Below are 144,179 nucleotides of genomic sequence, written 5' to 3'. Positions count from 1 at the left end.
ACAGATTTGTGTATAGTTTATGGCAGTAAATTATAAAATAGACTATTACCTATGTATATTTTATGCATTCATGACATACCTAATTTTTTCGGGCACCTGAAGTCAGCACCTGACCAGCCGGGCTGTGGTTTGTACGTCAGTTTGCATGCGGCCAGGAGTAACAGACTAGTTGACCAGACCCTGATCCACCAAAGGCCTAGTCTCAGACCGGGCAGCGGGGGTGTTGACCCCAGAAACCCTCTCCAGGTATTGTATATACCTAGTTGGATGAATCTTATTGAAGCCAACTGGCCCAGTGGCTAACGCGTCGGTCTGGAGTTTTGAGACTCTCTGATAGCGGGTTCTAACCCGATGTTTACCTAATTCCACAAGACATTGAAGAGGCAATTAATGACATGCCCATGCATTCTGTTCCAGGCCCAGACTCATGGAACTCCGTGTACATCAAGAACTGCAAGAAGTCCCTATCACGTACCTTCAGCATTTTATGGAGAGGGAGCATGGACACGGGGGTCGTCCCACAGTTACTAAAAACAACAGACATAGCCCCACTCCACAAAGGGGGCAGTAAAGCAACAGCAAAGAACTACAGACCGATAGCACTAACATCCCATATCATAAAAATCTTTGAAAGGGTCCTAAGAAGCAAGATCACCACCCATCTAGAAACCCATCAGTTACACAACCCAGGGCAACATGGGTTTAGAACAGGTCGCTCCTGTCTGTCTCAACTATTGGATCACTACGACAAGGTCCTAGATGCACTAGAAGACAAAAAGAATGCAGATGTAATATATACAGACTTTGCAAAAGCCTTCGACAAGTGTGACCATGGCGTAATAGCGCACAAAATGCGTGCTAAAGGAATAACATGAATAGTCGGTCGATGGATCTATAATTTCCTCACTAACAGAACACAGAGAGTAGTCGTCAACAGAGTAAAGTCCGAGGCAGCTACGGTGAAAAGCTCTGTTCCACAAGGCACAGTATTCGCTCCCATCTTGTTCCTCATCCTCATATCCGACATAGACAAGGATGTCAGCCACAGCACCGTGTCTTCCTTTGCAGATGACACCCAAATCTGCATGACAGTATCTTCTATTGCAGACACTGCAAGGCTCCAGGCGGACATCAACCAAATCTTTCAGTGGGCTGCAGAAAACAATATGAAGTTCAACGATGAGAAATTTCAATTACTCAGATATGGTAAACACGAGGAAATTAAATCTTCATCAGAGTACAAAACAAATTCTGGCCACAAAATAGAGCGAAACACCAACGTCAAAGACCTGGGAGTGATCATGTCGGAGGATCTCACCTTCAAGGACCATAACATTGTATCAATCGCATCTGCTAGAAAAATGACAGGATGGATAATGAGAACCTTCAAAACTAGGGAGGCCAAGCCCATGATGACACTCTTCAGGTCACTTGTTCTATCTAGGCTGGAATATTGCTGCACACTAACAGCACCTTTCAAGGCAAGTGAAATTGCTGACCTAGAAAATGTACAGAGAACCTTCACGGCGCGCATAACGGAGATAAAACACCTCAATTACTGGGAGCGCTTGAGGTTCCTAAACCTGTATTCCCTGGAACGCAGGCGGGAGAGATACATGATTATATACACCTGGAAAATCCTAGAGGGACTAGTACCGAACTTGCACACGAAAATCACTCACTACGAAAGCAAAAGACTTGGCAGACGATGCAACATCCCCCCAATGAAAAGCAGGGGTGTCACTAGCACGTTAAGAGACCATACAATAAGTGTCAGGGGCCCGAGACTGTTCAACTGCCTCCCAGCATACATAAAGGGGATTACCAACAGACCCCTGGCAGTCTTCAAGCTGGCACTGGACAAGCACCTAAAGTCGGTTCCTGACCAGCCGGGCTGTGGCTCGTACGTTGGTTTGCGTGCAGCCAGCAGTAACAGCCTGGTTGATCAGGCTCTGATCCACCAGGAGGCCTGGTCACAGACCGGGCCGCGGGGGCGTTGACCCCCGGAACTCTCTCCAGGTAAACTCCAGGTAAACCCCATACCTATCAAACTAACTCTTTACTGTGGCCCGTGGCCTGGTGGCTAAAGCTCTCGCTTCACACGGCGAGGGTCTGGCCTCGATTCCCAGTGAGGATAGAAACAAAGGGCGTGCTTCTTTTCACCAGTTGTCTATGTTCACACATCAGCAAAATAGGTACCTGGGCGTTAGTGGACTGGTGTGGGTCACATCCTGGGTGTTAGTGGACTGGTGTGGGTCACATCCTGGGACAAAACTGACCTAATTTGTGGGAAATGCTCGGCATAACAAGCGGCTTTTTATATAGTAGTATGTCACTGATGTCAGCTATGGACGGTATACCTTGTACATGTAACTGTATACCTTGTACATGTACTTGTATACCTTGTACATGTACTTGTATACCTTGTACATGTACTTGTATACCTTGTACATGTACTTGTATACCTTGTACATGTATTTATATACCTTGTACATGTACTTGTATACCTTGTACATGTACTTGTATACCTTGTACATGCACTTGTATACCTTGTACATGTACTGGTATACCTTGTACATGTACTTGTATACCTTGTACATGTACTTGTATACCTTGTACATGCACTTGTATACCTTGTACATGTACTGGTATACCTTGTACATGTACTGGTATACCTTGTACATGTACTTGTATACCTTGTACATGTACTTGTATACCTTGTACATGTACTGGTATACCTTGTACATGTACTTGTATACCTTGTACATGTACTTGTATACTTTGTACATGTACTTGTATACCTTGTACATGTACTTGTATACCTTGTACATGTACTTGTATACCTTGTACATGTACTTGTGTACCTGTACATGTACTTGTATACCTTGTACATGTACTTGTATACCTTGTACATGTACTGGTATACCTTGTACATGTACTTGTATACCTTGTACATGTACTTGTATACCTTGTACATGTACTTGTATACCTTGTACATGTACTTGTATAACTTGTACATGTACTTGTACATGTACTTGTATAACTTGTACATGTACTTGTACATGTACTTGTATACCTTGTACATGTTTTTGTATACCTTGTACAGGTACTTGTATACCTTGTACAGGTACTTGTATACCTTGTACATGTACTTGTATACCTTGTACATGTACTTGTATACCTTGTACATGTACTGGTATACCTTGTACATGTACTTGTATACCTTGTACATGTACTTGTATACCTTGTACATGCACTTGTATACCTTGTACATGAACTGGTATACCTTGTACATGTACTTGTATACCTTGTACATGTACTTGTATACCTTGTACATGTACTTGTATACCTTGTACATGTACTTGTATACCTTGTACATGTACTTGTATACCTTGTACATGTACTTGTATACCTTGTACATGTACTTGTATACCTTGTACATGTACTTGTATACCTTGTACATGTACTTGTATACCTTGTACATGTACTGGTATACCTTGTACATGTACTTGTATACCTTGTACATGTACTTGTATACCTTGTACATGTACTTGTATACCTTGTACATGTACTTGTATACCTTGTACATGTACTTGTATACCTTGTACATGTACTGGTATACCTTGTACATGTACTTGTATACCTTGTACATGTACTTGTATACCTTGTACATGTACTTGTATACCTTGTACATGTACTTGTATACCTTGTACATGTACTGTATACCTTGTACATGTACTTGTATACCTTGTACATGTACTTGTATACCTTGTACATGTACTTGTATACCTTGTACATGTACTGGTATACCTTGTACATGTACTTGTATACCTTGTACATGTACTTGTATACCTTGTACATGTACTTGTAGTAAATAAAAATTATATTATATATATTATTAAATTCTGCTCTATCTAAAATAACTGAAAGACAGATCACAAATGGCCCAGAATAAGATAATAAGATTCGTCCTGGACTTGGGTCCAGGAGAGCATCTAAATGCTATAGATTACAACCACTACACTGCAAATTAATGAGGCAAAATACCTGAGTAGTTTACCTGGAGTTTACCTGGAGTTTACCTGGAGTTTACCTGGAGTTTACCTGGAGTTTACCTGGAGAGAGTTCCGGGGGTCAACGCCCCCGCGGCCCGGTCTGTGACCAGGCCTCCTGGTGGATCAGAGCTTGATCAACCCGGCTGTTACTGATGGCTGCACGCAAACCAACGTACGAGCCACAACCCAGCTGATCAGGAACCGACTTTAAGTGCTTGTCCAGTGCCAGCTTGAAGACTACCAGGGGTCTGTTGGTAATCCCCCTTATGTGTGCTGGGAGGCAGTTGAACAGTCTCGGGCCCCTGACACTTATTGTATGGTCTCTTAACGTGCTAGTGACACCCCTGCTTTTCATTGGGGGGATGTTGCATCGTCTGCCAAGTCTTTTGCTTTTCGTAAGAATATTAAAACTAAATCAAATTTACAAATCTGTACTAAATCAGGGCCCAAAATTTGAAATTCCTTACCAGAAAATATTAAAGGAACCCGGTCTGAAAATCAATTTGAGACTTCTTAAAAGCCACTTAATTACCCTAGACTAAATACTCAATACACGAAAGTGTAACATTCTCATACTATAAATTACTTTTAGCGAATCACAAGTTATATTCCCATAATATAATTTCAATAATTACTTTTGAAACTAGTGTCCATTGTCGACAGGAATATAATTGAATTATGTTTCATAAAAACAGTTTCGAAAATATTAATATATCCTTTGGTCTATATAAATTAGATTCATTTATAATTAATAAAACTATTGTAGATCAATGCTAAATTTATTTAGTATTAAATAGTCAGTAAACCATTAAATTAAGTCGGCCCATAATATAGGTTCTTTGTATTGCAACTCATTATTGTAAATACATAATCTTAATGTACTACTTGCGATGAAATAAATTTGAATTTGAAAAAAATTAGTGAGTTTTTTGGGTAAGTGAACACAATTCTGTAAACTATACCACGGGTGGGGATAGAACCCGCGGTCGGAGAGTCTCAAAACTCCAGACCGATGCGTTAGCCACTGGACCAGCTAGCTACAATAAGATTCGTCCAACTAGGTATATTTCTACACCATAGGAAGGTTAGCATAGGCCACCACTGTGACCACAAATGCAAGTTTTTACAGACGAATCTCCAGCTAGCGTGGCCGTGACGAACTCTAGCTCAAGTTCCTTCCTCATCTTTTGTATATAGTTCTACTGTCTTCCAATTATGTTCAAGAATCTGTATTGATAAAGTCACTGGAGGGCGAAACGTCTACAATAAAGATATCCAGATGTTGCACATGTGTCTTAACTTTCATATTGTCGGTATTTTATACCTTTCTTGCACAACTTCCATATTAATCATAACTCCTATAAAAACCGTACTTATTACAATGATTCTAAACTTCGAGTACTGCTCGCAGACTAGGCCTAGCCTATAGACTAGGCCTAGCCTATAGACTAGGGCTAGCCTATAGAAAACATCGTACCCCTAAAATGCTGAGCCTCTTCCAAACTGCCCTTGCTGCTGCCAGAGAGCGTATGACAGAGCTGTGACAAACAGACTGGGAACAATTTGTCAACGGTCTTAATGCTCACACTCCACTTAGCCGGGGCATGGAGGGACATAAATAGAATTAAGGGTAACAGAACTGGGCAGATCGCGCACCCTCATCCCTTACATAGTTAGTTTAGTTTAATATGTTTATTATGCACCCCATACCCATCCTATGGGCGGTAGTCAAAAGATTACAGAGGTACATAATTGGTCCAGGGACTGGACTCCAAAGTTTTGATAGCTGAGCAAGTTACAAAGGTAATGAACTAGATCTGGTCATAATCATGACCAAGTTACAAAGGTAATGAGCTCCAGGTTGAGCTGGTCACACTCATGAATAATTGCAAAGGTTCTTGCATAGGGCGAATGAGTTAGTCAGTGCTTGGGCTGCTACATCTAGCTATGACAATCTTCCCAGTACCACACAGGCAAAATTAAATGACAAATATGATGCAAGGGAGAGACTTGTTTGCTTTATGCTCAGTAAGGCAGATGATTGCAACATTCCTTTCACTAATTATGAACTTGATGCAGCACTAACTAAGGGCAACTCCACGTCGCCTGGTGAGGATGGTATTACTTACAACATACTCAGATTGCTGTGTTGAGTACCAGGTAGTCCATTACTTGAATTATATAACATGAGTTATGTCACTGGGGAGCTCCCTCAATCTTGGACCAACAGCCTCATTACCTGGAGTTTACCTGGAGAGAGTTCCGGGGGTCAACGCCCCAGCGGCCCGGTATGTGACCAGGCCTCCTGGTGGATCAAAGCCTGATTAACCAGGCTGTTACTGCTGGCTGCATGCAATCCAACGTACGAACCACAGCCCGGCTGGTCAGGAACAGACTTTAGGTGCTTGTCCAGTGCCAGCTTAAAGACTGCCAGGGGTCTGTTGGTAATCCCCCTTATGTATGCTGGGAGGCAGTTGAACAGTCTCGGGCCCCTGACGCATTCACATTGCTAAACTCACAAACTAGTATTTAGTCACTTAGCCATAATACCAACTTACCTCATAATTTTGTAATATTTTAAACTTAAGATTTAATTTAAGTCTGCCCGAAATGCCTAGCCATGCTAGGTGCTCTAGTGGTACACTCTGTAATTATTATTTTACTACATGTAAACCACACAATAACCAAATTCTGTAAACTCAGCATTGTAATCCTTATAGAGAATAAACTTTGAATTTGAATTTGAATTTGAATTGTATTGTCTCTTAACGTGCTAGTGACACCCCTGCTTTTCATTGGGGGATGTTGCATCGTCTGCCAAGTCTTTTGCTTTCGTAGTGAGTGATTTTCGTGTGCAAGTTCGGTACTAGTCCCTCTAGGATTTTCCAGGTGTATATAATCATGTATCTCTCCCGCCTGCGTTCCAGGGAATACAGGTTCAGGAACTTCAAGCGCTCCCAGTAATTGAGGTGTTTTATCTCCGTTATGCGCGCCGTGAAGGTTCTCTGTACATTTTCTAGGTCAGCAATTTCACCTGCCTTGAAAGGTGCTGTTAGTGTGCAGCAATATTCCAGCCTAGATAGAACAAGTGACCTGAAGAGTGTCATCATGGGCTTGGCATCCCTAGTTTTGAAGGTTCTCATTATCCATCCTGTCATTTTTCTAGCAGGTACGATTGATACAATGTTATGGTTCTTGAAGGTGATATCCTCCGACATGATCACTCCCAGGTCTTTGACGTTGGTTTTTCGCTCTATTTTGTGGCCGGAATTTGTTTTGTACTCTGATGAAGTTTTAATTTCCTCATGTTTACCATATCGGAGTAATTGAAATTTCTCATCGTTGAACTTCATATTGTTTTCTGCAGCCCACTGAAAGATTTGGTTGATGTCCGCCTGGAGCCTTGCAGTGTCTGCAATGGAAGACACTGTCATGCAGATTCGGGTGTCATCTGCAAAGGAAGACACGGTGCTGTGGCTGACATCCTTGTCTATGTGCAAGAAAGGTATAAAATACCGACAATATGAAAGTTAAGACACATGTGCAACATCTGGATATCTTTATTTTAGACGTTTCGCCATCCAGTGGCTTTATCAATACAGATTCTAGGACATAATAGGAAGACAGTAGAACTATATACAAAAGATGAGGTAATCAGTCCCTCAGCCTTGGAGTTAGTGTTCACAGCATCGTGGTGGAGGAGAATCAGATTATCCTCCACCGTGATGCTGTGAACACTAACTCCAAGGCCGAGGGACTGATTACCTCATCTTTTGTATATAGTTCTACTGTCTTCCTATTATGTCCTAGAATCTGTATTGATAAAGCCACTGGATGGCGAAACGTCTACAATAAAGATATCCAGATGTTGCACAAGTGTCTTAACTTTCATCCTTGTCTATGTCGGATATGAGGATGAGGAACAAGATGGGAGCGAGTACTGTGCCTTGCGGAACAGAGCTTTTCACCGTAGCTGCCTCGGACTTTACTCTGTTGACTACTACTCTTTGTGTTCTGTTTGTGAGGAAATTATAGATCCATCTACCAACTTTTCCTGTTATTCCTTTATCACGCATTTTGTGCGCTATTACGCCATGGTCACACTTGTCGAAGGCTTTTGCAAAGTCTGTATATATTACATCTGCATTTTTTTGTCTTCTAGTGCATGTAGGACTTTGTCGTAGTGATCCAATAGTTGAGACAGACAGGAGCGACCTGCTCTAAACCCATGTTGCCCTGGGTTGTGTAATTGATGGGTTTCAAGATGGGTGGCGATCTTGCTTCCAATTCCTAAACCCAATCAACAAAATGCATTTCGCCCAATATCTCTTACTAGCTGCTAGGCTAAGACGTTGTGTAGTTTTAAAAATAGATCGCATAAATACATGAGTGGGTGTGGGTGGGTGTGAGTTGGACCTAACTAGCTTGTGCTACTAGGTAAGATGCTGTGCTCCTTCCTTAAGTGACGTGCCTGACCTCACTAGGTCAGTGAGGTCAGACGGTCAGTGAGCTTAAAGGTTACTAGGTCAGTGAGCTTAAGCCGTTGGGAGAATTGGACCTGCATCGCATAAGCCAGTAGGCCTGTTGCAGTGTTCTTTCTTTCTTATGTTCTAATCGTCTCATGTACAGAATCAAATAATTTTTATCTCCCCGCTTGCATGGTTTCATGCATAGAAGGAGCGTGCATCATTGCATAGCCACCTTTCTCACCCTGCACACTGACAGCTCATACACTACGTTCCTTGACCTTAAATCTGCTTTTGATGTTGCCAACCGACATGTAATCATTAGAGAACTTGCCAGAATGGATGTTGGAGGATGGCTTCTCCGCTGGATTAAAGGCTACCTATGTCCAACAGAAAGTCTTCTGCGTTGTTCCAGGGACATAGAAGTGTAACCAAATATTTTGAATTAGGAACCCCACAGGGAGGTGTGCTCAGTCCCACCCTATTCAATATTCTAATTAATGCTTTACTTAATGCTATGCCTAGCCAGCCCCATCATTATATTATTAGTTTTGCTGATGATATAATGATTCACGCCACCGGATTTTCCAACACCCAAAACATTCTTAATCATGTACTAGCCTCGTGTCAGGACCTGGGGTTAATAATCTCTACTGATAAAACGAAGATACTCAGGCGTCCTCCTCGGCAGAGAGGCACAGTTCGGCAGATCCAGTTACATGATGGATCTCTTCTAGAATATGTAACCAGATACAGGTATCTAGGCATTGAGGTTCCACTACTTGGACCTGTTGTAACGAGACTTTGTCGCCAAAACAAAGAAAGACTGAGAGCACTTAAAGTTGTGGCAGGGCTTCACCCCAGGTATGGTGCTAATGTTAAAATTGTGAAAATGATGTATCTTGCTTATATTAGATCATTGGTTGATTATGCTGCGCCACTACTTGCTCTTGTGTCTGACTGGAAGCTTGGAGGGCTGGAAGAACTGCAGAATGAAGCAACGAGGATTATCCTAGGATGCCCTCGTACTGCCAAAATTTTAAATATGAGGAAAGAACTGATATTCCAAGCATCAGAGATCGTGTTACTGAAAGAAATAGCCATTAGGCTATTTCTTTCAGTTAATATGCTCAGGCAAGCCCAGTCAAACCCCTGCACAGAAGCCCTCCAAACTTTCTTCAGCACTAGTGACACCGGGGGTATGGTTTATTTGCAATCGTGTCATTACGATTTCTTAAGTCAAGTCACCCCTCCAGATGGATGGAAAAAAACTGGAACCGACCTCCGCATGAGCCCGACACATGATCTATGTCAAGTAAGGCAACAGCGACACTTCTCTGTTTCATTCCAAACTACCATTTCCCACCAAAATGCCCTTCAAACAGAACTGTTTGCCATACTCCTAACATTCAAATGCGTATATTTATCTAAGGCTGACACTTTAATTGTAACTGATTCTCTGTCATCCATAAATGCTCTCAACTCATTAAGCATAAATTGTGGCATGTTTGTGTCAGAAGCCAGACACAGGTATGGTAAGATTGTGGACAGTGGAGTCAGAGTGCACATGCTGTGGATTCCATCTCACATTGGTCTGCAGATGCATGATAGAACTGATAAATTGGCTAAGCTGTATGCTTTCAAAGAGGGAGTAGATTACAATCTTGGCTTGTCAGGTAGTAGTTTGAGAACAATAATACGAAAAGAACTTCAATTGAACTTTATTGACTTAAGACTCAGGGAGATTGACACAAGTCAGTCCATCTATCATCATTCCATCATTCAGGAGGAGCCACATGTCTATGGCGCATCCAAATAAGCAGACTCTTGGATGTCACTACCGCCCGGCTCCGGCTGGGTTACAAGTATCTATGTCAGGTTAAATCACCACCAACTGATGTAGACCAAACGAAATGTAATTTTTGCCAGATGGACTATTGTCACACCCTGCGTCATTATGTACTGGAGTGTGATAAAAATTAACGAATTCAAAGACAACTCACTCAGAAATGTTCAAGATATGTAAGAGTATTTTATCCACAGTGGTATATTACAGACCATTCTGGAGAAATACCCTGACTTTGCTAGCTGTAAATAAAGCATTACCACAAGGCACAGTACTCGCTCCCATCTTGTTCCTCATCCTCATATCCGACATAAACAAGGATGTCAGCCACAGCACCGTGTCTTCCTTTGAAGATGACACCCGAATCTGCATGACAGTGTCTTCCATTGCAGACACTGCAAGGCTCCAGGCGGATATCAACCAAATCTTTCAGTGGGTTGCAGAAAACAATATGAAGTTCAACGATGAGAAATTTCAATTACTCAGATATGGTAAACATGAGGAAATTAAATCTTCATCAGAGTACAAAACAAATTCTGGCCACAAAATAGAGCGAAACACCAATGTCAAAGACCTGGGAGTGATCATGTCGGAGGATCTCACCTTCAAGGACCATAACATTGTATCAATCGCATCTGCTAAAAAAATGACAGGATGGATAATGAGAACCTTCAAAACTAGGGATGCCAAGCCCATGATGACACTCTTCAGGTCACTTGTTCTATCTAGGCTGGAATATTGCTGCACACTAACAGCACCTTTCAAGGCAGGTGAAATTGCTGACCTAGAAAATGTACAGAGAACTTTCACGGCGCGTATAACGGAGATAAAACACCTCAATTATTGGGAGCGCTTGAGGTTCCTAAACCTGTATTCCCTGGAACGCAGGAGGGAGAGATACATGATTATATACACCTGGAAAATCCTAGAGGGACTAGTACCGAACTTGCACACGAAAATCACTCACTACGAAAGCAAAAGACTTGGCAGACGATGCAACATCCCCCCAATGAAAAGCAGGGGTGTCACTAGCACGTTAAGAGACCATACAATAAGTGTCAGGGGCCCGAGACTGTTCAACTGCCTCCCAGCACACATAAGGGGGATTACCAACAGACCCCTGGCAGTCTTCAAGCTGGCACTGGACAAGCACCTAAAGTCGGTTCCTGACCAGCCGGGCTGTGGCTCGTACGTTGGTTTGCGTGCAGCCAGCAGTAATAGCCTGGTTGATCAGGCTCTGATCCACCAGGAGGCCTGGTCACAGACCGGGCCGAGGGGGCGTTGACCCCCGGAACTCTCTCCAGGTAAACTCCAGGTAAACGTGTGTGTGTGTGTGTGTGTGTGTGTGTGTGTGTGTGTGTGTGTGTGTGTGTGTGTGTGTGTGTGTGTGTGTGACCCAATTAATATTTGCACTAATAACTCATTACAGTTGTGACCAGGTGTGGACGTGTTTACCTGGAGTTTACCTGAAGAGAGTTCCGGGAGTCAACGCCCCCGCGGCCCGGTCTGTGACCAGGCCTCCTGGTCACAGGTGAATTGATCATTACTTTATAATTTGTTTATGATTGTAACTATGTATAGACGTGTAGATGATTCATTACCTTTGTAACTTGGTCATGATTGCGACCAGATCTACCTGGAGTTCGTTACCTTTGTACCTTGTTCAGCTATCGAAACTTTGGAGTCCAGTCCCTGGACCCATTATGTACCTCTGTAATCCTTTGACTACCACCCACAGGATGGATATAAAGTGCATAATAAAGATATTAAACTGTCCCACTTAATATATTGGGCTGGTTGGACAGAGGGAAACAGTAAATGAAATGGTGGAACATGCGACCACAAAGTGCAGGGAGGCAGAGGAGAAGTTCGTACCTAAGGACAACAGAAACAAGGGAAAGACCAAAACGAGCCCTTGGTTTACTTGGAGGTGAAGAGAGACCAAAGCTAAATGCGCTAGATCATGGAAAAAAAGTGTAAAAGGTAAAAGAGTCAGGAAAACAAGGAGTTAAGCTGAAGAGTCAGAAATGAACATGCATGGATAAGAAGGGAGGCCCAGCTGCAGTACGAAAATGGTATAGCATCGAAAACCAAATCTGACCCAAAACTGATGTAGAGCCACATAAGGAGGAAGACAACGGTCAAGGATCAGGTAATCTGGCAGAAACGATGGTGGGGAGATCACAAGAAACGATGAAGTATGTGATGAGCTCAACACGAGATTCAAGGAAGTGTTTGCAGTGGAGACAGAAAGGATTCCAGCAAACCAGGATGGAATGGCACAGCAACAAGTGCTGGACACACTACATACAACAGAGGAGAAGGTGAAAAGGTTGCTATGTGAGCTAGATACCTTAAAGGCGATGGGGCCGCACATCTCCGTGGGTCCTGAGAGAGAGAGAGAGAGAGAGAGCAGAGGCACTATGTGTGTGCCACCAACAGCAATCTTCAACACACCTATCGAAACAGGGCGACTACCTGAGGTGTGGAAGACGGCAAATGTAGTCCCAGTCTTTAAGAAAGGAGACAGGCAAGTGGCATTAAACTAAAGACCAGTGTCACTGAGATGCACAGTATGCAGAGTCATAGAGAAGCTTATTAGAAAAAGACTGGTAGAGCACCTAGAAAGGAATGAGATTTTACACGATAACCAGCATGCTTTCAGGGAGGGAAAAATCCGCGTTACAAACCTACTGGAGTTTTACGACAAGGTGACAGAAGTAAGACAGGAGAGAGGGGGGTGGGTAGACTGCATTTTCTTGGACTGCAAGAAGGCTTTCGACACAGTTCCAGACAAGAGATTAATGCTAAAGCTAAAGGAGCAGGCAGGAATAACAGGAAAGGCACTGCAATGGACAGGAAGGAAACAAAGAGTGATGATATGTGACGAGGTATGAGAATGGGCACCTGTGACGAGCGGAGTTCCACAAGGGTCAGTCCAAGGGCTGATGCTGTTTCTGGTATATGTGAATGACATGATGAAAGGTATAGATTCAGAGGTATTCCTGTTTGCAGACGATGTGAAGAATTTAAGTGAATGGGGATCAGGTAGAACTACTAAGAGATCTGGACAGGCTGCAAACCTGGTCCAACAACTGTCTCCTGGAATTTAACCCCACCAAATGAAAATGAGTTCTTTCTAATTGAGTATAGGTAAAATTGGTAATTTTTTTTAGCAAAAACTGGGGTCACCAAATTGGCAAAGCCCCGGACCGGGATCCATACCGGCAAATCGCCTAGAATAGAATAGCAAAAAAATAATTTAAAACTAAGTCCTTTCTAATATTTTCTCTTATACGTTTAAAGATGTATTTTTTCATATATGTTAATGTAAAATTTAATACTTCTGTACCAAAAGAACCTTAGAAAACTTACCTGACCTTATTATAACAATCACAATTTAATTTAGCCTAACGCAGCTAAATATATTTTAAGATAAGATAAGATAAGATAAGATAAGATAAGATTTCGTTCGGATTTTTAACCCCGGAGGGTTAGCCACCCAGGATAACCCAAGAAAGTCAGTGCGTCATCGAGGACTGTCTAACATATTTCCATTGTGGTCCTTAATCTTGTCCCCCAGGATGCCACCCACACCAGTCCACTAACACCCAGGTACCTATTTGCTGCTAGGTGAACAGGACAACAGGTATAAGGAAACGTGTCGAAATGTTTCCACCCGCCGGGAATCGAACCCGGGCCCTCCGTGTGTGAAGCGGGAGCTTTAGCCACCAGGCCCAGAATGATTTTTGCGAAATTACTGCATACACAAATTTTCGCTTGCCTTAAACGGCAAAAAAAAATGCTATTTATACCAAAATCGCAAGTTTTACCTATGTAGCACGACATATATATATATATATATATATATATATATATATATATATATATATATATATATATATATATATATATATATATATATATATATATATATATATATATATATATATATATATACCTGGAGAAGGTTTCGGGGGGTCAATGCCCCCTCAACCCGGTCTGTGCTAAATAACACCAAGCGTAATTAATACTAATAAATATGAGTCAACAGAGAGAGGTACAAGTCTCGACTGAGTCAAGAAGGTGTTCATGAACAGTGTCGGTGTTGTGAAGGTAATTACCCACCTCAGTGTGTCTGAGAACTTGTTCATTGTCGGGTAATTGTTACGTCTCTCTGCCGTACATTCACCAGCAAGTTTATATACATCAAGAGATGTGTGTATATCTGTATAAACACTGAGAAATTCATCTATGCATACACAAAGAGTTTAATTGAACTTCCAATTTAGCCATTAAATGCCTTTGAGAGGTATTAAACAGGTGATATGTAGCCTCAGTGACCCTCGAGTAGCCCATAGTCTTCAACCCAATAATCCAGCCTACCCAGGCTACTTTAATTCTCTGTTTTTTAAAGTGTGTATGTAGAATATACAGGTGTCTGTATAACAGTGCTGAGTTATGCTGTATCAACACAAGTGTTAATGAGGCAAGTGTGTGGAGGGAAGTGCTTGTACGATCGACGCTCGTGTGTGGGGGTTAGTGCTTGTATGATCGACGCTCGCGTGTGGGGGTTAGTGCTTGTATGATCGACGCTCGTGTGTGGGAGTTAGTGCTTGTACGATCGACGCTCGTGTGTGGGGGTTAGTGCTTGTATGATCGACGCTCGCGTGTGGGGGTTAGTGCTTGTATGATCGACGCTCGTGTGTGGGGGTTAGTGCTTGTATGATCGACGCTCGTGTGTGGGGGTTAGTGCTTGTATGATCGACGCTCGTGTGTGGGGGAAGTGCTTGTATGATCGACGCTCGTGTGTGGGGGAAGTGCTTGTATGATCGACGCTTGTAAGTGTGTGGGGGAAGTGCTTGTTTGATCGACGCTTGTAAGTGTGTAGGGGAAGTGCTTGTATGATCGACGCTCGTAAGTGTGCGGGGGAAGTGCTTGTATGATCGACGCTCGTGTGTGGGGGAAGTGCTTGTATGATCGACGCTCGTAAGTGTGTGGGGGAAGTGCTTGTATGATCGACGCTCGCAAGTGTGTGGGGGAAGTTCTTGTATGATCGACCCTCGTAAGTGTGTGGGGGAAGTGCTTGTATGATCGACACTCGTAAGTGTGTTGGGGAAGAGCTTGTATGATCGATGCTCGTTTAGGGGAAGAGCTTGTATGATCGACGCTTGTGTGTGGGGAAGTGCTTGTATGATCGACGCTCGTGTGTGGGGGAAGCGCTTGTATGATCAATGCTCGTGTGTGGGGGAAGTGCTTGTATGATCGACGCTCATGTGTGGGGGAAGTGCTTGTATGATCAATGCTCGTGTGTGGGGGAAGTGCTTGTATGATCGATGCTCGTGTGTGGGGGAAGTGCTTGTATGATCAATGCTCGTGTGTGGGGGAAGTGCTTGTATGATCGACGCTCGTGTGTGTGGGGGAAGTGCTTGTATGATCGACGCTCATGTGTGGGGGAAGTGCTTGTATGATCGACGCTCATGTGTGGGGGAAGTGCTTGTATGATCGACGCTCGTAAGATCTTTTATTAAATGTTGATAACGAAATACTAACAACAATTGTTAATGTCTGCAACAAAAATTGTACATGATTATAATGGAAAATTGATGAAGTAATGCTGGAGAAGTGTTGATGCTGGAGAAGTGTTGATGCTGGAGAAGTGTTGATACTGGAGAAGTGTTGATACCGGAGAAGTGTTGATACTGGAGAAGTGTTGATACTGGAGAAGTGTTGATACCGGAGAAGTGTTGATGCTGGAGAAGTGTTGATACTGGAGAAGTGTTGATACTGGAGAAGTGTTGATACTGGAGAAGTGTTGATGCTGGAGAAGTGTTGATACTGGAGAAGTGTTGATACTGGAGAAGTGTTGATACTGGAGAAGTGTTGATACTGGAGAAGTGTTGATACTGGAGAAGTGTTGATGCTGGAGAAGTGTTGATACTGGAGAAGTGTTGATACTGGAGAAGTGTTGATACTGGAGAAGTGTTGATACTGGAGAAGTGTTGATACTGGAGAAGTGTTGATACTGGAGAAGTGTTGATGCTGGAGAAGTGTTGATGCTGGAGAAGTGTTGATGCTGGAGAAGTGTTGATACTGGAGAAGTGTTGATACTGGAGAAGTGTTGATACTGGAGAAGTGTTGATACCGGAGAAGTGTTGATACGGAGAAGTGTTGATACTGGAGAAGTGTTGATACTGGAGAAGTGTTGATGCTGGAGATACCTGGAGAAGTGTTGATACTGGAGAAGTGTTGATACCGGAGAAGTGTTGATACCGGAGAAGTGTTGATACTGGAGAAGTGTTGATGCTGGAGAAGTGTTGATACTGGAGAAGTGTTGATACTGGAGAAGTGTTGATACTGGAGAAGTGTTGATACCGGAGAAGTGTTGATACTGGAGAAGTGTTGAAGAGCCAAGGCCCCAGCAGCACCTGACTGGACTGGTCAGTCACACATCACGTACCATCATGGGAAGGTGAGTGTCAGTTTAGTCAGTGGATACATTGATAATGGTAGCTGCACTCGTCAGTGATAATTATTTATATGGAATAAACAAATAGCTTAATACGAACTTATATGTTGAGGATACATGCAGGAGGTGCAGGCTGAAGGTTATAACTGGGGATACTTCTTGGAGGTGCAGGCTGAAGGTTATAACTGGGGATACCTCTTGGAGGTGCAGGCTGAAGGTTATAACTGGGGATACTTCTTGGAGGTGCAGGCTGAAGGTTATAACTGGGGATACTTCTTGGAGGTTCAGGCTGAAGGTTTTAACTGGGGATACCCCCTGGAGGTGCAGGCTGAAGGTTTTAACTGGGGATACCTCTTGGAGGTGCAGGCTGAAGGTTATAACTGGGGATACTTCTTGGAGGTGCAGGGTGAAGGTTATAACTGGGGATACCTCTTGGAGGTGCAGGCTGAAGGTTATAACTGTGGATACCTCTTGGAGGTGCAGGCTGATGGTTATAACTGGGGATACATCTTGGAGGTGCAGGCTGAAGGTTATAACTGGGGATACATCTTGGAGGTGCAGGCTGAAGGTTATAACTGGGGATACTTCTTGGAGGTGCAGGCTGAAGGTTATAACTGGGGATACATCTTGGAGGTGCAGGCTGAAGGTTATAACTGGGGATACCTCTTGGAGGTGCAGGCTGAAGGTTATAACTGGGGATACCTATTAAAGGTGCAGGCTGTATGGCATAACTGGAGATACCTGCATTATATGCAGGCTTTAGAGTATAAAGGGATACTTCTTGAAGATGCAGGCTGGATGGTATAACTGGGGCATATCTACAGGAGTTCGTTAAAAGATTTAGATTTTGCCACCGAAGTGGCTAGTTTATTGTGCACCCCATATCCATCCTGTGGACGGTAGCGCGAGAGCATATGGATACACAAAAGGCCTAGGAACTAGGCCCCAAAGGGTTAACAGGAATACATATGGATTTATATCTACATATCTATAGTTCACTTATCTGTTACAAGCAAATTTAGGAAATTTGCTTAGTATATCTGGTATCTTATTTTCATTAATAAGATATCTTGACATGTCACATAGGTTATTATACTGTCTGTCTCTGTATTCCTCAATAAGTGGACAATTAAGCACATAGTGTTCAAGAGAGTGACCATATGCCTGATCACATAATTTACATTTAGTTTGATCATTATCTGTCTCCCAAACTGCCAGAAGTACTTGTAACCCAGCCTAAGCCTGGCCACTACAACATCAGTCAGTACTTGTAACCAAGCCTAAGCCTGGCCACTACAACATCAGTCAGTCTGTTCACATTGCAAGTTGCTCCATAAACATACTTATCTACGTTCATGTTATCATAGTGGGTTATAGATCTACTCAGGCTTCTAACTGCATTCCTATAACAATCATCTTCATTATTTACTTCTCTCCTAATATTATTCCTAATGCTAGACACAGTTATACCAAAGTTATATTCTACATTCTCCTTCTGGATACTCTTCTTGGCTAACATATCAACTTTATCATGAAGGAGTAATCCAATGTGTGATGGGATCCATAGCAATTGTACATTAATTCCTTTGTCCCTAATTTTTGAGTATCTATACCTGGCTTCTCCAATGAGCATGTTGTTGGAGTCATTATATGAGCCAAGAGCCTTCAATGATGACATAGAATCAGTAATGATGATAGAGTCAAGCTCAGTGTCATAGGTTAGCTTTAGCGCCATTAGGATTGCAAACAATTCAGTTTGCAGTGTAGACGCCCAGTTGTTAATTCTTATGCCTAACTCAACAAATTTATTATCGTTCTTAACTAGGGAGGTGGCAACAAGAGCAGATGCAGCCCTGCCAGAAGACTCCTGTTTAGATACATCAGTGTATAAAACTTGTGATAACTTATTACTACCAGCTAGGCGAAAAATTTCTTCTTGAGCAGTTGCTCTAACAAAAGATTTAAGGAAGGGATTACTAGCAATGAGCTTCTTGGGAGGGACTTGTAGGTACGTGATATTAAATGAACACATCTTCCATGGAGGGGTGAAATGCTCTTGTTGCCTACAGTGATACAGTTCATGCAGGTTATAAAACTTAATGCAATTGCACGTTTTCACAATCCATTTAGATCTGTGTGTATTTACCTCTAGACACTTGGTAAGATTCACTGTGACAGTGTCTGGTTCGTTTCTCAACATTCTAATACCGAGTACAGTGTTAATTTCAACAATCCTATCACTGATACTAGAAATACCAAGCTCCTTCCTCATGTTAAGAACTTTTGTAGATCTGGGACAGCCAAGAATAGTCCTGAGAGCTTCATTTTGCATTAACTCCAAGGGTCGGAGGGAACTTTCTCTAGCTAATATCAACATGGGAGCAGCATAATCAATTAAGGACCTAACATAGGCTATGTATATCATTCTCACGATTCTCACATTAGCACCATAGTTGGGATTGTAGCCAGCAACAGCTTTGAGAGCATTTAGCCTAGCTTTACATTTCTTGTTTAGTTGTGGTATAGTGGATTTGTTAAAGGGTACATCTACACCAAGATATCTGTAAGTTTTAACGTAGCTAATGATTTCACCCTGCAAATAGATGGGTGGGGGATGTCGGGGGGAGTTCGTTAAAGAATATACGTATCTGGGCATTGAGAATTTTATCAGTATATATTTACCTTGCAGGTAAGTGTAAGCTACAGATCATCGTGGGACCGTCAACACGCCCTCAGCAAGGTAAGTTAAAATTTGCATCCGTTGTCATTGCCCAGTCTCTGGACCCACTGGGCGTTCTTAGATTCTTAGATTCGTCGGTACTGCCGGCCAGGGTCTCTGCCAAGGCGACCCGGCCTTGGCTCCCTATCACGGGAGTATCTGAAATGTATGTCTGCAATGGGAAGAGGTACAAGTACCTTCTCATCTTTTGGGACCAATTGTCCAAAGGACAAACCCCATTCCCTGCCCTTTAGGGGGCCGTAGGGAGAAGCTAGGCACCTTGGGCTGCCACAGACCCCTCGCTACTGGGCTCGAAGGGTGTGGCAGCTACATAGCAGCAGACTATGCCAGGAGATGCAAAGGCAGCAAGCACTACAGGATCCTTTTAGAGCCACACCCTAGCTTTGGGCCGTAGCCCAAGCGGTGGGGAAGCTCAGGGATGCCTCTTGATGTGTGTGCTGACTGCTGCTGCTGCTTCTTCACTTGTCCATTGTACTGTCCTTGGGCGTGTTTCATTAAGACACCTGCTGTCACTGTTCACCTAGCAGTAAGTACGTACCTGAATGTCAGTCAACTGGTGTGGGTCATATCTTGGGGGACAAGATTAACAAAAATTACCAGAAATGTTCTACATAACCAGGAACTTTTATATAGTATGTCACTGATGTCAGCTATGGTCTGTATAAGTACTTTCGTGTTCTTGTAGAAATAAATATTATTAATTTTATTATTATGTGCCTCTAAAATATTTTTACTACCGCCCACAGGATGGATATAGGGCACATAATAAAGATGTTAAACTTGAAATCGTCATTGTCGAACTATCTATGTAGCATTTAGCTCGTATACTATGGCATCAGAATCCCCTATGTTCACTTGAAATAGACTTTGACATTGAAGATTCCATGTCATTGTCTTGGCCAGTTTTTATGTAGCAGAGTTTTCCATCCCTGGATAATAGTGTTGAATACTTTATGTAGCAGAGTTTTCCATCCCTGGATATTAGTGTTGAATACTTTATATAGCAGAGTTTTCCATCCCTGGATAATAGTGTTGAATACTTTATGTAGCAGAGTTTTCCATCCCTGGATATTAGTGTTGAATACTTTATATAGCAGAGTTTTCCATCCCTGGATATTAGTGTTGAATACTTTATATAGCAGAGTTTTCCATCCCTGGATAATAGTGTTGAATACTTTATATAGCAGAGTTTTCCATCCCTGGATAATAGTGTTGAATACTTTATCATCAAGATTACGGTGCTTATAAACATTGATACTGAGGGACTGATTACCTCATCTTGTGTATGTATACCTGGAGGGTGTTGCGGGAGGCAACGTCCCCGCGGCCCGGTCCATGACCAGGCCTCATGGTGGATCAGGGCCTGGTTAACCAGGCTGTTACTGCTGGCGGCACGCAAACCAACGTACGAACCACAGCCCGGCTGGTCAAGTGCTGACTTTAGGTGCTCGTTCAGCGTCTTCTTGAAGACAGCCAGAGGGTCATTGGTAATCCCCGTTATGTATGCTGAGAGGCAGCTGAACAGTCTTGGACCGGTGGCGCTTATTGTATTCCCTTATCGTGCTAGTGACACCCCTGCTTTTCATTGGGGGGATGTTGCATCGTCTGCCAAGTCTTTTGCTTTCGTAGTGAGTGATTTTCGTGTGCAAGTTCGGTACTAGTCCCTCTAGGATTTTCCAGGTGTATATAATTATGTATCTCTCCCGCCTGCGTTCCAGGGAATACAGGTTCAGGAACCTCAAGCGCTCCCAGTAATTGAGGTGTTTTATCTCCGTTATGCGCGCCGTGAAAGTTCTCTGTACATTTTCTAGGTCAGCAATTTCAACTGCCTTGAAAGATGCTGTTAGTGTGGAGCAATATTCCAGCCTAGATAGAATAAGCGACCTGAAGAGTGTCATCATGGGCTTGGCATCCCTAGTTTTGAAGGTTCTCATTATTCATCCTGTCATTTTCCTAGCAGATGTGATTGATGCAATGCTGTGGCCTTTGAAAGTGACATTATTACTCCCAGGTCTTTTGCATTAATTTTTCGCTCTATTGTGTGGTTGGAATTTGTTTTATGCTCCAATATACTTTTAATTTCCTCGTGTTTTCCATATATGAGTAGTTGAAATTTCTCATCATTGAACTTCATATTGTTTTCTGCGGCCCATTTACAGATTTGGTTGATGTCTGCCTGGAGTCTTGCATTGTCTTCAATGGAGGACACTGCCATGCAAATTCGGGTGTCATCTGCAAAGGAAGACACGGTGTTGTGGCTGACATCCCTGTATATGTCAGATATGAGGGTGAGGAACAGGATAGGAACAAGTACTGTGCCTAATAGAACAGAGCTTTTCACAGTAGCTGCCTTAGACTTTACTCTATTTATTACTACTCTTTGTGTTCTATTTGTCAGGAAGTTATAGATCCTTCTACCAACTTTTCCTGTTATTCCTTTATCTCGCATTTTGTGCTGTTACACAATGGGCACACTTGTCAAAGGCTTTTGCAAAGTCTGTGTGTACTACATCCGCGTTTTGTTTGTCTTCTACAGCATCCAGGACCACGTCATAGTGGTCCCGTAGTTGGGACAGACAGGAGCGACCTACTCTAAACCCATGTTGCCCTGGGTTGTGTAACTGATGAATATCTAGATGAGTGGCGATCTTGCTTCTTAGAACCCTTTCAAAGATTTTATGATATGGGATGTTAGTGCTAGGTTATTATTATTATCTGCTTATCCAAGGCCTCAAAATAGCCTGTTCTTGTTGACTCAGATGGGAGTGAAAGTAGGTGTTTACCTGGAGTTTACCTGGAGAGAGTTCCGGGGGTCAACGCCCCCGCGGCCCGGTCTGTGACCAGGCCTCCTGGTGGATCAGAGCCTGATCAACCAGGCTGTTGCTGCTGGCGGCACGCAAACCAATGTACGAGCCACAGCCCGGCTGATCAGGAACTGACTTTAGGTGCTTGTCCAGTCTGTTGGTAATCCCCCTTATGTGTGCTGGGAGGCAGTTGAACAGACTCGGGCCCCTGACACTTATTGTATGGTCTCTTAACGTGCTAGTGACACCCCTGCTTTTCATTGGGGGGATGTTGCATCGTCTGCCAAGTCTTTTGCTTTCGTAGTGAGTGATTTTCGTGTGCAAGTTCGGTACTAGTCCCTCTAGGATTTTCCAGGTGTATATAATCATGTATCTCTCCCGCCTGCGTTCCAGGGAATACAGGTTTAGGAACCTCAAGCGCTCCCAGTAATTGAGGTGTTTTATCTCCGTTATGCACGCCGTGACAGTTCTCTGTACATTTTCTAGGTCAGCAATTTCACCTGCCTTGAAAGGTGCTGTTAGTGTGCAGCAATATTCCAGCCTAGATAGAACAAGTGACCTGAAGAGTGTCATCATGGGCTTGGCCTCCCTAGTTTTGAAGGTTCTCATTATCCATTGTGTCATTTTTCTAGCAGATGCGATTGATACAATGTTATGGTCCTTGAAGGTGAGATCCTCCAACATGATCACTCCCAGGTCTTTGACGTTGGTGTTTACCTGGAGTTTACCTGGAGAGAGTTCCGGGGGTCAACGCCCCCGCGGCCCGGTCTGTGACCAGGCCTCCTGGTGGATCAGAGCCTGATCAACCAGGCTGTTGCTGCTGGCTGCACGCAAACCAACGTACGAGCCACAGCCCGGCTGATCCGGAACTGACTTTAGGTGCTTGTCCAGTGCCAGCTTGAAGGCTGCCAGGGGTCTGTTGGTAATCCCCCTTATGTGTGCTGGGAGGCAGTTGAACAGTCTCGGGCCCCTGACACTTATTGTATGGTCTCTTAACGTGCTAGTGACACCCCTGCTTTTCATTGGGGGGATGGTGCATCGTCTGCCAAGTCTTTTGCTTTCGTAGTGAGTGATTTTCGTGTGCAAGTTCGGTACTAGTCCCTCTAGGATTTTCCAGGTGTATATAATCATGTATCTCTCCCTCCTGCATTCCAGGGAATACAGGTTTAGGAACCTCAAGCGCTCCCAATAACTGAGGTGTTTTATCTCCGTTATGCGCGCCGTGAAAGTTCTCTGTACATTTTCTAGGTCGGCAATTTCACCTGCCTTGAAAGGTGCTGTTAGTGTGCAGCAATATTCCAGCCTAGATAGAACAAGTGACCTGAAGAGTGTCATCATGGGCTTGGCCTCCCTAGTTTTGAAGGTTCTCATTATCCATCCTGTCATTTTTCTAGCAGATCCGATTAATACAATGTTATGGTCCTTGAAGGTGAGATCCTCCGACATGATCACTCCCAGGTCTTTGACGTTGGTGTTTCGCTCTATTTTGTGGCCAGAATTTGTTTTGTACTCTGATGAAGATTTAATTTCCTCATGTTTACCATATCTGAGTAATTGAAATTTCTCATCGTTGAACTTCATATTGTTTTCTGCAGCCCACTGAAAGATTTGGTTGATGTCCGCCTGGAGCTTTGCAGTGTCTGCAATGGAAGACACTGTCATGCAGAATCGGGTGTCATCTGCAAAGGAAGACACGGTGCTGTGGCTGACATCCTTGTCTATGTCGGATATGAGGATGAGGAACAAGATGGGAGCGAGTACTGTGCCTTGTGGAACAGAGCTTTTCACCGTAGCTGCCTCGGACTTTACTCTGTTGACGACTACTCTCTGTGTTCTGTTAGTGAGGAAATTATAGATCCATCGACCGACTTTTCCTGTTATTCCTTTAGTACGCATTTTGTGCGCTATTACGCCATGGTCACACTTGTCGAAGGCTTTTGCAAAGTCTGTATATATTACACCTGCATTCTTTTTGTCTTCTAGTGCATTTAGGACCTTGTCGTAGTGATCCAATAGTTGAGACAGACAGGAGCGACCTGTTCTAAACCCATGTTGCCCTGGGTTGTGTAACTGATGGGTTTCTAGATGGGTGGTGATCTTGCTTCTTAGGACCCTTTCAAAGATTTTTATGATATGGGATGTTAGTGCTATTGGTCTGTAGTTCTTTGCTGTTGCTTTACTGCCCCCTTTGTGGAGTGGGGCTATGTCTGTTGTTTTAAGTAACTGTGGGACGACCCCCGTGTCCATGCTCCCTCTCCATAGGATGGAAAAGGCTCGTGATAGGGGCTTCTTGCAGTTCTTGATGAACACAGAGTTCCATGAGTCTGGCCCTGGGGCAGAGTGCATGGGCATGTCATTTATCGCCTGTTCGAAGTCATTTGGCGTCAGGATAACATCGTATAGGCTTGTGTTAATCAAATTTTGTGGCTCTCTCATAAAAAAATAATTTTGATCTTCGACTCTCAGTCTGGTTAGCGGCTTCCTAAAAACTGAGTCATATTGGGACTTGAGTAGCTCACTCATTTCCTTGCTGTCATCTGTGTAGGGCCCATCTTGTTTAAGTAGAGGCCCAATACTGGACGTTGTTCTCGATTTTGATTTGGCATAGGAGAAGAAATACTTTGGGTTTCTTTCGATTTCATTTATGGCTTTTAGTTCTTCCCGCGATTCCTGACTCCTAAAGGATTCTTTTAGCTTAAGTTCGATGCTTGCTATTTCTCTGACCAGTGTCTCCCTACGCATTTCAGATATATTGACCTCTTTTAGCCGCTCTGTTATTCTTTTCCGTCGCCTGTAAAGGGAGCGCCTGTCTCTTTCTGTTTTACATCTACTCCTCCTTTTTCTTAGAGGAATAAGCCTTGTGCATACATCGAGTGCCACCGAGTTAATCTGTTCTAGGCATAAGTTGGGGTCTGTGTTGCTTAGTATATCTTCCCAGCTTATATCGGTTAGGACTTGGTTTACTTGGTCCCACTTTATGTTCTTGTTATTGAAGTTGAATTTGGTGAATGCTCCCTCGTGACTAATCTCATTATGTCGGTCTGGGGCTCCGCGCATACATGACTGAACCTCAATTATGTTGTGATCTGAGTATATTGTTTTTGATATGGTGACATTTCTTATCAGATCATCATTGTTAGTGAAGATGAGGTCTAGTGTATTCTCCAGTTTAGTAGGCTCTATTATTTGCTGGTTTAAATTGAATTTTGTGCAGAGATTTAAAAGCTCGCGTGAGTGTGAGTTTTCATCAGAGCTGCCTCCTGGTGTTATTACTGCAACAATATTATTTGCTATATTCCTCCATTTTAGGTGCCTTAAGTTGAAATCCCCCGGAGCAAGATGTTGGGTGCAGGAGCTGGAAGGTTTTCCAGACAATGGTCAATTTTTAACAGCTGTTCCTGGAATTGCTGGGATGTTGCATCCGGAGGCTTGTAGACTACCACAATGACTAGGTTTTGGTTCTCGACCTTTACTGCTAAAACTTCCACTACATCATTTGAGGCATTTAGCAGTTCTGTGCAAACAAGTGACTCTGCAATGTACAGGCCAACCCCCCCCCCCCTTATGCCTGTTCACTCTGTCACATCTGTATAGGTTGTAACCTGGGATCCATATTTCGTTGTCCAAGTGATCCTTTATGTGGGTCTCAGTGAAAGCCGCGAACATTGCCTTTGCCTCTGTAAGCAGTCCACGGATGAAAGGTATTTTGTTGTTTGTTGCTGGCTTTAGACCCTGTATATTTGCAAAGAAGAATGTTATCGGACTGGTGGTATTGTTGGTACTGGGGGGGGATTTTTTTTCCGGCATTAGTATCTGTATCTGTTGGTTTGGAGTGGAGGCCATCGACTGTGGTTCCACTCCAGGAATGACTGGATTTGGTGTACGATTTCTGCCATTTCCTGCCAGTTTTTTTTTCCTTCCTGGCACTAAAAAACCTCTCCCTCTTGAGTGGCTGTGGCTACCCAGGTTTTCCCATGGCCTGGATGTTTTGTATCTTTTTGTCCCCTTTAGATGGTATGCCTGGCAATTTAAGTTATAGCACAGTCTTTCCTGTACTGAAGAGGTACACAGTTCAGGGTGAAAAAGCTTACAGGAAGGGAGTTTGCATTTTCCTGTTGTCATATGGGCATGGCATTTTCTAGGGTGGTCATAGTTGCACGTCCCATCTGTTTTTCCAGATTTCCCATGCCAGCAGATACCGAGTGCATAGTATGTGCACAGGCTTGGTTTCCGTTTGCCTTGGGTTTCTGTGACTGTATTCCCTGTTGGTGCATGTTTCCCTGTCTTACTTCTATCCTCCCTAGCACCAACAATGGAGCTCCCACCAGTTGTATTTGGTAATATATCCTCACTATTGCTAGTGGAGTCCTCTTGTTTGCTATTTCCTGCGGTATTTCTAGTTTGCAATATTGGTTTTATCTTATCTTTGACTACACTTGTTTCCCTACTATGGCTCCTGTCCCCTATGAGGTCATTTATATATATTCCTTCCTGCGTATAATTCCCGACTACCTGGACAAAATCTCCAGCTTCACCATTACTGTCTCCCAGGACAGTATCTCCAGCTTCACCATTTCTGTCTCCCAGGACAGCACCTCCAGCTTCACCATTACTGTCTCCCAGGACAGTATCTCCAGCTTCACCATTTCTGTCTCCCAGTACAGCACCTCCAGCTTCACCATTACTGTCTCCCAGGACAGCATCTCCAGCTTCACCATTACTGTCTCCCAGGACAGCACCTCCAGCTTCACCATTACTGTCTCCCAGGACAGCATCTCCAGCTTCCCCATTACTGTCTCCCAGGACAGCATCTCCAGCTTCACCATTACTGTCTCCCAGGACAGCACCTCCAGCTTCACCATTACTGTCTCCCAGGACAGCACCTCCAGCTTCACCATTACTGTCTCCCAGGACAGCACTATCAGCCCCCACATTTACTGACTACCAGGACATCATCTCCAGCCTTACAGTTTCTGACTACATGGCCAGTATCAAGGGCAGTACCATTCAGCCCAGACTTTTTATGTTCCCATCTGTTGTAGAAAGCTTCCAGGTTTTCTATGAAAGCAGCTTTGATGTTGACCTCTTTCAATACCCTTGTGATTTTAGTCCACAGATTTATCTCATTTGGGCATACCCAAAAACACTTCCCTGTTTAGATTTAGATTTTGCCACCGAAGTGGCTAGTTTATTGTGCACCCCATATCCATCCTGTGGACGGTAGCGCGAGAGCATATGGATACACAAAAGGCCTAGGAACTAGGCCCCAAAGGATTAACAGGAATACATATGGATTTATATCTACATATCTATAGTTCACTTATCTGTTACAAGCAAATTTAGGAAATTTGCTTAGTATATCTGGTATCTTATTTTCATTAATAAGATATCTTGACATGTCACATAGGTTATTATACTGTCTGTCTCTGTATTCCTCAATAAGTGGACAATTAAGCACATAGTGTTCAAGACAGTGACCATATGCCTGATCACATAATTTACATTTAGTTTGATCATCATCTGTGTGTCTCCCAAACTTGTGCCAGAGTCAGTACTTGTAACCAAGCCTAAGCCTGGCCACTACAACATCAGTCAGTCTGTTCACATTGCAAGTTGCTCCATAAACATACTTATCTACGTTCATGTTATCATAGTGGGTTATAGATCTACTCAGGCTTCTAACTGCATTCCTATAACAATCATTTTCATTATTTACTTCTCCTAATATTATTCCTAATGCTAGACACGGTTATACCAAAGTTATATTCTACATTCTCCTTCTCGATACTCTTCTTGGCTAACATATCAACTTTATCATGAAGGAGTAATCCAATGTGTGGTGGGATCCATAGCAATTGTACATTAATTCCTTTGTCCCTAATTTTTGAGTATCTATACCTGGCTTCTCCAATGAGCATGTTGTTGGAGTCATTATATGAGCCAAGAGCCTTCAATGATGACATAGAATCAGTAATGATGATAGAGTCAAGCTCAGTGTCATATGTTAGCTTTAGCGCCATTAGGATTGCAAACAATTCAGTTTGCAGTGTAGACGCCCAGTTGTTAATTCTTATGCCTAACTCAACAAATTTATTATCGTTCTTAACTAGGGAGGTGGCAACAAGAGCAGATGCAGCCCTGCCAGAAGACTCCTGTTTAGATCCATTAGTGTATATAACTTGTGATAACTTGTTACTACCAGCTAGGTGAGAAATTTCTTCTTGAGCAGTTGCTCTAACAAGAGATTTAAGGAAGGGATTACTAGCAATGAGCTTCTTGGGAGGGACTTGTAGGTATGTGATATTAAATGAACACATCTTCCATGGAGGGGTGAAATGCTCTTGTTGCCTACAGTGATACAGTTCATGCAGGTTATAAAACTTAATGCAATTGCACGTTTTCACAATCCATTTAGATCTGTGTGTATTTACCTCTAGACACTTGGTAAGATTCACTGTGACAGTGTCTGGTTCGTTTCTCAACATTCTAATACCGAGTACAGTGTTAATTTCAACAATCCTATCACGGATACTAGAAATACCAAGCTCTTTCCTCATGTTAAGAACTTTTGTAGATCTGGGACAGCCAAGAATAATCCTGAGAGCTTCATTTTGCATTAACTCCAAGGGTCGGAGAGAACTTTCTCTAGCTAATATCAACATGGGAGCAGCATAATCAATTAAGGACCTAACATAGGCTATGTACATCATTCTCACGATTCTCACATTAGCACCATAGTTGGGATTGTAGCCAGCAACAGCTTTGAGAGCATTTAGCCTAGCTTTACATTTCTTGTTTAGTTGTGGTATAGTGGATTTGTTAAAGGGTACATCTACACCAAGATATCTGTAAGTTTTAACGTAGCTAATGATTTCACCCTGCAAATAGATGGGTGGGGGATGTCGTTTGCTTGTTAATATCTTAGTTTTAGAGGAAGATATTATGAGGCCTAGTCGATTACAAATTGCTTGAACTTCATTAAGAATGGTATTCATCTTCTTATGCCCTGTTGTATGGATCATGATATCATCAGCATAGCTTATAGCTATATGTTTAGGTGAGGCAGGTAGAGCATTTAGGAGAGCATTAATCAGAATATTAAATAGCATGGGACTAAGAACTCCTCCCTGCGGTGTACCTAAAGACATTTCTTGAGAATCACTTCTGAAGCCTTGGTAAAGGACAGAGGATACTCTATTTAACAGGTATCCTATTATCCAGCAGAGTAAGCTACCACCAATATTCATTTTGGCTAGTTCATGTAGTATAACGGTTCTGTTCGCAATATCAAATGCAGATTTTAGATCAAGAAAAGTGGTAAAACTAGTAGATGTGTGTGCAGTGAGAAAGGTGGAAATACAGTTCTGCACACTTTTACCTTTCATGAACCCATAGAGGTAGGGGGAAAGTTGATGTCTGATTCTGTAGTACAGTCTGTTAAGTTGTTAGTTTAATATGTTTATTATGCACCCCATACCCATCCTGTGGGCGGTAGTCAAAAGATTACAGAGGTACATAATTGGTCCAGGGACTGGACTCCAAAGTTTTGATAGCTGAGCAAGTTACAGAGGTAATGAACTCACAATTTACAAAGGTAATGAACTCACAATTTACAAAGGTAATGAACTCACAATTTACAAAGGTAATGAACTCCAGGTAAGTCTGGTCACAATCATGACAAGTTACAAAGGTATTTACAGATTACAGAGGTACGTAATGGGTCCAGGGACTGGGCCCCCAAAGTTTTGATAGCTGAACTAGGTACAAAGGTAATGAGCTCACAAGTTACAAAGGTAATGAATTCTGTAGAATGGTTACTTACGTTTATACTTTGGCTACAATCATGAACAAATTATAGAGTAATGAGCAATTCACACTTCCACACCCGGTCACAACTGTAATGAGTTATTGGTGCAAATATTGATTGTTGAGTCACACACACACACACACACACACACACACACACACACACACACACACACACACACACACACACACACACACACACACACACACACACACACACACACACTTTAGTTTAATATCTTTATGCACCCCATACCCATCCTGTGGGCGGTAGTCAAAAGATTACAAAGGTACATAATGGGTCCAGTGACTGGACCCCAAAGTTATGATAGCTGAACTAGTTACAAAGGTAATGAACTCCAGGTAGATCTGGTCACTAATCATGGCAAGTTACAGAGGTAATGAATCAGCTTCACTCCTATACATGGTTACAGTCATGAACAAATTACAAAGTAATGAACCACTGATACGTCCACACCTGGTCACAATTGTAATGAGTTATAAATACAAATATTAAGTGGATCATACACCCACACTAGCGCGCGCGCGCACATACACACACGAGGGCGCAGGCACGGACATGTGCACACGAGCGTACAAATATATGCATACACACAAGGACGCACACCCACACACACACCCACACACACACACACCAACACCCACACACACACACCCTCACACACACCCACACACACACCCTCACACACACCCACACACACACACCCACACACACACACACACACCCACACACACACACACACCCACACACGCACGCACACACACACACACACACACACACATGCACACACACACACACACCCTCACACACACCCTCACACACACCCTCACACACACCCACACACACGCACGCACACACACACACACACACACACACACACACACACACACACACACACACACACACACACACACACACACACACACACACACCCTCACACACACCCTCACACACACCCACACACACGCACACACACACACACACACACACACACACACACACACACACACACACACACACATGCACACATGCACACATGTGGTAATGCTTTATTTACAGCTAGCAAAGTCAGGGTATTTCTCCAGAATGGTCTGCAATATACCACTGTGGATAAAATACTTAGCCATTTCTTGAACACTTCTGAGTGAGTTGTTTCTAAATTCATTAATTTTATCACACTCCAGTACATAATGACGCAATGTGTGACAATAGTCCATCTGGCTGTTAAGCATCATTCTTTCAAAAGTTTTACAAAGACAACTAGTTAAGGAGATCGGCCTAAATGTATCAGGCTGTTGGGGCTTAGGGATAGGCACAATGAGACTATTGGTCCAGGAAGTAGGAAGAACGCCCTCAATGTAACTGAGATTATACAGTGCCAACAAAGGGTTATCAGGCACGTGCCTTAGAGTTCTGAGAATATCATAGGTTATACCATCCTCTCCAGGAGCAGTTGATCGACCTTTGGTTAATGCATTATCTAATTCATACTCGGTAAAGAGGCAGTCACTCTCATCAATATTTTGGCTCATAAAATTAATCAGTTTCAACATTTCTTCAGAAGTACTCTCTAAATTTTTTCTAATATGAGATGGAAGGTTTTCATGCCTGGATGTTTTGGACCAGTCATTTATGAGGTCATTTGCTTTTTCAAGAGGAAAGGGATGAGCAACATTGCCAGTCTTTTTCCTGGTTATTTTATTTATACCTTTCCAAGCCAAACTCAAAGGGGTGGACCTATTTAATCCACTAACAAACTGTTCCCATTCCTGTTGCCTAAGTTCTTCCTTTCTATTCCTTGCATTTGTTAGTGCAGCTTGGAACATTCTGAGCAGGTCTGGGGTTCTACATTCACGGTATGCTTTACCAATCCTCCTAGCTGCATGTGTTAGATTGCGCAGCTGTGGATCATTATAGTATTTACATTGGTTTTTATTGTTATTTATAGTGGAGGGTTTTTGTTTCTTATTCCTGCCCACTTGGTCTGTGAGAACACTCTCAATAGTGGTAATTAAATCATCATTAAATTTTTGTGTGCCAATGGGCTCGTAATTCTTATACCATTGATCCAAGTGGTTAATAAAGTTGTCTCTGTGTTCTGGTTTGAGAATAAGTTTCCTCCTTCTGTATTTAGCTCCTTGATTGCTGGAGATGTGATCAAGATTGACAGTTGTTAGTCTTGGGAAGTGATCAGATAGAAGATCATCAACTATGACAGAGTCATGCATCGTATATGATGTATTAAATCCAAGACACAGATCTAGTATGCCACCATATACGTGAATAGGCTCAGTAGTGCCCACAATTCGAACATTATCATGCTCATTTAGCAATCTCACTAGTTTAGTTCCATTGGTGTTTGTTATAGACCCACCAATATTCTTATGTCTGGCATTAAAATCTCCAAGAATGATGGTAGGTTCACTATTGATGCGATCTGGTAAAGCATCAGGTCGAAGCTGGTTCGCTGGGGCATAGAGATTAAAAATGTTTATGGAAAAATCGCCTGCATATACTTTGACACCATGATACTGCATGTTAACTCGACTCTGCAAGGAAAGGAGTGAATGTGGCAAGCTCTTTCTGACATACATCACACAACAGTTGGTTGACCTTAGGTTATAAGCTGCATATCCAGGCAAGTTTGGTGGAGGTGCTCCATCTTTCAATCTACATTCCTGCAAACAGATGACATCAATATTCTTGGTTGCACTAATATGATGTAAGTCAGGCAACCGCTTCCTGATGGAAGCAATGTTCCATGAAAAGATTTGTAATGTATCCATTGTAGTGAGTTATTACAATCTCTTGCTCATAAGATGGTAAAACTATTATGCTTTGACTACAGTGTGCAGATACTTAAGAGCAAATAGCATAGTTTGTACGCATTTTTCGGCATTTTGGCAGCCAGTGATAAGGCAAGTCTTGAAGGCAAGAGTTATGGGCTTCTTTCTCACAAATTGCTGGAAGCTGAACGGAGATTGCTGCACTTTTGACATCATCACCATGCTCAAGAGCATCATCCTGATTACATATATTTATTAAACTTGTCAGGATCTGTTCAAGATGCTCAATTTTTTTCTGGAAAGTTGTTATAATATGAGGAAGGTCTAACGAATCCAATGCCTCTCCGGAGGATGGCACTTCTGGGTTAGTGCTTTCTTTAACACCTATCACCTTAACAGGTACCATGGTTACATTAGTGTTCTCTGTTTCATCATTCATTGCAGGTAGGTCCTGTGCATCTGACTCATCTCCAATTTCCAGGGAGGTTACCTGTGTGGTGTCCGTCTGACTATTGTAGTTGTGTGTATTGGGAGAAATGACAAACTCATCCCCATATTCAGGTGTAGCCATAGGTATCTGTAGTGGCAGACCAGTAGTTCCATATGTGCTAGCAGGGATGGCTAGCTCCTCCACAGCTGGTGTGTGTGATGGCATTCTGGTATCACCAGAATCCTTTGCAGTGAGGTGGGGTTCTTGCACACTTTGCAGAGGTTCAGTCTCAGATCTGGCTGTCTTAGACTGGATGGCCCCATCCTCAGTTACCATTAAAGGACTGTTATCAGGTTTACATCGAAGGTTGTTTGGGTTCTGACTGCAGTCCTTGTGGGAGACTGTAACCCCAACTTCTTTACAGTTAATACACTTAAATTTTCGGCTGTCAGGACCTACTGTGCATTCTCTAGTGGAATGTTTCCCAGCACACTTAACACACCAAGAATGTAGTATTCCACAGTCTACTGCAACATGGCCATAGTGCTGGCATTTGTAACACCTACGTTTAGGGGGTAGGTACACTTCGATGTTTAGGAAACGTAAACCATGCACCCAGATATTCCGGGGGAGGGGCACAGGACCCACCCAACTGGCAATAATTTGGGATTTTCCTTTAAGTCTTTTAGGCTTGATGATATGCTCACTTAGAGTCAGATGGGATGGGTCCATGCAGAGAGGGTATCCAAAGATTATGATACTGACCCATTTTTTAAAGTGGTGAGTGTCTGATGGAGGTCGGAGCAGCTTAATATCCCCATAAGGTGTACTAAGTAGATCATTAATCAGCTCTTTATTCTGTTCCACAAACACAAAGTTGTGTGTGTTTTTCCTAAATTGGATCCTTGAGTTAGGATGCTTGTTTACAGCTTCCATTAGCCATGCACACTTAGCAGGCAGCGGGGTGTTGTCAGGGAAGTTCAGCTTAACACATTCTTCCTTTGAAGAAAGACTTCTTGCAGCCTCTGTGCACCAAGGACGTTTAGTGTCACATTGTGTACGAGTCAAGTGAGTCTGACTACGTCGACGCTCTAGCCCTTTCTCACTTTTTCTCTTTTGTTTACTTTTAAAGGTCTGGAAGCTATCTTCATTTCCATCACCTGCAGAAATAGGTTCCTCTATGACAGTTACCATGTTTGCCAGTGATGATATCTGGTGTAAGACTCACAACACAAGAATTCCTCGCTTATCTTTCCCTTATAGCTTATGCAAGAGCAAATATTCACTACAAAGTCAGAAGTCCAAAATAGATCACAAGATACAAGTGCTCAAGTTCAATGAACGCCTCCAACCATACTCAACCCAGACCACCACCACTCAATACGACACACACCCCACCAAAAACACACTCAGAGACCTCTTGTATGTGTGGTAATAATATGGTACATATAATGATATAATGGATGGTACAGGAGGCCTGGTCACAGACCGGGCCGCGGGGGCGCCGACCCCCGGAACTCTCTCCAGGTAAACTCCAGGTAAACAGGCGAGGTCTTACACCTTATCACAAATTACAAAGATGAAAAGAGAGAGAGAGAGAGAGAGAGAGAGAGAGAGAGAGAGAGAGAGAGAGAGAGAGAGAGAGAGAGAGAGAGAGAGAGAGAGAGAGAGTAGGTAATATTGAGCATAAAATTAGAATTCTGACATACATCACATTAAACATGAGGTTCAAATTCAATGATAACTTCCACTTGAGTTAGTTCAGGCTACTGCCACCTAATGTACCTCACTGAAATAATAATATACCAGACATCACAATGAATGCTGAAGACAACCTCTTACCCCAACCATACATTGTAAACAGTATTATTTAAAAAAAAAAAAAAAAAAAAAAAGTAACTAGGTAATGTTACAATGACAATGAGATAAATCACTCTGGTCGACTTCCTTGGTCCATCCTGGGTAACTCACACGTTACTATGTTATACATGTATGCAAGCATAAGTGTGCAGCTGTAGATAGATGAACCAGTACCTAAACAATCTCACTTACACACGCGTTACTATGTATGACAAGTGTTACCAAGTACACCAAGTGTACACTTTATCACTTAGAATACACTTTTGTTGATGTAAATATAGGTGAGAGTGGTACACCGCTGGTCGTAATAAACACACTCAACTTCTCAAGGTCACACACTAGGCCCAGCTTCTGGAGTTACCAGCGTTTTAATGTGTTTATTATGTGTCAGTGCGTGTCTGCAGTCATTAAATTGGTGTATCAGAAGTTAAACACTACAATCAAGTTGATCAAACAGTCTAAAACAATTTACACAATGTATAACTAGAAGTATAATGATTGCAAATTGTTACTATTACAATTTCAACTGTTTTAATACTGCTTGTAGCTAGTTCTGGGATATCTGCACAAGGGGCGTGACACCAATTTCCACAAAAATGACAATTTATACATGTGGAAGCCCGTTTGTTTGACTGACCACAGACTACACACAGCTTCATAATGATTTGAATGGTTGATTTACTGCAACTCTACTAGCAACCTCTTGAATATTATATTAATAACCTGCTAGGTAGTGCACAACGAAACCGTTTGAAACCAGTCAAGGGTTCGGACCAGTCAAGGGTTCGGACCAGTCTATCTGATCTGATCAGTGGGTCACTTATTTAAACCATACTGGTCGGTGATTTGAGCTAACACATGAAGGATCTACTGGAAATTATCTACCCGAGTAATATGTGATTTGATTGATACAAAAGTATAACTTGCGTGTTGAAGAGCCGGTGACTGCTGGCAGCTCCTACAGTGACGAACGGTCGACCTCCACCCTTGTTTATCAATCGCTGTATCTAGCTTTTCTAATTTTTTTTTCCGTTTCCACCACAATAAATGCTATATTATCACTATAGTTGACTGGTGCAAATTTTGGAGGAAGGACGCTTTTTCTGTAGTAATAATTGCTTCTCGTTGTGTATATTGCGACAGCTGGTAACTACAGGTTATATGAAATTCACAGTATACGTCTGGTCATGATTATGACCAGATCTAGTTCATTACCTTTGTAACTTGCTCAGCTATCAAAACTTTGGAGTCCAGTCCCTGGACCAATTATGTACCTCTGTAATCTTTTGACTACCGCCCACAGGATGGGTATGGGGTGCATAATAAACATATTAAACTAACTACGTCTGGTATTTCAAGAAAAAAGAAACTAATGAAAGTCACTCCACTCCACTAAGTACCATTATAATACTGGTTAGTTGCTACTACAACACTGTATTCTGCTATTCACTGGTATCACTAGATTATATGCGAGTACACTAGCAGGCCAGGAAGATTATTAAAAACAGCTGACCTGTGGTAAGTTTCTGGCGACTTCTGGCACCTGCCTCTATAGGCTTATCACTTCATTTACAAATTCACCTGTTTTCAAATGACACTTTAGCCTTTATCATCAATATACTAGGGAGCCACTGTAGTATACACTATACACTATGTATACTCAATGTTTTCAGGGAGACTTTCTTTCCTCTGACACAAAGTTCAATTATTATTATTTTTTTCACACGGGACACAGGCCTATGATTCCCCTCTGGCAGTAAACTCTGCTAGGTAGTGCACACTAATTATCCTTTTTTGACTCAGTATATAATGTTTTCCGCCCAAGATTGGTTCCAGGCGCTAGAGGGATGTATCGTATAGGATTGATGACACAAATTAAAGTTCTAGCACGTAAGAGCGACCGTGAAAACACCAGAAAACCCGGAGCACAACGAGGCACGCTGACACTGTCACGCTGACACTGTCACGCTGACACGCGATAGTTTCGCTCTATTTTGTGGCCAGAATTTGTTTTGTACTCTGATGAAGATTTAATGTACTTGTAGAAATTATATAACTTTACTGCAATCTTATTATTATTATTATTATCGTGGGGGAGCGCTGAACCCGGATGGATTATACAGCGCCTGTTGGGGGGGGGAGACTAGAAGGCAGTCAGACTTGATTCAGGGCACTGTAGCACGGATCCAACTCCCTAGATCAAGAGCACCTCACCAGCATCAAGGAACCTCCTTGGAGGGATGCAGTCTCTACAAAAACAGTTCACTCATCTAATCGATGCAAAATGTGGGTACACAAGCCTATCCGATGTTACCTGGAGAGTTTACCTGGAGAGAGTTTCGGGGGTCAACGCCCCCGCGGCCCGGTCTGTGACCAGGCCTCCTGGTGGATCAGCGCCTGATCAACCAGGCTGTTGCTGCTGGCTGCACGCAAACCAACGTACGAGCCACAGCCCGGCTGATCAGGAACTGCCTTTAGGTGCTTGTCCAGTGCCAGCTTGAAGACTGCCAGGGGTCTGTTGGTAATCCCCCTTATGTGTGCTGGGAGGCAGTTGAACAGTCTCGGTCCCCTGACACTTATTGTATGGTCTCTTAACGTGCTAGTGACACCCCTGCTTTTCATTGGGGGGATGGTGCATCGTCTGCCAAGTCTTTTGCTTTCGTAGTGAGTGATTTTCGTGTGCAAGTTCGGTACTAGTCCCTCTAGGATTTTCCAGGTGTATATAATCATGTATCTCTCCCTCCTGCGTTCCAGGGAATACAGGTTTAGAAACCTCAAGCGCTCCCAGTAATTGAGGTGTTTTATCTCCGTTATGCGCGCCGTGAAAGTTCTCTGTACATTTTCTAGGTCGGCAATTTCACCTGCCTTGAAAGGTGCTGTTAGAGTGCAGCAATATTCCAGCCTAGATAGAACAAGTGACCTGAAGAGTGTCATCATGGGCTTGGCCTCCCTAGTTTTGAAGGTTCTCATTATCCATCCTGTCATTTTTCTAGCAGATGCGATTGATACAATGTTATGGTCCTTGAAGGTGAGATCCTCCGACATAATCACTCCCAGGTCTTTGACGTTGGTGTTTCGCTCTATTTTGTGGCCAGATGACTTCGAACAGGCGATAAATGACATGCCCATGCACTCTGCCCCAGGGCCAGACTCATGGAACTCCGTGTTCATCAAGAACTGCAAGAAGCCCCTATCACGAGCCTTTTCCATCCTATGGAGAGGGAGCATGGACACGGAGGTCGTCCCACAGTTACTAAAAACAACAGACATAGCCCCACTCCACACAGGGGGCAGTAAAGCAACAGCAAAGAACTACAGACCGATAGCACTAACATCCCATATAAAAATCTTTGAAAGGGTCCTAAGAAGCAAGATCACCACCCATCTAGAAACCCATCAGTTACACAACCCAGGGCAACATGGGTTTAGAACAGGTCGCTCCTGTCTGTCTCAACTATTGGATCACTACGACAAGGTCCTAGATGCACTAGAAGACAAAAAGAATGCAGATGTAATATATACAGACTTTGCAAAAGCCTTCGACAAGTATGACCATGGCGTAATAGCGCACAAAATGCGTGCTAAAGGAATAACAGGAAAAGTCGGTCGATGGATCTATAATTTCCTCACTAACAGAACACAGAGAGTAGTCGTCAACAGAGTAAAGTCCGAGGCAGCAACGGTGAAAAGCTCTGTTCCACAAGGCACAGTACTCGCTCCCATCTTGTTCCTCATCCTCATATCCGACATAGACAAGAATGTCAGTCACAGCACCGTGTCTTCCTTTGCAGATGACACCCGAATCTGCACGACAGTGTCTTCCATTGCAGACACTGCAAGGCTCCAGGCGGACATCAACCGAATCTTTCAGTGGGCTGCAGAAAACAATATGAAGTTCAACGATGAGAAATTTCAATTACTCAGATATGGCAAACACGAGGAAATTAAATCTTCATCAGAGTACAAAACAAATTTTGGCCACAAAATAGAGCAAAACACCAACGACAAAGACCTGGGAGTGATCATGTCGGAGGATCTCACCTTCAAGGACCATAACATTGTATCAATCGCATCTGCTAGAAAAATGACAGGATGGATAATGAGAACCTTCAAAACTAGGGAGGCCAAGCCCATGATGACACTCTTCAGGTCACTTGTTCTATCTAGGCTGGAATATTGCTGCACACTAACAGCACCTTTCAAGGCAGGTGAAGTTGCTGACCTAGAAAATGTACAGAGAACTTTCACGGCGCACATAACGGAGATAAAACACCTCAATTATTGGGAGCGCTTGAGGTTCCTAAAACTGTATTCCCTGGAATGCAGGCGGGAGAGATACATGATTATATACACCTGGAAAATCCTAGAGGGACTAGTACCGAACTTGCACACGAAAATCACTCACTATGAAAACAAAAGACTTGGCAGAAGATGCAACATCCCCCCAATGAAAAGCAGGGGTGTCACTAGCACGTTAAGAGACCATACAATAAGTGTCAGGGGCCCGAGACTGTTCAACTGCCTCCCAGCATACATAAGGGGGATTACCAATAGGCCCCTGGCAGTCTTCAAGCTGGCACTGGACAAGCACCTAAAATCGGTTCCTGACCAGCCGGGCTGTGGCTCGTACGTTGGTTTGCGTGCAGCCAGCAGTAACAGCCTGGTTGATCAGGCTCTGATCCACCAGGAGGCCTGGTCACAGACCGGGCCGCGGGGGCGTTGACCCCCGGAACTCTCTCCAGGTAAACTCCAGGTAAACATCCTCAAGATTTTAGGTGTTTTATCATTAACAATGAAATGTTTTGCCATTTCCTGTAATGTGTAATTACATGATGGTGTCTGCAGGGTTAGATGTTTGGAACTTGAGATATAATGGTCCAGTGTGTGGCCCTGTCTCTGTCCACACAATTTACATTTTATGCCATTGATAACTTTCTTAAATTTAAAGTATACCACTCTTATTTGATATCAACATCCACTTGTATCACCTATAACCTGTATCAACTCCACTTGTATTACTACCAATTATATTAACATCTCTATACAGACTATACTGTCAAAAATTAAAGCCTAGCTTAGTCTAGCACTAACACCATATTACAATCTAATGACCTTGTTACTTACCCCCTCTAGTTCCATTAACAGCCCACCCAGCTCGTATATTGAGCATCCATGGGTCTATTCTGCCATGGGTGAAAATGTTCATGTTTCCTTACATCTGCTGTCACTAACCACCTAGCAGTACGTAAGTACCCGGGTGTTAAGTCGACTGTTGTGGGTCGCATCTTGGGTGACAAGTACACCAATGGAAATAAGACAGTCCCCGATGACACAAATTTTCTTTGGTTAACCTGGGTGACTAACCCTCTTAGTTAAAAAAATCGACAAAATCTTATCTTGACACATTTCATTATGACTAAATGACTCTGCTAGTTCCTATTTGTATTGTTCTGCTTTCTTCAAGCTCGTGTTAGTTACTTTCTGACAATGTTTCACTAACATCCTCAACATTCTGTTTATGTAATGCATGTTTAGCTAGTTCATCAACTTAGTCATTCTCCAGGAGACCTATTTGAGAAGGAATCCACAAAAGTTTAACCTTAATCTCTAAAAAAAAAGCTGTATATCTGTGCATGACTTCATACACAAGCTTGCTACTATTAAGTCTCGGGCTATTTAAAGCAAGTAATGAGTAAAAGCCATTTACAATTATGATAAAATTTTATTCGGATTTTTAACCCTGGAGAGTTAGCCACCCAGGCAGTGCGGCATCAAGGGACTGTCTGTCTTATTTCCATTGGGGTCCTCAGTCTTGTCCCCCAGGATGCGACCCAAACCAGTCGACTAACACTCAGGTACCTATTTGCTAGGTGAGCATGACAAGAGGCGTAAGGAAACGCATCTAATGTTTTCACCCCGCCGGGAATCGAACCCGGGCCCTCAGCGTGTGAAGCGAGAGCTTTGCCAGCCAGGCTACGAGGCTCCTAATTGTGTGTAGTCATAGTTTCCACAAGCTTGAAATCCTCAGGCATTGTTAGTAACTTTCATTGTACTTAACATTTTATAAAATGTAAACCACGCATTGTAACCATTGCAAATAAAAATTTGTATTTGTATGGCAGATTAGATTTTGCCACCGAAGTGGCTAGTTTATTGTGCACCCCATATCCATCCTGTGGACGGTAGCGCGAGAGCATATGGATACACAAAAGGCCTAGGAACTAGGCCCCAAAGGGTTAACAGGAATACATATGGATTTATATCTACATATCTATAGTTCACTTATCTGTTACAAGCAAATTTAGGAAATTTGCTTAGTATATCTGGTATCTTATTTTCATTAATAAGATATCTTGACACGTCACATAGGTTATTATACTGTCTGTCTCTGTATTCCTCAATAAGTGGACAATTAAGCACATAGTGTTCAAGACAGTGACCATATGCCTGATCACATAATTTACATTTAGTTTGATCATCATCTGTGTGTCTCCCAAACTGCCAGAAGTACTTGTAACCAAGCCTAAGCCTGGCCACTACAACATCAGTCAGTACTTGTAACCAAGCCTAAGCCTGGCCACTACAACATCAGTCAGTACTTGTAACCAAGCCTAAGCCTGGCCACTACAACATCAGTCAGTGTTCACATTGCAAGTTGCTCCATAAACATACTTATCTACGTTCATGTTATCATAGTGGGTTATAGATCTACTCAGGCTTCTAACTGCATTCCTATAACAATCATCTTCATTATTTACTTCTCTCCTAATATTATTCCTAATGCTAGACACAGTTATACCAAAGTTATATTCTACGTTCTCCTTCTGGATACTCTTCTTGGCTAACATATCAACTTTATCATGAAGGAGTAATCCAATGTGTGATGGGATCCATAGCAATTGTACATTAATTCCTTTGTCCCTAATTTTTGAGTATCTATACCTGGCTTCCCCAATGAGCATGTTGTTGGAGTCATTATATGAGCCAAGAGCCTTCAATGATGACATAGAATCAGTAATGATGATAGAGTCAAGCTCAGTGTCATAGGCTAGCTTCAGCGCCATTAGGATTGCAAACAATTCAGTTTGCAGTGTAGACGCCCAGTTGTTAATTCTTATGCCTAACTCAACAAATTTATTATCGTTCTTAACTAGGGAGGTGGCAACAAGAGCAGATGCAGCCCTGCCAGAAGACTCCTGTTTAGATCCATCAGTGTATATAACTTGTGATAACTTATTACTACCAGCTAGGCGAAAAATTTCTTCTTGAGCAGTTGCTCTAACAAGAGATTTAAGGAAGGGATTACTAGCAATGAGCTTCTTGGGAGGGACTTGTAGGTATGTGATATTAAATGAACACATCTTCCATGGAGGGGTGAAATGCTCTTGTTGCCTACAGTGATACAGTTCATGCAGGTTATAAAACTTAATGCAATTGCACGTTTTCACAATCCATTTAGATCTGTGTGTATTTACCTCTAGACACTTGGTAAGATTCACTGTGACAGTGTCTGGTTCGTTTCTCAACATTCTAATACCGAGTACAGTGTTAATTTCAACAATCCTATCACTGATACTAGAAATACCAAGCTCCTTCCTCATGTTAAGAACTTTTGTAGATCTGGGACAGCCAAGAATAGTCCTGAGAGCTTCATTTTGCATTAACTCCAAGGGTCGGGCTGTATAGCCCTTGTGGCTTAGCGCTTCTTTTTGATTATAATAATAATCCAAGGGTCGGAGGGAACTTTCTCTAGCTAATATCAACATGGGAGCAGCATAATCAATTAAGGACCTAACATAGGCTATGTACATCATTCTCACGATTCTCACATTAGCACCATAGTTGGGATTGTAGCCAGCAACAGCTTTGAGAGCATTTAGCCTAGCTTTACATTTCTTGTTTAGTTGTGGTATAGTGGATTTGTTAAAGGGTACATCTACACCAAGATATCTGTAAGTTTTAACGTAGCTAATGATTTCACCCTGCAAATAGATGGGTGGGGGATGTCGTTTGCTTGTTAATATCTTTGTTTTAGAGGAAGATATTATGAGGCCTAGTCGATTACAAATTGCTTGAACTTCATTAAGAATGGTATTCATCTTCTTATGCCCTGTTGTATGGATCATGATATCATCAGCATAGCTTATAGCTATATGTTTAGGTGAGGCAGGTAGAGCATTTAGGAGAGCATTAATCAGAATATTAAATAGCATGGGACTAAGAACTCCTCCCTGCGGTGTACCTAAAGACATTTCTTTAGAATCACTTCTGAAGCCTTGGTAAAGGACAGAGGATACTCTATTTGACAGGTATCCTATTATCCAGCAGAGTAAGCTACCACCAATATTCATTTTGGCTAGTTCATGTAGTATAACGGTTCTGTTCGCAATATCAAATGCAGATTTTAGATCAAGAAAAGTGGTAAAACTAGTAGAGGTGTGTGCAGTGAGAAAGGTGGAAATACAGTTCTGCACACTTTTACCTTTCATGAACCCATAGAGGTAGGGGGAAAGTTGATGTCTGAATGGCAAACAACTCATTTATTGATATTAATACACGTCCATTATAGTACCGTCCTCCCATTCTGGGAGCTATCAGCGTAAAAAAAAAAAAACACGGAGTGAGTGAGGTTTGATTTCGGGGGGTCCTAAAATTCACAGACCAATGTGTGAGTTCTAGGACTTACTTGCCATGGGTTCAAACCCCACCCGTGGTTAGTTTGCAATTGTGGTGTTATGATTTCGTGAATAATGAGTGTGATATTAAGTAAATTTATTTAGGTACAGCGCTGTACAGCCCTTGTGGCTTAGCGCTTCTTTTTGATTATAATAATAATAATATTTAGGTACAGGTCCAGGACCACATAAGCACAATTATCATACATAGTAACTACTTTCAACAAATCAGCAGTATCCCACCAAAGCAGGGTGGCCCTAAAAAGAAAAACGAAAGTGTCTCCTTTTAACTTCAATAGTGTATATAGCAGAAGGGGTTACTAGCTCCTTGCTCCCTTTACATGAATAAACTTTTTGAGAAGGGCTAAATAAGGCGTGAGCTTTGGTTGACCTTAACCCCAACAACAACTGTTACGGTGTAACCTGCCAGAGGCCCTATAACCCAACAATAACAAAAACAACCTCTGCTTCCACAAGGATCTCATAACCTTCAACAACAACTACAACCACCACTACCACAATCACCACCACTCGTACATCGGGAGTCGGGCTCGATACTACGTAAGCTCTCAGTAGCTCTGATAAACCAAACAAGCAAACAAACAAAAACTTGCACTTTGGCTAATATTGATTTGATCACCAGTTCAGAACTCGAGTCTTGGTTTTTGTAGTAAATACAAACAAGCTATCAGTACTCCAGCAAGAATAGTTAATATTTGTGCGATGCATTATTTTGGGAGATATTATCCATAATGTTACCTTAATGTTTGTTAAAATGCATCTGGGTAAGGGCCAATCAACAGTTAGTGTTCAGTTACCAGTCATGTCTGGCCATTTACAGTAAGTCACGTGACATGCTGGGCCAATCAACGTTAATTACTTTCATTTAAATTTATCTGTACATTTCAAAACCTCGGTGGAAAACAGCCGATGTGTTAAAAATAATCTAAGCCGACAGAGTAATGGCTTCTGAGTGTGAAAGTTGTGCATTTAGTTTTTATGACATAATTAGCAACTTCAGTGGAGAAAATCAGTGTGCAGTGCAACTATTCCTGCAACATGGAGTCGTTGTGTCAGCCAGTGACTGTCCCAGCTGCAGGAAACCAACCAAGATATACGTAAACCGTAAGATTTTTAGAACGTTGCTTGAAAAATGTCATATGACACCGAGTCAGAATTTATTATTCATTAACGAGTTTCTGAGGAAAGATTTTACCAGGTGTGCCATCAAGGAAAACATGAACATCACATCAAGAAACATCGTCGACTGGAAGAATTTCTGCGATTTAGTGTGTTTACACTGGATGAATGAGCAAGAAGCTATTGGTGGCATAGGAAGCATTATCGAAATAAGTGAGAGTAAGTTTGGTAAAAAAAAGTACAGTCGAGGCTGTGTCATGGATGGCATTTGGGTGTTCGGTGGCATTGACCGCGACACCAAAAAACACTTCATCGTGCCACTGGACAGCAAGGAATCTGCAACATTAATCCCTCTCTGCCAAAAATATATCAAGCCTGGCTCAACAATTCACAGTGACTCCTGGGAGGCCTATTCCGAGCTGAATGATCTTGGGTACAACCACCAGACGGTGAATCACAGTCGAGATTTTGTTACTCCGGATGTGGGAATTCATACCAACACTATTTCAAAGCTGTGGAAAAATATTCAGTGCTGGGTGCTGAGGGCAGGCAACAAGAAAACACATTATAAGAAGTATTTTGCACGATTCTTGTTCACTTACGTTCACTCTGACCACCGCACTATACTTCACCACTTCCTGAGGGCCATAGCACGTGCCTTTCCACCCTGTACAGTAAGTACCACTGTAGAATAATTATCTCTGAATATCATTGTAAAATAATTGCTTATTACTTAGTACCTCTGTAGAGTAATAATGGGTAACACTGTAAAATAATTATTACTGGTTGCCACTGTAGAATTGTTTTTTACTGGGTACCACTGTAGAATAATTATTACTGTATTAGATTAGTTATTTTATGATGGGTTTGGTTAAGTTAGGATTGCACAACCCTCTTATTGTTGTACATTTTAAATTATCACTAAATGCCTTTTTTTTTTTTTTTTTATTATCACACTGGCCGATTCCCACCAAGGCAGGGTGGCCACCAAGGCAGGGTGACCCAAAAAAGAAAAACTTTCACCATCATTCACTCCATCACTGTCTTGCCAGAAGGGTGCTTTACACTACAGTTTTTAAACTGCAACATTAACACCCCTCCTTCAGAGTGCAGGCACTGTACTTCCCATCTCCAGGACTCAAGTCCGGCCTGCCAGTTTCCCTGAACCCCTTCATAAATGTTACTTTGTCCACACTCCAACAGCACGTCAAGTATTAAAAACCATTTGTCTCCATTCACTCCTATCAAACACGCTCACGCATGCCTGCTGGAAGTCCAAGCCCCTCGCACACAAAACCTCCTTTACCCCCTCCCTCCAACCTTTCCTAGGCCGACCCCTACCCCGCCTTCCTTCCACTACAGACTGATACACTCTTGAAGTCATTCTGTTTCGCTCCATTCTCTCTACATGTCCGAACCACCTCAACAACCCTTCCTCAGCCCTCTGGACAACAGTTTTGGTAATCCCGCACCTCCTCCTAACTTCCAAACTACGAATTCTCTGCATTATATTCACACCACACATTGCTCTCAGACATGACATCTCCACTGCCTCCAGCCTTCTCCTCGCTGCAACATTCATCACCCATGCTTCACACCCATATAAGAGCGTTGGTAAAACTATACTCTCATACATTCCCCTCTTTGCCTCCAAGGACAAAGTTCTTTGTCTCCACAGACTCCTAAGTGCACCACTCACTCTTTTCCCCTCATCAATTCTATGATTCACCTCATCTTTCATAGACCCATCCGCTGACACGTCCACTCCCAAATATCTGAATACATTCACCTCCTTATTTTATAAAATGCAGATAAGCTATCTATTCTCTGGCAAAAATAACAATTTCTTGAGGAAACTGCTCTTTTGGGAATTAGAAAAATAGCTAATATTTGGTTTAGAGGCTAGTTTGAACTTATCCTTTATTTTATTTAAAAAATAACAGCAAGCTCTCCATAACACTAGCACATGTAGTTATGGCTTGTAGCAATTGTTATTTTTTTATATATTTGCAAAAATTGTACCTTGATTAGTCTGTCCGAGATGCTCAGGCTTGCTAGTGGGTTTCTTTGTACTTAACAGTACAGTGGACCCCCGGTTTACGATATTTTTTCATTCCAGAAGTATGTTCAGGTGCCAGTACTGACCGAATTTGTTCCCATAAGGAATATTGTGAATTAGATTAGTCCATTTCAGACCCCCAAGCATACACGTACAAACACACTTACATAAATACACTTACATAATTGGTCGCATTGGGAGGTGATCGTTAAGCGGGGTCCACTGTATTGTATAATAAGTAAATCACACATTGTAAACTGCAAAAAAAAAATAAATTTGAATTGTGCCTGGCCAGTTAATGTAAACACAAAGAAAGATGCAGCGAATGCAAACAAAAACATACCATACTCATGTCAGCTAATATTGAGTTGAAGGGATTCAACTAATTAATATTTTATTGTCATTTCTATAACATAATTTGTCTATACATAACCCAGCAGAAATAGTTATTTCTTGGGCAATTTTGGGGGGGGAGAAATGTTAGCAACAAAATTGTTTTTATGAGAAGTGGAATGTAACGAGTAAATTATGTGCCAAGCCAGTGAGGTACACTGTTCCAATACCACCAACACCAGAGCAATGTCTCCTGAGAGTAACTGACCCATGTTGTAATTTGCAGACTTTAGTGGATAAGGAAAATGTTCATTATAACTAAGCAGTGCAAACATGAGTATATATGATCATTAATTACTGAAGAGGTTAGGTTGGCTTATTTTAGAGGTTGGGTTATGTTGGGTTTACTTAGGATAAATTGCATGTGTGTATATATATATATATATATATATATATATATATACAGTGGACCCCGCTTAACGATCACCTCCCAATGCGACCAATTATTTAAGTGTATATATGTAAGTGCGTTTGTACGTGTATGTTTGGGAGTCTGAAATGGATTAATCTAATTCACAATATTCCTTATGGGAACAAATTCGGTCAGTACTGGCACCTGAACATACTTCTGGAATGAAAAAATATCGTTAACCGGGGGTTCACTGTATATATATTATATTATAATATTTAAAAAGTGGCCTAATTATCGAATCAACATTTACATAAAAACAGTTTAAATTTTTGCAAATTGAAACTGTCTGTGTTGCACAAACTAGTTAGTATTACATGCTTTCAATTAAGTGTGCATGAAGTGTGATAGATCTGTAAACTGAATATTTACCCCATATCTACTGTTGTTGGAGTAAAGTTAAAGTTACTTTAGGTTGTTTTAGGTTTGGTTACATTGGGTTTCCTTAGGTTTGGTTATGTTTCTTACCATTTCCACAAAATAAAACCATGTCCATGTCATACCCCCCTAACATTAAACATTTACATAAATAAATTCTCACTCGACTTGTATTAACCTCAATAGTAAATGTCTGTACAAGTAGGATAAAAACTATCTTGAGTCAATAGCTAGTAAAAATAATTAACAGTGTAAACCCAACCTAACCTAAAATTACTTAACTAAACCTAATGTTACCCAATCTATTAATCTAATGTAATTTAATCTAAGGCATATAATTAGGTGATTATGACTGAAGTGCACTGATGAAAAACTGGAATAAATAAAGGGGACATAAATACCATGATGAGAATATCTAACCAAGACAAGACTTACAGCAGTGGATTCTAATTGGAAAATTTTACTTTTAAAAAGTATGTAAGAAAGTACCAGTTTGGCAACAAGAGTTATAGATGTGTAGAATAACCTTCAAAATAGCATCACTGAAGCTGGAACTTTGGGTGTAAATTGAGTTTGCTTAGCATGAGCCAGTAGTCCTACTGCAGTGCTCCTTTATTTTTATGCTTCTAACCTAACCTAATAAAAAATTATTCTACAATGATGTTCACAATAACTGTATAGTCATCTCCTGAACATCAAAATGGTATACAATACCGACAGGTTGGTAGGTAAGACACATAGGCAACAGTTAGGCAACTTTATTCTGAAACGTTTCGCTTACACAGTAGGCTTCTGTATTCTTTCTGTATTTGACTGAAGAAGCCTACTGTGTAGGCGAAACGTTTCGGAATAAAGTTGCCTAACTGTTGCCTATGTGTCTTACCTACCAACGATAGTCATCTCCTGCTGTATAAAGACACAATGGAAACAAGCACTTGACTTTCTTGTTTATGCTTTATCTTTAGCAACCCTAAAAACTGTGGTTTAAGTCAATTATGCATGGATTCCCACACCAGCATAGTTTCTGGGTGAAAGAAACACTCCGAACTGTAAGAAAATTTCTAATTCACGTTTAGTTAGCAAGTTCATTACGTACAGGTACACATAAGTACAATTATCATACAAAACAACATATGTGTAAATTACCTAGGATAACTCAAAAAAGTCAGTGACTTTCTTCCATTATGGATCTTGTAATATCTTATTATTTAAAGCCTAGCAGCAAGTTACAATAGAAATCCATCGTGCCACTTATTTTTGTAATAATTGTAAGCTTTATTTTAATAAAAATTCACACCTGTATTCTTACATTGTTTTAAACTAAGCCTGACCTCAACATGTTCAAATAACCCATTCCATCCCCTTATATGTTTACTATATCAAACCAGTGAATCTGGCTTGATTTGGTAACCATAATTTTAAAATTCATTGGGATGTTATTTCTTTAAATAATCTGGTAAGATATTCCACATTTTTGGCCCTATCAAGTTTCTCTACAGGTTCAGACAGATAGAGGTAATTTACAAATGTATTTACACATTGTAAATAATTAAGCTTATTTAGGCACGAGTTCACATAAGTACAATTATACAGTATAAATTACCTAGGATAACCCAATAGTCGGATAGCTAAGTAACTCAACTGTGTGAAAATCAATTACAATAAAAGGAGATACAATAGGAATAAAGTAAACTGAGTTATTTACATGAACATAAGATGATCAGCTTACAGTAACAGGCACATTAAAGGACCCCAATGGAAATAAGTCGGTCTGACTTTTTTTGGGTTATCTTAGGTTCTTTACCCATATGCTGCTATGTATGATAATCTATGTATCTGTATTTGTGTATACCTGAATAAGCTTATTAATTACCAAGAGTGGAAAAGGGTGATCACCCCTCCCCAGGCCTGGTAAAGGGTTAATGTTAGCTATATAAGAAACCACTCTCCTCTCTTTCTGTTGCTTCAAACATTATGTACCGTTTAGTTCTCTTCTTGAACTGGTTCATGTTATGACAGGCCTTGACATGTGCAGGTAGTCCATTCTTCTTCTTTATTGATGTAGCTGTATGGCCCTTGTGGTTTAGCTCTTTTTTGATTATAATAATTTATTGCTGTACAATTAAAGGTGTAAAGTAAAAGGACACAAGTGCAACTAATGTGACATTTTATTGTGGCAACGTTTCACTCTCCAGAAGCTTTGTCAAGCTCCTGGAGAGTGAAACGTTGCCACAATAAAATGTCACATCAGTTGCACTCGTGTCCTTTTACTTTACATATTGTCGGTAATTCTACCAACATTATTACAGTTAAAGGTGTTTGAGGCCTGACCTTCTACTGTAGTACTACAAAGTTGTGTTCACTTCTAGTACCATACTGGTTTTGGTTTCTAACCTTGACAAACTTAGTAACAAGATATTCTGGACACTGAGAGCAATTTTATAAACCTGGTTTAACTTCAGTTTTTTTTTACTGTGTTGTCAGCATTTAGCATATCCAGTTGTTGTAATGCATCCTGGCCTACATGCTCTTTGAAACCAGCTCCAGGATGAGCCTTGCCATTTTATTCTGGCCGATTTGTAGTCTGTCTCAGTTTTTTTTTTTTTTTAAGGCAGAGTACCATGAAGAACAAGAATAATATACAGTGGACCCCCGGTTTACGATATTATTTCATTCCAGAAGTATGTTCAGGTGCCAGTACTGACCGAATTTGTTCCCATAAGGAATATTGTGAAGTAGATTAGTCCATTTCAGACCCCCAAACATACACGTACAAACGCACTTACATAAATACACTTACATAATTGGTCGCATTGGGAGGTGATCGTTAAGCGGGGGTCCACTATATATAGTGTCTTTCATCATTTTTTGACAGGGAATGTCCTTAGTAAGTTAGTTTATTATGGTACAGGTTGACATAATATAATTATCATACAGTTATCATGCTTTGGCATGACTTTAATAACTGTATTCCTTTGTACTTCTCTGTATCATGTTCAAATTAATAAATAAATAAATAAATAGTTTAACTTGAGTAAATTACCTAGGATAACCTGTCACCTCTCAAACAAGAACTTTAGAATGCTGCCTGGTGTTTATTAAAGAGATTAAATACAGTGGACCCCCGGTTAATGATATTTTTTCAGTCCAGAAGTATGTTCAGGTGCCAGTACTGACCGAATTTGTTTCCATAAGGAATATTGTAAAGTAGATTAGTCCATTTCAGACCCCCAAACATACACGTACAAACGCACTTACATAAATACACTTACATAATTGGTCGCATTCGGAGGTAATCGTTATGCGGGGGTCTACTGTATTAGACATTTTTTTTATTTCAGCCAGATACAATATTTGTACAGAGATGGGTGACATTTAGGCGTGCTGCAGAAAGCCCCTCAGTATGCTCAATTTTTATTGAACAATAAAATGGTATAAAATACCGACAGGTTGTTAGGTAAGACACATATGCAACAGTTAGGTATCTTTATTGTGAAACGTTTCGCCTACACAGTAGGCTTCTTCAGTCAAGTACAGAAAAGTTGATAGAAGCAGAAGATACTTGAAGAAGTCCATCACCCTTAAAGTTTTGAGGTGGTCAGTCCCTCAGTCTGGAGAAGAGCATTGTTCCATAGTATGTAGTAATCAGTCCATCACCCTTAAAGTTTTGAGGTGGTCAGTCCCTCAGTCTGGAGAAGAGCATTGTTCCATAGTATGAAACAATATGGAGAAGAAGTGACAGGATGGAGCTTTTATAGCGCCAAGAGGTGAGACGTAGGAGAGGTAAGAACTCAGATGTTGAGAGGTCCCTCTCAAATCCAGCCCCTCTCACTAGTGGAAGTTCTCGAAGTTGATTGCAGGTCTGTACCAAGATACCCTTGTGTTGCAGTGTCTGACAGATTGAACAATAAAATGGTATAAAATACCGACAGGTTGTTAGGTAAGACACATATGCAACAGTTAGGTATCTTTATTGTGAAACGTTTCGCCTACACAGTAGGCTTCTTCAGTCAAGTACAGAAAAGTTGATAGAAGCAGAAGATACTTGAAGACGATGTAATCAGTCCATCACCCTTAAAGTTTTGAGGTGGTCAGTCCCTCAGTCTGGAGAAGAGCAATAATAAATAAATAAATAAATAGTTTAACTTGAGTAAATTACCTAGGATAACCTGTCACCTCTCAAACAAGAACTTTAGAATGCTGCCTGGTGTTTATTAAAGAGATTAAATACAGTGGACCCCCGGTTAATGATATTTTTTCAGTCCAGAAGTATGTTCAGGTGCCAGTACTGACCGAATTTGTTTCCATAAGGAATATTGTAAAGTAGATTAGTCCATTTCAGACCCCCAAACATACACGTACAAACGCACTTACATAAATACACTTACATAATTGGTCGCATTCGGAGGTAATCGTTATGCGGGGGTCTACTGTATTAGACATTTTTTTTATTTCAGCCAGATACAATATTTGTACAGAGATGGGTGACATTTAGGCGTGCTGCAGAAAGCCCCTCAGTATGCTCAATTTTTATTGTTTTTTTTTATTTAGGCTCTTTTTTATTACACATATATACTTAAATTTCGACAATTTATAGATTGAAAAAAAAGAGCTAATATTTATTTATTTATTTTTAATTTGGACATGATAAATAGATGCACAAAGAAATACAATGGTTAAGTGCACATACCAAAAGCCCCTTGTATGAAGAGCATTATGGGCAGCTTAAAATTAACTTAAGATTAACTAAGCAATGATATATTCAGTGGTAAAAAATTACAGCAAACAGATAATTAAGCACAAATGAGTATTTCAAAGACAGATCATATGGTTATTTGATGAGTTACTGTGCATTCAAGAGAATGGAGTATTCTATATAGTATTCTATTAGGTTTTCTATTAGGTATTAGGTATTGAAAAAGACACTGAAGGGGAAAAAAAAAGTTAAATCTAGTGTGAAAAGTGCTAATTTAGCAACCCTGAGTCTCCTATGTCAGCATTGCCAATACAGTGTAATGTTGATGAATGGTTCAGAGAACTGACAAGTTGATAAATTAGACACGTGTGCAACTCTTGGGTATCTTTACTGAGGAAACGTTTCGCCACACAGTGGCTTCATCAGTCCATACAAAGGAGAACAGGGAAGAACAGGAGGAGTTTGAGGTAATCAGTCCTGCAGCCTTGAGTTGATGTGGTTAGTCCATCAATCTTGAAAAGAATGTAATGTTATTAAGACGTGCAGTGAGTGGTAATAAGTAAGCATGACATTAATATTTAGTAATTTAGGGATTTACATTAGGACATAGAATTGCTTATTATTAGAGATTGTGAAGGTTCTCATATATGGGGTGGCCCGTGGCCTGGTAGACAAAGCTCTCGCTTCACACACAGTGCGTCCATGGTTTGATTCCCGGCAAGGTTGGAAACCTTAGGTGTGTTTCCTCATACCTATTGTCCGGTTTCACCTAGTAAGCAAGTAGGTACCTGGGTGTTAGTTGACTGGTATAGGTCGCATCCTGGGTGACAAGATTGAGGACCACAATGGAAATAAGACAGTCCCTCGATGACGCACTGCGTTTCTTGGGTTATCCTGGGTGACTAACCCTCCGGGGTTAAAAATCCCAGTTTGAGACGACTACCTCTCACTCCCTGAGCCAGTGTTCACTTCCTTTCCTCTCCTTCCTTGGATGAATGTGGGAAGATGCATCAACCTGGGTTGGCTGTGCTGGAACAGGGAGACTCCTTGGATGGCGGAGTCTCTCTCTGAAAAGTTTGGTGCTGCCATGTATGGTTTTCCATTGTCTTTATATAGGGATGGTTCAACATGAACTTTCCCTCCTATGTCCTCAGCTGCTTTCATCACTGATTTTTGTGTGTCAAACCTGGAGGTTAGATCCCTCTCACTCTGTCTTGGGATTCTTAGCCATTCACCAGGCTTTGATTTTGGCCCTTTCTCACCTTCCACCTCATCCTGTGGTTCTCTTCAAAGACCCCAGTGGAAAGAAGTTACTGTTGTGATTTTTTTTTGGGTTATCCTAGGTAATTAACATTATGTATGATAATTGTACTTGTGTACCCATGCCTTTAGTCTTCTGTCCGTCCACGGCCCCTTTGTTTCCTCAACCGGCAGACGAAGCTTCTGCACTTGTGAAATTCGGGCTTAATAATATTAATTCTACCAGTACATGTACAAGGTATACAGACCATAGCTGACATCAATGACATACTACTAGATAGAAAGCTGCTTGTTATGCTGAGCATTTCCCGCAAATTAGGTCAGTTTTGTCCCAGGATGCGACCCACACCAGTCCACTAACATTTAGGTGCCCATTTTTACTGATTGGTGAACATAGACAACGAGTGTAAGGAAACACGGACAATGTTTCCACCCTTTGATGGGAATCGAACCCGGACCCTCACCGCGTGAAGTGAGAGCTTTAGCTACCAGGCCACGGGTATCTCCCTTAAGTGATACCAGCTCAAGTTAACATTCGGGGCAGTGAAGTGGCTGATCCCACGATCTCCCTCGCGTGTGTGCGCGCGCGCGCGCACACACACACACACACACACACACACGACATAACAGAAGGGATAGACTCAGAAGTGTCCTTGTTTGCAGATGATGAGAAGTTAATGAGAAAAATCAAATCGGATGAGGATCAGGCAGGACTACAAAGAGACCTGGACAGGCTGCAAGCCTGGTCCAGCAACTGGCTCCTTGAGTTTAACCCTGCCAAATGCAAAGTCATGAAGATTGGGGAAGGGCAAAGAAGACCGCAGACATAATATAGTTTAGATGGCCAAAGACTGCAAACCTCACTCAAGGAAAAAGATCTGGGGGTGAGCATAACACCGAGCATGTCTCCTGAGGCACACATCAATCAGATAACTGCAGCAGCATATGGGCGCCTGGCAAACCTACGGATAGCGTTCTGATACCTCAGTAAGGATTCGTTCAAGACTCTGTATACCATTTATGTCAGGCCCATACTGGAGTATGCAGCACCAGTTTGGAATCCACACCTAGTCAAGCACATCAAGAAATTAGAGAAAGTGCAAAGGTTTGCAACAAGACTAGTCCCAGAGCACCGGGGATTGTCCTACGAAGAAAGGTTGAGGGAAATCGGCCTGACGACACTGGAGGACAGGAGGGTCAGGGGAGACATGATAACGACATATAAAATACTGCGCGGAATAGACAAGGTGGACAAAGACGGGAAGTTCCAGAGAAGGGACACAGACACAAGAGGTCACAATTGGAAGTTGAAGACTCAGATGAATCAAAGGGATTTTAGGAAGTATTTTTTCAGTCATAGAGTAGTCAGGCCGTGGAATAGCCTAGAAAGTGATGTAGTGGAGGCGGGAACCATACATAGTTTTAAGGCGAGGTATGATAAAGCTCATGGGGCAGGGAGAGAGAGGACCCAGTAGCAACCAGTGAAGAGGCAGGGCCAGGAGCTATGAATCGACCCCTGCAACCACAAATAGGTGAGTACAAATAGGTGAGTACACACACACACACACACACACACACACACACACACACACACACACACACACACACACATAGAAGGCAAAGGACCCAGGAGAATAAGGAGAGCAGTCATAGAGCCAGAAACGAACATGCACAGATAAGAAGGGAGGCCCAAAGACAATATGAAAATGACATAGCAGCGAAAGCCAAATCTGACCTGAAACTGTTGTACAGCCACATGAGGAGGAAAACAACAGTCAAGGACCAGGTAATCAGGCTAAGGAAGGAAGGAGGAGAGACAACAAGAAATGACCGTGAAGTATGTGAGGAACTCAACAAGAGATTCAAAGAAGTGTTCACAGAGGAGACAGAAGGGGCTCCAGAAAGACGGAGAGGTGGGGCACACCACCATGTGCTGGACACAGTGCACACAACCGAGGAAGAAGTGAAGAGGCTTCTGAGTGAGCTAGATACCTCAAAGGCAATGGGGCCAGATAACATCTCCCCATGGGTATTGAGAGAGGGAGCAGAGGCGCTATGTGTACCCCTAACAACAATATTCAATACATCTATCGAAACAGGGAGATTGCCTGAGGCATGGAAGACAGCAAATGTAGTCCCAATCTTTAAAAAAGGAGACAGACATGAAGCATTAAACTACAGACCAGTGTCACTAACATGTATAGTATGCAAAATCATGGAGAAGATTATCAGGAGAAGAGTGGTGGAACACCTAGAGAGGAACGATCTCATCAACAGCAGCCAACATGATTTCAGGGATGGGAAATCCTGTGTCACACACCTACTGGAGTTCTATGACATGGTGACAGCAGTAAGACAAGAGAGAGAGGGGTGGGTGGATTGCATATTCTTGGACTGCAAGAAGGCATTTGACACAGTTCCACACAAGAGATTGGTGCAAAAACTGGAGGACCAAGCAGGGATAACAGGGAAGGCACTACAATGGATCAGGGAATACTTGTCAGGAAGACAGCAGCGAGTCATGGTACGTGGCGAGGTGTCAGAGTGGGCACCTGTGACCAGTGGGGTCCCACAGGGGTCAGTCCTAGGACCAGTGCTGTTTCTGGTATTTGTGAACGACATGATGGAAGGAATAGACTCTGAGGTGTCTCTGTTTGCAGATGACGTGAAGTTGATGAGAAGAATTCACTCGATCGAAGACCAGGCAGAACTACAAAGGGATCTGGACAGGCGGCAGACCTGGTCCAGCAATTGGCTCCTGGAGTTCAATCCCACCAAGTGCAAAGTCATGAAGATTGGGGAAGGGCAAAGAAGACCGCAGACGAAATACAGTCTAGGGGGCCAGAGACTACAAACCTCACTCAAGGAAAAAGATCTTGGGATGAGTATAACACCAGGCACATCTCCTGAAGCGCACATCAACCAAATAACTGCTGCAGCATATGGGTGCCTAGCAAACCTCAGAACAGCATTCCGAGATCTTAATAAAGAATCGTTCAGGACCCTGTACACCGTGTACGTTAGGCCCTTATTGGAGTATGCGGCACCAGTTTGGAACTCATACCTAGCCAAACACGTAAAGAAACTAGAGAAAGTGCAAAGGTTTGCAACAAGACTATTCCCAGAGCTAAAAGGTATGTCCTACGAGGAGAGGTTAAGGGAAATCAACTTGACGACATTGGAGGACAGGAGAGATAGGGGGGACATGATTACGACATACAAAATACTGAGAGGAATTGACAAGGTGGACAGAGACAGGATATTCCAGAGATTGGACACAGTAACAAGGGGACACAGTTGGAAGCAGAAGACACAGATGAATCACAGGGATGTTAGGAAGTATTTCTTCAGCCACAGAGTAGTGGAATAGTTTGGGAAGAGATGTAGTGGAGGCAGGATCCATACATAGCTTTAAGCAGAGGTACGATAAAGCTCACGGTTCAGGGAGAGTGACCTAGTGGCGACCAGTGAAGAGGCGGGGCCAGGAGCTCGGAATCGACCCCTGCAACCTCAACTAGGTGAGTACAACTAGTTGAGTACACACACACACACACTGACACCCCTGCAAACACAAATAGGTGAGTACACACACACACACACACACACACACACACACACACACACACACACACACACACACACACACACACACACACACACACTACCATTACTCTCCTTGCACTGGCCTGCAGTTATTGCACAAAAAGTTGTCTGCAGGCAACTGCCGTTTCTGGCAGGGAGATCTTGCGTGTTCCCTCACTTCTTCGACATCGATCTCAGTTCGGTCTGTCAACTGTCCCTGTCCTTGTGCTCGTCATCCCAGCCAGTGGATGTTGCACTGACCAGCCTCTGGGTAGGTCATTCACAGCTTGCCAGAAATGCTCTACATAAACATGGGCTTATGCACTCTGGTATCACCCATTCCTGTATAAACATTGTACCATGTTGAAAAAAACTTGTATTTGCATATTTATCTGCACAGCCTTCAGATGACAGACTCCCGTCCTGCCGGTGGTGTCCCTCTCAGCCTGAGACGGTGGTGTACTTCCTGCTGTGGAAATAAGCCACTTTGACTTCTTGGGTTATCCTACGTAATTTACAGTATGTATGATTATTGTACTTGTGTACCTGTGTCTGAATAAAGTTACTTATCCCTGCACGGACTCTCCTCCGTGTTGTCTTGCCTACATTCTGGCTACAGTCTTTCCCACTACATCTGTTACTTAATGATGAGTGTGACCCTCAACACCGTCAGATCCTGACCTGTACTTGTACCTTCTAGTTGGCCTCAAGGAGCAGTGGGGGCATATAATACCTTCTGCAGTTAGCCAAGGACTCCAATGGAAATAAGTCACTTCGCCTGACTTTTTCTGGGTTATCCTAGGCCTGGTGGGTAAAGCTCTCGCTTCATACACGGAGGGCCAGGGTTCGATTCCCGGCAGGTGGAAACATTTCGACACGTTTCTTTATACCTGTTGTCCTGTTCACCTAGCAGCAAATAGGTACCCGGGTGTTAGTCGACTGGTGTGGGTCGCATCCTGGGGGACAAGATTAAGGACCACAATGGAAATAAGTTAGTCCTCGATGTGCACTGACTTTCTTGAGTTATTTAAGTACAATTAACATACATGTGTAAATTACTTAGGATAACCCAAAAAAGTCAAAGTGACTTATTACCAGTGGGGTCCTTGAAGGTAATTTACACTATGATAATTGTACTTACGTGTGCCTGTGCCAATATACGCTTGCTGGATTGTGTTTTCCTTCCTTCCACTTTGGTCGACCCCCCAAGGAAGGTTCCTTGACGTTGGTGAGAGGCTTTTAATCTAGGGAATTGGATCTATGCTCCAGTTCCCTGAATTAAGCCTGAATACCTTCCACATCATCTCCCCACAGGCGCTGCATAATCCTACGGGTTTAGCGCTCCCCCTTGATTATAATAATATTTTGGTCGAGGTTTCTTTCCCGGACACTGGACGGTAGGGTTCGATACGGCGTCAAGCGTCAGTGGCTCTATAAACCCTAACAACAACAACAACAAGAAGCAGATCCTTGCCATAGTAGTAGTAATAGTGTGTTAATAGTTTAGATTTGGGGACATAATAGTGCATTTTGCAGAGTGGTCTATACAATAAGGTCCCACTTTATAGTGTTCATCTTGTCGGTGTTCCACTAACTCTGCAGTGTTCAATTATAGTCATTGTTCATTATGTTCGGTACTTGTTCCGCTTTTCGGCATTTTTCGTCATGATGCCTCAACAGCTGAGTCAGGGAAGGTCGTCCAGCGCCATTTTATTGTCTGATTTAGCCTCTTTACAACACATGTGAACCCTTGTGGGTTTAGCACTTAGTTCTAATTGTTCTGATAATAATAGCATCAATTGTGGGCTTCGCATCTCTCTATATTCTGACATTATTCCAAAGTTTTAATGTTGTTACGTATATTATAATATTTTTGTGTTAATTACAATGGCATCTAAAGGTAGATGTGTTAAAAAGAGGAGTCGTAAGGCTCTTACTTTAAATAAAAAGTTAGAAATGATTACCCTTGGTGAGAAAGGTTTTACTATGACTGAGATAGGACGTAAGTTAGGTTTAGCTCGCCAGACTGTTAGTACAATTGTTAATGCTAAGGAGAAAGTGCTGGATCAAGTTAAAAGTTCTACACCATTAAACACTAAAGTTATAAGAAAACGCGATGGCCTTATTGCTGACATGGAAAAAGTTTTACTGGTGTGGATTGAAAAACAAAGCAGTCAGAACTTGTCTTTAACCCGAGGCATTATCCAGGACAAGGCCTTAAGTATCTTTAATTCTATGAAGGCTGAGAGAGGTGAGAAAGCTGCTGAGGATACATTTGAAGCAAGCAGAGGCTGGTTTCAAAGGTTTAAAGATAGATGCCAACTTAGCAACAAAGTTGATGGTGAAATAGTGTCTGCAGGAGGTTATCAACGTGAGATAGCCAGGATCATTGAATGTGGAAAGTACACCAAACATCAGATTTTTAATGTGGATGAGATTGCATTATACTGGAAGAAGATGCCATCTAGGACTTTCATTGCTAAGGAAGAGAAGTCAATGCATGGCTTTAAAGCTGGAAAAGACAGACTAACGCTCTTGTTAGGGGTTAATGCAGCTGGTGACTGCAAGTTAAAACCTATGATGATTTATCACTCAGAGAATCCTGGGGCCCTAAAGAACTATGTAAAAGGTAGTCTCCCAGTTTGTTATAGATACAATTCCAAAGCTTGTATGACTGGCGAACTTTTCATAAATTGGTTCACAGACTATTTTAAACCTACAGTTGAGGCTTACTGCAAGAAAAATAACATTCCTTTTAAGATTTTACTCATTGCTGACAGTGCCCCTTGTCACCCTAGAGCTCTAATTGGTATGTACCAGGAGATCAAAGTTGTTCTTATGCCTGAAAATACACCTTCATTACTGCAGCCAATGGAGCAAGGTTTAATTGCAGCATTTAAATCCTATTACCTAAGAAGTATTTTCACTGAGGCTGTAAATGCCTTAGACAGTGATACAGTACTTGGGCCTAAACAAAATAAATTAAAAGCATTTTGGAAAGATTTCACAATTTTGGATGGTATTAAAAGTGTTCGAGATGCATGGGAGGAAGTTAAAGAAATTACACTGAAAGGTGTTTGGACGAACCTAATTCCTCATCTTTCGGAGGATTTTGAAGGCTTTGAGAATCTAATGGAGGAAGTCACTACAGATGTTGTAGAAATGGCAAGGGAATTAGACCTGGAAGTCAAGGCTGAGGATGTGGAAGAATGGCTTCGTTCTCATGATGAAACCCTAACAGATAGAGAATTTTTTCTGATTGAAAAGCAAAGAAAGAAGTTTTGTGAAGAAGAGTTACATACTGATGACAGTCTGCCTTTTCCTAGAGAAATGGCATCCAAGGAATTGAAAGAAGCTTTCAACTATATAGAAATGGCAATGGCAACTTTTGAGAGGATTGACCCAAATTTTGAAAGAAGTTCAAAAGTAAATGCAGCTCTTTTAAATGGTATTGCATGCTATAAAGAAATTCTAAGGGAAAGGAGACAATCCATAAGGCAAAATTCATTGCTTTTCTTTAAGAAAGTACCATCGCAACCTTCGACAGCAACAGCTAGCCTTGAACAACCTCCAACATCAAAGTCAACAGCAACTGCTAGCCTTGAACAACCTTCAACATCAACAGCTAGCCTTGAACAACCTTCAACATCAACAGCTAGCCTTGAACAACCTTCAACATCAACAGCTAGCCTTGAACAACCTTCAACATCAACAGCAACTGCTAGCCGTGAACAACCTCCAAGAACAATATCAACAGCAACCGTTAGCTTTGAACAACCTCCAACAACAGTGTCAGCAGCAACAGCTAGCCTTGAACAACCTTTAACTTTAATACTAACAGCAACAGCCAGCCTTGAACAACCTTTAATATTAACAGCAAAACAAACTCCTACAAGAGCTTCATCCAAGTCTGTACCATCAAAACAAAAGTATTTTAAGGTAAGTAATGTGTACACTGTATATTCATATTACTTTCATATCATTTTTTCTTAGGGTTATGTTGTGTAATTAATAGTATATGATAGTGTAGACATGTTATCAGGCTTTTACATGCATATTTGAAAATGAAAAAAACCCATGTTCCACTTTTTGACAGGTCAGTTTATATATAATTATGGTTAAGGTGTCCCATAGCTCCATTGCTAGTGCACTCAGCTCACACACTGAGGTCCGGAGTTCGAATCTTTGGTATGGCTGGAAAACATTAGGGATGTGTTTCCATAAGATACCTTCTGTCTATGTTCACCCATCAGTATAAAATGAGTACCTGGGTGTTAGTGGACTGATGTGGGTCACATCCTGGGTGTTAGTGGACTGATGTGGGTCACATCCTGGGTGTTAGTGGACTGATGTGGGTTGCATCCTGGGACAAAACTGACATAATTTGCCCATAAATGCTCTGCATAACAAGCGGCTTTCTATATAGTAGTATGTCATTGATGTCGTCTGTGGTCTGTATAGCTTGTATAAAGATATATTATTATTATTATTAATATATAAATAAAGATATATTATTATTATTATTAATATTATTAATTAGGGTCCAGCTGTATAAGTCGGGACCTACTTATATATAAATTGACCTACGTTGTGATTTGTAGACATTAATGAACAAAACAAATGTTCATTATAACTAAGCAGTGTAAATATGAGTATGTATGATCATTAATTGCTTAATGGGTTAGGTTTCATTAGCAGAGGTTGGGTTACTTTAGAGGTTGGGCTAGATTGAGTTATGCTGGGTTTACGTAGACTGGGTTACACATGTATGTGTATAATATTTAAAAAGTGACCTAATAATTCTTGAATCAATATTTACACAAAAAACACTTTTCCAGCTTGCAGAAATTGAAACTATCTCTGTTGCACAAACCAGTCAGTATTACATGCTTTTAATTAAAAATATTCTTGAAATTTGATGGAGCCCCTAAACTTAATATTAACCCCCGATATCTACTGTTGTCTGAGTAAGGCTAAGTTAAATTACCTTAGGTTGTTTTACATTTGGTTATGTTGGGTTTCCTTAGGTTACATTTTTTACAATTTCAAAATAAAACTGTCCACGTCATAACCACTTAACATTAGACATTTAAATGAATAAATTATTAATCCAGTACAACTTTATTTCTTTTCCGTGGGCAATGACCCCCGGAACACCCTCCAGGTAGACTCCAGGTAGATAGACAAAAGAAAGCAACTGGCATGCAGTACATTTCAGGCAGACTAATCCTAATGCTTACAGACTACAGAGAGGGAGGAGAGTGATTTATTGTATAGCTAACTTTCGTGTACCATATCCCATGGCCTGGTAGGCAACGCTCTTACCTCACACACTGGGTGTCCGTGGTTCAGTCCCCGGCCGGGTGGAAACGCTGGACTTGTTTCCATACACATGCTGTCCCTGTTCACCTACAAAGTAAAGTAGGGACCTGGTTGTTAGTTGACTGGTGTGGGCTGCTTCCTGAGGGACAGGATTAAAGGACTCCAATGGAAATAAGTCATTTTGTCTGACTTTTAGATAATTTACACCATGTGTAATAATTGTACTTATGTGTACCCATGACTAAATAAATTTACTGAGAAAATAAATGTCCTTGTTTACGTTTGCTGTGATTGGCCAAGGCACATTGACTAACCGAATACTAAGCCTTGATTAGCCCTGATGTGTTATTCTAGCCAAAATAAATGCACTCTTTTATTTTGGTTATATATCCCAAAATATCGATTTACATAACCAATAAAAAGCTACATTTGCTGAGGTATGCAGTAGATAACTTGCATGTACACCTACCATCCGACTTACGACCGAGTTCGGTTCCGAGAAACCGGTCGTAAGTCGAAATGGTCGTAAGTCGAACTTTACTACTGAATATCAACATCACATTTTTGTAATGACTTTATTTTATTGTTTCATTTTGGTATTTCATGTTTTAAGGTTTAGGATAAACACTGTGTACAACACAAATAGTTGTTTATTTTCCAGAAATTTGGTATAAAAAACACGGTCGTAAGTTGAGTGGTCGTAAGTCGAGCAGGTCGTAAGTCGGATGGTAGGTGTATTTTTAAAAAATATTATAATTTGTGAGGTCTAGAAAGGACTGGGTCTGGATATTAGTCAAAGGAAGGAGCAAATCATGGTACAGGAGAAATGATCTCCTGGGTCAAGGCATGGCTGATAGGCAACAACTACATGAAATTGTAATAGCATGTTTGTAAGCAAATTATGGAATGGGTGAGGTTTGAACCCATGGCAAATGAGTCCTAAAACTCACAGGACTAACTTGCCATAGGTTCATACTCCACCCATTCCATGAGTTTTTTAGTAACAGACAATTTGCATAAATAGTGAGAAATTAAAAGTAATTTGCCATAAGGATCAGTATGGGAATGCATATTCACAGTTTACATAAATGACATAGATGTGAAAATAAATATTGATGTGTAAAGTTGCCAATAACTAAAATAGTCCATGAAATTATTTCTGATGAGAATTCTAGAACATTGAATAATTTGTTGTGGTTGGACAAGTAGCAGTTCAGTGTGGACATGTGGAAGGGTCTGATCTTAGGAAAAGAAGATAACTATGGAAATTATGAGCCAAATAATGTGGGTTTTAGTCAGATTGAATGCAAAAAAGATGGAGTTTTGGGTAGCAAAAATTTACATCAAGACAACAGTAGTATAAGTGTTTACAGTAAACCTAATAGGATTCTTAGTGTCATCTTTAAGAAGTTAAATAATGAAGTCCTCAAGTTATACTTCAATTTGATATGTCTGTGGTATGACCTCATTGAGATTATACTTTGCAGTTCTCTACTTCGTATTACTGATTGGACACGAATATACACTGGAAAATATAGAAAGATGACAACGTTGATCCTGTGTATCAGAAACCTTTCCTATGAAGATGGGTTGACGGCACTAAATTTGTACTCGGGAAGATTGAATGCACTAAATTTGTACTCTGGAAATACATAGTGATATGACTGAAGTGTACACATGGAGAACAGGAATAAATAGAAGGATATATAAAAAGTATTGAAAGTATCTTGCAGCATGAAATCTAAATAGAAAAATTTAGTTTTGTAAAGGATATAGAGAAATGCACCTACCATCCGACTTACAACCGAGTTCGGTTCCGAGAAACCGGTCGTAAGTCGAAATGGTCATAAGTTGAAATGGTCATAAGTCGAACTTTACTACTGAATATCAACAAAACATTTTTGTAATAACTTTATTTTATTGTTTTATTTTGGTATTTCATGCTTTACTTTACTTTTTATGCTGTAAGTACTGTATTTTATACTGTAAGGTTTAGGATAAACACTGTGTACAAAACAAATAGTTGTTTATTTCCCAGAAATTTGGCATAAAAAACACGGTCGTAAGTCGAGTGGTCGTAAGTCGAGCAGGTCGTAAGTCGGATGGTAGGTGTACTTGTTTGGTAGTAGAGCTGGGGATGAATAGAACAAACCTATAAGTGGCAGCATTATGGTAGGAACTCTTGGTAGCCCTAAATGTTGGTTGAACAGGTATATGAGTAGGTGTGAGTGGGTGAGAGTTGGAGCTCTGTAGCATGGACCAGTAGGCCTACTGCATTTTTCCTTAATGCTAATTTTCTTATTTACCGGCACGTTTCAAAACCTACCAGCACTAGAGTACAGTGGAAACATAAACACATATGCAGTTTAATGTGATCCTTTATTGACAACGTTTCGCCCACACAGTGGGCTTTTTCAAGTCACAAACAGATCTGTGTGTGACTTGAAAAAGCCCACTGTGTGGGCGAAACGTTGTCAATAAAGGATCACATTAAACTGCATATGTGTGTTTATGTTTCCATTGTGTTGGTATTTTATACCATTTATTTTCACTAGAGTACAGTAAGTCCTTGACTTGTGAATATGTTAAGAATCTTTTGTATTATGTATAACATCATTATTATATCATTATTGTGTATAATATCATTATTATATATTATTATACACAATACAAAAGGTCCCCAACATGTTCATAAACTGAAAACTTCCTGTATTATGAATATAATATACAATTCAGACAGCCCCCAATGTGTTTGTAATGGCTTTTAAGCATGGAATATGTGAAGTTACTTTCTAATACATAATTAGCAACTTATGTGGAAAAGGCATATGTATAGCTAACATTTATGTACCTATTATCGTAAGCTGATCCTCTCTTTAATGTTTAATGGAAATAAGTCACTCTGTGTGACTTTTTTGGGTTATCCTAGGTTCTCTACACATATGCTGCTATGTATGATCATTCTATGTAACTGTATTTGTGTATACCTGAATAAACTTACTTACTTACTTTATTCGTATTGTATATTTCTTTACTGTAGTTGTCTTTCACAGGTGAGTTACTTAGCTGTTTTAATTTTTATGGTTATAATCATGTCTGATTTCTACTGTAACTTACGTCTAGGCTTTAAATAATAAGATATTACTAGGACCCTAATGGAAATAAACAATTTTGTGTGACTTTTTTTTGGAGGGCTATCCTAGGTCATTTACATGTTCGTAGTTATGTATCATAACTGTACTTACGTGTACCTGTACCTAAACAGACATACAGGTGGGCCCCACTTATACAGCAGGTAAGGTTCCGGGCTACTGCTATAAAGGAAAAAATAGCTGTAAGGTGAAACATCGCTTTTTTTTCACTTTCAAATGCATATAAAAGCCTAATAACATGTTTACTTTATCATTAAGTGAGGAAAAGAGCTAAGCCTAAAAAATGCACATGCAGTGGACCCCCGACTTATGATATTAATTCGTTCCAGAAGGCTGTTCGGGTGTCGTTACCGAACGAATTTGCTCCCATAAGGAATATTGTAAATTAGATTAGTCAGTTTCAGACCCCCAAAAATACTCTTACAAAAGCACTAACAAAAATACACTTACATAATTGTTCGAGTTGGGAGCTGATCGTAAGTCAGAGGCCCACTGTACAATACACACATTACAGTGGACCCCCGCATAACGATTACCTCCGAATGCGACCAATTATGTAAGTGTATTTATGTAAGTGCGTTTGTACGTGTATGTTTGGGGGTCTGAAATGGACTAATCTACTTCACAATATTCCTTATGGGAACAAATTCGGTCAGTACTGGCACCTGAACATACTTCTGGAGTGAAAAAATATCGTTAACCGGGGGTCCACTGTACTTATTTTAAAATATTTTCATCCTTAGCTTATAATGAGTGGTAAATATATTTATTGTAGGAAGTCTGAATAAATGAAGAATTGGTATACGTAATTGAAAATCACTGTATTAGTGAAGCACCATGAGGCAAGGCCCTCCTGTACTTACTTAATGTGCATTAAAAATTTTCTGACAGTTTGTAGTGATTCTTTCATCTAGAAATTGCTGTGTGCAGGTTATTTGTGTATGCCTCTAAGTGTTATGTCTTAGTTTTAATGCTTTGTATATAAGCCTGAAATGCTTTGTATATAAGTACAGTACAATTATCATTTATAGTAACATATGTGTAAATTACCTGGGATAACCCAAAAAAGTCAGTGACTTACTTCCATTGGGGTCCTTGTAATATTTTATTATTTAAAGCCTACGGTAAGTTACAATAGAAATCAAACATGTGACTTATTTTTGTAACCATTGTAAGTTTTTTTTTTTTTTAATAATTTTTGCTTCAATAAGATATTCTTTGGTTTTCATCATGTTCTATACTAAACCTGACCTCAACATAGTCAGGTAACCCATTCCATTCCCTTACTACTGTGTAATAGTGAATCTGGCTTGATTTGGTAAACATAATTTTAAAACTCATTGGGATGTTGCAATTCTTTAAATCGTCTGGTAAGATATTCCACATTTTTGGCCATTTTATTTCTATCTAGTTTCTCTAGATGTTTAGAAGATATACAGGGAATGTCAGAGGTATTTGTTTGGAGTATGTTGCCCGTGTCTTCTGTTATTGTTTTCTGGGAGTGTCCTGTGTCAGCATCGTGGCATCCTGTGGCCTGGTAGGTAACGCTCTTGTCTCACACACTGAGTGTCCATGGTTTGATTCCCGGCCAAGTGGAAACATTGGGTGTGTTTTCTTATGTAAACCTGCTGTCCTTGTTCACTTAGCAGCAAGTTGGTACCTGGATGTTAGTTGACTGGTGTGGGTGGCATCCTGGGGGACAAGATTGAAGGACCCCAAGAGAAATAAGACAGACAGTCCTCGATGACTTACTGACTTTCTTGGGTTATCCTGGGTGACTAACCCTCTGGGGTTAAAAATCTGAACAAAATCTCATTTCTTATCGCCATTATATTGTAATTTTATTTAGATGTGGAGTGAAAGGTAGTAAAGAAGCATGACATTAATATTTAGTAAGTTTAGGAATTTACAAAAGGATATAGAATTGTTTATTATTATAAGAGATTGTGATGGTTCTGATATATGTATACTTTTTGTTACATGGAGATTGGTTTAAGGTGGGTAGTTGAAGTCAATCCTCCAGAGTAGTATTAGTAGTAGTAGCAGTAGTTTAGAAATGCACTGCATGTTAGTGGCTTTCTTTTGTGCCTAACAATATTTTAAGTAAACTGTATTACTTGTATACTGCAGAAAAGAAATATAGTGGAACCTCGGTGTTCGAATGAACTGGACCTTGAACAAACAGGAGTCCGAACAGTTTTATTCAAAAAACAGTTGATCTGGTCTTTGAACATTGTTCTGGGGTCTGAAAGTGCTGGCTTGTTTACAATTCACTTGGCGTTGTGCTCCCACACAGTGCGTTTGGCCTAATTGCTCTCTTCCTATATTTTTTACTGTGGTGTTGTGGTAAATATTAGTACAGCACTAATTATATTATTACTGAGAATTAGTGACCATGACCTCGAAAAAGAGCAGTAGTGAAAATAAAGTTAAGAGGAAAAAAGTGAGAACCACAGTTGAATTAAGAAAAGAACTTGTTTCAAAGAGTGAAGGCGGCAAGCGAGTTTCCGAGCTCGCCAGAGAGTACGGCTTGGCTAAATCTACAGTATGTACCATACTTAAGAATAAAGAGGCTATTAAAGGAGCGGATGTGGCTAAAGGAGTCACTTCTCTTACTGCACAGAGATCTCACACAATTGAAACGATGGAAAAACTTTTGTTAGTTTGGATTAAGGAGAAACAAATGGCAGGTGATAGTGTTTCTGATGCAAAAATTTGTGAAAAGGCAAAACAATTACATAGTGACCTTAAGAAAGACAACCCTGGAACTAGTACCCAAAGTGAAGAATTTAAAGGGAGCAGGGGCTGGTTTGATAGGTTTAAAAAGAGGAGTGGGATTCATAGTGTAGTGAGGCATGGTGAGGGTGCAAGTTCTCACAATGAAATGGCAAAAAAATTTGTGGGGGAATTTAAAACAGTTATTGACAGTGAGGGATATGTCCCTCAACAAGTTTTTAATTGTGATGAAACAGGTCTCTTCTGGAAAAAAATGCCAAAGAGGACCTATATTAGCCAAGAAGAGGCAGCAGTACCAGGACACAAGCCAATGAGAGATCGGCTGACACTCTTATTGTGCAGTAATGCAGCTGGCGACTTCAGACTTAAACCTTTGCTGGTTTACCACTCAGAAAACCCCAGTGTGTTTAAAAAACACAATGTGCAAAAAAGTCAACTGGGTGTTATGTGGAGGGCCAATAGTAAGGCCTGGGTGACCAGGCAGTTTTTCACTGAGTGGGTGAATGAAGTGTTTGCTCCTAGTGTGAAAGAGTACCTTGAGAGCAACAATTTACCCTTAAAGGCACTGTTGGTGATGGACAGTGCTCCTGCTCACCCTCCATCCTTGGGCCATGATTTGCTGATGGGTCATAGCTTTATTACAGTGAAGTTTTTACCTCCTAACACCACTCCTCTCATCCAACCCATGGATCAACAGGTGATTTCAAATTTTAAGAAACTTTACATGAAAGCCCTGTTTCAAAAGTGCTTTGAAGTGACCTCTAACACTGACCTAACTCTAAGAGACTTTTGGAGTCAGTTCAGCATCCTCCAGTGTGTGAATCTGATAATTAAAGCCTGGGGAGATGTTTGCCAGAGAACAATTAACTCTGCTTGGAGGAAGTTGTGGCCTGACTCTGTGGCAAGCAGAGACTTTGAGGCAGAACCAGTGGTTCAGGAAATCATCTCCCTAGGTGAGTTTATGGGATTAGAGGTGAAGCAGGAGGATGTGGAGGAGTTGATAAATGACCACAATAGGGAACTCAAAACAGAACAACTCCAAGATCTTCTCAAGGAGCAGGAAGAGGAACTGGCAGAAGAATTTTCATCACCAGATGATGAGGAGGAGGTTAGTGCCAAAATTTCCACCAATGAACTTCAAGAGTTGTTTTTTTATTGGTCAAAAATGCAGAACATAGTGGAGAAATGGCACCCTGACATTGCTCTGGTGAGTCACAACATCAGTTCCTTCAGTGATAATGTGCTTGAACACTTTAGAAAGATTATGAGAGGTAGGCAGACACGGACCACATTGGACAGATTACTTTTAAAACAGAAAAAAACGAATGTACCTGCCAGTTGCGAGTCCCCAGAATCTTGCAGTGTTAGTGCAAAGAAACAGAAACAAGACCACGTCACTTCTACCTCTGCAAGTCAACTCAAGTCAATAAAGGTAAAGTTCTATTTTTTTCTTCATCTATTTTAACAGCCATTATATTAATTATATAAGTGTTTTTGTTGCATAAAAAATATTACAGTATAGTATTGTGGGCTGTTCTTTTCTGGGGGTAGCTTTTTGTAGCCCAGAACCAGTTAATTATATTTACACGTATTTCAATGAGCAGTACTGTTTCTGACATCGAACTTTTCGCAGTTCGATGTCCGAAACAGTTTAAACACCGAGGTTTCACTGTACATGTACTTAAAAATACAAATAATTTAGTTTTTTCCTGCAGTATACAGGTAATGTATTTTACATATAATATATTGTTAGGCACAAAAGAAATCCATTATCATGCTGTGCATTTTGGGCAGATGAATCCTAATGCTTAACTTTGCAGTATTATATGAAGATCTTTATTCAAACTGAGAATTTTAAAGATATTCATTATGATAATGTTCAAAAGTGAAGACGTATATATGAAGCAGTGTATATACTGATTATATAGAATGAAACATCAGTGTAATGGACTAATGGGGGGATGGGGCATTTGCTTAAATACAGCCTCTCCTTGCTTAGCGATGTACTCGTTTACTGACGACTCAGACTTATGGCGGGCTCTCTGACCAGTATGCATGCCTAAATAATGTATATTAGAACTGATGTCCTCTATTCTGATTATTACAATATACAGTACATTACTGTATAAACATTTAAAAATATACCACAAATGCTATCATTGGTGCAAATGTGACATTAAAGCAATATCAAAGATGGGTGACACAAACCCACTACCATTATAGCATGCTCTTCACTTAGCGACGAATTCATTTACCGACATGATCTTAGGAACGGAACTCCATCATTAAGTGAGGAAAGGCTGTATAAAATCCATTGTATTGAAGTGCCCAGTGGAGCTCACTAGATCTGCTGTATCAGTGACACTACCAGATCCCAACTACTTATTGATATATACCCCCAGCAATAGATATAGTCTGCTGCATTGTTGACACTAGGTACTAAATTCATGCTAACAGACAAAATATGGAATCAGTGGACTTTTCTTTGTTCATTGAGTGTCGGGTCAATTTTTTTTTGTCCATTAACCCTTTGACTGTTGCGGCTGTATATATACGTCTTACGAGGTACCGTGTTTGACGTATATATACTCATAAATTCTAGCGGCTTCAAATCAAGCAGGAGAAAGCTGGTAGGCCCACATGTGAGAGAATGGGTCTGTGTGGTCAGTGTGCACCACATAAAAAAAGTCCTGGAGCATGCAGTGCATAATGAGAAAAAAAAAAATCCGACCGTTTTTTAATTAAAATGCCGACTTTGTGGTCTATTTTCGTATAGTATTTATGGTTGTATTCTCATTTTCTTGGTCTCGTTTGATAGAATGGAAAAAATATTATAGAAAAAGAGATGATTTTGATTTTACTATAAAAAGAACCTGGAAATGGAACTCAAAGTTGGGGAAATGTTTGATTTTTGCCGATGTTCAAAAGTAAACAAATGACATCATTGTCCAATAAATGTCCAACTAGCCATTCTAATATGCAGTCATGAATTGTTTCATGTTATTTATACAATTATTACAGTATTGTAGTAGTCTGCATAATAGTAAATCTTCTATTTTTTGTTTGAATAAAAATTCGAAATAGAAAGCAAGAGTAATATCAGAGGGGCTTGGAGACATGACTGATGAACAAAGAAAATGTTATTTTAGAGCCAGGAATGTCTGCATTATTCATTCTGGACCTTATTTTGAAATTGTCATATTTTTTAATTTTCGTGAAATTGGCCAAATTGCAAATTTCTGACCACGTTATTGGGTAGTTGAAATCGGTAAATGGGCAGTTTCTTGTACTCAATCGATAGAAAAAATGGAGTTCTAAAGAAATAGCTTTGAGTTTGGTCGACTGGAACAATGGAATTAGCCGAAAATAGGGCTCAAAGTGGGCGAAATCGCCGATTTGTAAATATCGCCAAGGTCGCTAACTTCGCGAGAGCGTAATCCCATCAGTTTTCCATCAAATTTCATTTTTTTGGTGTCATTATAATCGGGAAAAGATTCTCTATCATTTCATAAGAAAAAAATTTTTTTTTTTTTTTTTGAATTTTTGCGACACCAGGAGATACCTCAGGATTGGGTGTTGCGACAGTCAAGGGGTTAAATCTAAAATTTGTTATATGGGGAGTTTGCTAACCCATAAACGGTCCAAACGTATATATACGTTCACTACCGTACTGCCCCAACTTTTTTGAGAAAAAAAAAACATTGTTGTTTTTAATAGGAAAAAAGAGCATATGGTACCCAGGCATCCCCAATTATTTTAATATGGTGCACAGTGAGTGCTCACACCCATTCTCACATGTCTAGGCGACTCAGGCTTATCGTGGCAATGTTAAATGTAGGACACATAAAACGTATATATACGTTTGGGGCACTAGTGGTAAAAACGTATATATACGTTTGGACCGTTTACGGGTTAAATCAGAGTTTTACTGAGGTTTTTATTTTGTCATTATCACCACAAAAATGAGCTCTTTGTTATTTTTTATTAAACTGTGACACTGAAAACACAATTTCAGAAGTTTTGACAGCGAGAGGGTTAAAAGTCCCAGTAATGTCACAATTTAAAAAAAAATCTTTTAAAATAGTAGGTTGTTAGACCTGAAACACCTTTTTTGTACAACAATAAAGGAATGGAATGGACTGCCTGCACATGTCAAAGACACTCCTAGCATGAACCAGTTCAGGAAGAGGATTAAAAGATACATAATAAATAAAGTTACAGAAAGGGAGGAGAGCGATTTCTTGTATAGTTAACCCTTGGAGGGTCCGTGCTGTAGATCTACGGCTATACGTTGAGGGTCCAAACCGTAGATCTATGCCATGAGCTGAGATCACTGATAAGCTGTGAGCAGTAAATTTGGGCCTAGATATGAGAGAATACATCTATGTGGTATGTGTGCACCACATAAAACAAATCCTGCAGCACACAGTGCATAATGAGAGAAAAAACTGAGACCGTAATTTTCGATTAAAACAGCGACTTTGCAGTTTTTTCGTATGTTTTTTAGTTTTATTTGCGATTTTTTGGTCTCATTTGATAGAATTGAAGATATATTACAGAAATAGAGATGATTTTGATTGGTTTTAATAACGGAAATGGGTTGAAACTGAGCTTAAAATAGCAGAAATGTTAAATTTTTGCCGATGTTCCAGAGTAAACAAATGATCCTACACGTCTAATACACGCCAGCTAGTGGGTCTAATATACGTTAACAAATGTGATGATATTATTTATACAATTATTACAGTATTGCATAACAGTAAATCTTCTATTTTTTTGGTTTGAATAAAAATTCATTATGTGAATAAAAAATCAAAATGGAATTCATTTGTAAAGCCTAAAGACATTAACTAATGAACAGAGGAAATTTTAGTTAAGTTCCAGGAATGCCTACATTGTTTATTCTGGACCCTATTTTGAAATTAGAATATTTTGAGTTTTGCATTAAATTGGCAAAATTACCAATTTCCGATCAATTTATTTTGTAGTTGAAACAGTTGACTTGGTGATTTCTTGTGCTCAGTCGATAGAATTGTGAAATAGCTAAGAATTTGGTTGACTGGAGTAATATAATTGGCCTGAAATGGGAGTCAAAGTCTGCAAAATCACCGATGCGTAAATATCGCTGACACATCAAAATTCGTGAGAGCAAAATTTCGTCAATTTTCCATCAAATTTCGTACTTTTTGTTTTATTTATTATATTTTTTATTATCACACTGGCCGATTCCCACCAAGGCAGGGTGGCCCGAAAAAGAAAAACTTTCACCATCATTCACTCCATCACTGTCTTGCCAGAAGGGTGCTTTACACTACAGTTTTTAAACTGCAACATTAACACCCCTCCTTCAGAGTGCAGGCACTGTACTTCCCATCTCCAGGACTCAAGTCCGGCCTGCCAGTTTCCCTGAACCCCTTCATAAATGTTACTTTGCTCAAACTCCAACAGCACGTCAAGTATTAAAAACCATTTGTCTCCATTCACTCCTATCAAACACGCTCACGCATGCCTGCTGGAAGTCCAAGCCCCTCGCACACAAAACCTCCTTTACCCCCTCTCTCCAACCTTTCCTAGGCCGACCCCTACCCCGCCTTCCTTCCACTACAGACTGATACACTCTTGAAGTCATTCTGTTTTGCTCCATTCTCTCTACATGTCCGAACCACCTCAACAACCCTTCCTCAGCCCTCTGGACAACAGTTTTGGTAATCCCGCACCTCCTCCTAACTTCCAAACTACGAATTCTCTGCATTATATTCACACCACACATTGCCCTCAGACATGACTTCTCCACTGCCTCCAGCCTTCTCCTCACTGCAACATTCATCACCCATGCTTCACACCCATATAAGAGCGTTGGTAAAACTATACTCTCATACATTCCCGTCTTTGCCTCCAAGGACAAAGTTCTTTGTCTCCACAGACTCCTAAGTGCACCACTCACTCTTTTCCCCCTCATCAATTCTATGATTCACCTCATCTTTCATAGACCCATCCGCTGACACGTCCACTCCCAAATATCTGAATACATTCACCTCCTCCATACTCTCTCCCTCCAATCTGATATTCAATCTTTCATCACCTAATCTTTTTGTTATCCTCATAACCTTACTCTTTCCTGTATTCACCTTTAATTTTCTTCTTTTCCACACCCTACCAAATTCATCCACCAATCTGCAACTTCTCTTCAGAATCTCCCAAGAGCACAGTGTCATCAGCAAAGAGCAGCTGTGACAACTCCCACCTTGTGTGTGATTATCTTTTAACTCCACGCCTCTTGCCAAGACCCTCGCATTTACTTCTCTTACAACCCCATCTATAAATATATTAAACAACCACGGTGACATCACACATCCTTGTCTAAGGCCTACTTTTACTGGGAAAAAATTTCCCTCTTTCCTACATACTCTAACTTGAGCCTCACTATCCTCGTAAAAACTCTTCACTGCTTTCAGTAACCTACCTCCTACACCATACACTTGCAACATCTGCCACATTGCCCCCCTATCCACCCTGTCATACGCCTTTTCCAAATCCATAAATGCCACAAAGACCTCTTTAGCCTTATCTAAATACTGTTCACTTATATGTTTCACTGTAAACACCTGGTCCACACACCCCCTACCTTTCCTAAAGCCTCCTTGTTCATCTGCTATCCTATTCTCCGTCTTACTCTTAATTCTTTCAATAATAACTCTACCATTCACTTTACCAGGTATACTCAGCAGACTTATCCCCCTATAATTTTTGCACTCTCTTTTATCCCCTTTGCCTTTATACAAAGGAACTATGCATGCTCTCTGCCAATCCCTAGGTACCTTACCCTCTTCCATACATTTATTAAATAATTGCACCAACCACTCCAAAACTATATCCCCACCTGCTTTTAACATTTCTATCTTTATCCCATCAATCCCGGCTGCCTTACCCCCTTTCATTTCACCTACTGCCTCACGAACTTCCCCCACACTCACAACTGGCTCTTCCTCACTCCTACAAGATGTTATTCCTCCTTGTCCTATACACAAAATCACAGCTTCCCTATCTTCATCAACATTTAACAATTCCTCAAAATATTCCCTCCATCTTCCCAATACCTCTAACTCTCCATTTAATAACTCTCCTCTCCTATTTTTAACTGACAAATCCATTTGTTCTCTAGGCTTTCTTGACTTGTTAATCTCACTCCAAAACTTTTTCTTATTTTCAACAAAATTTGTTGATAACATCTCACCCACTCTCTCATTTGCTCTCTTTTTACATTGCTTCACCACTCTCTTAACCTCTCTCTTTTTCTCCATATACTCTTCCCTCCTTGCATCACTTCTACTTTGTAAAAACTTCTCATATGCTAACTTTTTCTCCCTTACTACTCTCTTTACATCATCATTCCACCAATGGCTCCTCTTCCCACCCGCACCTACATTCCTGTAACCACAAACTTCTGCTGAACACTCTAACACTACATTTTTAAACCTACCCCATACCTCTTCGACCCCATTGCCTATGCTCTCATTAGCCCATCTATCCTCCAATAGCTGTTTATATCTTACCCTAAGATATATTACCTTCAGAAAAAGATTCTCTACCATTTCATAAGAAGAAATAACAAAATTATTTTTTGAAAATTCTTGGACACTGGTGCGCACTTTGAAATTTGGCCTTTTGACCCTGAAAGGGTTAACATTGGTGTACCTATTATTGTAAACTGATCCTTTTTTTAATGTTCCTGTAAATAACTCAGTTTATATCTATTGTATCTCCTTTTATTGTAACTGATTTTCACACAGTTGAGTTAGATGTTTAAACTCTTAAGGTTTAAATAATAAGATATTACAAGGACCCTATGGAAATACAGTGGAACCTCTGGTCACGAATGCTTCTGAACATGAACAAATCGGTTCACGACCAAAAAATTTACCAAATTTTTGCATCTTGTCACAAACAAATAATCAGGTGCCGAACAAACAGCCAATTTTCACATTCCGCCCCATTTTTTCCGCAGGTGCCAATTTCCCCACTTCCTGTTGTTTGTGTACACCTAACAAAGACCCTCGCCTTTTAGTCGATCTCAGTCAGACGTGCATCCATTCGCTGTGAATTCCTTGTGTTGTATTTTGTGTTTTTTTTTTTATTCACTTTGCATTTAACGATGGCCTCTAAGCAAGTGAATAGTGGTAATGTGGGTGAAAAAAAGGGTTTGAAGAAAATTGAAATAGAAGTAAAGAAGGAAATTATTGAAAAGTATGAGCGCGGTGTGCGTGTTACCGATCTTGCTGCGGAGTTCAAGAAGCCGAAGTCTACGATCTCGACTATTCTGAAGCAGAGAGCGGCTATTAAAGCAGCTAATGTTGCTAAGGGAGTTACAATGTTGACCAAGCAGAGGCCTCAAGTGCTAGAAGAGGTGGAGAAACTATTGCTAGTGTGGTTGAACGAGAAGCAACTTGCAGGTGATAGCGTCAGTGAGGCGATCATATGTGAGAAAGCCAGGAAGATACACAGTGATTTGCAGCAGAATTACTCTTCTACGAGTGCAGAAAGTGATGAATTCAAAGCCAGTAGAGGATGGTTTGATAAGTTTCGTAAGAGAAGTCGCATTCGTAGTGTGGTAAGGCATGGAGAGGCTGCTAGTTCTGACGCTGCTGCTGTGGAAGCGTACACGAAAGAGTTCACTGAATTTGTGAAGGCCGAAGGATATCTCCCACAACAGGTGTTTAACTGTGATGAAACAGGCCTCTTCTGGAAAAAAATGCCAAAGAGGACTTATATTAGCCAAGAAGAGGCAGCAGTACCAGGATACAAGCCAATGAGAGATCGGTTGACACTTTTATTGTGCAGTAATGCAGCTGGCGACTGCAGACTTAAACCCTTGCTGGTTTACCACTCAGAAAACCCCAGTGTGTTTAAAAAACACAATGTGCAAAAAAGTCAACTGGGTGTTATGTGGAGGGCCAATAGTAAGGCCTGGCTGACCAGGCAGTTTTTCACTGAGTGGGTGAATGAAGTGTTTGCTCCTAGTGTGAAAGAGTACCTTGAGAGCAACAATTTACCCTTAAAGGCACTGTTGGTGATGGACAGTGCTCCTGCTCACCCTCCATCCTTGGGCCATGATTTGCTGATGGGTCATAGCTTTATTACAGTGAAGTTTTTACCTCCTAACACCACTCCTCTCATCCAACCCATGAATCAACAAGTGATTTCAAATTTTAAGAAACTTTACATGAAAGCTCTGTTTCAAAAGTGCTTTGAAGTGACCTCTAACACTGACCTAACTCTAAGAGACTTTTGGAGTCAGTTCAACATCCTCCAGTGTGTGAATCTGATAATTAAAGCCTGGGGAGATGTTTGCCAGAGAACAATTAACTCTGCTTGGAGGAAGTTGTGGCCTGACTCTGTGGCAAGCAAAGACTTTGAGGCAGAACCAGTGGTTCAGGAAATCATCTCCCTTGGTGAGTTTATGGGGTTAGAGGTGAAGCAGGAGGATGTGGAGGAGTTGATAAATGACCACAATAGGGAACTCAAAACAGAACAACTCCAAGATCTTCTCAAGGAGCAGGAAGAGGAACTGGCAGAGGAATTTTCATCACCGGATAATGAGAAGGAGGTTAGCAGTGCCAAAATTTCCACTGATGAACTTCAAGAATTGTTTTTTTATTGGTCAAAAATGCAGAGCATAGTGGAGAAATGGCACCCTGACATTGCTCTGGTGAGTCACAACATCAGTTCCTTCAGTGATAATGTGCTTGAACACTTTAGAAAGATTATGAGAGGTAGGCAGACACGGACCACATTGGACAGATTACTTTTAAAACAGAAAAAAACGAATGTACCTGCCAGTTGCGAGTCCCCAGAATCTTGCAGTGTTAGTGCAAAGAAACAGAAACAAGACCACGTCACTTCTACCTCTGCAAGTCAACTCAAGTCAATAAAGGTAAAGTTCTAGTTTTTTTCTTCATCTATTTTAACAGCCATTATATTAATTATATAAGTGTTTTTGTTTCGGACATCAAACTTTTCACAGTTTAATGTCTGAAATTAAACTCTGAGGTTCCACTGTACTTACAAATACAAATAATTTAGTTTTTTCCTGCAGTATACAGGTACAGTGGTTCCTCGAGTTTTGATCATAATTCATTTCAGAAGGCTGTTCGAGTGCCGTTACTGAATGAATTTGTTCCCATGAGAAATAATGTAAATTAGATTAGTCCATTTCAGACTCCCAAAAATACACTTACATTTAATACACTTGCATAATTGTTCGAGTTGGGAGCTGTTCGACACTCAGGGTGCCACTCTAATGTAGTTTACACGTAATATATTGTTAGGTACAAAAGAAAACCATTAACACGTTGTGCATTTTGGGCAGACTAATCCTAGTGCTTAGAAGCTACTTAAGCACTAAACTTTGAAGTATTTTATACGAGGATCTTTATTTAAACTGAAAATTTAAAAAATGTTCATTATGATAATTATGTTTAAAAGTGAAGACATACAGTGGACTCTCGGTTTTCGTGTTTAATCTGTTCCAGAGAGATTGGCAAAAACAGAAATCGGTGAAAACTGAAACTCTTTTTCCCCATAAGAAATAATGTAAATCCAATTAATCCGTTTCAAACAACCAAAAGTATTAACAAAAAATTTTTTTTACCGTAAAGATAGATTTACATGCACAAAAAAATGAACATTGAACATGACACTTGCCTTTATTAACCCTTTGAGGATCGGTCACATACAAGTACGTCATTGCAGCCAGGGTTGGTCACGTACTTGTACGCATAAATCTAGCGCCTTCAAATTGAGCGGGAGAAAGCTAGTTGGCCTACATGTGAGAGAATGGGTCTGTGGTCAGTGTGTGCAGTAGGAAAAAAATCGGGGAGCCATTGGTGCATTGTGGGAACACCATTTTAGTTCACTTTGTCTGCCACGCCTTGCAGTAAGAAGCTCCTCACTCCTCGGTGAATTGGGACTCTTTTTGTTCCCAAGTGACAGTTCAAATTTGGATGGAATTGTCAGTGAAGATGAATTCTAGGATTCTGAGGAGTTTGTGACCAAGAATAATGAACATAATAGTGGTAATGGTGATGAAAACCCAGATGACCCTCAACCTTCCACATCTGGTGCTGGACCATCTTGTTCACATTCAGTTGTACCAGAACGAAGGAGAAAACTCGCATTTTCCCGTGTTCAGGACTCAGTTGTGAGCAGTAGTGATGATACTGATAGTGAATATGATCTCCAAGCTCTTGAAAACAGTTCCAGTAGAGAGAGTGAAGTGGAATATTCTCTAGTGAAGTGTCAGTATATACGACGACGCATGAGCTCTGGTAGTGTGCCATATACTGTTCCAAGTGTAAGGAGTACATTTTGTGGCCATACACCAGGAACAGATAGTGGAAATGAAGATGATATTGTTACAATGGGGATCAAAAATGTGCATGTGTCAGAAGATGGTGGTGGTGGTGCCAGCCATGAGGCACCAACAGCGGCCCATGCTGGTACCCACGCCGCTGAGTCAGCTCAGCTACAACAAAGACCACCCTCACCCACCACACCAAGCTCCACAACCACCTGTCAATATCCAGTATCCACCAGCAGACTGCACCTGGGATTTGCAGGAAGCTGCCAATTTTGTTCCCAATCCCCATCACTTTGATGAAAGTCAAGGTGGACTATAGCCATCTTGTACACTTGGGAACAATACCACTGAACTGGAATGTTTTGAGTTATTCTTTGACGAATCCCTGATGGAAATTATTATCAGGGAAAGCAACACATACTTCAATTACACCATGACAAACACAATTCTTTCACCAAGATCATGCCTACACCAGTGGAAGGAGATAACTGTGGCTGAGATGTATCTTTTGTTTGCCACAATAATGCTTATGCCAAGTGTGTATAAGCACAGTATCAAATCATACTGATCGACAGACTGCCTCATTGCAACCCCAGCTTTCAGCAATGTGATACCAGTGAATCGATTTGTGCTACTGTTACGTATGCTACACTTCTCAGATAAAACCAGGCCTGACAGAAAAGACAGGTTATATAGATTAGAAATGTGTTTATGTATCTGAAACAGAAATTCAATATGTATTTTTATCCCTTCAGGAAGCTTGTTATTGATGAGTCTTTGATTTTGTTCAGAGGTAGACTGTCATTCAAGCAGTATATACCAAGCAAGAGGAAATGCTTTGGTATAAAGTTGTTTGTACTTTGTGATTGCTACAGTGATCTTGTATTGGATATTATTGTGTACACTGGAAGTAATACATTGCAAGATACCAGGAAGTTATTGGGTATCTCTGGTGATGTGGTTAGAACAATGATGGAACAATATCTTGGTAAGGGGCATATATTATATACTGATAATTAGTACACAGCCCCTTACTCAGTGATTTTTTGCGAGTGACGATGGCAGATGTGTTCGGTACAGTGCATGCAAATCATAAGCATATGCCTAGGTTCGATGCAGGCACTCGTAGAGGTGAGGTGCAGGTGTTTGCTGCCAATGACATCGTGGCATTTCAGTGGCATGACAAACGAGATGTCACACTGTTGTCATCAGTTCACCGAAATGAAATGACAGACACTGGCACGCAGCATAGAGAGACCAATGAACCCATTCTAAAACCTGCAGTTGTGATGGACTACAACCTCAATATGCACTTAGTGGACAAATGTAATATGCAAATTGGGTTTGCTGATTGTGTTCACAAGAGTTATAAGTGGTACATAAAACTCTTTTTTTCCATCTTGTGGACATTTCCATGCTGAATGCTTATAATGTGTATAAGTTGAAGACCAGAAACAGACCACCGTATGGTCAATTTTGTTTCTGTCATCAGACAAATATTATTCAGGTACTAAGTAACAACACCTGCAATAGAACAACAACTGCAAACTGATCAGCAACTATCTTCTTGTCTGAGGCTTTCCACATCACACGCAATCTATTTTTGATGGCAGTGTTTTTCTTGAACACACTGGGATTTTCAGAGTGATACACCAGTAAAGGCTTCACTTTGAAATCCCCACTAGCATTACCACAGAACAAAAGAGTAAGCTTGTGTCCCGACAGTGCTTTTTCCTCCTGAGTAATGTAGGTCCACTTTGGCAATTTCTTCCAAAAGAGGCCTGTTTAATCACAGTTGAACACTTGTTGGAGGAGGAATCCTTCAGCCTCTACGTACCCCTTGAATTCCTGCGCAGATTTTTCAGCCGCACATTTGTCAGAACTTGCAGCCTCCCCGTGCCTTACCACACTGTATGCCACTACGCTTCTCAAGTCTCTCAAACCAGCCTTTGCTGGCCCTAAATTCACTAACAGCAGCACTTGTTCCAGGCATTTTCTTTACAAGATCCACATGCAACTGCCTTGCCTTCTCACAAATCATCAATTCTGCAACACTATCCCCCACTAATTGTTTTTCAGTGATCCACAAAACCAACAACTTCTCCATATCTTCCATTATCGGTGACCTTTGTTTGGTTAGCACATTTACTCCTTTTGCCACATCAGCTTCCTTGATTTGTTCTTTCTTTGCCAGGATAGAAGTGATTGTTGATTTGTTTTTCCCATACATCCTGGCAGGTTCTATCACTCGAAAACCACTCTCAAAATTTTCAACAACTTCTTTCTTAAATTCTATTGTGTTTCTCACTTTCTTTATCAAAGGAACTTTACCAGGAACTTTCTTTGGGGTCAAGGTTACTTATTTTGCAGTTGCTAACTATGAAAAACAATTGATTACAACTAAATGTTTGGATGAATGAGCAGAAGCTTCCTCACTCGCCCAGAGACAGAGCCAGACTGACACATGAGTGGCTGGTGGCGGCAGGTTGACGTGTACCATATGGCCAATAAGCGAAATAATGGCTGAAAAACTGGCCGATAAGCGGAATGGCCGATAACCGAGGGTCCACTGTAGTAGGTTGTTAGACCTCAAACACCTTTTATTGTACAGCAATAAAGGAGTGGAATGGACTGCCTGCACATGTCAAAGACTGTCCTAGCATGAACCAGTTCAGGAAGAGGGTTAAAAGATACACAATGAATAGAATTACAGAAAGGGAGGAGAGTGATTTCTTGTATAGTTAACATTGGTGTACCTATTATTGTAAACTGATCCTTTCTTTAATGTTCATGTAAATAACTCAGTTTACTTTATTTCTATTGTATCTCCTTTTATTGTAACTTATTTTCACACAGTTGAGTTACTTAGATGTTTAAACTTTTAAGGTTTAATAATAAGATATTACAAGAACCCCATGGAAATAAGTCACTTTGACTTTTTTTTTTGGGTTATCCTAGGCAATTTACACTTATGTTACTATGTATGATAATTATACCTGTACCAGAGTAAACTTACTTTTTGATGGCATTGACACCAAAAATTTGAAATTATATGGGAGCAAATTTTGCAGTCTGGGAGCAATTTTTGTTTCTGCAACTTAACCTACTTTGAGTCCTATATTAATCCAGTTCCATTGTTTATTCAACACACTTCCTAGGTATTTTGCTAGTATGTACATATACCTTCTGTTATATTGAGTGCAAGAGCTGCCAACTCAGCTAGCTATCAGAACTACTATATAAAGTGTACAGAAGATGGAAATTTGGACTGTTTTAACAAAATTCAGCGTATTTCGATTTAAAAAGCAGAACCCAAAATAAACTCTGAAAGCATTTCAGCAGCTGAAGCACCTTTCCTCTGTTCCTTAGTTGCGTCCCCCAGGCCTCTCCCATACAGTATTTTCAGAACATCAGGCATCACAGAAACCTTGTGAAGCTTTGATCTGCCACATCACACGGTAGAACTCCCATATTCGTGGATTTGGTTTCCGCTGTTTCAGATATCCGTTGTTTACTGTGGCCCAAATATAACCCTTAATTTAGCTTAATAATGACACCAAAGTGCTAAAGCAGTGATGCTGGCAGTTCTTCAGAGCCTAAGAGAAGTTGTGAAGTGCTTCCCATCATTGCAAAAATGCTATGTTTTTTTACTTATTGTGCATAATTTATCAACTAAACTTTATCAGATATGTACGTAAACGATAACCAACTTGTATATGAGGTTCGCTACTATCCAGGGTTTTGGGTATCTGCGGTAGGTCATGAAAAATATCCCCCATGGATATGGGGGACTGCTGTATAACACTTGTCCTCCATTTTGAATCCAGCATCAAGTGAAATCAAAGTTTTACCTTATTTCTTACATAAAAAAAAGCAACCAAGAGTGGTTGGTTTTGGTTTAGGCCATCCCAGTAATTGAAGCACATCTCAAAAACCATAAAACAGACTGGGTGCAGAGGATCATACTTTTTCTTAGGGAAGTTGCCAAAAAAACAAATATTTCTGCCACTTTGATGTTATTTCAAGTTACTTCTGGTCAGAAACTGACCAAGATCGTCTTTGTTTCACGAGCATGTTTTCCATTCTATCAGTTGATATCAAGAAACTGCCAGTATAACCATTAAACTACCCTAAAACACAACTCAGTCAACATTTTAAATCAAACAGGTCAGAGGTTTGCTTTTTCCCATAGTGCATAGCATGGGGCAAGATTTTATTTTATACAGTTTACACCCACTGCACAGACCCATCCTCTCATGTCTTTGCCAAAATTTACAGCTCACAGCATACTTGAGGGGATTGTAATAAAAATGTATTTCTACTCGAAATGCCCCGGCATGACAGTGGATTCCTTTGTACTAAACAAATCAAAATTGTTATTACACATTGTAACCTTTGCAAAGAAATAAAATCTTTTCAACAAGTCGGCAGTCTCCCACCAAGGCAGGGTGACCCAAAAAGAAAGAAAATCCTTAAAAAGAAAATACTTTCATCATCATTCAACACTTTCACCTCACTCACACATAATCACTGTTTTTGCAGAGGTGCCCAGAATACAAGAGTTTAAAAGTATATACGTATAAAAATACACAATATATCCCTCCAAACCGCCAATATCCTAAACCCCTCCTTTAGAGTGCAGACATTGTACTTCCGATTTCCAGGACTCAAGTCCAGTTATATAAAATAACCGGTTTCCCTGAATCCCTTTACTAAATATTACCCTGCTCACACTCCAACAGCTCGTCAGGTCCAAAATACCATTTGTCTCCATTCACTCCTATCTAATACGCTCACGCATGCTTGCTGGAAGTCCAAACCCCTCGCCCACAACACTTCCTTTACCCCCTCCCTCCAACCTTTTTGAGGACGACCCCTACCCCGCCTTCCTTTCCCTACAGATTTATACGCTCTCCAAGTCATTCTACTTTGATCTATTCTCTCTAAATGACCAAACCACCTCAACAAACCCTCTTCAACCCTCTGACTAATACAGTGGACCCCCGGTTAACGATATTTTTTCACTCCAGAAGTATGTTCAGGTGCCAGTACTGACCGAATTTGTTCCCATAAGGAATATTGGGTCTATGAAAGATGAGGTGAATCATAGAATTGATGAGGGAAAAAGAGTGAGTGGTGCACTTAGGAGTCTGTGGAGACAAAGAACTTTGTCCTTGGAGGCAAAGAGGGGAATGTATGAGAGTATAGTTTTACCAACGCTCTTATATGGGTGTGAAGCATGGGTGATGAATGTTGCAGCGAGGAGAAGGCTGGAGGCAGTGGAGATGTCATGTCTGAGGGCAATGTGTGGTGTGAATATAATGCAGAGAATTCGTAGTTTGGAAGTTAGGAGGAGGTGCGGGATTACCAAAACTGTTGTCCAGAGGGCTGAGGAAGGGTTGTTGAGGTGGTTCGGACATGTAGAGAGAATGGAGCGAAACAGAATGACTTCAAGAGTGTATCAGTCTGTAGTGGAAGGAAGGCGGGGTAGGGGTCGGCCTAGGAAAGGTTGGAGAGAGGGGGTAAAGGAGGTTTTGTGTGCGAGGGGCTTGGACTTCCAGCAGGTATGCATGAGCGTGTTTGATAGGAGTGAATGGAGACAAATGGTTTTTTATACTTGACGTGCTGTTGGAGTGTGAGCAAAGTAACATTTATGAAGGGGTTCAGGGAAACCGGCAGGCCGGACTTGAGTCCTGGAGATGGGAAGTACAGTGCCTGCACTCTGAAGGAGGGGTGTTAATGTTGCAGTTTAAAAACTGTAGTGTAAAGCACCCTTCTGGCAAGACAGTGATGGAGTGAATGATGGTGAAAGTTTTTCTTTTTCGGGCCACCCTGCCTTGGTGGCCACCCTGCCTTGGTGGGCCACCCTGCCTTGGTGGGCACCCTACCTTGGTGGGAATCGGCCAGTGTGATAATAAAAATAATAATAATAATAATAGATTAGTCCATTTCAGACCCCCAAACATACACGTACAAACGCACTTACATAAATACACTTACATAATTGGTCGCATTCGGAGGTGATCGTTATGCGGGGGTCCACTGTACTTTTATTAACTCCACATCTCCTAATTTTCCTAAAATTCTCCTTCTCCTAAAATCTTTATTCTTTTTAATTCTTTATACATGAGTGACTGTGTATAATATTTGTACTTGCGTGTACCTGTACTTAACCCCTTAACTGTTTAAATATAGATCTACGTTCTCTTGCCCAGCGCTCCGAATATTTTGAGTTTTTTCTTTTGTTTTTAAATAAAGAGGACATTTTTTTTACATAAAGTAATGTTAAAAAAAAAATTGAGTCAGTACTTACGGAGATATTAGGCCGCATAGTCAGTGCTTGTCGCTCACCTGATGGCAAATACACCTACCATTCGACTTACGACCGAGTTCGGTTCCAAGAAACCGGTCGTAAGTCGAAATGGTTGTAAGTCGAACTTTACTACTGAATATCAACAAAATATTTTTGTAATGACTTTATTTTATTGTTTTATTTTGGTATTTCATGTTTTACTTTATTTTTTATGTTGTTAGTACTGTATTTTATACTGTAAGGTTTAGGATAAACACTGTGTACAACACAAATAGTTGTTTATTTCCCAGAAATTTGGCATAAAAAACACGGTCGTAAGTCGAGCGGTCATAAGTCGAGCAGATCGTAAGTCGGATGATAGGTGCATATTGTTTTTTCCATTTTTTTAATTTTCTCAGTTTTTATGGTATGTTAATTATGTTTTATAATAGATCTTTTGATTTGATAGCCAGTTGTTTAGACACAAATATTATATACAAAGTATTAACCCTTTGAAGGTTTCGGACGTACTAGTACGACTTACGACCCAGGGTTTTTGACGTACTAGTACGCCTAAATTCTAGCGCCCTCAAATCTAGTGGGAGAAAGCTGGTAGGCCTTCATATGAAAGAATGGGTCTATGTGGTCAGTGTGCACAGTCTAAAAAAAATCCTGCAGCACACAGTGCATAATGAGAAAAAAAAAACTTTTACCATTTTTTTGGAATAAAACAGCGACTTTGCACTGTATTTTCGTATGGTATTTATTGTTGTATTCTAGTTTTCTTGGTCTCACTTTATAGAATGGAAGACATATTACAGAAATTGAGATGATTTTGTCTGGTTTTACAATGAAAAGTACCTTGAAATTGAGCTCAAAGTAGCAGAAATGTTCGATTTTTACCAAATTTCAAAAGTAAACAAATCGTGCCAAGCGTGCAATACACGTCAACTGGTGAGTCTAATATTCTTTCTCAAGTGCACCAATAATATTTATACCATTTTTTACACTAATGCAGTAGTCTGCATAACAGTAAATCTTATATTTTTTGTGAGAATAAAAATTCAAAGTGGAAAGCAAATTAATATAAGAGGGGCCTTGAGACGTGACTAATGACCAGAGGAAATGTCATTTTAGTGCCAGGAATGTCTTTCTTGTTTATTCTGGACCCTATTCGGAAATTGGCATCTTTTGAAATTTGCGTGAAATTGGCAAAATTGCTAAATACTGACCACTGTACTGGATAGTTAAAATTCATAAATGGGTGGTTTCTTGCACCCATTCGATAGAAAAAATGGAGTTCTAGCGAAATATTCATGTTTTTTGTCGACTAGTACAGTGGAATTGGCCGAAAATGGGGCTCAAAGTGGGAAAAATCGCCGATGCATAAACATCGCCGAGACCGCTAACTTTGCGAGAGCATAATTCCGTAAGTTTTCCATCAAATTTCAAACTTTTGGTGTCCTTATGATCGGGAAAAGATTCTCTATCCTTTCATAAGAGAAAATAATTTTTTTTTTTTTAAATTTGGCCGACCCTGAGAACGAGTTTCGGAGAGGGCCTCTCGACCCTCAAAGGGTTAATCATATTGTCACAAACACACATGTACGCACTTATAGGTGATATTGTAAATCTGGCTGAATCACATTCTATTATTTACAACTATATACAGTGGACCCCCGAGTTTCGTGATTAATCCATTCCAGAGAGCCCACTGAAGGTCGAAATTCACGAAACTCGAAACCATTTTCCCCATAAGAAATAATGGAAATAAAATTAACCCGTTCCAGACACCCAAAAATATTAAAATAAAATATATTTTTTTTCAAATTAAATAAAGATTTACATAATGAAAACAGTCAGAAATCAAGTACATGCATTTAAAAAAATAATAATAACATTACACTTGGCTTTACTGAAGACTTCTGGGTGGATGGAAGACGGGAGGAGGGGATAGGAGGAAGGTGTACACTATTGTTTGGAAGGAGAATCTCCTTCCATTAGGACTTTAGGTAGCAAGCCCTTATCTGGGGTTACTTCCCTTCTTCTTTTAATGCCACTGGGAACAAATTGAGTCACTGGACCCCTGTCGCACAAAATATCTGTCCAGAGAGGTCTTTTTCTGGCGTTTCTTTAAGATTTCCCTGAAGTGGGACACAACACTGTCATTGTACATGTTGCAGATATGGCTTGTTTCAGCTTGGTCAGGGTGATACTTTTCAACAAAACTTTCCAACTCATTCCACATTGCACAAATCTCCTTAATCTTTGAAGAAGGCACCTCATCCACTCCCTCTTCCTCCTCCTCTGAAGCAAGTTCCTCGGCTGTGGTCTGATGCTGTTCCAATTGAAGCTCTTGCAGTTCATCAGTGGTTAGCTCTTCCCTGTGGTCCTCCACCAACTCTTCCACATCCCCGTCAAAATCCCTCTGGATCGTGTTCCTCACTTTACTTACCAAAGGGCTTGCACTAGCTTTCCTTGGGTCCATGATGACTTATTTAGCAGTCGCAAGCACAAAAAACAATGTATTATTATGAAATGTATAGTATGAACCCACGGGGTGATGGTCATGTGTTGGTAAACAATGGCACACTGAGCTTGAATGGCATGGGAGACTGGCTTGGTGTGCGCGGTGACGGGTGGACGGGTACCGGATGGTCGCCGAAACACGAGTCTTTTCATGAAACTCGAGGCCAAATTTTTCCAAAAAGACTCGCCGAAGGTCGAATTTCACAAGTCGAGGCTGCTGAAACTCGGGGGTCCACTGTACAAGGTATTTACATGTCCCAGTTATGTTTCTAGTACTCTAGGTTTGTATGATACCCCACATTGCTGACACGTGAATCGTGTGTCCTTCTGCTTTTGGGGTTGCCTTGTGGTGTTACCACACACAACGCACTTTTTCTGAGAATACTTCTTTTTTGGGGTAGATGGTATCGGTATCAGGTAATGACGGTTAGCAAGGATTCAGTGTGGCACTTCTCCCACTGGTTGTGGTTGGGGGACAGGTTGCTGTTGAGGGGCAGGTACAGGTGTGGTACTATACTTTTTTGCTATCTGCTTGATGACATTCAGGGTGAATTTTGCTTAATGAAGTCATTTTCCAGTCTTTATTTCATACATATTGAAGGCATTGAGCATTGCAATGTTTACAAGGTGGAAAAACACTTTCATGTACCACTTGCAACTCCTACGCACACAGTCAACAAAGCCTATCATCATGTCACACTTGTCGACCAGTTGCATGCTGTTCATATAGTCGATGACAGCAGCTGGCTTTACAATATGTTCATTGGTGTCCCTGTTCACTTTGTCTGTTTGTACCATCTCATTTGTAGATGGTTGACAGCAATGTCACGTCCCGTTTGTTGTGCCACATCAGTGCCATGATGTTATTGGCATGAAATGCTTGCACTGCACTTTCAGCACTGCCTTCACTGAACCTTGGCATATGTTTTCTATTTCTTCTCACTGTTCCACATATATCAGTTTTGTTGACACGTAGGAAATCAGTGAGCCTAGGGCTTGTGTACCAGTTGTCTGTGAACAGTGTATGTCCCTTGCCAAGGTATGGCTCCATCATCTTGTGAACATCATCACTGGAAATGCCAACATCTGCCTATCATCATCAAGTGTGTTTCTCCCAGTGTAAACAGTAACATCCTACACAACATCACTCTCAGTCACACACATCAAACAGTTTTATTCCAAAGCAGTTATGTTTGCTCAGTATATATTGTTTGAATGACAGTTGTCGCTTGAACAGAATCAAGAACTCGTTGACAGCAATGTTCTTGAATGGATAAAAGTATTCACTGAATTTCTGCTTTAGATACATAAGCACTTCCTGGATTTTGTATAGAAGGTCATTTCTGTTGGGCATATTCCTGTCTGAGAAATGCAACATTTGTAGCAACAGAGTGAATCTGTTGCAGGGAAGGAGGTTGCAGAAGATGGGAGTACTGATGAAGTAGTCTGTGGACCAGTACTGTTCTCTATTGTGCTTATACGTATGAGGCATAAGCATGACAGTACCAAGGAATAAATACATTTTGGTCACAGTCGTATCTTTCTGTCTGCGCAGCTGTGTTGATTCTGCAACATCTGTGTTGTCCACTATATAGCAGTAGTAATTGTTTGTATGGGTGACAATCAAGTTCATTATCGGCCCATCAGAGTATAATTGGAAAAAGTCTAACTCTGTAGACTCATTCGTGATAGGACATTCTGGGAGGATGCCACTTCCACTGGCATCAAAATCGAAAGGATGTGGCACGAATGTTGTACTTTGTGTCCAGTTCCATTCATGGTCACATGGTGCAGGGTGGACCTGTGGCATGGGGCATGGCGGGAGCAGGAGAAGGGACGGGAGTGGAGGCAGCACATGGTTGACGGGGTGCCAGGCAGTCCTTTGTCTGCCCACCCACTGTGCCATGTAGCCCAGGCACCATGCCACTCACCACCACCACCTCCTCTTCCTCCGTCCTTGCATATTCTCCTTCATGATCGCTATTACTATCAGTGGCTGGGGTTTTCTATTGTGACCTCCCACGACCCTTGGGAACTGCATATGGCACATTGTCTGAATGTAGGCAATGACGCCTAAAAGTACGCTTCACTGGGGAATAATGTATATCACCATCACTTGGCTAATCATCTATGGGCATAAAATCAATCTCATCATCACTTTCACTGTCTTTTTCACCAAAACAGACAGAATGAGATAATTTCCTCTTGCGTAGTAGCCTCTTGAGTTGTAACACTGGCCACCCCAGAAGTGCTTGACCGAGGGTCTGGGATGGCCACACTGGCCACACCAGGCCCTGCAGACTCTCTGAAGCACGAAGGAATCCCCGGTTAGGGAAAAGAAGAACACCGAGTACAAACTGATTAAATAACAGAGTCCAGGAAAGACAGAGGGATCAAAGAGGCATAAATGAAATTAGAAGAAATTTTGAATTTCTTCTAATTTAATTTATGGCAAAATCCAGGGCAAAAACCACTTCCACTATAGGGCTTTTACTTCAGAGAGATGAAATGTACACTGATAACAGTAGGGAAATGAGTGAAATTCTGAAGTCGTAATATGACTATTAACCCTTAAACTGTCCAAACATAGATCTATGTTTGCTCGTGTAGCGCTCCGAACGTAGATCTTTGTTTTTCTTTACATTGTTTCTTATGGAGAAAATAAAGGTCGGAGCGCTATGCGCGCAAACGTAGATCTACATTTGGACAGTTTAAGGGTTAAGTCACATGACTGAATTGTAATGTTATAACTTCAGATGAAAGACTAAGGAGTTTTTATGAATGAGACTCAAAGCACTGCTGACATCTGATGTTACCCAATCCCAGTTGACTTTGAAGAAGCCATTGACTGCATGCCTATGCATTCTGCCCCAGGCCCAGCCTTTTGGAACTCCATATTCATCAAAAATTACAAGAAACGACTTTCTTGGGCCTTCTACATTCTAGATGGAGCCTTGACTTGGGTGTCATCTTGCAGTCATTAAAAACCACTGATATAGCCCCTCTTCACAATTGTGACAGTAAAGCAATTGCAAAAAACTATAGACCAATAGTACTAACTATACATGTCAAAATATTTGAATGGGGTCCTAAGTAAGATTGCCTATCACATGGAATCATAACAATTGCACAATCCAGGGCAGTGTGGGTGTAGAGCAGGTCACTCTTGCTTTTATAATTGTTTAACCATTACAACATGGTCCTGGAGGCACTGGAAGACAAGCTAGATGCTGATGTAAACTCTAATGCTATCTGCATGGAGAGACAGTTCACAATATATGTACCCCTTAGGCAAGTACAACCATGGTGTGATAGTACACAAGATGTATGCTGAAGTTATAACTGGTAAAGTGGGTAGATGGATATTTACCTTCTTAATAAACAGAATCCAGAGAGTAGTAGCAAGCACAGTGAAGTCAAAAGTTGCCACAGTGAAAAGTCCTGTTCCTCGATGAACAGTGCTCACTCCACTTCTGTTTCTCATTCTTACATCTGACATAGACAAGGACATGAATCATGGCACCACAAATGTCCTTTGCTGATGACCTCAGCATCTCTGTAAGATTGACATCTGTCAGAGATAGCGAATCTTCAAGCAGATATAAATAAAATCTTCCAGTTGGCATTAGGCAACAATATGATGTTCAATGAGGACAGGATTCAGTTACTCCAACATGGAAGAATGAAGGAAATAAGAACCGAAATGGAGTAGGACTAACTCGATCTATTCACTGGAGAGTTCCGTGTGAAATTCTTAGGAGTGATGATGGCAGAGGATATCTGATTCATTGATTACAATAGTGTTGCTATTGCTGCTGCAAAGAAAATGATAGGCTGCAAAACTAGAACTTTCAAGACGAGATACCGAGCCAATGATGATTCTCGTCAAGTCATTTGTGTTCTTCAGGCTGGAAAACACAAAAACTTTCACTTTCTGTATACTCTCAGTCAAGCATCTGAACTACTGGGAATACCTGAAGTGTAATAATGTTGGTAGAATTTCCCCACAATACATTAGGTAAAAGTACAAATGTTCAAGTAATGTGACATTGTATTGTGGGAATGTTTTGCTCTCCAGGAGCTTTGTCAAGCTCCAGGAGAATGAAATGTTGCCAAGTTAAAATGTCACATTACTTGCATATGTGGCCTTTTACCTAACACCTAAAGTCTTTCCAACTGTATTCTTTGGAATGTAGGCAACAGAGATACATCCCAATTTACAAAATGAAAAACTTGGAGGGACTGGTCCCAAGTCTTCATACTGAAATCATTCCATATGAAAACAAGAAATTTAGAAGAAACAGTGTGGAGTACTTCCAATAAAAGGCAGGAGTGCAATGAGTATACTAAAAGAAAACGATGAGCTTTGGAGTACCTGACTTTTCATTGCCTTCCCTTCATGTATAAGGGGAATTACTAACCAACCTCTGGCTGTCTTCAAGAGGGAAATTGATCAAGTTCCTCAAATCAGTTCCTGATGAGCCAAGCTGTAGTTTGTACACTGGACTGTGTGTGGCCATCATTAACAGCTTGGTTGATGAAACCTTGATACAGTGGACTCCCGGTTAACGATATTTTTTCACTCCAGAAGTATGTTCAGGTGCCAGTACTGACCGAATTTGTTCCCATAAGAAATATTGTGAAGTAGATTAGTCCATTTCAGACCCCCAAACATACACATACAAACGCACTTACATAAATACACTTACATAATTGGTCACATTCGGAGGTAATCGTTATGCGGGGGTCCACTGTACACCAGAAGGCCTGATCTGGGACTAGGTTGCAGGAGTGTTGATGTCCACAAGTATGCTTGAGGTATTCTTCAAGCATTTAAGAGAGAATGCAGGTGAATAGGATGACTCGGAGTGCAGTAGAATCCTTGTATCTGCAGATACAAGGTTTTGGTTTTCGCGATTTCAGTTATTTGCAGTTTGCCACGGCTCGAAAGTAACCCTTAATTTTGTTTAATAATAACCCCAAAGCACAATAGTAGTAATGGTGGCAGTTCTTCAAAGCCTAAGAGAAGCCATGAAATGATTCCCATCAGTGAAAGAGCTAATTCTTAACCTATTATGTGTAATTTATCAATTAAACTTGATCACAGGTATGTATGTAAATGAAAAACGACTTGTTTATAGAATTCACTACTATCTGCCTGAAATGCCCTGGCATGATAGTGGCTTTCTTTGTACTTAGCAAGCCAAAATTGTAATTACACATTGTAACGTTTACAAAGAAATAAACCTTTATCTTTATCTTTATTTATCTTTATCCACAGTTTTGGGTATCCATGGTAGGTCTCTGAACATATCACCCGCTGATATGGAGGGACTAATGTATATAAATCTGTTTTGGAGGAAGGGATGGGTAGGGGCCATCTCAAGAAGGATTGGAGGATGGGTAAAAGAAGTTTGAGTACTAGGGGCTTGAGCATCATAGCAGGCATGTTTGATTGTGATTGATAAGAGTGAATGGCGGTGACTAATTTGGAGTGTAAGAAAGACAACATTTATGTAGTTTATGGGATACAGGTTAGCAGAACTAAAGTCCTGGAGATGGGAAGTATAGTGGCTGCACTCTGAAGGATGAGTAGTGATGTTTTAGGTCAGTGTCATTTGAATTGTGATGCCTTTACATTTCTGGAAAGACAGGTACTGAATGAGTGATGATGGATGTGTTTCCTTATCAGGTCACTGTAAGGAAAGATGGCTGGTGTTATACAAAACTTAAATGCTCCATTTGCATACTATTAGTTCAGCTTTAGTTTTTTCTTATCAGTCCAAATAAAGGTATGAATATTACAAAATACCTTACCTGATTAATTAACATACATCTTGTTTGTATTGAATAATCTTAGAAATAGCTTTTAATTGTTAATTTTATATTCTGTCAATACCCTGTGCTAGACACAAGCTTAGAGAACCTCCATATCTATGTGCAGTACACATTTTTAGTCTAAGGAAATTGTACTCCTAGTCTAAGTTGCTAGAAATGCTGTGCATGCAATGGGCTTTTACAAAAATATTTGTAATATAAATATGTTTTGTAAGTATAAAATTTTATTTTTTGGCCAGCCTGGAGGAACCTCAGAAGGTGATGGTGGTGGTGCTGCTGGTTCTGTTGTCCTTACATGTGGTACTGATAACCACGCTGTTTGTAATACCATAGTTGAAATATCTAGCGATGATGAACCTAGCGAATGCATTGATGGTGTTTCGGGATATGACTTACGCTTTAGTACTGGCGGAGTAAAACGGCCAGCTGTTGACAGTGGGAATCCTACAAAAAGGCTCAAGGGTACGTTACTCATTGACCTGACTCAGCCTTCCACATCATCTGACATGCCGGTGGCTCCTGCAAGATCTGCCGTGACCTCTGCAACATCAACTAACATATCATTTCCTTTATCTGCTGCAGGTTAGTGTTGATAATCAAAGAAAATTTAGAACTTGTTCTCGTTATAAAGTATTGCTTAGTGATATGAAATTCAAGTTTAGCTTTCAAAATAGTGTATTGTTTGTGACTGTGAAATGTGATTCATGTGGCATTTATTGTGTACGAGAAGAAGCCACGTGAAGGTAAGTTAATCCATATGTATGAGGATTTATTTATGCATGTCATTTATTTATTTATGCATGTCATAAGAGGTGACAATAATGCCGGGAGCAATGGGCTAGTAACCTTCTCCTGTATAAATTACTAAAAATAAGTTTGAGCATTTGCGGCATGTAATATGTTAAGATCACTTAATTTATGAGCTGAAATGGAGCCATTAGGCAGTTTCATATAAGTAGAACCCCTGCATCTGCAGATTGTTTCTGTGGTTTACCGTGACCCAAAAATATTAAATGGAAAATTCCAGAAGTGAACGATTCATTAGTTTCAAATTGTGTGCCTTTGTCTGAAATGCTCTGCATATTAATGGAGTTTCTGAAAGCACACCTAAATGTCATTCACCTTTGTACGAACATTGTATCATACTGAAATAAATTATCTTATCTAACATGATGAAATCTTCATGCCCTGTCGCACTCAGTACATGACTCGTCTCACAATAGCCTAACATAGTGTCACAGTATGCTTATACCATCACCTCACTTCATTTCATCACCGTAGGCATTGTATCATCATTACTTCATATCATTGCAGCAACAATGAAGAATAGAGAAGCCGGTGAGTACCCAAAATAGGCTAAGATATTTTTTAACTAAGGGGGAGGTAGCCGTGGTCAGTCAGATGGGTACAAAAACCATCAAAAATATTAGAAAAAAATTGGAAAATGAGTTAAAATTACCAAAAAATAGTTCATCAATCTGGCAACATTTTGGTGTAAATCTCATCTTCATATGATGTTTCTAAAGAAAATACTACTACTTCTAATAATTATTATTATTGTTAGTATTATTATTATTGTTATTAATAGTATTATTAATATATTACAATAAGCATTTGGCCTGGTTATAAAGTGGGAGAAGCTTATCTCAGACAAGAGAGGTGTAAGAGCAGTCTCAGTAATGCTTGAGACTCCAACATAAGTTAGCATATCGCTCTTTTTACACTATTATTGAAATTTTTTTTTTTTGTTTTAGGTATCATGTGTTTTTCAGAATTATATAAGAAACATGCTACATATCATGAAAACCTAATACAAACAGCCATAAAGGAGGAAATTGGCATAATAGTGAAGTGTGGTAGCCACAAACACATATTGGAATCTATGTTGTTGATTATAATATTACGATGATTATAGTACTATGATTTTTATAATGCGTATTACGATTATAATACGTATTATGATTATAATATGATTATAATATTATAACATGATGATTATGATATTCCAAGCATGCGTGAGCATGTTAGATAGGAGTGAATGGACACAAATGGTTTTTAGGACTTAACATGCTGTTGGAGCAAGGTAACATTTATGAAGGGATTCAGGGAAACTGGCAGGTGGACTTGAGTCCTGGAGATGGGAAGTACAGTACTGGCACTCTGAAGGTGGGGTGATAATGTTGCAGTTTTATAACTGTAGTGTAAGCATGCCTCTGGCAAGACAGTCATGGAGTGAATGATGATGAAAGTTTTTCTTTTTTGGGCCACCCTGCCTTGGTGGGAAATGGCCAATGTGTTAATAAAAAAAAAATATAATTCGATTATAATACATGTATTACGATGATTATAGTACATCTCTCTGACCTACTACCACTAAAAAATCTGTGTTTATAACTAGTGGTAACTGCAGAAGAAGTGTAGAACAACACTCCTTTTATATATTTTTTACAGATAAATAGCTTCAGTCGCTTCCAAAAATAAACAAAAAGAAATATTTTCTCTCCAGTTATGTGTTTGCCACCATTTTCTTTGAATATCTTGAACTCGAACAATATGTAATGAAACAATATTTATAACTGTCTCCCCGATAAGAAATAAATGTTAAAATGCATTTAAACGGTGTGTGTGTGTGTGTGTGTGTGTGTGTGTGTGTGTGTGTGTGTGTGTGTGTGTGTGTGTGTGTGTGTGTGTGTGTGTGTGTGTGTGTGTGTGTGTACAAGATATTTTTCATTGCTCCATCGTCCCTTGAAGGTTAAGCTAAAATGTCAGAATCTATTTCATTTGAGAGAGAGAGAGCACAATAGAGAGAGAGCGAGCATGAGAGAGAGATAGCACAAGTATAATAATAATGTACAATGTATTTTTTTATTATATAATGTAGGTAATGTGTGTAATTTATCAATTAAACTTTATCATACAGATATATGTAACTGAAAAATGGTGTGTAGTATATAGAATTTGCTACTATCTGCGGTAATCTTGGAATGTAACACCTGCGGATGTGGGGGGACTACTGTATTTTTCTTGTCAAAGGTACAGTGGACCCCCGCTTTACGATCAGCTCCCAATGCGACCAATTATGTAAGTGTATTTATGTAAGTGCGTTTGTACGTGTATGTTTGGGGGTCTGAAATGGACTAATCTAATTCACAATACAGTATTCCTTATGGGAATAAATTCGTTCAGTACTGGCACCTGAACATACTTCTGGAATGAAATAATATCGTAAACTGGGGGTCCACTGTATATTGAAGTTTGGTAAATTTAGATAAATGTAATATTTGAATTATTTATGTAAGGTGTAAGTATGATCCACTATGAGCTGCTAGGGGATGTGACAGAGAAGCGTAAAAATTCCACTACCTAGACTTAAAATTCTTTCAACTTCATTGTTTTAAATTGTGCTAAATTCTAATACTACTGTATTTATTATATGCTTTATCAAAACTGGAATTATTCTCTCCCAGACTTGCTAAATCCATGTAACATAACTAGTTGAATATTCAGTTTTCTTGTATTCACTGTAACTTGCCTAATGACCATATGTAAAATTACAGCACTGTTACTGCCTTATTAATCTTAAATTAGTCTTAAGTTTGCCCAAAATGCTCTGCATATAAAAGGGCTCATGGCATGTTCACCAAATTGTTACACTCCTTTGTACAAACATGTATCATGCTAAAGTAAACTTGTTATTGTTATTTCTTATTGTAGACGTGAGTGTAGTTAACTGTATAAGAAATTCTACTTCATAGTCTGTCTAAATCTTAAGTAATCTTGAAGCATTAGTTTGCTTGAAGTGTATTACATGTTAGTGGCTTTGTTTTGTGCCCACCAATGTTTTATTGGTAGGTAAGACACATAGGCAACAGTTAGGCAACTTTATTCCGAAAAGTTTTGCCTACACAGTAAACATGTAAACTACATTATTTATAATGCATAAAGAAGTAAAAATTGTATTGTACCATATTCATGTAAATGACTTCTTCCTTGGGATACCTTTTATCGTTGGAGAAACAGTCACCGGAGGAAAATTTATGAGTTTTTAATGAGAAAACATTTGGTTTATATTTGTAATATATTTTACATTGCAGATAAAGTGAAGCAAGAGGAAGACTTCCCATATTATTTGGAAATTTTTGATCCAATTAAAGAGGAAGACTCAGTTATGGAGGCGCCTTCCCACACCATCAATGTCTGGACTGGCTTACACTACAATAATGCTAAAAACATTATTGATGAAAACCTTAAAGTGAAGGAGGAATTTGTCAAAGAAGAGTTTTATGAAGAAGAAATTATAATGAACGGAGATACGACCTCAACTGTCTTGAAACATAGGAGTGTTTTTCCTACCTCTGAGGGAGATAATGCAAAAAATTCACACAAAAAAGGTAAGAAACCAATAAACTATTTTTTGGGGCTATGAAACATTTTCTTGTTTTCAGGCTTAAAATACTTCCCAGCAGGTATTACAGGTGTTGGTCTTTGATCCTAACTAAGTATCATGTTGGATAACATAAAATTAGTACAGTTAAACACTGAAATTCATGTTCGTCAGGTTCCTGGAGACTTTAAGAACCCTGAAGCTGCAGAAATTAGGTAGTTTTTCTCTCCTTAATTATTAAAAAATTTCCTATCCTATTTTATATTTCATATGCACATAAATAAAAAATTCTAGGTAGTAGGTTGGTAGACAACAACCACCCAGGGAGGTACTACCGTCCTGTGGTAGTAGGTTGGTAGACAACAACCACCCAGGGAGGTACTACTGTCCTGTGGTAGTAGGTTGGTAGACAGCAGCCACCCAGGGAGGTACTACTATCCTGTGGTAGTAGGTTGGTAGATAGCAACCACCCAGGGAGGTACTACCATCCTGTGGTAGTAGGATGGTAGACAACAACCACCCAGGGAGGTACTACTGTCCTGTGGTAGTAGGTTGGTAGACAGCAACCACCCAGGGAGGTACTACTATCCTGTGGTAGTAGGTTGGTAGATAGCAACCACCCAGGGAGGTACTACTATCCTGTGGTAGTAGGTTGGTAGACAACCACCACCCAGGGAGGTACTACCGTCCTGTGGTAGTAGGTGGGTAGGTAACAACCACCCAGGGAGGTACTACTGTCCTGTGATAGTAGGTTGGTAGACAGCAACCACCCAGGGAGGTACTACCATCCTGTGGTAATAGGTTGGTAGACAGCAACCACCCAGAGAGGTACCACCATCCTGTGGTTGTAGGTTGGTAGACAACAACCACCCAGAGAGGTACTACTGTCCTGTGGTAGTAGGTTGGTAGACAACAACCACCCAGGGAGGTACTACCATCCTGTGGTAGTTGGATGGTAGACAACAACCACCCAGGGAGGTACTACTGTCCTGTGTTAGTAGGATGGTAGACAGTAACCACCTAGGGAGGTACTACCATCCTGTGGTAGTAGGTTGGTAGACAGCAACCACCCAGGGAGATACTACCATCCTGTAGTAGTAGATTGGTAGACAGGAACCACCCAGGGAGGCACCACCATCCTGTGGTAGTAGGCTGGTAGACAGCAATCACCCAGGGAGGTACTACCATCCTGTGGCAGTAGATTGGTAGACAGCAACCACCCAGGGAGGTACTACCATCCTGTGGCAGTAGGTTGGTAGACAGGAACCACCCAGGGAGGCACCACCATCCTGTGGTAGTAGGTTGGTAGACAGCAATCACCCAGGGAGGTACTACCATCCTGTGGCAGTAGATTGGTAGACAGCAACCACCCAGGGAGGTACTACCATCCTGTGGCAGTAGGTTGGTAGACAACAACCACCCAGGGAGGCACCACCATCTTGTGGCAGTAGGTTGGTAGACAGCAACCACCCAGGGAGGTACTACGATCCTGTGGTAGTAGGTTGGTTTAGAAAGACACGTAAGCAAACGCTATAACATATTTATTAGAAAACGTTTCGGTCCTGGGACCTTGATCACTTCTAACATACAGAGGTAGAAAGACATTATATATATAGGCGGAGAGTGAGATGTGACGCACGTGACCTGAGGAATGTCATAAGAACATAAGAATGGAGGAACACTGTAGAAGGCCTACTGGCCCATGCGAGGCAGGTCCTTATCAAAACAACCTGCCTCGCATGGGCCAGTAGGCCTTCTACAGTGTTCCTCCATTCTTACGTTCTTATGACATTCCTCAGGTCACATGCGTCACATCTCACTCTCCGCCTATATATATAATGTCTTTCTACCTCTGTATGTTAGAAGTGATCAAGGTCCCAGGACCGAAACGTTTTCTAATAAATATGTTATAGTGTTTGCTTACGTGTCTTTCTAAACCAACTTGTCGGTATTTATTACCAAGGTTTATAGTAGGTTGGTAGACAGGAACCACTCAGGGAAGTACTACCGTCGTGCCAAGTGAGTGTAAAACGGAAACCTGTAATTGTTTTACACGATGGTAGGATTGCTGGTGTCTTTTTTCTGTCTCATAAACTTGCAAGATTTCAGGTGCATCTTGCTACCTCTGTTTGTACTTAGGTCACACTACACATGCATGTACAAGCATATATATACACACCCCTGTGGGTTTTCTTCTATTTTCTTACTAGTTCTTGTTCTTATTTATTTCCACTTATCTCTATGGGGAAGTGGAACAGAATTCCTCCTCTGTAAGCCATGCATGTCATAAGAAGCGACTAACATGCCGGGAGCAAGGGTTAGCAACCCCTTCTCCTATATATATATATATATGTATTACTAAAATTTTTCTTTTTGGGTCACCCTGCCTCGGTGGGATACTGCTGGTTTGTTGAAAGAAAGAAAGAAGAGTAATAAAATATATATAATGTACAGTATTTAACCCTTTCAGGGTCGACAGGCCCTCTCCCAGACTTGTTCTCAGGGTTGAAAAATTAAAAAAAAAAAAAAATTCTTATGAAAAGATAGTTTTTTTTTTAAATCTTATAGGCTAAAAAAAAAATTTTACCACCAATACTTACCAACATATGGAGGTGTGAAGTTGACAGAAAATGACCGGCATACAGTAACATCGCCGACTGCCGGTCACCTGGTTTTAGTTTATTTAGTTTTTTGGTATTATTTTCTATTTTTTTTATTCAAGTAGCTTTTATGGCCTGTGAGACCAATATGAGCACTATTTTGTAAGTTTTTTGTCTTTATTTGCTACACAATAACTCCACAAACACTGTTGTCCTTATATTGTTTATAATTGTTGTTTACACACACAAACAATATGAAATGTTGTTTATTACTATTTTTCTATATTTTATATACACATATACAGTCACAGGGAATGTTTCTAGAAGTTCTGCAGCCTGTGGAAGTCTTTGAAACATGGTGTCATGCACAGTGCTGTTTTACACTCCTCACACATAAAACGAGTGTCTGTGTTGTTGTGGGCGTTTTTTTGTATGTGCACAGACATAACACCTCTTCTGAGCCTTTTTCTTGAAAGCAGTAGCAGGCAGTTTTGTTAGGAAGTGATCACTATGCTTCTGACGAGAAGGTAGTTGTTGATAATTTAGTGGGCGGTTTTCTATTGCAGGTGTTGTTCCTTGGCACTTGAATACTATTTGTCTGATGACAGACAAACAAAATTTGCCATATGGTGGTTTGTTTCTGGTCCTCATCTTATACATATAAGCATTGAGCATGGAAATGTCCAGAGGATGGAAAAAGAGTTTTATGTACTACTTATAACTCTTGCGAACACAATCAGCAAACCCAATCTGCATGTCACATTTGTCCACTGAGCGCATATTGAGGGTGTAATCAATCACAGCTGCAGGTTTTAGAATGGGTTCATTGCTGTCTCTATGCTGCGTGCCAGTGTTTGTCATTTTGTTAGGGTGAACTGATGACAACAGTGTGACATCTCGTTTGCCATGCCACCGAAATGCCATGATGTCATTGGCAGCAAACGCCTGCACCTCACCTCTACGAGTGCCAGCGTCAAACCTGGGCATATATTTACGATTTGCACACACTGTGGCACACACATCTGTCATGTTCTCTCGCAAAAAATCAGTATATAATATATGCTCCATACCAAGGTATAGTTCTATCATTGTTCTAACCACATCACCAGAGATGCCCAATAACTTCCTGGTATTTTACAATGTATAACTTCCAGTGTACACAGTAATATCCAATACAAGACCACTGTAGCAATCACAAAGCACAAACAACTTTATACCAAAGCATTTCCTCTTACTTGGTATGTACTGCTTGAAAGAGTCTTCCTTTGAACAGAATCAGACTCGTCAATAACAAGCTTCCTGAAGGGACACAAATACATATTGAATTTCTCTTTTAGATACACAAACACATTCCTAATCTTACATAACCTGTCGTTTGTCAGACCTGGTTTTGTCTGAGAAGTGAAGCATACGTAATAGTAGCACAAATCGATTCACTTGCATTATATCACTGAAACCTGGGGTTGCAATCAGGCGGTCTGTTGACCAGTATGATTTCACACTGTGCTTATACACATGTGGCATAAGCATTATTGTGGCAAAGAAAAGATACATCTCAGCCACAGTTGTCTCCTTCCACTGGTGTAGACGTGATTTTGGTGAAAGTATTGTGTTTGCCATGGTGTACTTGTAGTATGTGTTGCTTTCCCTGACGATAATTTCCATCAGGGGTTCGTCAAAGAATAACTCAAAACATTCCAATTCACTGGCATTGTTCCCCGGTGTACAAGATGGCCGTATTCCACTTTGGCTTTCATCAAACTGGTGGGGATTTGGAACAAAATAAATTGGCAGCTTCCTGCCAATCCCAGGTGCGGTCTGCTGGTGGGTACTGGACATTGACAGGTGGTTGTGGTTGTGGAGTTTGTGGTTGTGGAGGTTGTGGTTGTGGAGGCTGGTGTGGTGGGTGGGTGGGGGATGGTGGCCTTTGTTGTAGATCAGCTGAGGCAGCAGCGTGGGTGGCAGCATGGTCCACTGCTCGTGCCTCATGGCCGGCACCACCACTACCACCATCATGCACATTTTCCATCCCAATTGCAACACTATCATCTTCATTTTCACTATCTGTTCCTATTGTACAGCCATGGGATGTACTCCGAGATATACTCCTTCCCCTTGGAATAGCATATGGCACACTACCAGAGCGCATATGTCGTCGTATATACTGACGCTTCACTGGAGAATATTCCACCTCACTATCGCTACTGGAAGTGTTTTCAAGAGCTTGTAGTTCGTATTCACTATCACTATCATCACCAATGCTCACATCTGAGTCTGGGATATGGGAAAATAGGAGTTTCCTCTTTGGTTCTGGTACAACCGAACATGAGAAAGACGGCCCAGCAGCAGAGGTGGAAGGCTGAGGGTTGTCTGGGTTTTCCTCACTATTACCGGTATTATAGTCATTAGTTTCGGTCACAACTTCATCAAAACCTTGAAACTCATCTTCACTGGCACTTCCATCTGTATTAGAACTGTTACTGGGGAACAAAAGTGTCCCAGTTTGCTGAGGAGTGAGGAGCTTCTTACCACGAGGCATGGTGAACAAGGTCTACTAAAATGGCGTTCCCACAATGCGCCACTGGGTCCCAGATTTTTTTTCTGCCACGCACACTGACCACACACACCCATTCTCTCACATCTAGGCCTACCAGCCTTTTCCCGCGAGATTTGAAGGCGCTAGAATTTATGCGTACTAGTACGTCTACCCTAGCGCATAAGCCGTACTAGTACGCCGAAAACCCTGAAAGGGTTAAAATAACTTTTGATGATAATTGATAACTTTGATGTACAGGTTACATCAAGAGATTTGTTGTAATTTGTATTTTTGTGGTAAATAACAGTAGTGGCTTGCTAATATGTGCTGACAGGCACCTTTCTCACTTTTCAATCACTTACAGCATGTTACCCTTATTGCTGTGTGTTGACATCTACCTCACTCACTCTTCAATCACTAGCAGCATGCTACACTTGCTGTTACAAATTCTCACTCATTCTACATGTGTTAAGTTGCATTTAAAATAAACATAGATAGCTTTAATCCTTTAACCCATAAACTGTCCAAATGTAGATCTACGTTCACTTGCGTAGCGCTCTGAATATTTTTGGGAAAAAATTTCTCTTTTTGTATAAAATGAAGAGCGCATTTTTCCCAGCATCCCTGAATTTTGTCATACTGCACACACTGAGTGCACAGACCCATTCTCTCATGTTTAGGCAACTCAGGCCTATCGTGCCAAGGTTGAAAGCATGTAAAATAAAACATAGATTTACATTTGGAGCGCTACACATGTGGACGTAGATCTACGTTTGAACAGTTTAAGGGTTAAACACATAGATTGATAATCTGCAATTTTAGGTCCAGCTTGTAGTCCTCGTAAATTGAACTCTTGCCATTTTATCTACTCCGAAGCTGCGGATCCCCACAAGTGCACTAGAGGTTAACCCTATCTCTGTATATTTCTATTATCTATCCTTTTTTTTTTAACACAGCATCCATTTCCTTCCAAGGCAGGATGACCACAGAAAAGAAGAAACACTTTCTTCATCACTCATTCCATCACTATCTTGCGAGAGGCATACGAATATTGCAGTTAAAAAAAATTGAAACACATATATCTACACCCCTCATTCAGAGTGCAGGCATTGTACAGGAGGGACCCCACTTGTACAGCAGGTTAGATTCTGGGCTGCTACTGTAAAGCAAAAATTGCTGTAAAGTGAAACATAGCTTTTTTTTTTTCACTTTCAAATGCATATACACCTACCATCCGACTTACGACCTGCTCAACTTACAACTGGTTTCTTGGAACCGAACTCGGTCGTAAGTCAGATGGTAGGTGTATATAACAGCCTGATAACATGTTTACACTATCATATATTAAATGAGCAATAGAGCTAGGCCTTAAAAAGGCATATACAGTACAGGAATTACTTATTTTCCTTCTTAGCTTATAGTGAGGGTGAATATATTGATTGTAGGAAGTCTGAATAAATGGAAAGTGCAGTCCTCTTGTACTCCCCACCTCAGTTCAGCTAATATCCTGACACAGCAGAGATGGCATTAGACAAAATTAGTTATATACCATGGGACAGGAGTGTGTGCTGTTTAATAATGTTCATACTTGGGAGTCAGGGCTGGATTAAGGTCATCTGATGCACTAAGCCACCTTCGCCCTTCCATTGTTTAGCTAGTAAGACGTTATGACTCAATAAGTGCTCAAGGTGAAATAAGACATTAAAAAACTGTCGAAACCCCTGCTCACAAATTTGCTCTCGGTGTCAAAGAATTTTTGTAAAAAAAAAAAAAAAAAAAAAAATCTTGTGAAATGATAGAGAATCTTTTCCCAAAAGTTTGAAATTTGATGGAAAACTTATGGAATTACGCTCTTGCGAAGTTAGCGGTCTCGATGATATATACACATTGGCGATTTCGCCCACTTTAAGCCCTATTTTCGGCCAATTCCATTGTTCCAGTCAACCAACCTCATAGCTATTTTGCTAGAACTCTATTTGTTCTATCGATTGAGTACAAGAAACTGCCCATTTACTGATTTCAACTACCCAATGAAGTGGTCAGAAATTGGCAATTTGGCAAATTTCACACAAATTTCAAAGATGTCAATTTCAAAACAGGGTCCAGAATAATCAATGCAGACATTCCTGGCACTAAAATAATATTTTCTCTTTTCATTAGTCAAGTCTCCAGGCCCCTCTTATATTAATTACTCTTGCTTTCCATATTGAATTTTTATTCACACAAAAAATAGGAGATTTACTGTTATGCAGACTACTGCATTATTGTAATAATTGTATAAATAAAGTCAGTGCATTCCTGAACACATTAGGCTGACCAGTTGGACACATTGGATGAGTGATGTAATTTTTGTATTCTGGAATATTGGCAAAGATTAAACATTTCTGCTAATTTAAGGTCAATTTCAAGCTACTTTCAATTCTGGAACCAATCAGAATCATCTTTATTTCTATAATATATCTTTTATTCTATCAAACGAGACTAAGAAACCAAGAATACGACCATAAAATCCATATGAAAATAAACCGCAAAGTTGCTATTTAAAAAAAAAAAAATTCTGTTTTTTTCCCAGTATGTGCTGCGTGGGGCAGGATTGTTTTTATATGGTGCACACTTACTGCATCAACCCATTCTTTCATATCTAGGCAAAAAATTTACTGAAGATTGAGACACTTATGCAGCATATGGGAATCTTTATTCAGGAAACGTTTCGCCACACAGTGGCTTCATCAGTCCAATACAAAGAGGAAGGCGTAAGGAGAGGAGGAGTATGAGGTAATCAGTCCCTCAGCCTGGAGTCGATGTGTTCAGTCCATCAATCTTGTATTGGACTGATGAAGCCACTGTGTGGCGAAACGTTTCCTGAATAAAGATTCCCATATGCTGCATAAGTGTCTCAATCTTCAACTTGTCGGTTTTTCAAACCATTCATCACAAAAAATTTACTGCTCACTGCTTATGTAAGTGAGCTGAGCAGTGTAGTTCTAAGGTACCAACTAAGACCCTGAAGGGGTCTCAGGATAATTAGGATTATTTTGTCTGAAATACATTGCACATTGTGACTTTCTTTTGTGCTAAACAATGTTTTATTAAATGTAAACAATAGTATTTTTCTACCACATAAAAAAATAAAAATATGTGACTCAAGAAATCGTAATGACACGATTGTAGGTGTAGAAATACACCTAGTTGGATGAATCTTATTGTGGCTAGCTGGTCTAGTGGCTAACGCGACGGGCTGGAGTTTTGAGACTCTATGACCGCGGGTTCAATCCCGGCCGGGGGTATGGTTAATAAAAATATGTATTTGTATATCTGTAATTCCAAGTGAGGCCGGCAGCATATTGATTGATCTAAATATTACTTAGGTGATTTATTTAATTATTGTTTGTATCCATAGACAAAAAAAAATGAAAAGGTAATCAGCACTAAATTTGAAGAGAATAATAAAGAAGGAATATGGGTCATAGGATTTACCAATACTGAATATAAAAAAATACTTTAAGTGGATTTCAAAAATAACTTGCACATAGTAAGAAACTTAGGACAACATTTTGGTCCAACTTGATCCATTAATTAGTGAGTGTCTAGTTAATAGTTCATGTCAAACTGAAATATCATAGGTTTCTCTTATGTGCAGGTTATTTGTATATTAACCCTTAAATGGTCCAAGTAGATCGACGTTCAAATCCATAGTGCTCCAAAAGTAGATCTATAATTTTTTTACATATTTTCAAATGTAACAAAAAAAATGTAGATAAAAGTTTTTTTACACACTTTCAAATGTAAAAAAAAAATGATGTACATTTTTTTTACATACTCTCAAATGTTGAAAAAACGTATATATACATTTGGATCGTTTAAGAGTTAATGATAATAATACAGTGGAACCCGAGTTTCAAGGGCATCGTGTTTCGTGAATTTCGCCTTTCAGCGCCTTTTTTCGGCAAAAAATACTCATGGTTTGTGATTTTATTTGTGATTCAGCTGTGGTAAGGTACGTGTCCGGCCCTTCTCCCAGCATCAGCCCACAAACAAAGCCAGCCTCCCTCCCACACCACAGTCAGTGTGGCATTGTTTATGGGCGAGTGACCATCACCTCACGCATTCATAAGATATACGTACACTGGACCCCCGACATTCGAAGGCATTGACATTCGATAAATCCGACATTCAATGCATTTTAATGTAAAAATTTCGCTTCGACATTCGATGGAAAACCCGACATTCAATACAATTCGTACAAGACGTGTCCATGTGTGGCCTGAACTGCCCCGTGTGTGCCAGTGTTTACAAGCCAGCCAGTGTGCGCGCATCTAAGGATACATTCGGTACATTCCATATTATCCATATTATCACTGTTTTTGGTGCTTGTTTCTGCAAAATAAGTAACCATGGTCCCCAAGAAAGCTTCTAGTGCCAACCCTTCGAGAAAAAAGGTGCTAATGACTATTGAAATGAAGAAAGAGATAATTGCAAAGTACGAAAGTGGAGTGCGTGTGTCGGAGTGCATGATTTGGTAAAGAAATTGCCTGCAACTAGTGGTGATGTGAGTGAAGTTTAGGCCACCAAAGGTTGGTTTGAAAGATTTAAGAATCGTAGTGGCATACACAGTGTGGTAAGGCATGGTGAGGCTGCCAGTTCAAGTCCTAATGGAAGGGGATTCCCCTTCTAAACACTAACACCATCCACACTCTCCCCTCCTCCCATCCCATCAATCATCACCAGATCTTCATTAAAGGTAAGTGTCAATTATTCTGTTGTTATTAATCTATTGTTATTGTAATTATTCTATTGCATTAAACTTAATATTTCATGTAAAAAATTTTTTTTCATACTTTTGGGTGTCTTGCATGGATTAGTTTGATTTCCATTATTTCTTATGGGGAAAATTAATTCGACTTGATATTTTCGACATTCGATAGCTCTCAGGAACGGATTAGTATCGAAGGTCGAGGGTCCACTGTATTCCATTTGTTTTTGTGCTTGCAACTGCTAGGTAAGCCACCATGGGCCCAAAGAAAGCTGCTAGTGCCAGCCCTTTGGTAAAGGGCTCAGAGAGGGCAGAATGTGCCCTCTTCAGTGATTCTACAATATGTTAAGATACTAAAGCAGCAGGAGTTGATAAAGGCTATAATGCCAGCCAACAATAAAGTGTAGCATTAACAGTGTAGCAAGTAAGTTAAGCCATTAATCGATAGAAAAATGACGACACGAAACTTAATTCTTCCATTGTTGTTTGAGGTATATAGTGCGACTGACCAACACCATCTCTGCTGCCGCCAATCACCACCACTATGTAAGGTTTATCTTTCAGTGGCCCTTACACACCCAACAACAACACAACACAACAGCACTTGTGACCTTCGTAATGACATTTTATTCATTCTAGAGTATGTGCCATGTTTCTATGTTATTAATATTGTTTATTATGTCATATTAGATGAATTGTGATAGATGAATGAGCCATAGAGTTGATGTTAGTGTCATATTGAAGGACTTTCTTGTCCTGTCTCCAAAGACACTCCTGCCGCTGCCACAGTTCCTAACGTACATAAAGACATTTTATTCATACACCAACAAGAGTCTTCAATAAAGGTAAGTGTGATGTTATTACTGTGTTATACTTGATATCTCATTGTTTTCTGTATGGACTGTAAATCTAAATTTAATGTAAAAAAATATTTTTTGTTAATACTTTTGGTCTGGAACGGATTAATTGAATTTCCATTATTTCTTATGGGGAAAATGGATTCGCCATTTGTGAATTTCGCCTTTCGGTGGACTCTTTGGAATGGATTAATCATGAAACTTAGGAGTCCACTGTGTAATAATTTTATTTACTACATGTACAAGGCATACAGACCATAGCTGACATCAGTGACATGCTACTATGTATATAGAAAGCCACTTGTTATGCTGAGCATTTCCAGCAAATTACAGTGGAACCTCAGTTTTCGTGATTAATCCATTCGAAAAAGTCTGACGAAAGCCAAATCGTACGAAATCTGAAGCATTATTTCCCATAAGAAATAATGTAAATCCAATTAATCCGTTCCAGATACCCAAAAATATTAACAAAAAATACATTTTGTAGAGAATAACTATAGTTTTACATGAGAAATAAATATAAATGACTAATGAAATAGATAAATGAGCATTTAACATCACTTTATTGAAGACTTTTGTTGGCATATGGAAGATGGCGATTAGGGGAGAGGGAGGAGGAGAGGTTATTGTTTGGAAGGGGAATCCCTGTCCATAAGGAACTCGGGTATTAAGGCCCTATGTGGGGTTACTTTGCTTCTTTGTCCTTTACTGGCACTAGGACCAGCTCGAGTCACTGGACCCGTCGCACAAAAAATCTGTCCAGAGAGGTCTGTTTCTGGCGTCTTTGAGATTTGCCTAAAATGGGACAAGGCATTGTCACTGAACATGTTGCAGACATGGCTTGCAACAGCTTGGCCAGGATGATATTTCTCCACAAAACTTGCAACTCACTCCACTTTGCAGACGTCCTTAATCAATGAAGAAGGCACGTTCTTCCCTCTCTTCCTCCTCCTCTGCCTTCTTTATCAAAGGACTGGCACTTGGAACTTTCTTTGGCCCCATGGTGGCTTATTTAGCAGTCACACTCAATAAACAAGCACAAAAAACAATGTATTATTACAAAATGTTTCAGATGAACGTGCAGGGTGATGCTCACTCAACGAGAAACAAAGGCAGACTGAGTCTTGAATGCATGGGATGCTCTGTGTGGGCGCTTGAGTGGCTGAGTCACGCGAGCAGGCGGACGAGTTTGGTACGGACCATTTTCAGCTCTACAAAGACCGAGTGGATGTATGAAAACTGGGACAAAATTTCGATGAAAAAAGTCATCGAAAACTGAATCCTACGAAAACTAGGGCATATGGAAACCAAGGTTTGACTGTAGGTCAGTTTTGTCCCAGGATGTGACCCACACCAGTCGACTATCACCCAGGTACCCATTTTACTGATGGGTGAACATACATGTGTGAATCTTCCATCTGTGGCAGTTGTTCTTCCTCAGTTTTTTTTTTATATAACCTGATAGTTTTCTTAGCCTGAATTAAAGATTTAGATTTTTTTGTGAGACATTCCTTGAAAAAAAAAATTGTGCCAGTCTTGTGATTGAACTTCTGGTTTAAATTATATGTTTTTTTTTTTTTTTAACATGTTGACCATTTACCATCAAGGCAGGGTGGCCCAAAAAGAAAGAAAAAAAAAAGTCATCATTATTCAAGACTTTCACCATCACTCGTACATAATCACTGTCTTTGCAGAGGAGCTCAGATACAACAGTTTAGATATGTGTTTTATTATTATACAACTGGGATGAATATTTATGTTAAGAACATCTTAACAGGAGAGGAGAGTTATTAGATGGGGAGTTGGAGGTATTAGGAAGATGGAGGGAATATTTTGAACTATTAAGTGTTGATGAAGATAGGAAAGCTGTGATTTCATGCACTGGCCAGAGATGTGTAACATCTTTCAGGAGTAAGGAAGAGCCATTTGTAAGGGTGGTGGAGGTGCATAAGGCAGTAGGTAGAATGAAAGGGGGGGGGGGGGGTAAAGCAGATGGGATTGATAGGATAAAGACAGAAATGTTAAAAGCTGGTGGGGATATAGTTTTGGAATGGTTAGTGCTTTTATTCAGTAAATGTATGAAAGAGAGGAGGGTACCCAGTTCCTCTGTATAAAGATAAAGGTGACAAAAGAGAGTGTAAGAATTAGTGGGGAAATAAGCCTGTTGAGTGTACCTGATAAAGTTTATGGTAGAGTTATTATTGAAAGAGTTCAGAGTAAGATGGAGAGCAGGATCATAGATGAAAAAGGAGACTTTAGGGAGGGTTGGGGGTGTGTAGACCAAGTGTTTACATTGAAGCATAAAAGTGAACAATATTTAGATAAGGGTAAGGAAGCTTTAGTTGAAATTATGGATTTAGAAAATGTATTTGATGGTGGGTAGAGAAACAATGTGGCAGATGTTGCAAGTGTATGGAATAGGTGATAAATTACTGAAAGCAGATATGTTTTTATGAGGATGGTGAGGCTCCAGTTAGGGTATGTAGGAGAGTGGGAGACTATTTTCCAGTAAAAGTAGGCCTTAGACAGGATGAGTGATGTCACCATTGTTGTTTAGCAAATTTGTAGATAGTGTTGTAAAAGAAGTGAATGCAGAAATGTTAGGGAGAGGTTTGGGATTAAAATACTACATAAAATCTAATGCTAAGTGGGCATTCTCACAATTGCTTTTTGCTGATGACACTGAAGAGAAATTGCAGAGGTTGGTGGATGAATTTTTGACAATGTGTAAAAGAAGGAAATTCTAAGTGAATATTATAACAAGCCAGGTATTGAGGGTAACAAAAATTTTAAGTAATGAAAAATTGGATATCAGATTGGAGGGAGGGAGCATGGAGGAAGTGAATTTGTTCAGATATATTTGGTAGTGAACTTGTCAGTGGATGTGGATGAAAGACAAGGTGAACTATAGAAATGATGAAGGGAAAAAGGTGAGTGGTGCATTGAGGCATCTGTAGAGACAAAGAACATTATCTTTGGAAGCAAAGAGGGGAATGTATGAGAGTATAGTGGTGTCAGAGCTCTTATATGGGTATGAAGCATCGGTGGTGAATGTTGCAACAAGGAGAAGACTGGAGGCAGTAGAGATGTGGTGTCTGTTGCAATGTCCAGTGTGAATATTATGCAGAGTATCCCTAGTTTGAAGATGAGCAGGAGGTGCGGGGTTGCTAAAAGTATTATCTAAAGTGCTGAAGAGGGGTTGTTGAGGTGGTTCTGACATTTAGAGAGGATGGAACAAAATGGTATGGCATGGAGGGTATATAAATCTGTAGTGGGAGGAAGGTGGGGTAAGGGGCCATCCTGGGAAAGATTGGATGAAGGGGGAAAAGAGGTTTTGTGTGTGAGGGGCTTAGATTTCCAGCAAGTGTGCATTAGCATGTTAGAGGTGAGTGGAGGCAAGTGGTTTTATGAGTAGACATGCTGTTGGAGTGTGAGCAAGGTAACATGCAAGGATTCAGGAAAACCGGTTAGCCAGACTTAGTACTTTTCAAGATTAATGGAATGGATCATATGGACTCCAGGCTGAGGGACTGAGTGCCTCAAATTCCTGATCTTCAACCATTCTTCTCTGTATTAGACTGAGGAAGCCACTGGTTGGTGAAACATTTCCACAATAAAGATAACCAAGTGTTGCACAAGTGCCTAACTAATGTACTGAATGTAACCTAATGGAAAAATTTTGTACCTGATAACATGTGTGTTTGAGTTTAACTCAATTTTTCTCATTGTCATGAACCATGATTAACTTTTGAGTGACTGTTTTGTATACTGTATATTTGTTATATTCATTAGAATTACTTTTATTCTATATAAATCCTTTAATTTTTTTAACATACCAGTCATCTGCCACCAAGGAGGGTGACCATAAAAAGAAGAAACATCTTCATAAAGTTTCTCTTTTTACATTTAGAAATTTAAATAGAAGGGACTTGAGTCCTGCAGGTGGGAAGTACAGTGCTGCACTCTGAAGGAAGGGTGGGGATATGTTGCAGTTTTTGAACTGTAGTATCAACATGCTTCTGGCAAGACAGTGATGGAGCGAGTGATAATGAAAGTGTTTCTTCTTTTTTTTTGGGTTGCCCTGCAATGCCTTGGTGCATTAAAAACAAAGAGAGGGGATTACTAGCATCTGGTTCCCAGCATTTAAGTCGCCTCTTATCATACGCATGACTTACAGATTAAGAATTATTCTCTGCTTCCCCATGGAGACATTCTTAATTTTTTTTTTTCAACAAGTCGGCAGTCTCCCACCAAGGCAGGGTGACCCACCGAGGCAGGGTGACCCACCGAGGCAGGGTGACCCATCGAGGCAGGGTGACCCATCGAGGCAGGGTGACCCACCGAGGCAGGGTGACCCACTGAGGCAGGGTGAGCCACCGAGGCAGGGTGACCCACCGAGGCAGGGTGACCCACTGAGGCAGGGTGAGCCACCGAGGCAGGGTGACCCAAAAAAGAAAGAAAATCCCCAAAAAGAAAATACTTTGATCATCATTCAACACTTTCACCACACTCACACATTATCACTGCTTTTGCAGAGGTGCTCAGAATACAACAGTTTAGAAGCATATACGTATAAAGATACACAACGTATCCCTCCAAACTGCCAATATCCCAAACTCCTCCTTTAAAGTGCAGGCATTGTACTTCCCATTTCCAGGACTCAAGTCCGGCTATATAAAAATAACCAGTTTCCCTGAATCTCTTCACTCAATATTACCCTGCTCACACTCCAACAGCAGATGGATTTATGAAGGATGAGGTTAATCATAGAATTGATGAAGGAAAGAAGGCGAGTGGTGCGTTGAGGTACATATGTGGAGACAAAAAATGCTATCTATGGAGGCAAAGAAGGTGAGGTTTGCATGCCACTTTGCACACATTTAGTAGGCAACTTGAAAGTATAGTAGTACATTTTTAGGAGGCAAAAACTTGATGTTAATGAATTTCATGTCCCCATAAAATAACACCAGGATCTTTGCACACACAAATTCTCCTTGAGGACATTCTTTTGCCTATAAGTAATGTATGTATGGCTTTCTCCTGCTAGCTGTTTTTCATTTATCCACACCAATAAGAGTCTCTCAACATCTTCCATCACTTGCGATCTTTGTTTCGAAAACACAGTTAAACCTTTGGCAAGAACAGCTTCCTTGATTGCCTTTCTGGTGCCCACAATAGTAGCGATGGTTGATTGGGGTTTCTTGTACAACCTGACCAGGTCGGCGATACGCACTCCACTTTCATACTTATCAATGATCTCTTTCTTCATCTCTATTGGAATTCTCACCCTTATTGCTGTAGGGTTGGTAAGGCTGGCTGGTAAACTATGCCACTGGCGGCACATGTGAGGCTGGCTGAGGGCCCACATTGGATGCGTCTCGGACGAAAATCGGTGAGCGGGTTTTTAAGCGGTATTTTTTTTTTTTGTTTTGTAATGTTGTACTAGCCTTAATCCTTTCAGGGTCGGTCCCGTTGTATCACAGCTTTGAAGTGAGTGGCGGCCCCGTAATACAACACCTTGAGCTCAATTCACTTAGATAAGCTGCGAGTGATAAATTTAGCCTAGATATGAGAGAACGGGTCTGTGCAGTAAGTGTGTACCATACAAAAAAATCCTGCAGCAAGCAGTGCATAATGAGGAAAAAAAACTGCGACCGTATTTTTGGTGCATAACAGTGACTTTGTGGTGTATTTTCATACATTTTTTATGGCTGCATTCTCGGTTTCTTGGTCTCATTTGATAGAATAGAAGATATAGAAATAGAGATGATTTTGATTTGTTTTAGAACTGTAAGGAGTTTAAAATTGAGCTCAAAGTAGCTGATATTCAGGAGTACACAAATGACATCACTCGTCCAGGACATGTCCAACTTGTTGGTCTAATATGCGTTCACAAATGTGTTGACATTATTTATACAATTATTACAATAATGCAGTAGTCTGCATAACAGTAAATCTTCTATTTTTTGTGTGAATAAAAATTCAAAATGAAAAGCAAGTGTAATCTAAGAGGCCTGGAGACTTGACTAATGAAAAGAGAAAATGTTATTTTAGTGCCAGGGATGTTTGCATTGTTTATTCTGGATCCTATTTTGAAATTGGCAATTCTTGAAATTTGTGTGAAATAGGGGAAATTAACCCTTAAACTGTCCAAACATACATCTAAGTTGACGTGCGTAGCGCTCCGACCTTGATTTTCTCCATTTGAAAGCTTGTAAAATCAGACGTAGATCTACGTTCAGAGCACTATGCACATCATCATAGATCTGCGTTTGGACAGTTTAAGGGTTAACAATTTCTGATCACTTTGGGTAGTTGAAATAGGTAAATGGGCAGTTTCTTGTACTCAGTAGAATAAAGGAATAATGGTTGACTGGAACAATGGAATTGGCCAAAAATAGGGTGCAAAGTGGGCGAAATTGCCAGTGCCTAAATATCACCGAGACCACTAAATTTGAGAAAGCATAATTTCGTAAGTTTTACATCAAATTTTGTACTTTTGGTTTCATTGCCTTCGGAAAAAGTTTTTTTTTTTTAATTCTTCAACTCTGAGAACAAATCTGATAGTAGGCGTCTCGACCCTGAAAGGGTTAGGATAGGGTTAAGCTTGCCTGGAATGTATGCAGAAACAGGGGCTCTCCATATGTAATACCAATTCTCATTAAATTTTATAAGTCTGTGTAACAAATGCCAATAAATTATTTATTTTTTTTTTATTATGTACACATTGGTCATCTCCCACAGAGGTATGGTGACCCAAAAAAGAATAAACACTTTCACTATCACTTACACTATCACCGCTTTGCCAGAGGTGTACTGATATCCCTCCAAATTGCACATATTGTCACCCATCCTTTATATTGCAGACACTGTACTTCCCACCACCAGGACTCGAGTGCAGCTAACTAATATCCCTGAATCCCTTCATAAATGTTATTATTATTATTATTATTATTATTATTATTATTATTATTATTATTATTATTACACTGGAACCCTGGTTTTCATCCTTAATCTGTTCCAGAAAGTCGGTCAAAATCCGAAATGGACAAAAACTGAAGTAATATTTCCCATAAGAAATAATGTTAAACCAATTAATCTGTTCCAGGCACCCAAAAATATTAACAAAAAATACATTTTATGGAGAATAATTATAGCATTACATACAGAAAACAATAAGAAATAAATATAAAGCACTAATTTTAATGGATAAACGAACATTTAAATCACTTTTACCTTTATTGAAGACTCTTGTTGGTGTATTCTTTACGAGATCTGCATGCAACTGCCTTGGCTTTTCGCAGATTATCTCCACAACACTCTCTCCCGCTAACTGTTTTTCGTTGCTCCACACCAACAACTTCTCAACATCTTCAGTTGTTTGCCATCACTATCACCCTCTACCACCATCACTAGCACCCTCTACCACCATCACTACTGCTCTCTACCACCATCACTACCACCCTCTACCACTAATGTTTTGGATCAACTCATGGAGTATTGCTCACTGGACAAGTGACAGAGGCAGACTGAGTCACATACGTGTGAGTGGCCGCGTCCCAGGCGAGTGGACACGTCTGATACAGTTGATTTCTGAGCAGAGGTACAAAACCCGGGGTAAAATTTCGCCCAAAAAAGTGGTCGAAATCCAAATTGTACGATATCCTCACTGGACGAAATCCAGGGTTCCACTGTAATAATAATTTCTGTGAAGATGAAAACACAGTGTTCATATAATTTTACATTACAGGTGAAGAGAAACAAGTAGAAAATCTTCAGTGTGGGTTGGAAATTTCAAAACCTGTTACAGTGAAAGTAAAAAAGACAACTGTGGATACTGCTACTACTGCCATCACTGTTTGGACTGGCTTACACCACAACAGTGCTAATATTAACAGTGACGGTGCTAATAACAGAGTGGAAGTCAAGGAGGAGAAAGATGATCATTATTCTTGAGTGTTTCAATATGGTGATGTTGCAAGTGAAAGTAGGTATAAGCTTCAGTAAGTTCAAACATTATTATGTTTTTCTTGACTTTCATAAAGATTTTGAGGAAAAATCATCAATAAAGATAAGAAATTAATCTAATTCTTGTGGTTATTTATCAGTGGAAAAGTTAAATTGTTTTCAGTTTTCATTAGTTTTTAATGGTTCTGACAGAATCTTTAATTTTATTTGATACTTATTGAAACTCAGTAGAAATGGTAGTAGCAATAATAGTTGTAATAATAGTGGTAGTAGTAGCAGTAGAAATAGTAGTAGTAATAATAGTTGCAATAATAGTGGTAGTAGTAGTAGCAGTAGAAATAATAGTAGTAATAATAGTTGCAATAAGTCTGTTGAGTGTACCTGGTAAAGTGTATGGTAGAGTTATAATTGAAAGAATTAAGAGTAAGACGGAGAATAGGATAGCAGATGAACAAGGAGGCTTTAGGAAAGGTAGGGGGTGTGTGGACCAGGTGTTTACAGTGAAACATATAAGTGAACAGTATTTAGATAAGGCTAAAGAGGTCTTTGTGGCATTTATGGATTTGGAAAAGGCGTATGACAGGGTGGATAGGGGGGCAATGTGGCAGATGTTGCAAGTGTATGGTGTAGGAGGTAGGTTACTGAAAGCAGTGAAGAGTTTTTACGAGGATAGTGAGGCTCAAGTTAGAGTATGTAGAAAAGAGGGAAATTTTTTCCCAGTAAAAGTAGGCCTTAGACAAGGATGTGTGATGTCACCGTGGTTGTTTAATATATTTATAGATGGGGTTGTAAGAGAAGTAAATGCGAGGGTCTTGGCAAGAGGCGTGGAGTTAAAAGATAAAGAATCACACACAGGGTGGGAGTTGTCACAGCTGCTCTTTGCTGATGACACTGTGCTCTTGGGAGATTCTGAAGAGAAGCTGCAGAGATTGGTGGATGAATTTGGTAGGGTGTGCAAAAGAAGAAAATTAAAGGTGAATACAGGAAAGAGTAAGGTTATGAGGATAACAAAAAGATTAGGTGATGAAAGATTGAATATCAGATTGGAGGGAGAGAGTATGGAGGAGGTGAACGTATTCAGATATTTGGGAGTGGACGTGTCAGCGGATGGGTCTATGAAAGATGAGGTGAATCATAGAATTGATGAGGGAAAAAGAGTGAGTGGTGCACTTAGGAGTCTGTGGAGACAGAGAACTTTGTCCTTGGAGGCAAAGAGGGGAATGTATGAGAGTATAGTTTTACCAACGCTCTTATATGGGTGTGAAGCATGGGTGATGAATGTTGCAGCGAGGAGAAGGCTGGAGGCAGTGGAGATGTCATGTCTGAGGGCAATGTGTGGTGTGAATATAATGCAGAGAATTCGTAGTTTGGAAGTTAGGAGGAGGTGCGGGATTACCAAAACTGTTGTCCAGAGGGCTGAGGAAGGGTTGTTGAGGTGGTTCGGACATGTAGAGAGAATGGAGCGAAACAGAATGACTTCAAGAGTGTATCAGTCTGTAGTGGAAGGAAGGCGGGGTAGGGGTCGGCCTAGGAAAGGTTGGAGAGAGGGGGTAAAGGAGGTTTTGTGTGCGAGGGGCTTGGACTTCCAGCAGGTATGCATGAGCGTGTTTGATAGGAGTGAATGGAGACAAATGGTTTTTAATACTTGACGTGCTGTTGGAGTGTGAGCAAAGTAACATTTATGAAGGGATTCAGGGAAACCGGCAGGCCGGACTTGAGTCCTGGAGATGGGAAGTACAGTGCCTGCACTCTGAAGGAGGGGTGTTAATGTTGCAGTTTAAAAACTGTAGTGTAAAGCACCCTTCTGGCAAGACAGTGATGGAGTGAATGATGGTGAAAGTTTTTCTTTTTCGGGCCACCCTGCCTTGGTGGGAATCGGCCAGTGTGATAATAATAAAAAAAAAAAAAAAAAAAAAAAAAATAGTTGCAATAATAGTGGTGGTAGTAGCAGCAGTGAAATAGTAGTAGTAATAATAGTTGTAATAATAGTGGTAGTTATAGGTAGTAGGTTGGTAGACAACAACCACCCAGGGAGGTACTATCGTCCTGTGGTAGTAGGTTGGTAGACAGCAACCACCCAGGGAGGTACTACTGTCCTGTGGTAGTAGGTTGGTAGACAGCAACCACCCAGGGAGGTACTACCATCCTGTGGTAGTAGGTTGGTAGACAGCAACCACCCAGGGAGGTACTACCGTCCTGTGGTAGTAGGTTGGTAGACAGCAACCACCCAGGGAGGTACTACCGTCCTGTGGTAGTAGGTTGGTAGACAACAACCACCCAGGGAGGTACTACCGTCCTGTGGTAGTAGGTTGGTAGACAACAACCACCCAGGGAGGTACTACCATCCTGTGGTAGTAGGTTGGTAGACAGCAACCACCCAGGGAGGTACTACCATCCTGCCAAGTGACTGTAAAATGAAAGCCTGTAATTACTTTACATGATGGTAGGATTGCTGGTGTCTTTTTTCTGTCTCATAAACATGCAAGATTTCAGGTACATCTTGCTACTTCTACTTACACTTAGGTCACACTACACATACATGTACAAGCATATATATACACACCCTTCTGGGTTTTCTTCTATTTTCTTTCTAGTTCTTGTTCTTGTTTAAATCCTCTTTATCTCCATGGGGAAGTGGAACAGAATTCTTCCTCTGTAAGCCATGCATGTTGTAAGAGGCGACTAAAATGCCAGGAGCAAGGGGCTAGTAACCCCTTCTCCTGTATGCATTACTAAATTTAAAAAGAAAGCTTTCATTTTTCTTTTTGGGCCACCCTGCCTTGGTGGCCACCCTGCCTTGGTTGGATACAGCTGGTTTGTTGATAGTAGTAGTAGTAGTAGCAGCAGCAGTAGTAATAATAGTAGTAATAATTGTAGTAATGGTAGTAGTAATAGTAGTAATAGCAACATAACTGAGAGATTGACCCAAGACTTGTATGGTAAGTTACGAACACAGTCACCTGTTATTCCTAAAGAAGGTACATAAAAATTTTTCTCGCTCAGCATCAAGTATAGAGTTCACACAGTTTAATGTATATTCTTTTTAAGGTTGTGATAAAAACATTCTTAAAAATAACAATCTTTATTAAATATTCTTAGTCATAAGTATCATATATTGGTATTTATTGGTACTGTTTGTAAATGGCTCATATTATACCTAACCCTTTGACTGTTTCTCACATATATACAGTGGACCCCCGGTTAACGATATTTTTTCACTCCAGAAGTATGTTCAGGTGCCAGTACTGACCGAATTTATTCCCATAAGGAATATTGTGAAGTAGATTAGTCTATTTCAGACCCCGAAACATACACGTACAAATGCACTTACATAAATACACTTACATAATTGGTCACATTTGGAGGTAATCGTTATGCGGGGGTCCACTGTATATATGTCTTACGAGCCAGTGTTTTTGGCGTATTTATACTCCAAAATTCTAGCAGCTTCAAATCAAGTGGGGGGAAAGCTGGTAGGCCCACATATTAAAGAATGGGTCTGTGTAGTCAGTGTGCTTAGTATATAAAAAAAATCCTGTAGCATGCAGTGCATAATGAGAAAAAACTCCGACCGTGTTTTTGTATTAAAACGCCAACTTTGAGGTGTATTTTCATAAAGTATTTATGGTTGTATTCTCATTTTCTTGTTCTCATTTGATAGAATGGAAGACATGTTACAGAAATAGAGATGATTTTCATTGGTTTCACAATGAAAAGGACCTTGAAATTGAGTTCAAAGTAGCAGAAATGTTCAATTTTTGCCAATGTTAAGGAGTAAATAAATGACGTCTTTGTCCAATAAGTGTCCAACTAGCCATTCTAATACGCAGTCATGAATGGGTTGACATTAGTTATACAATTATTACAATAATGCAGTAGTTTGCATAACAGTAAATCTTCTATTTTTTGTGGGAATAAAAATTCAAAATAGAAAGCAAGAGTAATATAAGAGGGACCTGGAGATGTGACTAATGAACAGAGAAAATGTCATTTTAGTACCAGGAATGTCTGCATTGTTCATTTCATTCTGGACCCTATTTTGAAATTGACATCTTTTTTAATTTGCATGAAATTGGCCAATTTGCCAATGACCACTTTATTGGATAGTTGAAATCGGTAAATGGGCAGTTTCTTGTACTCAGTGGATAGAACAAATGGAGTTCTAAAGAAATAGCTATGAGTTTGGTCGACTGGAACAACGAAAGTGGCAGAAAATAGGGCTCAAAGTGGGCAAAATCGCTGATGAGTAAATGTCGCCGAGATCGCTAACTTCACAAGAGCATAATTCCATAAGTTTTCAATCAAATTGGAGCAAACAAACTCAGCAGTAGACTATAATGTATATCTTGCCTTCACCCACCGTATACAGATATGTACACTATGTACAGATAGAATAATAGTAAGTGTACATCACGGTGACAGATGGCAAAGCAGAAGCCAGAGGCACCGTACTCAGCCTGCAGGTAGGCAAGTCTGCCAGTGCTTCCCACAAGTGAACCACATTGCCTCAGCTTTGACGGGCTTACCTGTGATTGGTTAATGAACCAAGGTACCGATTTAACGACAGGTACCCTATCAAACGTTAAACCCTTAGCACCCAGTTCGCTGGTTGGGTGGCGGCCTATATAGTAGTGTGACATACGCCGAATAAATTGTAACATATTCTTTGCATGCCACAATTGGCAACATTTCTACAAATGGCAGGATGCCATGTTGCCATCAGGTGAGCATCCAGTGCCAACTTCACCTTATATCTAAATAAGTACTGGTGCTAATTTTTTTTGTCTTATTACACATAGAAAATTGCCTAGAAAATTGCCTTTTTTTTTATTTTACTCTTGCTTTCTATTTTGAATTTTTATTCACTCAAAAAATAGAAGATTTACTATTATGCAGACTGTGCATTACTGTAATAATTGTATAACTAATGTCAACCCATTCGTGACTGCGTATTAGAATGGCTAGTTGGACATTTATTGGACAATGATGTCATTTGTTTACTCTTGAACATTGGCAAAAATTGAATAGTTCTGCTACTTCGAGTAGCATTTCAAGGTCCTTTTCATAATGAAATCAATCAAAATCATCTCTATTTCTATAAATTTCTTCAATTCCATCAAAAGAGAACAAGAAAATGAGAATATAACTATAAATATTATACAAAAATACACCTCAAAGTTGGCGTTTTAATCCAAAAACATGGTCCGAGTTTTTTTCTCATTTTGTACTGTATGCAGGATTTTTTTTTTATACTGCACACAATGACCACACAGACCCATTCTCTCACATGTGGGCCTACCAGCTTTCTCCCGCTTGATCTGAAGCCTCTAGAATTTTTGAGTATACGTACGTCAAACACATTGGCTCATAAGACGTATATGTACGACCGAAACAGTCAAAGGGTTAAAGGGTTAAAAAGAAAACTGAAAGTTTTTCTTTCTAAATTTACCAGTATATACAGCCCATTGCTCCCAGCATTTTAGTCGCCTCTTACGGCACGCATGACCTACTGAGGAAGAACTTTTTCCACTTCCTTGTGGAGAACAGTATTACATGTTCATTTTATTGTGACTTTGTGTATAATTTTAAAACACAGTCAGCTTCTACCTTCACATACCAGTGTACCATATAAACTTAAATACATTATATTAGTACAGGTTGACCATCACTAATCCGGCAATCAGTTATCCAGTTCCATCAGTAATCCAGCACTAATTTTGGCTAGCATAATTTCAAATTTCATCATTGTACTGCCTCAAATCATTATACTGACTCCAATTCCATCATTATACTGACTCAGAAATTGTGCAGATGGTTGTAAATCCACAGCAGCAAGCCAGTGGAGGAGAAAGCAGTGATGAAAATGAAGATGTAGCAGAAAGTGTCTCTATTGATAGGTTAATTAAGTGTATTCTAACCTAACCACTCTGTAATCCGGCAAACTCACTAATCCGGCACATTACATGTCCCAGTGATGCCGGATTAGTGATGGCCAACCTGTATTGTAAATGTTTCATTTTTTTTTTTTTTTTCAACAAGTCGGTCGTCTCCCACCGAGGCAGGGTGACCCAAAAAAGAAAGAAAATCCCCAAAAAGAAAATACTTTCATCATCATTCAACACTTTCACCACACTCACACATTATCACTGTTTTTGCAGAGGTGCTCAGAATACAACAGTCTAGAAGCATATACGTATAAAGATACATAACATATCCCTCCAAACTGCCAATATCCCAAACCCCTCCTTTAAAGTGCAGGCATTGTACTTCCCATTTCCAGGACTTAAGTCCGACTATAAGAAAATGTTTCATTTTTACTTTATTTTTTAATCTAATGATTATAGAAAAAAATTGTGGATAATGGATTTTCCCCATCTTTGCATATTTCAGGCACCTGTCAAAGTCTCCAAGATATGAAAATCACCTGCTGAATGTACCTTAATGCATCACGACACACATTCTAGTCTTGACAGTCTGCAAGTGAGTCAGAGATGTTGTCACTGTGCAGTCAGATGTATGGGCTTGTGTTAGCTTGGTGAGTCAGTGTCACCATCTTCCACATCTGACATCCCTATCTCCACATGTCTCTTACAGTCCCCATCATAGGAGTACTAGCATCTACAGTAGCCATCATGGGGATACTAGTATCTACAGTACCCATCATGAGGGTACTAGTATCTACAGTACCCATCATGTGGGTACTAGCATCTACAGTAGCCATCATGGTGGTACTAGCATCTACAGTACCCATCATGTGGGTACCAGCATCTACAGTACCCATCATGGTGGTACTAGCATCTACAGTAGCCATCATGGTGGTACTAGCATCTACAGTACCCATCATGTGGGTACCAGCATCTACAGTAGCCATCATGGTACTAGCATCTACAGTAGCCATCATGGTGGTACTAGCATCTACAGTAGCCATCATGGTGGTACTAGCATCTACAGTAGCCATCATGGTGGTACTAGCATCTACAGTAGCCATCATGTTGGTACTAGCATCTACAGTAGCCATCATGGTGGTACTAGCATCTACAGTAGCCATCATGGTGGTACTAGCATCTACAGTAGCCATCATGGGGGTACTAGCATCTACAGTAGCCATCATGGTGGTACTAGCATCTACAGTAGCCATCATGGGGGTACTAGCATCTACAGTAGCCATCATGGGGGTACTAGCATCTACAGTAGCCATCATGGTGGTACTAGCATCTACAGTAGCCATCATGGTGGTACTAGCATCTACAGTAGCCATCATGGGGGTAGTGGCATCTACAGTAGCCATCATGTGGGTACCAGCATCTACAGTAGCCATCATGTGGGTACCAGCATCTACAGTAGCCATCATGGTACTAGCATCTACAGTAGCCATCATGGTGGTACTAGCATCTACAGTAGCCATCATGGGGGTACTAGCATCTACAGTACCCATCATGTGGGTACCAGCATCTACAGTAGCCATCATGGTGGTACTAGCATCTACAGTAGCCATCATGGGGGTACTAGCATCTACAGCACCCATCATGGTGGTACTAGCATCTACAGTAGCCATCATGGTGGTACTAGCATCTACAGTAGCCATCATGGGGGTACTAGCATCTACAGTAGCCATCATGGGGGTACTAGCATCTACAGTAGCCATCATGGTGGTACTAGCATCTACAGTAGCCATCATGGTGGTACTAGCATCTACAGTAGCCATCATGGTGGTACTAGCATCTACAGTAGCCATCATGGTGGTACTAGCATCTACAGTAGCCATCATGGGGGTACTAGCATCTACAGTAGCCATCATGGGGGTACTAGCATCTACAGTAGCCATCATGGTGGTACTAGCATCTACAGTAGCCATCATGGTGGTACTAGCATCTACAGTAGCCATCATGGGGGTACTAGCATCTACAGTAGCCATCATGGTGGTACTAGCATCTACAGTAGTCATCATGGTGGTACTAGCATCTACAGTAGCCATCATGGTGGTACTAGCATCTACAGTAGCCATCATGGTGGTACTAGCATCTACAGTAGCCATCATGGTGGTACTAGCATCTACAGTAGCCATCATGGTGGTACTAGCATCTACAGTAGCCATCATGGTGGTACTAGCATCTACAGTAGCCATCATGGTGGTACTAGCATCTACAGTAGCCATCATGGTGGTACTAGCATCTACAGTAGCCATCATGGTGGTACTAGCATCTACAATAAACAACAAGCACCTCTCAATCATGCAAAAAGTCCTTGGAATAATAACATTATCAAAAGTAAAAATAGATACTGACTGGAAAAATTCATGATTTACTTTTTAATTATTGTTTTTGATTATAACATTTTACAGGTCATTTTACCAATAACTTCACTTTTTAACAAGTTATTTTTGCATTGCTCATTGACTTGTGTGTATGTGTTTGTATGTATGTGTGTACATGAACACATGCGTGTTTTTGTGTGCCTGCACATTCATAATGTATGAATGTGCAGGCACTCGCTTAATTGTGGTTGAGTTTCAGCTGTAGGCCCTGCCCTTCTGCTGGCTGCCACTGAGTTCACTCTTGGCTGTTCGAGTCCTATCATACCTGTTCTTAAAACTGTATGTGGATCCCACCTCTACCACTTTGCTGTCTAGGTCATTCTACTTCTTGGCTACTCAAAGGCTAAAGTAGTATTTCCTAACATCCCTGTGACTCATTTGTGTCTTTACTTCCAGCTGTGACCTCATGTACCTGAGACCTGCCTCGCAGACTGTCTACCCTGTCAATTCCTCTTAGTATTTTGTACTCCATAATTGTCATGTCTGGCCTTTCTGTCCTCTAGTGTAATTAGTTTAGCTCCTCTGGCCTCTTGTCATAGCTCATACACCTCAGCTCTGGGACTAGTTTGATTGCAGATCTTTGCACTTTTTCCTGCTACTTTACAAGCTTTGTCAGATGTGGGTTCCATATTGGTATTTCATACTCTTTAGATGGGCCTGACATGTCATGTATAGGGTCATGAATGCCTTGTTGAGGTTCCTGAAAACTATCATTAAATTTGCCAACCATGAGTTTATTTCAGCAGTTATTTGATTGATGTGTACCTTAGGGACTATGCTTATCCTGAGTTCCTTCTCTTCCAGGAAGGTTTGCAGTCATTGTCCACTGATAATGTATTCTGCTTCTGGTTATTTTTGCTCTTCCCTGAATTTCCTAACTTTGCATTTGTATGGGTTAAAATCTAATAGCCACTTGCCAGACCAATTCTACAGCTTGACCAGATCCATTTGCTGTCTTTGCTGTTCTGCTTCTGTTTGTATTCTCATTAGTTTCACATCTACAAACAGGAACATCTCTGACTCGGTTTCCTTTTAGTCATTTTTTGAACTGTAGTATCAGCACACTTCTGGCAAGACAGTGATGGAGTGAGTGATAGTGAAAGTGTTTCTTTTTTTCAGGTCATCCTTCCTTGGTGGAAAATGGCCAGTGTGTTAAAAAAAATAAACAGTACAGTGGACCCCCGCATAACGATCACCTCCGAATGCGACCAATTATGTAAGTGTATTTATGTAAGTGCGTTTGTACGTGTATGTTTGGGGGTCTGAAATGGACTAATCTACTTCACAATATTTCTTATGGGAACAAATTCGGTCAGTACTGGCACCTGAACATACTTCTGGAGTGAAAAAATATCGTTAACCGGGGGTCCACTGTAATTGTTTAAGTACTACTATTTACATTCATTCATATTTGTTATCCCATCTGCATTAGTATACTACAATGTTTTTGTTTTTGTGTTTGGATTTTCAAGATCATCTTCCCCCAGTTCTTTCCAATGTGTCAGGGGAGGAGTGGGTACTGGAAAAGGGTGCAACCATAAGTGTGGGTGATGGAGGATAGGGAGGGTGGGGAACAAGGAGATGGCAGTGGTTGTGAGGTGGAGGAGGATAGGGAGGGTGGGAAACAAGGAGCTGGCAGTGTTTGTGAGGTGGAGGAGGAGAGGGAGGGTGGGGAACAAGGAGATGGCAGTGGTTGTGAGGTGGAGGAGGATAGGGAGGGTGGGGAACAAGGAGATGGCAGTGGTTGTGAGGTGGAGGAGGATAGGGAGGGTGGGGAACAAGGAGATGGCAGTGGTTGTGAGGTGGAGGAGGATAGGGAGGGTGGGGAACAAGGAGATGGCAGTGTTTGTGAGGTGGGGGAGGATAGGGAGGGTGGGGAACAAGGAGATGGCAGTGTTTGTGAGGTGGAGGAGGATAGGGAGGGTGGGGAACAAGGAGATGGCAGTGGTTGTGAGGTGGAGGAGGATAGGGAGGGTGGGGAACAAGGAGATGGCAGTGGTTGTGAGGTGGAGGAGGATAGGGAGGGTGGGAAACAAGGAGATGGCAGTGGTTGTGAGGTGGAGGAGGATAGGGAGGGTGGGGAACAAGGAGCTGGCAGTGGTTGTGAGGTGGAGGAGGATAGGGAGGGTGGGAAACAAGGAGCTGGCAGTGGTTGTGAGGTGGGGGAGGAGGGGTAGGGTATGGTTTGTTATTGTTATTTTGAATGGGAAGAGAGGTTGGGGGATAGATGCGTTATTTGTGGCTGAGCATGATGTGCGTCTGGATGTGAGGCTTCTGCACCTATCATTGTTTTCACTGCACCAATAACGCACACATGGGAGAACGAAACTTATGACAACATTTTGATTCAACTCGGATCATTAACCCTTAAACTGTCCAAACGTAGAATTCGTTTGTACCACTAACGCTCCAAACGTAGAGCTACATTTTATTTTCCCTGCCTCCAAATTTGGCATGATTGGCCTGAGATATCTGGTCAGTATAGAATGGGTCTTAACACTCAGTGTGTGCAGTATTAAAAAATCTGGGACCACTTAGTACCTTGTGGGAGCACCAGCTAGAGCAAATAGCATGGCAAACACCAGGGATTCACTGATGTCATGTCATACTAACACTCCACTTTTAAGAGGAAAATGATGGATGTGGCCACAAATGGTCGAGGAAATATCAAAAACCTCGATAACCCACGTGTAACATTTGTGCAACATCCTTTCATTTTTGATACCACTGGTAGTGTCATCCTGCCAGAATGCCCTATAACCTATGCCATAAGTAAAGAGAAACAATTCTGGAACATGTGTAATATGTATTCGGCTGGCTGGCTGGTTTTGGCTGGCTTTGGCTGGCTGGCTGGTTTTGGCTGGCTTTGGCTGGCTGGCTAGCTTTGGCTGGCTGACTGGCTATGTCTGTATCTGTCTCTATATCTCTGTCTGTCTCTCTCTCACATGTACACGTAAGTACAGTTATTATACATAGTGTAAATTACCTAAGATAACCCAAAAAATTCCAGGCAAAGTGCTATACAATGCTTGTAGATATAAAACATAATAAGCATGATTGGCAACTCAGTGGCAAGTAATGAGCATTTTCACTTCATCAGGAATCAGATGTGACTACTGCATCGTGTGTAATTCCTGTTGGTTTATGAGCCGCTGTCCAAGACTGAGAGACAAGCAGACTGAAAGACAGACAGACACACAAGCAAACAGAAAGACAGACAGACAGACAGACAGACAGACAGACAGACAGACAGACAGACAGACAGACAGACAGACAGACAGACAGACAGACAGACAGACAGACAGACAGACACACACACACACACACACACACACACACACACACACACACACACACACACACACACACACACACACACACACACACACACACACACACACACACACACACACACACACACACACACACACACACACACACACACACACACACACACACACACACACACACACACACACACACACACACACACACACACACACACACACACACACACACACACACACACACACACACACACACACACACACACACACACACACACACACACACACACACACACACACACACACACACACACACACACACACACACACACACACACACAGGCAGGCAGGCAGGCAGACAGAAAGACCCACTGTATAAGCAGGTTCCCTGCAGCAATGCATTATCATGGTATCACTCCACTCTTACCCTGTTAGCAGTTTAGTGACACTTGTCATAAACACCATGCTTCAAGAAGTTTCATATATACTCCAGCATATCTACAACATTGCTGAGACCTATAAATACTTTGTATATATTTCTAGAAAACAGTAAATGACCAAGGTAGGTGAAAATGTTCACCTGTCGGTGTGATTGTGACTATTTGAGTACTATTTCAGTACCTAATATTAGTGTCAGAACAAACATTGGCTATGAAATCACAAGAACTATTATAAATTGTAATTGTCAGAACCTAAAAATTATATAAATTAAAATAAAAACAAAGAAAGGTATGTTGGCAACACTTCTGCAAGCGGCAGGACTCGTTGTTGCCGTCAGGTGAGCATCCAGGGCCAACTTTGCAGTCTTATATCTCATTAAGTACTGGTCCTAAAAAATTTTTCGGTTTTGGTCTTACAACTTGCAGAAAATAATTGCCCTCTTTAATTTAATTTTTTTTTTTTTTTTTTTTTCAAAATATTTGGAGCGCTGGGCAAGTGAACGTAGATCTACGTTTGGACAGTTGAAGGGTTAATTAGTGTGACTAGTGTATTGTTCCAGTCATGGTATTGTGACTTTTTATTCTTCATTGCTTTTACTGGTTCTACTCACTGTCTTTGTTTATTCTCTCCCTTAGCTGTACCTTCTCTTTTAGTGTTGTGTCCTGGTTGAGATGCTCATGACACCTCTTCCACCTCAAGACCCCATCTTATGCCATTTCTATTGCAAGGGTCAGTTTCTGCATATTTCCCAGTTCTCTGAAAATTTGCCACCTCACATACCTCAGCCTCACCACCTGTCTGTTCAGTGATATGTATCTACCAGTCATCCACTGCCAATATGGTATCAGGTGTCATCCCTTGTCTCCTGAAGGCCATGGATAATCAGTGACCTCTCATTTCCTCTTCCTCCTATATTCATTGTCTTTATCATTTCTGCTGCTGCTTCCTGAATCATTCCTTCACCTTCTGGTTTCATGAAATAGTAATGACATGATTGCAAACAAACCATACCACGGGCGGGATTGAACCCACGGTCAGAGAGTCTCAAAACTCCAGACCGTCGTGTTAGCTAGAGTTCGTCACGGCCACGCTAGCTGGAGATTCGTCTGTAAAAACTTGCATTTGTGGTCACAGTGGTGCCTATGCTAACTTTCCTATGGTGTAGAAATATACCTAGTTGGACGAATCTTATTGTGGCTAGCTGGCCCAGTGGCTAACGCGACGGTCTGGAGTTTTGAGACTCTCTGACCGCGGGTTCAATCCCGCCCGTGGTATGGTTTCTCCTGGTTTCCTGAGAGCATTTCTGTTTAGGTCTTCCTTACCCTCTCTGCCTTGCATTCTGACTCTCTATCTGTTGTATTTGGTACTAGTATCTCACTTGCCTTTCCTTCTTCATCTCTAGTTTTGTCTTTATCTTTTGAGGTCTTCTTACAGGTTATGTCCCATCTCTTCAATGACAGTAGTCATTTTCTTTTGTGCTTTTCCTGTCTGCAATATTTCCTTCATCTTCTCCTCTACTCCTGTGCAAAGATTGAAGATCTTCTTTACTCCCACACTTAATCCATCATGTTTGAATTAATCCAATGACACCAACATTTTTTAATGCTCTGACCGTCTCCCACCGAGGCAGGGTGACCCAAAAAAGAAACACTTTCACCATCATTCACATTATCACTGTTTTGCCAGAGGCGCACAGATTCAACAGTTTAGATGTCACTCAAAACAGCAAATATTCCAAACTCCTCTTCTAGAATACAGGCACTGTACTTCCCATTTCAGGGACTCAAGTCTGGCTAACTGGTTTTTCTGAATCCCTTCACAAGATACAGCAACATCATCATTATCGTCATTCAACAAACCGGCTATATCTCACTGAGACAGGGTGGCCCTAAAGAAAAAATGCAAGTTTCTCCTTTTAAATTTAGTAATATATACAGGAAAAGGGGTTACTAGCCCCTTGCTCCTGGCATTTTAGTCGCCTCTTACGACTCTTATGAATGCAAGATATATTTTACTATTGTTATTATGGAATATGTTAAGAATTAAGTTATAGAATATTCTTAGTCACCACTTGTACAATTTCCGTTCTGGTTCAATAAAAGAAAATAAAGCGGTTCACCTATGGCAACTCAGATAAATGATTCATTGATTTTTGTAACTAGACAATGTGGAAGTCATTGAGGTAATTAAGTATCATAGCTGTTTCCACACTAGTGGATGGATGTCTGAGCGTCCACCACTTTCACACTATTTTAACACTTCACATGAAAGGTACACCTGCTGTGTAGCTTTGTTACTCTGTAGACATGCAAGATACACCTACTATGTAGCTTTGTTACTCTGTACACCTGCAAGTTACACCTGCTGTGCAGCTTTGTTACTCTGTACACCTGCAAGATACACCTGCTGTGTAGCTTTGTTACTGTGTGACCACAAAGTGAATATAGTACTGTACACCCATGATCTTGCCTTATCATAGTCATTTGCTTCCTTTTATCATTTTTATTGTGGGTTTTGGTGGGCTGAGGGAATTTTGAGGGGCATCAATCCCCAAGGTGCCACCACTTCTAAAGTTTATAATAGTGTGGAAGTTAAATACCTTTTTGCAAAGGATCACTTGCCTCTTGATAATTAATATTTACAGACTTTGCATATTGTTGAAACCATGTACAAAAATAATTTGTAAATAATGTATAGCTGAGATATTCCTATGTAAAGTAAATACTATGTATATTTTTTTTTTTTTTTTTTTTTTTTTTTTAACAAGTCGGCCGTCTCCCACCGAGGCAGGGTGACCCAAAAAAGAAAGAAAATCCCCAAAAAGAAAATACTTTCATCATCATTCAACACTTTCACCACACTCACACATTATCACTGTTTTTGCAGAGGTGCTCAGAATACAACAGTCTAGAAGCATACACATATAAAGATACACAACATATCCCTCCAAATTAGTGAAGTTTAGTGGGGAAATCCACACATACATATTGCTGATAAAAAAAGTTTATTTAACAAGTGTACACAAGACTATTGTAAAAAAATATCAGTCTTAGAATAAGTTTTGTTGATCAATTATTGTATATTGAATTTCATATACTATATTGGAGGTGATTTTTTCATGAATTTTTGTTAAACTTTTTCATTAATCTGTGATGTTTTCTAAGATAAACCAGCAAGTTGCTCATCGTCCACTAAAATTATATATAGATTTCTGAAAAAAATTTCCCAGTATCATAAAATATATAACAACACTGTACTGCTAAATGAACCCTGGGAATATTTAAATCTGAGACAGGCAGTAAACTGAGTATAAATGTCATTGATCTTAAACCTAAGACTTTTTCTATATTTAAAACTAAGCAGCAGACTTGCTACAATAAAGGCATTATGTAGCAAGTTAGTTATTTATTAACTTGAAAAAATGTAATTTTACCTTATTTGAGCAGACTGTCTCTGATACATATGATTGTAGATTTATTCATGATTTATTTTTTAACATGTCTGCTCTCTCTCAGATTACTGTATTATTATTATAATCAAGGGGGAAGCGCAAGACCCGGAGGATTATACAGCACCTGGGGGGGGGGGATGTGGAAGGCATTCAGGCTTAATTCGGGGAACTGGAGCACAGATCCAATTCCCTAAATCAAGAGCCCCTCACCAACATCAAGGAACCTTCCTTGAGGGGCTCTCTCAGAGGCAGTCAACACTTTTATCATTCATACATAATCACTGACTTTGCATAATATAATGTTGGTGAGGGGCTCTTGATTTAGGAAATTGGATCTGTGCTCCAGTTCCCCAAATTAAGCCTGAATGCCTTCCACATCCCCCCTCCCAGGCGCTGTATAATCCTCCAGGTTTAGTGCTTCCCCCTTGATTATAATAATAATAATAATAATTTGCATAATATAGTCGGTCAAACATTAACAAGTGGACTCTTATATAATGTGACCTTGTGAAGTATGATTTTGTTCAACTCAAAAATTAAATATCTCAAAAACTTGGTATTTCAAGCAATGAATTTAATAAAAATTTAAGGAATCAAAAATTTGGGAATGATGAACCTCATTGTCTGCTATGTAGATATTTTATATATATATATATATATTTTTTTTTTTTTTCAACAAGTTGGTCGTCTCCCACTGAGGCAGGGTGACCCAAAAAAGAAAGAAAATCCCCAAAAAGAAAATACTTTCATCATCATTCAACACTTTCACCACACTCACACATTATCACTGCTTTTGCAGAGGTGCTCAGAATACAACAGTTTAGAAGCATATACGTATAAAGATACACAACATATCCCCCCAAACTGCCAATATCCCAAACCCCTCCTTTAAAGTGCAGGCATTGTACTTCCCATTTCCAGGACTCAAGTCCGACTATAAGAAAATAACCGGTTTCCCTGAATCCCTTCACTAAATATTACCCTGCTCACACTCCAACAGATCGTCAGGTCCCAAGTATCATTCATCTCCATTCACTCCTATCTAACACGCTCATGCACGCTTGCTGGAAGTCCAAGCCCCTCGCCCACAAAACCTCCTTTACCCCCTCTTTCCAACCCTTTCGAGGACGACCCCTACCCCTCTTTCCTTCCCCTATAGATTTATATGCTTTCCATGTCATTCTACTTTGATCCATTCTCTCTAAATGACCAAACCACCTCAACAACCCCTCTTCTGCCCTCTGACTAATGCTTTTATTAACTCCACACCTTCTCCTAATTTCCACACTCCGAATTTTCTGCATAATATTTACACCACACATTGCCCTTAGACAGGACATCTCCACTGCCTCCAACCGTCTCCTCGCTGCTGCATTTACCACCCAAGCTTCACATCCATATAAGAGTGTTGGTACTACTATACTTTCATACATTCCCTTCTTTGCCTCCATAGATAACGTTTTTTGACTCCACATATACCTCAACGCACCACTCACCTTTTTTCCCTCATCAATTCTATGATTAATCTCATCCTTCATAAATCCATCCACCGACACGTCAACTCCCAAGTATCTGAAAACATTCACTTCTTCCATACTCCTCCTCCCCAATTTGATATCCAATTTTTCTTTATCTAAATCATTTGATACCCTCATCACCTTACTCTTTTCTATGTTCACTTTCAACTTTCTACCTTTACACACATTCTCAAACTCATCCACTAACCTTTGCAATTTTTCTTTAGAATCTCCCATAAGCACAGTATCATCAGCAAAAAGTAACTGTGTCAATTCCCATTTTGAATTTGATTCCCCATAATTTAATCCCACCCCTCCCGAACACCCTAGCATTTACTTCTTTTACAACCCCATCTATAAATATATTAATAAGTATTAATAAGTATTTCCTGTGATATAGGTATTAAGTATTTTCCATGATGTAAGGGAAACCGACATTTTATAAGCATTAATTTCCTTGTTCAGTCCTCTCCACCCAGCTGTCCCTCAGTCAGCTGGTGAGAGAAGAACAGTGGAAGCTGGTATATATATCCTGAGAGTTACTAACACTCATTACTTTAGTGGCTTCAAATTTTTGTATAGTAATAGCATTGGAAGTGTTACACTTTATAATGTTTAACTAGAGTATCAGTGTATTTTTGAATATACTTTAATAAAAATAAATACAATTTATACATATTGCAGTTATTATCCTATAATATAAATAGTATTCCCAGTTTTTCTTATGACTCACCAGAATATAACAGTTTAAAAGATATCTGTACTCTGTGATATCACTGCGGGTTATTTGTGATATCACTGCGGGTTATTTGTGATATCACTGCAGGTTGTGATATTACTGTGGGTTATTTGTGATATCACTGCAGGTTATTTGTGATATCACTGCGGGTTGTGATATTACTGTGGGTTATTTGTGATATCACTGCAGGTTATTTGTGATATCACTGCGGGTTATTTGTGATATCACTGCGGGTTATTTGTGATATCACTGCAGGTTATTTGTGATATCACTGCGGGTTATTTGTGATATCACTGCGGGTTATTTGTGATATCACTGCGGGTTATTTGTGATATCACTGCGGGTTGTTTGTGATATCACTACAGGTTATCTGTTTTAATCTTGACTCTCTCATTGACTTCTTGACAACTGATTTACTCCACAAACTCTGATGATGATACCTTTTGCACTCCCCTCCGCCCCTTCTATCTCAATCTCTTGCTATCCTCTACCCCTGCACTATCCACTGCCCCGTTGTTCTCCATAACCTACTAATCCCTCTCCCTTTTGCCACCTGATACCCTCGCTTCCTTCCTGCCCTGCAGCGCTGTATAGCCCTTAAGGTTTAGTGCTTCTTTTTGATTATAATAGCAAAACAGGTTATCTGTGATATCACTGAAGATTGTAAGCTACAACAGTAAGCTGACACATAGAGCATGTCTTTCCTTGGACACAACCTCAGTGCCACCCATTTCCCCAGGTACTGTATGATCCTTACAAGTTTAGTGCATCACCCATAAATTTAATTATAAATGATGCTTTGCTCAGCAACAGCATTATCAAGTAACATTAAGCAGTGAATATTTATATTAAAGGCTTTGCTCTGTCTGTCTGCCATTCCATGTAAAGACATTTAAGTCTGAAAATGTTTTCCTAGTTGGGCTGATCTCTGATAAGTGTCTTAATGTGAACACTTTACTGGGTTTTTGTACTGCTTAACAAGTAGCTCTGAGCACACCAAGGAGGGATTATATAGGGAAGCAGCATGGCAAATGTTGAAAGTGTTTGGAATAGGTGGTAAGTTATGAAATGCTGTTAAGGGTTTTTATGAGAGAGTGATGCTCAGGTTATGGTGTGTAGGAGAGAGGGAGATTATTTTCCAGTAAAAGTAGGTCTTAGACAGGGATGTGTGATGTCACCATGGTTGTGTAACTTATTTATAGGTGGGGTTGAGATTAAAATATGTGGAATTGAACACAAAATGGGAGTGGGCACAGTTACTTTTTGCTGATAATACTGTGCTTTCGGGAGATTCTGAAGAGTAGTTGCAACAGTTATTACACAAGTTTGGGAGGGAATGTCAAGGAAGTTGAAAGTGAACATAAGTAAGAGTAAAGTGATGAGGGTATCAAACGAGTTAGGTAACGAAGAATTTGATGTCAGATTAAAGGGAGGAAGTGAATGTGTTCAGATATTTGTCAGATGGGTTTATAAAAGCTGAAGTAAACTACAGAACTGATGAAGGAAAAAAAAAAGGTGGGTGGTGCACTGAGGAGTCTGTAGACAAAGAACATTATGCATGAAAGCAAAGAAGGGAATGTATAAGAGTATAATGGTGCCAACACTCTTATATGGGTGTGAAGCTTGGGTGGTGAATATTACAGTGAGGAGGTTGGAGGCAGTGTATATGTTGGTGTCGGTTAAAGAGAAGACTTAGATCATTAATGTTTATGTTGGAATTTGGTGGTGCATAGGTAGTGTAAATAATAATACTCATGAAGGGTGAAAAGTTTTATAGCCATGATATAAGGATTGAAGGGAATGGTTAGAAATTCATGCCGAAGAGTGCTATTCACCATAATGGCAGTGCGTAAAAGGGTTCAGCAGTAGACTGGAAAGTAGTGTATCCCTAGTGTCTGATTCTTTGAGTGCCTTGCACACACATGCTGTTTAATGCCAGCACGTCTGGGCATTCAGCCTCAAATTCATTGTAACGTTGATGAGAAAAAGATATTAATTCCCAACCAGGAATGGAAAATATGGAAAGACTTTTAACCCCTTCAGGGTCCAAGGCCCAAATCTGAAGTGGTGCCCCAGTGTCCAAGAATTTTCAAAAAAAAAATTTGTTATTTTTTCTTATGAAATGGTAGAGAATCTTTTTGTGAAGGTAATAAAACAAAAAGTACGAAATTTGATTGAAAATTGATGAAATTATGCTCTCGCGAATTTTGATGTGTAAGCGATATTTACGAATCGGCGATTTTGCCGACTTATATCTAGATAGAGGACATGCATTGGCATAACTCTCAATGTTCGCTTACTTATCAACTGCAACTTTAAGTGAAATGGCATATAATGAAACCAATTTTACTATATGCTAATTGATATAAACAAAAGTTTAGTTGCCACGGTAAGGGAGGGCAGTAGTGCTGTAGACACCATAACTAGGGAGTATGTCACTCTGGGGGACTATCAAGTCTTACATTTATTTACTCCATTTTGACATTTTTATTATTTTAGTTATCACATATTTTTCAGAATTATATAATAAACATGCTACATATCATAAACTAAATACAAACAACCATAAGGGAGGAAACAGACATACCTTTAACCCTTGAAATTCATCATGGTGTGGGTGGTAGTCACACCATACCCATCCTGTGGGTGGTAGTTACCTTATACTGAGGGACTGACCACCTCAAAACTATGTCTTCAAGGGTGATGGACTGATGACATTGTCTTTACATCTCTACTGCTTCTGCTCACTCTTCTGTACTCGACTGAAGAAGCCTACTGTGCAGATGAAACGTTTCAAAATAAAGATAACTGTTGCACTTGCGTTTTACTCAAACTTCAGGTAATACCCATAGTGTGGGTGGTTCTATTGGTAATCCCCCTTATGTATGCTGGGAGACAGTTGAATAATCTTTGGCCCCTGACACACATACTTTTTATTGGGGAATGTTGAACTGCCTGGTGTGGGTGGTAGCCAAAAGATTACAGAGGTACATAATGGGTCCAGGAACTGGACTACAAAGTTCTCATAACTAAACAAGTTACAGTGGTAATGAACTATTTACATAAGAATGGAGGAACACTGCAGCAGGCCTACTGGCCCATACAAGGCAAGTCCTTATTAAAACCACCCATGTATTTGTCCAGCCTTACCCCAAAGCTATGCAAGAATTTGCTTCAGTACCTCGGGTACTAATAAAAGCCAGCCCCTTTCACTCTCGTGTTTATATCTGGTTACAACTGTAATGAGTTACTTATGCAGACATAAATTAAGTCACAGGTAGAGTGAAAAAGACACAGGTGCAACACCTGGGTATATTTATTAGTTTAAACCACTGAAGACATTATCAGCTTAATACAGACATCTCACAAATGATAATACTCGCATATTTCAAGGGCTTATATACAATGAAAAACACCTCTTAGTGTATATATTCCTTGTTTTCATTCTGTAATGTCTTATTTTTATTAGATTCGGGAATGATAAATAATTAAATAAATAAAAAGATCTTTATTTCTACAAGTACAAGGTATATAGGCCTATCTGACATCAATGACATACTTCTACATAGAAAGCAGCTTGTTATGCAAAGCATATCAGGTAAATTTGGTTAATTTTGTCCCAGGATGTAACCCACACCAGTAGATTAACACTCGGGTACCCATTTTACTGATGGGTGAATATGGACAGCAAGTGTCTTGAGATAACATGTCCTAATGTTTCCTGCTGTACCGGGGAATTGAACCCCAGACCTCAGTGTGAGCTGAATTGCTAGCAATTGAGCTACATGACACTTAATATATATCAAGTTCATTTTGTATACAACCAGTGTCCACAACATCTTAGGATTTTTTGTCAAAGTTTGGTACCAAAACTATTACAGTACTGGGGGGGATTGGAATGAGCATAGTCTTGTAGTGCCTATAGTAAATGGCCTAATCTCAAACACATTCTAGTACTCAGCAAGAAAGAATTGGAATAGATTATGGTTATGAGTCTTGTGGCTTGATTGGCAACGCACTCGCCTCGTGTACCGAGTGTCCGTGTTTCAATCCTCAGTACTGGTGGAAACATTGAGCATGTTTCCTTACACCTGCTGTCCCTGTTCACCTAGTAATAAGTAGGTACCTGGGAGTTAGTCACCTTACACCTGCTGCTTCTGTTCACCTAGAAGCAAGTAGGTACAGTACATACTTGGGTGTTAGCCAACTGGTATGGGTGACATCCTTTGGATCAAGATTCAAGAACCACAATGAAAATAAGACAGCCAGTCCTTGCTGATGCACTTTCTAGGGTTATCCTTAGTGGCTAACCCTCCCTACTCTGGGTTAAAAAAATCATCAAATCTTATCTTAACCCTTTGAGGGTCAAGAGGCCGTCTCCCAAACTCGTTCTCTGGGTCGAAAATTTTTCGAAAAAAAGTAAATTATTTTTTCTTATGAAATGATAGAGAATCTTTTGCCGATCATAATGACACCAAAAGTATGAAATTTGATGGAAAACTTACGGAATTATGCTCTCGCGAAGTTAGTGGTCTCAAAGTGGGCGATTTCACCCACTTTGAGCCCTATTTTCGGCCAATTCCAATGTTGCAGTTGACTATTTCCCTAGAACTCCATTTGTTCTATCGATTGAGTACAAGAATCCACCCATTTACCGATTTCAACTACCCAATAAAGTGGTCAGAAATTGGCAATTTGAGCAATTTCACACGAATTTCAGAAGATGACAATTTCGAAATAGGGTACAGAATAAACAAGACAGACATTCATGGCACTAAAATAACATTTTATCTGTTCATCAGTCACGTCTCTAGGCCCCTATTACATTACTTTTGCTTTCCATTTTGAATTTTTATTCTCATAGAAAATAGAAGGTTTTCTGTTATGTATACTACTGCATTATTGTAAAAATGGTATAAATAATATCAGCGCACTTGTGACAATATTAGACTCACCAGTTGACGTGTATTGGACGCGTGGCTTGGTTTGTTTACTCTTGAACATCGGCAAAAATCATTTTTGCTACTTTGAGCTCAATTTCAAAGTACTTGTCATCGTGAAACCTATCAAAATCATCTCTAATTCTGTAATGTATCTTCCATTCTATCAAATGAGACCAAGAAAACGAGAATACAACCATAAATACCGTATGAAAATACACTAGAAAGTCACTGTTTTAAACCAAAAACACAGTCAAAGTTTTTTTTTTCTCATTATGCACAGCGTGCTTCAGGATTTTTTTTATACTGCGTACACTGACCACACAGACCCATTCTTTCATATGTAGGCCTGCCAGCTTTCTTCCACAAGATTTGAAGGCGCTAGAATTTAGGCGTACAAGTACGTGACTGACCCTGGCTGCAATGACGTACTTGTACGTGACTAACCCTCAAAGGGTTAATTACCATAGGAAGTAGTTACCAGTTGGTTTAGTAAAACTGCTGACCTTTACAGATTATCTAGACCAGTTTTTCTTGACCTATTTTGGGTGGTGCCTTCCATAGCAGTTGCTCCTCACCTCCACATCCCTCCCTTCATATATACAGTGGTCCCTCGTTTATCATCGTTAATCCATTCCTGGAAGTGCGACGCTTATCGAAATAGACGATTTTCGAATCAATTTTCCCCATAAGAAATAATGTAAATACAATTAATCCGTTCTTGACACCCAGAAGTAATAAAACAAAAATTTTTTTTACATGAAATATAGATGTAGTACATAAACAATACAATGGGACATGATGAATGAAACATTAACAGCATAACACTTACCTTTATTGGTGATTCTTCTTAGTGTATGGGAGAATGGAGGAGGAGAGAGATTGGATTAGTTACTGTTTGGAAGGGGAATCCCCTTCCATCAACACCTCAGGTACCAAGTGCTTTTCTGGTGTTACTTCTCTTCTCTGTTTCTTAATGCCATCAGGACCAGCTTGAGAGTCATTGGAGTCCTGTCTTGCAAAAAAAAGTGTCCAGAGAGCTCTGTTTCTGGTGTCTCTTTAAAACTTCCCTAAAATGGGCCAAGACTCTGTCACTGTACAAGTTGCCGATATGGCTTGCAACATCCTTCTCAGGGTGATGTTTCTCCATAAATCTTTCCATCCTACCCCACATTTCAAAAATCTCCTTAATTTCTGAAGAAGGCATCTTCTTCCATCTCTCTTTCTCCTCCTCTGCAGCAAGATTCTGAGCTGCGATCTGTTCCTGTTCCTGCTGAAGCTTTTGCAGCTCCTCAGTGGTTAGCTCTTCCTTGTGGTCCTCCACCAACTCTTCCACATCCTCCAAACTCACATCCAACCCCATGGAAGTCCCCAATGCCATAATAGAGTTCACAACTGACATAGGCTCATCAGGGTCAGCCACAAACCCTTCAAAATCCCTCTTGTGGACACAATGATGTTTTTCTTAAATTCAATCGTATTTCTCACCTTTACCAAAGGCTTGGCACTAGGAGCTTTCTTTGGAGCCATGGTAGCTTATTTAGCACTTGCAAGCATTAAAATGAATGGAATATTATGAAATATTTCGTATGAACAAGTGAGGGGACAGTCGCTCACTGGTAAACAATAATACACTGGCTGGGAAGGGAGGCCGAGGCGGCTCAGAGCCTTGAGTACGCGTCCAGGGTGAACGACGATTAGTGAGTCAATCGACCATTTGCGAGCCAATGTTTGGACAAAAATAACGCGATGATTTCCGAAAAGGACGACTATCGAGCCGGACGATTATTGAGGGAGCACTGTAATTCTAGATGTAAATATTAAAGTTTTCTTTATTTAAAGTTTTCATTCTTAGCTTTATTTTAAACTATTCCAAAGTCTATTTAAGGAGCAAATTGCAAATACACAACAAGTTTGTAATTTTGGCTCTGGGCTCGTGCTTAAAAATCACACTTTCTCTCTTAGAGGATGTAATAAATGGTTTAGAAAACCAACAAGTTGAAGAATGAGACACTTGTGCAGCATATGGGAATCTCTATTGAGGAAACGTTTCACCACACTGTGGCTTCATCACTCCAATACAAAGAAGAACGATGTAAAGAAAGGAGCAGTTTTAGGTAAACAGTCCCTCAGACTGGAACTGATGTGTTCAGTCCATCAGTCTCTGAGAAAGTACAGCATATGGTCAGAGAAGTGCTTATATACTGTAGTCAGGTGAGTGGAAGCAGGAGGAGGTGGAGTCACAGTGGAATCATCTACTAGTGTAAGTAGGTCTTCGTCCGAAGGTTAGACAAGTGATGAAGAATTACTTGTATCAAGATCCCATGATGTTGCAGTGTCTGACAGATGTGATACACTGTGACTTGCCTCCTCCTGCTTCCACTCACCTGACTACAGTATATAAGCACTTCTCCGACCATATGCTGTACTTTCTTCAAGATTGATGGACTGAACACATTGATTCCAGGCTTAGGGATTGATTACCTCAAACTACTCCTCTTTTTACACCCTTCTTTGTATTGGACTGATGAAGCCACTGTGTGGTGAAACATTTCCTCAATAAAGATCCCCATATGTTGCATAAGTGTCTCATTCTTCAACCTTTAATTTTCTAAACACATTTATCACATGACCTACTTACACTAGTGACTAGTGGATGGTTCCACTGTGGCTCCACCTCCTCCTGCTTCAACTCACCTGACAGCAGTATATAAGCCACTTATCCGAGCATATACTGTAAGCGGAATGCCTCGGTCAGATGATCAAAAACTCCAGCGGCGGGTCATCATATGACTAAGACCAGCGTCAGAAAACACTTGTCCTGTTTTCCTGACAATCCTTACCTAACCTAACCATATGCTGTACTTTCTTCAAGACTGATGGACTGAACACATCAATTCTAGGCTGAGGAGGGACTGATACTTTAAACTACAGTGGACCCCCGCTTAACGATCACCTCCCAATGCGACCAATTATGTAAGTGTATTTATGTAAGTGCGTTTGTACGTGTATGTTTGGGGGTCTGAAATGGACTAATCTACTTCATAATATTCTTTATGGGAACAAATTCGGTCAGTACTGGCACCTGAACATACTTCTGAAATGAAAAAATATCGTTAACCGGGGGTCCACTGTACTCCTCTTTTTCTACCATTGCTCTCTCTACTGGACTGAAGAAGCCACTGGCTGGCAAAACATTTCCTCAATAAAGAATTCCAAATGTTGCACAAATGCCTCATTCTGTCTCTTAGAGGGAAGGGGATGATGCCCCCGTGAAAATCCTCTGATCTA

The 144,179-nt window shown here is 40.5% G+C and overlaps 2 protein-coding genes across 9 annotated transcripts; both read left to right on the top strand.

Annotated features, from left to right (window-relative positions):
- The first annotated feature begins 44,410 nt into the window (after nucleotides 1-44,410).
- On the top strand, nucleotides 44,411-46,020 carry LOC138855392 (uncharacterized). The gene has a single exon (XM_070104530.1). The coding sequence runs from the start codon at nucleotides 44,922-44,924 to the stop codon at nucleotides 45,792-45,794; it is 873 nt and encodes a 290-aa protein (XP_069960631.1). The 5' UTR covers nucleotides 44,411-44,921; the 3' UTR covers nucleotides 45,795-46,020.
- Nucleotides 46,021-59,320: 13,300 nt separating this feature from the next.
- LOC128698358 (tigger transposable element-derived protein 1) lies at nucleotides 59,321-135,881 on the top strand. Of its 8 annotated transcripts, none has more exons than XR_011394615.1 (6): nucleotides 59,321-61,815; nucleotides 95,341-95,683; nucleotides 99,196-99,492; nucleotides 117,982-118,218; nucleotides 124,590-124,679; nucleotides 132,021-135,881. XR_011394615.1 is itself a non-coding variant. In XM_053790565.2 (5 exons), exons 1-4 carry the CDS (start codon nucleotides 59,764-59,766, stop codon nucleotides 124,628-124,630), a joined length of 2,733 nt encoding a protein of 910 aa, XP_053646540.2. In that variant the 5' UTR covers nucleotides 59,321-59,763; the 3' UTR covers nucleotides 124,631-124,679; nucleotides 132,021-135,881. The 8 variants fall into 8 exon arrangements, 6 of the variants coding, with proteins under 6 accessions (XP_053646540.2, XP_053646541.2, XP_053646544.2 ...); XR_011394616.1 differs by having other exon boundaries at nucleotides 117,982-118,234; nucleotides 132,021-132,034; XM_053790565.2 differs by lacking the exon at nucleotides 117,982-118,218.
- The last annotated feature ends 8,298 nt before the right edge of the window (nucleotides 135,882-144,179 follow it).

This window comes from Cherax quadricarinatus, chromosome 92 (assembly GCF_038502225.1).
Source record: "Cherax quadricarinatus isolate ZL_2023a chromosome 92, ASM3850222v1, whole genome shotgun sequence".
In the NCBI taxonomy this organism is placed as follows: Eukaryota; Metazoa; Arthropoda; class Malacostraca; order Decapoda; family Parastacidae; genus Cherax; species Cherax quadricarinatus.
Note: the sequence above shows the minus strand (reverse complement) of the source record. Positions and strands in the feature narration are given on the sequence as shown.

Bases quoted from the DNA above. Each gene is read 5' to 3' on its own strand.
- LOC128698358 (XM_053790569.2), top strand. From the start codon at position 59,764: ATGGCATCTAAAGGTAGATGTGTTAAAAAGAGGAGTCGTAAGGCTCTT. The intron at 61,816-95,340 runs GTAAGTAATGTG...TTTTTTGGCCAG, and splicing joins CAAAACAAAAGTATTTTAAG to CCTGGAGGAACCTCAGAAGG. The intron at 99,493-117,981 runs GTAAGAAACCAA...TTTACATTACAG, and splicing joins AAAAAATTCACACAAAAAAG to GTGAAGAGAAACAAGTAGAA.
- LOC138855392 (XM_070104530.1), top strand. From the start codon at position 44,922: ATGGCTTCTGAGTGTGAAAGTTGTGCATTTAGTTTTTATGACATAATT.